The sequence below is a fragment of the Rosa rugosa genome, chromosome 2 (genome assembly GCF_958449725.1).
Source record: "Rosa rugosa chromosome 2, drRosRugo1.1, whole genome shotgun sequence".
Classification (NCBI taxonomy): Eukaryota; Viridiplantae; Streptophyta; class Magnoliopsida; order Rosales; family Rosaceae; genus Rosa; species Rosa rugosa.
Genome location: NC_084821.1, coordinates 42,094,028 through 42,233,808, shown reverse-complemented (window position 1 = coordinate 42,233,808; position 139,781 = coordinate 42,094,028). Strand labels below are relative to the sequence as shown.

The following is a 139,781-nucleotide window of genomic DNA, read 5'->3' as shown; positions in this document are numbered from 1 at the left end:
TAACTGATGTTAAGCACTTCGATGAAGTCAAAAGTATTGTTAAATCCACATTTAAAGTCCTCAAAAAATTAATACCATTATATATATATATATATATATATATATATATATATATATTATTTTTTTTTTTTTTTTTTTTTTTGAAATGGTGCTGGTACGGCTGCCCTCAAACACTGATCAATGAAACTGTAAAATACAAAGGAAAACATAGAGCCTGAACCTCATATTATAATAAGCATCAGAAATACATTGTGAAATAATACCAGGAGTCTCCACAAAGTCTATATATTCTAAGAGCATTTTCAGCAATGCTAGCCATTTTTGAGTCAAATTTTAGCTAAAGTAACTAAAAATCATTTTGGCTAGCCACTTTAGAAATACGTGTGCATCAGTGCTCTCTATTTTAGCTAGTTTTGAATTTATATTATTTTTTTAAAAGAATATTAAATAGTTTAAATATTTTTATAAATTACATAAAATAACTTAATATGAATGTTCTAAATTATAGAGAGCCTAATCTCACTCTCTATATTTAGGAGCAAGGAAGCTAAAAGTTATAATAGAAAGTCACTTAGGAGTCTGGTGCAGCTGCTAAAATATATAAAAAGCTAAACATGCTCTCTAAAATAGCTGAGGAGCTAAAATAGAAAGTCTGCTAAAGATGCTTTAACATGCACCAATTATCCAAGAGTATTCGACTGGTTACTCTATTTGCTTTAACAAAACGGTGACATAATTAAAAAATAACTCAATCACGAAGAAGCATTATTACAAATAGCACAACTTTCCTACTATGTTATCACATGAAAATAAATTTGGCGATACTCTGTTTCATCTTGTCACTAGGAGGTTATATCTATTTGATCAAGTAAATAGCTTGTCGCCTCGCTAGGCCAAACAAGAGACATTGAGTGTGCAGTCTCAGGACAATGCCCATGTTGCCCTATCAAAAAATGGTAGGAACTTATTGCCGCCATAAAGACACATCTAACTAAAAGTAAAAGATAGTAAATTAAGAAAGAAAAATAACATGGGTTCAGAGCCCAAGCTCAGGCCCAAATACCACCAAGCCCAAGTCTAGGTTAAACACTGCAGAATACACATCGCCCCCATCCTGCTTGCGCCACCCTTGTCGTCCCACCACCAGCAGCCTCGCCACTGCCTCCTACTTAACACTGCGCGATCTTGAGCCATCCCGCCGTCATCCCCATTACGCTGGAAGAAGTGCCTCCGCTACCTAGATCGGTCTAAACCGCACCAACTAGATCGGATCCAACCGATCCGCTATGAGCGCAATGGATCCCAGCGATATCACCACACTGTCAACACCACCAGGTGACCTCCGATCCAGCGACACCAACTCGAATGACACATCAAACCGTCCGCGCTCCGCTTTAGGGTAAACGACACTAGCATCGCCTGCTAGCCATCTAACCATCGCCACTTATCCCCCTTAGAACCTCTAGACGATCTAGACAGCGATGCCATCCCTATAGCGTTCAATCCGACTGAACCACGTCGGACACTCGGTCCCCACTAACCCGTTCAACTACGGCGCTGTGAGGACGTGTCGTCGGATAAAGCATAACACCTCACAAGCTTGACCAGACGCGTGTGGCGTATTCTAGGTCAGAGAGCTTTTATTACACTCCTAACTTTATGTTTAGTTTTTATTTTATTTTTTCTTTCAACCATTACATAATTTTCATAATGTCTAAGTTTTGCACTAAATATTTACACATAACCATCATTTCACTTAAGAGAATAAGCTAGATACAAGGCTGGAAGCATTAGCAAAATTTGTATTGTATACCAGGTCATAAATATTACATATGTACATATTGAAGATTGAGTTCGTTTACGGTACATTAATGTTTTGATACATCAAGTAGACTACCTTGATACAGAGGTAGACTAATTTGAGATAATGTCAAGCTAGTCTACTTAAGCATGGACTCAGTCTAACTCTGTATCAAATCCAATATACTTGATGTATTGATATATTAATATACCATAGAAGTTTCCTTGAAGATTTCATATAAATTCTTCATAATCTCTAATTATATCATAACGTTATGAAATTTCTAATTGATCTTTTTGTGAAGTTGTAGCATTCATTGAATTAATTTTAGTTACTTTGACTATAATAAAATGAGTACACATGAGTATTCTTTTTGTGTAGTTTAATTGTAGTATTCATTGAGGTCAACTCCCTTTAACTACAAGCATGCTAGGAAGCACGAGTGGACCGACTTAAAATGAGCTTGCCTGTTTATGATCCAAGTCTAAAACTCAAGTGCAAGCTCATTCTAAGGTGGCAAACATGTAAGTCGGTCCCACTGGGCGTGCCAAAATGTTTGGCTCCAATTTTGCTGCAGCTGGTCAACAGTCTCTTTTCTTGCGCGGGCGTGCCAGCACCGTTCGGGTGCGGTCGTCAGGGGTGTCCCTTGACCTGACTTCTATCAAGCGATTGTAGACGAGGAGAGCACCAACCTCGTCGTGGGATTCTTTGTGCCTCGTGGTGAGGACTTTTGCTGAGCTTCTTGAAAATCACCAAATCGATACTCGATGTTGTAGATCGAGCAGAGCGAGAACCACCGGGAAGTGAGGAGAACTTGCTAAAGCGTGACTTTAGCTTGGCTGGGTTGCTAGGGCGTTACCCTTGCTTGGCTGGTTCTGTAACCGTTGTGGTCGCGGCACTACCGTCGGCTCCCGAGGAGACTAGGACCGAAGCACGTTGACAGAGGGTTTGGTGGCACTGAAAGTCGGCTTCTGAGAAGACTAGGACTAGGAGTGTGATCACCGGTAAGAGAAAGAGAAGGAGAGGAGTTGCTCTTAGAGAGGTTTGCTCTAGAGAGAACTTAGATCATCTTAGAGATGTTGTTGTTGTATGTGAATGGGTGTCTGTGTGTTTTAGAATGAGAGGAGAAGGTGTTTATATAGGGAAGAAAAAGAAGAGTGAAATGATGAGTGGAAGAAAAATAATGAAAGTAGATCTAAGTTCACTTGTAAAATATGGAAAAGATAGAGAAAAGATGAAATGAAAGCAAAGCATGAAGGTGCAGCAACATGGAAGTGGTGATGATCTATTAAAGAGATTGTAGAAGAAAAATATATCCAAGGAAAAAGAGAAAAGCATCTAGCTTTCTTCATGTGGGTAGGAAACATGAACATGTGAATATTGAGCTGGTTTTAGGTCAGTTTCTGCCCCTTTATTCCTTCAATTATTTCTCCAACAAGACTTCATTATATGCCTTCGACTTCTTCATATGAAATGTTCCACTATGAGTGTAGATCATCCTGACAAATTTTCAGATTTTTATTCCATGTGGTTGGGCCGAAAATACTGCTGGACCTCTTACAGGTCCAATTTTCCAGTTTTGCTTCTGTAGAAAATTGGGCTGATTGTTTGAAGGCCTTCCACTCAAACAAAGCTCTTGCACTCTTTATAAGAAATGATTCTTGGGCTGTCTAGAATGGATCTGGAAAGTTTCAGCACATTTCGATTTCATTTGGTTAGTCTGCCACCCCTCCTCCTTCCTTGTCTAGCTCGGTTTTTCCTAGCCGAAGTAGGAAAATGTGCTAAAGTTGACTTTTCATGTTTCCATGCTTCCATGCTTTCATAGTAGGCTTTATTTAGCCTCTAAATATATATTTCGAACTTGCCCTTTAACTACAAGCATGCTAGGAAGCACGAGTGGACCGACTTAAAATGAGCTTGCCTGTTTATGATCCAAGTCTAAAACTCAAGTGCAAGCTCATTCTAAGGTGGCAAACATGTAAGTCGGTCTATTCGTGCTTCTTGTAGTGATGGTTGACCCATTTGATATTGTGTTCGGGCTGTACCGACCCACTTACACCGTTGAATCACAATAGCGTTGGTGATGACAACGATGGTATGTGAGGTAGGAAATGAAAAATGGTTCATACGGTAACTGACCCTTTGCTCCTTATAAATTTCAGTACCTCACGTTTTGAAAATATCAATACGGTAACTGAAGTTTTGACCCCGACCTAATATTAGTTTCTAGAGCCATTATCTTTGTTAAGAAGGTTGCCGTTGGCAATTTTTGAAGGGCACTTTCATCATTTTATGTCTTAAACCTCACTAATCTTAACCATATCCCCATTCCACCGATTAACACCACTAGCAAGTTCTTTCCTCCTCCTCCACCACCACTACCAGACATAAGGACGCGAGGAAGAAGCAGTCAAGAACAATTAAGGGAAAAAGAAATCGGAGCTGCCCAAAGTCAATTTAACACAATCCTTGACGAGATCAACAACTCCCCAAACAACTTTGCATCAATACCCTTCCAAATCCACAAACAAATTTCCAAATCCACAGACAAAAGTTACTGTCCTCTGTGCCATGGTGAGGTGGGTGCTGGCGGTGGAGACGTGGTGGTTGAGGAACTGGATGAAGGTGGAGGTCTTGAGGGTGTGGCAGCTATCTGGAGGTGGTTGTAGAATGAAGCCATGGAATTGCACAAGCTCCAAATCAAGTCCTCCATTTCTTTCTTACTCAAACTCACTCTCAATCAGATTCTCTCTCTCTCCCTAAAAATTTCAAGAAAACTAATGGGTGTGGTTTGGGATTGAAAATTTGAGGCTTTCCACTCCATCCCATCTCCTTCTTTCACCTTTTTCTCCACTCCAAACCCAATCATCAAGGCCTGAGAGACTGTATTTTTCTGGGTTTTTCTTCACCTTTTGCTGCATGTTTATGTATTTTTATGTGGCCCTATTTTTCAACAGGAAGTTATTGTAATTTGGAACCCATTTGTATAATTATTAGCTTCTCATCAGTGAATACCCATTTGTATCATTATTAGCTTCTTATCAGAATACCCATTTGTAATTTGGAACCCATTTGGAAATCCTCTCGAGGCTCTCAGTGAATACCCTATTGAATTGTAAGTGCGTTTGCAAAGCATGAAATTTTTAGTTTCTGGGTCTAGTTTTGCTCATCTCCACTACTCGAGATCACCATTTGGCTTCTTGTTGAAATCCACTGCTTCAAGCACACTTGATTTCGTTCATATAGATGATGATAAATGTGCGGCTGGTTCTGATGATTTTCTGCTCGAGAAAATGATGTGTTCTCCTGAAAATTGCTTATCCATTGCGAAATTTGATTTGATAAACTCCTGCAACAGTTTATTATGCTTGTTTGGGTCTGCATTTAGAAGCTACTTGTATGTGTGCAATCTAATTTTGAGGGAGCTCTTCATTGGGTTCCCACCAATTTTGAATGTTCTCAGTTTATACATTCTTTCAATTTCGAAACAGAACAATTTCGAAGGCTACCACTGCCTTCAAAAGAGCGACTTTACTTTTAGGATGGTTGTTTGAAGTTTGGGTGTGGGACTAAAATTCGGGTTTGAGAATGTTCTTGAAGGGGAGGGACTCATCGTCGGAGTAGGGGTCATCATGGGTCGGGTTAGGGTCGACCTTACCCTAAATTTTAGGACATAGGGTTGGGCCGGGCCGAGCCTAGTCAAAATCAAAAAAATTTAGGGCCGAAAGAGCCGGGTCGGGCCGACCTTCAGAATAGGGCCAAAATGGGCCTTAATTTGTTTAACAAAAAGAAATACATTATTTTTATTTTTTTTCTCAAAATGTGGCTCAATGGTTATATAGGTAATACAAGACTCATTGTTTTTTGTTGATCATATTTAATACACACACACATATACATATTGGAATTAACTTATAAGTTATAATATTTATAAAAGATTAGTTAAAGTGGTTATATTCAATTAATTATCTCTCTAAATCTCCCAAAATTAATTGTTATTTAACAAAGAAAACAAAAATTAAAGAAAGTAAAGTTTAGAAAATCAATTACAAAAAAAAGTGATAAGTTGTATGTTATAGGAAAAAAAAAAATATATTTAAAAAATAGAAAATTAATAGGGCTTAGTTAGGCGGGCTTAGAGGGTCGGGTCGGGCTTGGCCCTAACGGGCTCAAATGGGTCGGGCTTCATTTGCATGGCCCATACCCTACCTTATTTGAGAAAGGGTCGGGTCGGGTCGGGCTTAGGGCTGAAGGGCTAAATGATGACCCCTACGTCGGAGGTTAGGTTGGCATGGCGGCGTTTCTTTTTCTGGTCGGCCATTGTTGAGAGAGAGAGAGAATATTTAGAGATTTTTTTTTTTATTAAGATATGAATGGACGAAAGTGCCCTTCAAAATTGGCTAGTTGGCAACCTCCGCAATGGAGCTAGCTAACGGCTCTAGGTACCAATATTGGGTCGGGGTCAAAACCTCAGGTACCGTATTAATATTTTCAAAACATGAGGTACCGAAATTTATAAGGAGCAAGAGATCAGGTACTGTACAGACTGTCTTTTTCGTAGAAAAATGGTGAGGTCTAATCAAAGAGAGAAAAAGAAAAGAAAAAATTGAAAATTGAAATAGAAAAAAAAAAAATTGAATGGAGATGCAATTTCCAAATTGGTCTAAAAAAGGTATGAATAAAGTCACGCTAGCACTAATAAAAAAATGGTTAAAAAGTAAATAAATCCACAAACTAGTACTAATGACCAAATAATTGCCCGGTTTTAGGATTGGCATCCGACATGTCATTTCCAATTTCGTCTGTCTAGTGTTAATGAAGCTGATTGACCATTGACCGTATGCTCTCTCTAATTTCTATGGACCATCAAACCCAGACAAAATAACCAGTCAAACCATTGACCGTATGCCTCACACTCCCCCCCCCCCCACCCACCCACAGTGTCACATCCGTAAATAACCACTAAAACACCGGCAAGTCCGGAATCAAGATTTTCCTAAACAATCTAATAATTATGGTACGCGCGGGGCCCCACCCATGACCCCATTTTCATCTGTACACTGTGTTCTATAATCTTCTCTGTCCTTTGCTCTGCTCTCCCTATCTTTTAGTGTGATGCACTGAGGTAGACGCACACTCACGCCACTCCCTCTCTCTCTCTCTCTCTCTCTCTCTTTCAGATCTGAAACCCAGAGACGCCCCAGAAGCCCTTGGTTCAGCTACAAGGACGATCCGGTGAGCATTTTCTCTGCTGCACTACTCTCACCCTCCTTCTGTTTCTTCCATTCTGTAATATGGTGTTTGTTTGCTAGTTCTATAAAGATCTGAGTGTTCTGAAGCTCTGTTGTTCTTGATCGAATGTTGGGTTTTATGGGTTGCTGTTGATAATGCATTTTCTGTGTGATTTTGCATACTGGCCTAGCTTGAGATTTTTCTTCTTTTATCTTGGATTTAGAGGATTGATTTTGGTTTGTGTGGACTCCAAGTTGACCTGAATGTGTGGGTTTGATTGTTTGTTGTGCTTTGACTTGGTGGTGGTTGTCGTTTTTGTGTAGTCTGGTTGATTTTGAGTGATCTGTGCTTGGAGCTTTAGTGTCGTTTGTTTATCGAATGTAGTTTGGGAGTGGATGTTTCTTGTGATTTAAAGGGCCTCTGTAGTTTTTGCTTCTGTTTATGGCAGTTGGTGGATGACCTTGAACAATTCTACTCCATGTTTTGTTCTGATGTATTGAGCCTTTTCGGTGATTAGTTATTCGGCTTCTTGTATGATTGATGTTGAAAGGTGTTTACCGCTCTGCTTGTCTGGTCTGGTTGTTTATCTGGACCTTTTCTTCATGTGTTTAGTTTATATGTTGTGCACTTTATCATGACATCGCATAAGAGATACTGAATGGTTTTGAACATTTCTATGGAGCAGAGTGTAGATTTTGACAAAAAATGGTCACGGATGCTAAAAACCCTCTTGGAGAAACCACCTGCGGTTCTTTGCTGCAGAAACTGCAGGTGACTTATATTTTTCACCTTTCATTGGCTGTCCCTTTTTATTCCCCGGAATTTCTATGTACTGTCGAAATTTGTCCATTGAACCAATCCATGATTTACTGCAGGAAATTTGGGATGAAGTTGGTGAGAGTGATGAGCAACGAGACAGAATGCTTCTGCAATTAGAGCAGGAGTGTCTGGATGTATACAAGAGAAAGGTTGAGCTGGCAGCAAAGTCAAGGGCACAGCTTCTTCAGGCACTGTCCGATGGCAAACTTGAGCTTTCCACTCTTCAATCAGCACTTGGAGAAAAAAGTTCTGTTGGAGTTGTGAGTGTATTTTCTTCACAAGTGCTCTTGATCTTTTTGTTGCATGTCAACATTACTATCTGAGACTATTGTGGGTAATAATTAACTGCTAATGTGGTTACAGCCAGAGAAGACTTCTGGAACAATCAAGGAACAGCTTGCGGCTATAGCACCAGCACTGGAACAGTTGTGGAAACAGAAAGAAGAGAGAGTAACCGAATTTTCTGATGTACAATCACAGATACAAAAGATTTGTGGAGAAATTGCTGGGAACCTTTCTCTCAGTGAGACTCCTGCTGTTGATGAGTCTGATCTGTCCCTGAAAAAGTTAGATGAATATCAATCCCAACTTCAAGATCTTCAAAAGGAAAAGGTAAATATATATCAACCTAAAGAACAATGGTTTCCTAAAGACAAATAGACTATTATAGTTATCTATTCTTAGCCTGCATCAACTTATGAATGTTAATTGCTCAATTTATCTGGCAGAGTGAAAGGCTGCACAAGGTGCTGGAATTTGTGAGCACAGTGCATGATCTTTGTGCTGTACTTGGAATAGACTTCTACAGTACTGTTACAGAGGTTCATCCTAGCTTGAATGACTCAACTGGTGTGCAATCCAAAAGCATTAGCAATGAAACTCTATCCAGGCTGGATAAGACAGTCTTAGCACTAGAAGAAGATAAGAAGCAGAGGCTGCATAAGGTATTTTTTATTCTCTATGCTCATAGGAAAAAAAAAAAAAAATTCAATCCATGAATTAAGTTTCGCATCTTTGCTCTGCAGCTTCAAGAGTCGGCAGCACAGCTAATTGATCTCTGGAATCTGATGGATACCCCTGAAGAGGAAAGGAAACTGTTTGACCATGTTACCTGTAACATATCAGCTTCAGTTGATGAAGTGACAGTTCCTGGGGCCCTTGCGCCAGATCTAATTGAGCAGGTAATTAGCCATTGAATACATTGTTCGAACAGTTTATGATGGCGGTTTACTCATTTTCTCTATTTTTGTTATCAAGACTGAGATTGAAGTTGAGAGGCTTGATCAGTTGAAATCAAGCAGGATGAAGGAAATTGCATTTAAAAAGCAAGGGGAGCTTGAGGAGATTTTTGCTCGAGCGCACATAGAAACAGACACTGAAGCTGCCAGAGAAAAGATTATGGAACTCATTGATTCTGGGAGTGTTGAGCCTACTGAGTTACTGGCTGACATGGATGATCAGATAGCAAAAGCGAAGGATGAAGCTCTCAGCAGAAAGGACATATTGGACAAAGTTGAGAAATGGATGTCAGCCTGTGAAGAGGAGAGTTGGCTTGAGGACTACAATCGTGTAAGTAAACCCTCAATTAGTATAATTTTACCTGATAAGAAATTTGGCTAATGCTGCTCTGTAATTGTTGTCCCCCACCATTACATCCAGATACTTGACCCCACATGGATGCGATTTCACTTAGCTTGAGAGTGGCTTAATAATTTCTGGTTAATGCTTTTGGCCTGAACTTACTCTGGCAAATACAATCTGAATTGTGTAGTGGTGTGCAACTGTGCATATGTTGCCAAAACAAATTAGACACTGTATATGGTTAATTAAGTGGGTAGCCTTCCGCTCCCCATCCTGCCCTCTTGGTAAAGGGAGAGGTATTTGTTAATTGCTGAAGCTGGTGGACATGCTTATATCAATTATGTCACTAAGGAGTTACTAGAATAAAGAGGCTTGGTATGGAACCATACGAGGATTTGTCAAGTCTTTTCCACCCATCTAATCACCTCCAAACTATATAGTTGATCATACAGGAAAAAGTAATTATCTCATTGCTGGCAGTTAGAGCAACCATATAAATCGTATTAGACTAGTAATTGGTCCACACGGTTGTCCTTATAGGATGGATTGCATACGACCTAGCATTTGTGCAACACACTTGACTCTTGCATTTTTTATACTCAAGATTTCCATCTTCAGGTGTTTCATCTAACCAACACTGTCATGCTGAAACAGGATGAAAACAGGTACAATGCAAGTAGAGGTGCACACCTAAATCTAAAGCGTGCAGAAAAAGCACGTATTCTGGTTAACAAAATTCCAGGTATGTGCAGGATGAGGGATTAAAGAAGTTATGTTGATTGTGTATCATACAGATTCAAAGTTGATAGAAAGTCGTATGTGCATGATAAAAGAAAACTTTTTGGCGTAATAGAGTAAAATTAAACTGTGCATGATATATGTGTAATTTTTGTGTGGCCCTGTTGCCCTGTGTATATGCATGATAAAAGAAAATTAAATGTTTATAGGTGCCAATTAGCACTCCTTGACTTGCTTATGTACCATTAGTTTTCACATTTCTTATTATTCATTTTCTTGGCAATGTAGCTTTGGTTGACACACTGGTAGCCAAAACTCGTGTGTGGGAGGAAGAACGTGGCATATCATTTACTTATGATGGTGTTCCTCTTCTCGCTATGCTAGATGAATATGCCATGCTCAGGCAAGAAAGAGAAGAAGAGAAGCGGAGATTGAGGGTAAGTTTAATTGAGTAGATTAGGAGTTGCTTGATATGACCTGAATTTGTTTTACCAGTCCCACACTTTGTTTTGGTTTCCACATCCAATTTTTTGTCCTTTTGAATCATATAGTGTTATAACAAGTTGCTTTTGCAGGATCAGAAGAAGTTCCAGGAGCTACAACACACAGAACAAGAAAGCGTATTTGGTTCAAAGCCTAGCCCTAGCCCTGCTCGACCAGTTGGCACAAAGAAGGTAGTAGGTCCTCGTGCAAATGGTGGTCCCAATGGGACTCCCAGACGACTTTCACTTAATGCTAATCAAAATGGAAGGTCGGCAGTGAAAGATGCAAAGAGGGATCCTAGACCTGTTGCTCCTATGAACTATGTTGAAGTATCGAAAGAGGATGCTGCATCCCACATTTCGGGAACTGGTTCTGGCAGTGACCCAATTCCGGCTTCACCATAATAATAACAGAGATCATATTTGTAGGTTACATCTCTGTCAAGTTTAGTGTCGTGACTGGTTACTGCTTTAGGGATATAATGTATGAAACAGTGAGGGTAAATTGGAGAGTGAACTATCAGTACCTGTGTATGTTGTATTGGCATTTGGAGGCTTTCTAAATACATGTTGCTTTCTCTGTTCAAGTTTTTATAGTGTAGCAACTAGCAAGCATGAGGCCTCTTCCGGGTGCTACTCGGTGTCGGCAATAAAATTCCTGCCTCTATATCCTGGGTCAGTGGTCGCTACAAAATTACACATTGAATTTTGGTCATCGGTCTTGTTTCTTTTATTTGTTTAGTTTTGCGTGACTGCGAATCCATAGAATATCGGATATGCGTTACCTTGTCTCAGGGCAAACATAAAAGCATAGTAACTTGATATACAGAGTAAATGCTAATTATATTTCCTACCAGATTTCTTTGTTTCTTGCACAAATGCTCATTCTCACTTGCAGGTTTAACTTGTAACCTAGAACTGAGATTGCAAATTTTTTTTTTTTTGGTTCCCTTTTAATCTTTTCTATCCCCGACCCGCCCTTCCCTGAAAATTCACCCGTGACCTTCAGTTAGATTAGCTAACCAACAGGTCATGGGCACATTGCAAATGTTTTGTTTGTATTGAATTTTGGGTTATGCCCTTGTTCGAACAATTAATTGTAGGTATGATCGGAAGGAAGCCTTAGAAAGACAAGGATGTTCAAGGATCAACTTGAAGACAAATTCAAATTGGTCGTAGATAGTGTCAATTGTGCGTTTATGCTTTGGCATCTGCTTATGTTTTCCAGGAAACAACCGCCGGCCAATGTAGTATAGACTATTGTCATAATATTAGGGAATGTAGTATAGCTATTATTGTCCATAGCTCTAATCAACTGCCAATGTGATTACATCCTGAGAAGACTTTCTGGAACAATCAAGGGACAGCTTGCAACTATATATAGCACCAGCACTGGAACACTTGTGGAAACAGAAACAGAAAGAAGAGAGAGTAACAGAGTTTTAACAGAAATCGTATTAATTTGTGGGTTACATCTCTGTCAAATTTAGTGGGGTGACTAGTTACTGCTTTAGGGATATAATGTATGTAACAGTGAGGGTAAACTGGAGAGTGAACTATCAGACTATCAGTACCTGTGTATGCATGTCATATCAATTTTTGATATGACTTGAATTTCGGTTATGGATACCGGTCTTGTTTCTTTCATTGTTTGTTTTTGTGTGACTGCAAATCCATAGAATCTCCGATATGGGTTTTCCTGTCATGGGGAAAACATAGAAGCATAGGATGCTTGATGATCTTCACAGAATAAATCCTAATTCTATTTTCTACCAGATTCCTTCTTTCTTGCACTAATGTTCATTCTAGGCTTAACTGAACCTAGAAATGATATTGAAATGTTTTGTTCATAACACTCGAATTGTGTGATATGACCTTGTTCCAACAATTAATTGCAGGTATGATTGGAAGGAAGCCTTAGAATTAAAGCTTCCAAGACAAGGATATACATGGATCAACTTGAAGACAAATTCAAATTGGTCTTAGATAGTGTCATTTGTGCGCTTATGCTTTGGCTTCTGCATACTAGTGTTGGATACATCTGACGGTCCCTTAACGTCCTACATGACATCAAGGCAGGCTAAAACATATTTTTTCATGAAACGAATTTAACTGCCGGCCTGCATTGAAGTGTAGCTAGTCTTGGCATTAATTTAAAAGAGTTGGCGTTATTGGGGTAGAAGCTAGAGACGAACTTGAAATTTTGAGTTTAGGTGTAAGTGCTGTAAACTAGCCACTAGAGTCACAATCCCTCACGTATAACATATTGTCTTAAATTTGACTCTTGTCTTCAGCTGCTTTTGAGGCTGTTTTCGCCTAATTTTGTTAGGATTTAGGAAAAAAGGTTGGTGTGATCCAAAATAGCTTAAACTTCAAAACAAACTGACAGATCTTTCATTTTCTACATCCATAGGGACAACAACCTGATGGATATAGATGTAATCAAGGCAATAATATCATAATTTTTATGAAACTGATGGCTCTAAATTAAAATGCACATTGAGATAGAACTATCAATAGCTATCTTATAGCATCACATCAGAAATAGAAGTTGCCAATATGCTTATAAATATTGCTGAGTACTTTCTGTGTATGCGAGGAGAAGATCGCTTCCTTTGTCATTAAAACTGAGACGGTTTTTTGTCTTTGCTAAAATGTATCTAGCAATTAACAACCCTGTTTACTAGTGATGGATTTGTATCTATTGGTGAAGTTACCAAGTAAATATTTTCCTGGTAAAAAGGAGGATGATATCCAAGAGTCTCCAGCTAAGAGTTATCTTAAAAGACTTTTACTATTTACACTATCTGTCCCAGAATTTTTAATTACAGACAGAGATCCAGATAATGTTCTTTGATCTTAGACCTCTAAACGATAGGTTCAAGGAGTGCTTTAGTCATTTTTTTATAATAAAAATCAGCTCCAAGTATATATGTTTAGATAGTAATGATTGTATATGTTTATATATACCTCCGATCCCAAATTTTTACATTAACCCACTGATAAGAATGAAGTTACCTCACCAAGAAATTCCGATCCCTATTCATATCCTCGGAGACTCCGAGGAATCCAACCATCAAAGACATACATATGTGCTCACGATATTTTATATTTGTGTTATATATTTATGCTTTTTTTTGAGAGAAAATAGATAATTTCATTAACTTATCCATGGTCAGAAGGCACATACATCACAAGCTGCCTCATACCAACAGTTCTAGCTGGCACGAGCTGCCAAACAAATGACAGGGGACCCTCACTGTAGACAAATGCGCTCACTTATTACAGTACCTAGCTAAATGCCCAAACCCCAAAACTATCTAAGCTTCTTGTTATAACAACCCTAATCGCCTAGAGACCTCAATTGGTGTACAATTAGAGAAGCTAACTTACATAGCACTAGACTCTAGAAAGCAAATACTAGGCACAGAAGAGGACCGGGAAAACCAATAGTTTCCCAGTGCCCTATCCTTAGCTCGAGAATCCTCCGTCGTTACCACTCTAGAGGATTTGCTAGAGGCACAAAAGTGCGTAATTCCCTAACAAACGTAGAGAGTACAAACCTAGGGTTCTAAACCAAGGTAAAAAAGATCCCGAAATCACAGCCCAAGAAGAAGACCCCAGCTCAGGCCCAACCATGAAAGCTTGACCCAAGCCCATCGTCCATCTGCAGTCTCCAATGAACGACCGCTGCCACCCGAAACCAGATCCCGCCACCGCAATCGGCACCAGCCCTCGCCACTGCCACTGACGCCAGCCTCGCCGCCGCACCGCAAGCCCCAGCCTCGCTGCCTCAACCCAGGTCGAAGCTGGACCGGACCACGTCGAAACCAGGCCAAAGCAGCCCGAATCCGGACGTCGCTGCCACCGTCCAACTCCTCCACCACGCTGCCGATCATGGAGATCCCGGAGGTGCCACAACGACCCTCGACCCGCGTTGCCCCGCCGCCCACGGAGCCCAAGATGTCTTCCGGTGCTCGTCGCCAAAACCGTCCAGCGCCGGACACGAGCCGTAATCCCTCTCCAAGAAGCTGCCGGACCATTAGTTTTCAAATTCCTGTCCGGCAGTCGCGTCGAGCAGGCGAGGCGAGCCAACGCCGCCCAAGCACGCCGCCGGACAAGAAGAAAAGTTGCAACCCTAAACCAAAAGCGATTCCGGATTTTGTGGAGCACTAGGAGATAATGACTAATACATTAGTGTTATATATTTATGCTTAAACCTCATATAAGTACGTATTCTCTTCAATTCATGACTTCTTTTACTCCTAGCTAGGAAAATCCAAAGAAATGGGTAGGAGTTTCCTCTGCTTTCGGCAATTTTAATGGGTAGGAGTTTCCTCTGCTTTCGGCAATTTTCAAGCCCTGGTAGATTGCCTAAGCAAGACTCCGATGATGATCGAAGAATTAGCTTCACAACATCGATAGTCGAGTTCATGAAGCCATCATGCTTATGCCTTATGGAGAGAAAAGAGCGTGAGACGGAAAACGTTAGTGCAGCTGCGCTGCCCAAAAGGCAGAAGAAGCAGCAGAAGGTGAAAATGGTGAAGGAGCTCACTCTAGAGGAGTGGTTTTCAATAACGTCGCCATGCAGAGATGCCCAAAAGGCAGAAGAAGCAGCAGAAGGTGAAAATGGTGAAGGAGCTCACTCTAGAGGAGTGGTTTTCAATAACGTCGCCATGCAGAGATGACAATAATAGCCTTCGCATCAATGTATCAGCTGAACACAACACCTGGGTTTTTCCATCTCCAGATGATGATGATGTCATGTCAAATTCTAGGCACAGTTTTTCTCAGCAGAGGCTGGTGATTGAAGTGGTTGACTGTGGAAGAAGAAGAAGTGATGTTTCTTGTTTGACATCAAGGAAGAGTGGGAAGGTGAAGAAAAGGGTCAGCTTTAGATTACCAGAAGAGGCTGATATAATCATTTTCTGTTCACCAAAAGCAGATTATGAAGAATGAATTAATCAAGTTTATGGTAATGTATGCATTTGTAAACTGTTTAGTTTAATGGTGAATGTGTACACTGTACCATAAAAAATAAAGAAATTGCTACATGTATGATTCAAGTTAATTATAAGTTATTGTTTTTTTCTTTTCTTTTTTCTCTCTCTTTTTGGTCTGGAAACAAGTTTACAACTTTACAAAAGAACCCAACTATTGAGGTTTATTTTATTTAAATAATTAAGGTTTAGTTTAATTGCAACTGAAATAACTAACATTGCTCACTAGCAGCCCATCACTTTGTTCAAAAAAAATGAAAAATTAAATTAGGTTGAGGATCTATCAACAAAAGTCCAACTATTCAAATGGTATTTCAAAAGCTGTTTGGTAAAACAGAAGCTAGCTTTAGTGGAAGCAAAGTGAATGTAGACTCCTCATTCATACAACTAGCTGTGCTATATCATATGATGCAGAGAACATAATAATAAGCTATAAAGGAGCCAAAGTGAACAGAGTTGCCCAATTGTTTTCTTCAAAGGAACACATAGTCATAAAGCCCATCGAGTATATAAATAATGACTACTGCAGTCAATAATAGCACAAACAAACACACAAAAGACGGAGACAAAGAAGAGGATTGAGCCAACCCTCTTAATTCTCTTTTTTATCTTTCGTGTTATCTACTTCTTTCCCCAACTACTGCGCAATAAAAATAAAATAAAACTATTTGTACTGCATTCGTAAATCACATTGTAGACAACAAAATAAATTACTTTAACATTACTCATGAAAAAGAAAGTGAAGCCACTATGTGATAGAATTGTAGCTTCTCTAGCAGCTCTTTGGCATGTGATGTGCCTCTCTTTTCTACTCGTGAAAATAGTTCACCGCTGAGCTTCTCCCCGATGTGTGCATCGACGAGGACTCCAGCCACACTCCGGCAGCTGTTGGCGAGGGCTCGACCTACTTCAGCTGCATCATCGGGCTGGTTCACCACAAGGGGGCTCCCTCCTTTGAAAATCTCAAGCTTGTTAATGGTGAATGAGCCGTCGGCTTCTACAACTTCCTTAAAGTCTTGTAAACTTGATGCATATACCGGAATGTTGAAAGTGTCACGTTTCTCACAAGTGATAAGCCCCTGCAATCAAAAACAGTACGTTTATTTATTCATTTAATTTGAAAGATAAAAGATAAGTATTTACTGCATGGAATGTCAGCCACACACAGAGACCATGAAGATCTTGTATTAATAATCAACTGTACCAGTCGGTTTAGAATGGTACTTGATTGATGGAGAGGAGTTCATGAACATTCTAAGCTGAAGGCAGTTTTCTTTTAATATATTTTTACGATGATGAACATTGACCCTTTTTTCTTTGATATAAGACATTACTATCCAACTCATCAATGATCGATATAGTGTATGTATGGGCCATCCACGAGCCAATGTTGTTATTATTCCATTTGCCGACAGTATGTAGTAATCAACAAATTGAGGGATATTGATTAACTTTAGTGAGAGCATCAAACGGCTAGAATTAGTGTAACTTAATCATGACCAGTGAAAACGCATAATTAGGTCTTGTGAAATCAATAACACCTAACGTTGCATATCTATCTTTCGTATCAAAGTCATCATCAACCCCATCCTTCCTTTCTCGCGCTCTATAAGAAGAAAGAGATGAAGTGAAATAAAATGCTACGACTCTCCGGAATACGTTACTCTTTACGAATTCAATTATCGAATTCAAGATCTAACGACTATAAACATCTAGAAAGTCCGAAGTAAAGCATACTCTAAACAACTACAAAATCGTCTCACAACATTAGGATTTTGGTACCCTCTGGTTCTTGATGGTGTGTGCTTGCTTTTGGTCTGCCAAGAAGCAGAAGGCAATGACAATTACCTAGTCATAGGTTTATACATTAACATGTATACAGTAGTATTTGGTTATTGACCCTAGGCTAGCATTGAGAGTAAAGGAGTACCTCTTGGAGAAGATCGTCCCAGGCATCCTGAAAGTGGGTCCCGAAGAGAATGCCGGGACCACCCTGGTCGGTGGGGTCGACGGAGGTCCTGCCGAGGCAAACAAGGAACATGGAGCCACCTTTCTTCATCTCCTTTGATCTTGCTCGCAGGAAGCTCGCTAGGTCTGTTTGATACTGCTTCTTGTAAGCCTTGGCCGTGCACTCCTCCGCGCCGTGGATGAACACCCTCCCTTTGTTGTACGCCGTCGATCGCTTGTCCACCACACTCTCCGGCACCTGTATGTCCAACATACGTATTTGTATACGTAGTATAGAATAGTTAGCTTTCAATTTTGACTACACGGGACACACCAGAACAAAGCATGCATTTGCATAAAGTAGTAAGATCACTCTCATGAGCTATATATCTTCTGTCTAGATTCTTCAAGAAATCCAGCAGGCTCACAGTGCTTTTGTTTGATCATTTTTGGTCCAACCCACTTGACTTTATTGCCTCGATCAAATGCATTCAGTCTTTTTCAGGACAAGTCGAAATGTGTATACATAATAATTCTTGGGACAATAGGATAAATTGCTTTAGGCATGCTTGAAAGTTGAAAGTTGGAAGAAATGATTTTGTGATTAAGAACCCTAATTCAAAAGTACCAGTAACTCTAGCTTAGTTAGTGAGTTGATTAGCTAATCTAACTATGAGTTTCGCAAACAATATACAATAAGAACAGATACATCATAATATCATAGAAGGTAGAGATTACTAAATTAATGATGTGATTGAAAAAGAGAAAATTAGTACAAATTGACAGAGGGATAAAAATAATGTTTCTGTTTCAAAACAATTATTACTGGCTTTTACGAACTTAGCTACTTTCTCCTAACCCCGAAGACCATAATTTTTTTTGGCATTTAACTTTTGACCTACTCAAAGCCGGCTATAAAAAACAGATGTTAAATTGGAAATTATTCTATGCACCGACGGTGCAAGTAACCCAACCCTTATAAAAGTGTATTTAATGCAATCTAACCATTCATTTATGTTGGTGCAAGTGCACGGCGGTGCTCTGAATAATCTCTCATGTTAAATATAGGAAATGTATTGTTGCATATATATATATATATATATATATATATATATATATATATATATATAGGAAATGTATAATACGTTTCTTTTACTTTCTTTTTCTTAAAGTGCGGCATATTCATTTATTATGAGATCCTCGGAAACAATCGATCGGGTTTCAAATATATGTCATCACCAACCTAGAATTTTGTAGTTGGTCATATTATAAAATGCAGTAAAAAAAAACGATAAAGCAATTCTGACCAATAATGAACAATATTCACCTGAGAAAGCCAATGCAAGGAAAACGCCGAGTGAAAGAGGTCAATGGACCTGGACGGGAAAAGCCTCCGGTAAAAGGAACCCGGAACCCCGGCCGCAAAGTACGAGCGGTGGTTATCTGCGGCGAGGCACTCCTCCATGCTCCCGGCCCCGTAGTTGGCCAGAGGAGGGAGGAGCTGGAAGAGAGTGTTGAAATCATTGCTAGGGAGGTCGGAGAAAAACGCTGAGAACTCCGGCGGGTCAATCCCGGAGGCCTCGTAGCGCTTGGTAATGTGCTTGATGATCACATCGACGATGTAGATGGTGTTGCTTCCGCTCGAGCACCCCAAGTCCACAACCACAAAGGGAACATCGGGGGAGCTCAGCTGAACACTGTCTAGGGTTTCTTTGAGAAGGTGAAGCATAGATCTTGCATGTATGGCCTGAAAATCATTTAAGAACACAATAAATATTTAAACAACAAATTAGGTGTTTAATGGTTTAATACTTTCATAATAATTGGACCAACCTGCGCTTGGGAATTGTTGGCATAGCTGGCTTCTCCTTTGCCTCCTTTCATGCTAAAAATCCTCTCAAGCTTTATGTTAGAGACTACAACATTGTCTCCCTTTGGAGCCATTTCAGTAATATTATGATCAGAGAGAAAGAAACTTGGGTGAGAATATTATTTGTACTGAGAGGTTTGAAGGGGGAAGTGAGAAAACGTTGAGTATATATAGAGGGAGAGGAGAGAGAGAAAAGGGTAATATATGTTTTTGAGAAGAGTGACAATGAAATTATGATATACTGCATATATTTTTAGGAGTGGCATGTTGGGGAGCTAGCTCTTTAATTGTGTTCCCTAAAGAATTTTCCATGTGCACCAAGTTGGGGCTGATGTGACCTGCCTCTTTAATTTGCTCAAGAATTTATAGGAGCTAGCTAGTTGTGTATATTGAAAGGTTTCTATATACATATATCAAATTCCACTTAAAAATTATTGTCTGTTATTATAAACTATTAATATAAAACTGTGACGACAATTTTTTTTTCTTTTTAAAAGAATCACGTCAACTTATTTCATTGATCAGCGAAATTATACATAACGATTCGTTTCGGTGGGATTGTTAAAAGAGTCACTACCTAAGTAATTCAACATTTTCAAAGATCATGAAGCTCAGCAAAAAACTACCCAAAAACATCCTAGAAAGTCAAAGGCAAAACGATCCATTTCGGTGGAACTGTTAAAAGAGTCACTACCTCAATAATTCAACATTTTTAAAGATCATGAAGCTCAGCCAAAAACTACCCTAAAACATCCTAGAAAATCAAAGGAAATGATATCTTGGGCATTCTTAGCGACATATCTCATTCCTGAGCTAAAACCGGCCTATCTCTAAAAGAAGAGGGACCTCACTTACCTCATCAGTTTCCACCTCATTAGCCTCCAATGTAGCATCATTGGAGTCCATCAAAGTAGCAACCAATAATAGTAACCCCTTCACTCACATCTAATTTGCAAGGGGTCCTCTTGCTTTTCACTCTAGGTTTTCGAACCTTGGTAGGAGAGACCCTCACCACGCCCTTATTGTTGGGTAGTCTGAAATCAGCTTAGACGAATCTGCCTTAAGCTTAGCCTTCTTTCCAAGTTGAACATAATCCGATCCAGCTAAATGCTTTACACCACTCAATTGCACCTCTGTGGCCATAACCACCACCGCTAGCGCAGCTCCCTGCATAGAAGAGGCAGGTGCATTCCATATATACCTACACCGCCTTCAGGAGCTCCAAAGACCGGTCCACAATTTCAGCCAAGCTTGGCTGTTTTCCATTTGCTGACGTTAGCCCTAGGGCATATGACGTTAGCCCTAACTTTATGGAACCAGGTGTAGAAGCACTAACCTTAGGGTTTGAACCCGAAGTGCCACCACTTGCAGAACTCAAACCACATTCCATTTTCTTAGAAGAGAAAAACTTTATCGCCGCCGCATTGCTAGTCTTCTTGCTAAGGAGTTGGCCGCAGATCTGGCCACCATGGTCTAACAACCCGCAGCCCCGACACCACCCTTTCACCTTCTCGTAGGGCAGTGCACCTCCACCATTGCAGATGTTGTGAAGCTGAACGTGCGCCGCGCTCATAAATGCCGGCGAACATCCAAGAGCACCTAAAAACATTGCTTCGGAAGGCCACAATGCAGTACATATTGCCTAGCCTAGAGATATCGCCCTATGGAAGATCCGATCAACATCAAAGACACCTCCGTCTGGAGTCGCAATGGAAGACAACACATCACCACCTAGGTCTCCAATGAGTACAGAGGGACAGATTCCGGATCTCCAATCCTGTCGTATTCCGCCAACAGCAACATCCGACCTTTAAAATGCCAGGGACCACCGTATAGCACCCTTTGCCCTTCCTCCCTCACTCGGAACCGAAACTGAAAATTGTCCCCCTCCAGCTTTGTGATCAACAAACGATCACGCATCCCCCACACTGCTGCCATTTCCCTAGGCTGACCAAACTTGTCTTCTGCCCTAGGTATGACCATCCGACCAACCAAATAGAAAAAAGAATCGGCCACCGCCGCTGCTCCGGCTTCATCAAACTCTACCACAGCCTCGTCCGTTAGCGTAATCGCTGCTGCCAGTCTTGATGTCATAGCCTCAGCCATCACACCACCAATCTCAGAGAAGGCAGACTCCTCTCAACCTTAGAGACGCTAAGTTTTTTTTTTTTTTGGACTTATAGGGTTTTTGTTCTTTTTTCTTTTTCTTTTTTTTGGCGGGGGATAGAAAGTTAGGGGTCTTCACGTTCTCCAAATTATTTCTTTCATGTATGAACTAATATGTGAAATGCTAATGAACTACTACACTTCAATGTTATTTAATGTTTGATATATTTCACATTAATTTGTGAGAGTAGCTTATAGTATATTTTCTATGAACAAAACTCATAAAATGCCTAAATTGGACCAAGTTAAAATTGTTAAAGAAACTATAAAAGTACAATTTCTATCAACAAAACTCACAAAATACCTAAATCGGACCAAGTCAAAATGGTTAAAGAAACTATAAAAGTACAATTTCTATCAACAAAACTCACAAAATACCTAAATCGGACCAAGTCAAAATGGTTAAAGAAACTATAAAAGTACAATTTCTATCAACAAAACTCACAAAATACCTATATCGGACCAAGTCAAAATTGTTAAAGAAACATAAAACAGCATTTTATTGAGGGAATCGAATTTGACCTAACCTATCGGAATAAAAGGAAGAAGATAACACAATTTTATTTAATTTTCGATTTCACATTAATTTGTGACAGTAGCTTATAGTATATTTCTATCAACAAAACTCACAAAATACCTAAATCATACTAAGTCAAAATTGTTAAAGAAACGTAAAAGTGCGTTTTATTTAGGGAATTTGACCTAACCTATCGGAATAAAAGGAAGAAGAGAACACAAAACAAAACTCAAGTATTTACGCATATGATAAGATCTCCAAACCTGAAAAAACATATACCTCATCCTTGACATTGAAAGATTGAAGGTTAAGTTGAAGTTTAATTCATGATAAACTTCTTATCGAATTTCACCATTTGTGCCTTACAGTTTACAAGAATGTAATAAAAACGAAAAAGAAAAACTTAAAATAAACTAACCTGGGATTTGGAATTGCTGCCATCGTTGTCTTCTACTTTCCATCCATTCTTGCCATTCTTGCTCTCACCAATGTTCATATCATTTGAAGCCATAGTAATTTATCAGAGTTTTGTATGTAACTGTGGGGTAGAAATGAAAAGGAGTTACAACTGCATATACATATATACAAGGGCGTAGCTAGCCTAGGACCCTTCTCAATTTTTAGAAAATCCTTAATTAGTGTTAATGATCTATGAATCTTAATGGAATGAAATAAAATTGACCCTCCTCAATTTTTGAAAAATCCTTAATTAGTCTCAATTTTTAAAATTCAATACAAATTTATCTTAATTAGTTTTAATTATCCTTGAACTTTAATGGAATGAAATAATATTTTACACTATTAATACACTACATATATATATATATATATATATATATATATCTAATTAATACGAATCTTTTTAAGGTTTTCTTACCCTATTGATCGATATATGCCCATATGTGCATATTTACGATTCTTTATTAATATGCTAAATTGAAGTAACACATAATTTTTTCTATATTTATCATTCATCTTAAATCCCAAAATTTATTCAACATGATTTAAGGATCTTTCAATTTCAGCATTAGTACGAGAAATATTACACCTAAATTTTCTTAATTATACTAATATATATATTTTTTGGGTGCGTCTATTGCCACCCTACCATTTTCTTAGTTCACCCTACAAACATTTGAATTATTGAAAAACTATATTACCCAAGTATAAAATGACTACTAAGTACATTAGTTTTCTAAAATTCAAATTTGTAAGGAAAAATAATAAATAACCAATGAATTAAATAGAAAGATTACTTAATTTCTCATTGGATAACATTAATCTTCATCTTCTCCACCCAAATTTGCATTTATTACTATTTTTTTGTCTTTTTGTTACCTCTTCATCATGAATTCGTTATTTAATTCACAAAATCATTAGTGTTAACTACATCAAAATCTTTGCAATACCTTTTGTGAACACCGAAAGTAAAAATTTAAAACACGAAATAAAAATCTCAATATCTTCTTCATTGCTCATAGTTTTTAACTAACTAATCTTTTGACATATATTGAAATAGATGAACATTGAAGCAGAAAAAAAAAATATAAAAAAAGGAAGTAAATTAGATTATGATTTTGTTAGGACACTTTAATATATTATAATTTTTTATTGGTATAAATTAAATGCGAGATTTTCATTAAAAAAAAAATATCTTTTAATTGGATATGTTATATAAGGATATTTTTGGAAATAGAAATGAGTTACATAAGTAAATTTAATAATTGAAATTAAAATGTAGGTGTAATGAGCAAGTAGGGTGAACAAAGAAAATAGTAGGGTGGCAATAGCCGCACCCATATTTTTTTTGGGCAAAAGATTGTGTTATTTTTAGAGGACGACTAGAAATGAATATAATTTGTTAGTTAATAAAGTTTGTCCCTCCTAAGAGAGATTTTTGGCTACGCCACTGCATATATATAGCGAGTAAATTACATTTGGATAAAGTAATACATTTGTAATTAATCATTTCCAGAGTTCCTGTGATATTACTAGTGAAATTACTTAGACGTGGTTATTTCTAATATCAAATTTGCTCACATAAGGGACAGTTTTAAGAGACTGTGAGGGACAAATATATCGCAACCACATGTATTAAATATAAAAGCAGAAATTATAACAACTTAAAAGTTAAAACTGTGCATTTATTTTCAGCCGTTAGATTCACTTGTCCCTCACAGTCCCTTAAAAACTGTCTCTTAGGTGAGCATGCATTTTTCTAATATATCTATTTTTTTTTTTGAAAAGCTAATATATCTATTTAGGTGGGTCAATATGTATAATTTCATGTTATTAAATAATCTATCATTTTTTGCTAATAATCTCACTGAAAAAAGAAAAAAAGAAAAAAAGAAAAAAAGAAAAAAAGAAAAAAAGAAAAAAAACTCCTCAACCATTTGAATTTGGTAGCATTAATGTAGCATAATTAAACCCTCATTAATCAACACGACAAAATTAGTATGCCAATCCAATTTTGTAAAGTCCTCCACATATTGTCTAGCAAGTCATGACCGTAAGTAGCGATCATGCCAAAAGAGGAAAAAGAGTGTACCAACGCCATTAATATATAGCTTCTGTTTAGGGAAACAATGGAGTTTAAATTACATGTATGCATAGTATTATAAACATCACATGGTTAGCAGCATAATGAGATATGAAACTTGCTAGGTTTTTGTGTCTTTCATTGGCCCTATAAAATAATTTTGAGAGAATTATTAACCAATAATCCTCCTACAACGTATAATGACAACAATGAACTGATGAACATACATTATATTTCTTATAGTTTAAGTACGCAAATACAGAGAGACATGATTAGAAAGCTTAGCTCCATTAGAAAAAGTATACTATATATATATATGTTGAGAAATTACTCCAAGACGCAATCTCATTGTCGGCTAGCTTATGAGGACTTTTTTGGATAATGGAAATCAAAGATATCCATTAAAAGCCAAATGATGAATAATTATGTCTTATTAATTTAACCATCACCCAGAAATCAAGGTTCAATTTGTACCTAACCCTTTTTAACTACTAATTAGGCTTCTAGCCTTTGTTGGATTAGTGTTGGTACGTAGGTAATTAGCAAAAAGCCAACGAATTACACGAGAAAACAAAAGGCACCGCTCAAGTTCTAAGAAATTATATTTCTAACAACTAATCTCATAAGAAGATCAAAGTTAACCTAAAATTGGATGAGTAAACGTTCTAAAACTGTTGATGTAAAGTCTTTCTAACAACTCGACTACTTTCTCAACCGAGAGACCAAAAGCTTGGTTTAGTTCTTTCTTCGACTTTTTAAACCCTAAATCAAGAAAAGTAGTGTCTCTCATTTCCCAACTTAACTTTTGAGGAACTTTGATTTTTTTTGTTCTCCATCACCAACCTCCATCCTATATAAAAGAATATATTAAAGGAAAAGAAACAATTCTTTTCTTTTTCTAACAAAATGTGAATCAATTTTCGATAATTTTTTTAATTGTTGCAAGACTTTAGGGTTGATTATCTTAGAGCCTAAATTTCTGAGGTTGAGTGTATAATTAGTTTTTAGGTATCAGAGTATTTTGCATTAGTGGAATGAATTGTAAATTTTATATAAAAAATTATATTAATAACTAATCCAGTACATAAAATAATGTTCTCTCCAAAACCTAGCCGCCGGGGCTACGAAATATGGCGATCGGCTCCGATCTCCGCCCTAAGTGGAGACTTGCTCTCCAAGCTCTGCGGCCTTACACCCGCACGCCAACGCCGTGCTTTCCCAGCCGGCAACCACTCGACCATGCCAATTGCCTTGCGCTATACTTGAGAGCAATGTTGATCGCTGGAGGGATCTGGTTGAGATCAAGAATAGGAGGGCTTGGTTTTCTGGCTTCCGGATTCGTCCACGGAGGGGGCAACTCAAACCTCCTATAACTTCAAATTTGCTTATGCAATCTCAATGGTCTTGGCATGGGAGTTTGGCCGATGTTGTGTGGGCTGCAAAAACAGCAGAGGCGGCTTACAGAACAACATTGGGAAACCGTTTTAGATGGTTTTTGGGTGAGAGGTCCGGTGAGATGGGGCTGGGCTTGAAGTGGATCAGGGTGAGATCTGCAGGCCACGACGATCGCGGCGGTGCAGAGCGAACTTTGGAGCGGAGCGGCGCAATCCTCCACTGCATTATGGATGTGAGTCTGAACTAGATTGCTACGGCGGAGATTGTAGCAGAAACGCAGGTGAACGTCGGCGTGGATGCTGATAAGAAACCGGCAACGACTGCAGTTTCGGGGGCGTTTGGGATCGATGGAGAAGAATGGGTGCCCAAACCAACTCTGAGGCCCAATTGGGTGCCCAAATCAATTATGAGGCCCAATTGGGTGTTCAAAGTTTTTGAGAATGGTGTTGGATGTGGGCCCAAGTGTGGACCAAAATCTTTAGCTCTAGTTCTCTATGGTTTCGTATTTGGGATCCTGGCGACTTAATCCAACAAACTACGTCTATGTTTGACTTTTGTGGTCCTAGTGAATCTTCTGGAGTGGTACTGAAGGAAGATTCAAGCTATTCTGAAATGGCAGAGCATGATACGACAAATGAGTTGACCTATCTCTATGTACCACCGTGGGTACTACCACATCTTCGTGTTCTGTCTGTAGATGGCAGCGGAATGGTATGTAATGGCCACTCTGGCTTTAGGCTAGCACAAGTTTCTTATAGGAGAAATTCTCATACACCCCAAATCCACCAAAATACTTCCCATACACCCCATCAACTTATTTTTATTCCCACTCACACAACTTTCCACCTTTTCTCTCTACTTTTCAAAACCACTCACTATTCATCCCACTAATATCCATTTCCATCATCATTTTCTTTTATCTTACATAATTATTATTTTTTGATAAAGCGTGGTGGGCCCATCTTGAATTTATTTGTTTAGACTATAATTGCAGTTAAAATTCATCATTTATTCAAAGGAAAACAGTTAGTTTTCACTATTCATAATTTCGATTATCGACATATTAGAATTGAAAGCTATTTGCAAAAATACAAGTAAAGAGTTAGCTGAAGAAAAAGAAAAGCTGAGAAAGCTAAAAGATTATAGGTCAAGGCTTAAAAGAGAAACTCCCGATTATTGGGATATTATCTTTATAGTCTAGCAAAGAATCTACAAAGTTGAAAAATCAATCGGAGATCTTGAATATATTCTCCGAGAGGAACAAAAACCTCTTGATTATTTGAGCATTGGTTAGATTCGCAAATCACTGGTATCAGAGCTTGCAAAGAGCTTAAAGGGGAATCCCCAATGGGGACAATGTCTGAATTAATATTAGAGAAGTTGAATTCTCTACTTATATCTTCTGATAAGAAATATCAGAACCTGCAGAAAGAATATCTAGATGTCAAAATCATCTAGAAAAACTACCTGCTATAATCTACCAATTAGAAAAATTGGAAAACAAAATAGATTATATCAAAGAACTTCCAAAAACGGAAGACGAAAAGCTAACAAGTGTTAGTAGAAAAATCAATGAACAGCAAAAAACGCTGGATTCTATGAAATATATATTGAAGGACAAGAAAGTGCCTACAGTAAAAACAAAGAAGGCTAATGGATTCAAACCATTAGAAAGACCAGAGAAGAATCCTGTTCCAAACATGATTTTTCTGGAACCATCTACTAGTTATACTAGTATTCGGTATGAAAACCCGAAAGAAGCAAGAGATGTCAAAATGATGAGCATCTTCGGGAAAAAGAAAGGAGTTCAACTCCTAAATGCTGAAGAGTTCGAATACAACGAAATCAAACATGAGGTAAAAAACTCCTCAATTCCAAATCTAGATTTTAAACAAATCTACAAAAGGGGAAAGTTTGACCTGATGGACAGCCATCATTTCAAATTATTAGAATTTACAACCCCCTCTACCACAGGAGAAACAGATCTCTTGATGATCACTCCCAATGAAGTAGCCAGAGCAAGAACAAAAAATTATCAATTTATGCATATTGGAGCAGTCCAAGTAGGCATAAAACTTCTTGCCCGAGAAGGTATAAACTATTCAGTTCTATGTGTCTTACAAGACAATAGACTAACAGATTTTCAAGCTAGTCTGTTGGGAACACTTGAACCATCTTTATGCAATCAAGGGGCGTATTTTAACTGCTTTCCAAACTTCTCAACCAGCTTGAAAGATGCAGCTCACTGTCTAAGACTGAGAGTCAAGACAGATGGCATATCAATGAAAATATATATGCAAGAACTGGCTATAGTATACAAAATATACTATAAACTGATGAGTACCATAGTAGAACCTAAGACAAGGATATCAAATATCCCAGGTCTTACTACTGGATTCCTCACCAATCAGAAGAACCATTCACAACAGATTCACCTGGTCCGAAAAAACCAGCAGAAAATGCCAAAGCGGCAATTTATGAAAGCAGAAAGACTGGAGATATCAGTCTACAATTTGACGATCATAGAAAAAGAGACGTCTGTCCTGAAAATATCATGATAAACAAAAATCTTCTTAGAAGAAGCTATAGCACTAGAGAAGAAGCTAGTGCTAGTGGTACCAAATTCTCTGTTGAAGAACCAACGGAGCCTATCACTGAAGAAGAATTAGAAGTTGATCTGAACAACCAGTAAATATGCTTAGAGCACAAAAGCTCTATGAACTCTATGATGAAGCAGAATCCTGTGAAAATCCTGAACGATTAGAAAAACTAATCGAAGAAATGAAAAATTTCAAACCAGGAAAGGAAAGAAAACTCCTTCCCTATCAAGATATTGAAATGGAAGAAGGAGAAAACTCCAATTCCAAAACTTTCATCATTAGAGAAAAGGGAAAACTGAAACTCCCTATACAAAAAGCTCATACGGGAAGAAATGGAGAAAGAAATTCTCAAAGATTTGTCCCCGAAGACAATATACCCAGAGTACCAATTTCCAATTATGGTATCTGGTTAAATCTAGACAAAGCTCTAGATAAGAGAAAAACTCTTGACCAATGGGTAGACAGCCTAATGATGGCCTCTGCTCTTACCCTTGGAAAATTTGAAGCTCCAGACCTTCAGGTGTACTATGAAAGTACTCTCACCGGAGTAGCTAAAAAGTACTATTTGTCTTTCAAGGAGACTGCCAGAGGAAAAGACTGGCTAGAAGAAATCAAAAATTCAAAATCTCCGTATGATTTTGCAGTACCCCTGTACGATCAGTTCTGTGGAGATCTCTCAAATCTGAGTGAGAAGGCTAAAGAAACGGCCAAATCAAATATCTATGCTCTCAAAATCTGTGACATGAGATATTTTGAAGAATACTTGAATGAATTTCAAGAATACTACTGTACGATTGGTGAACTAGAAAATACTGATCTAGTCAACCTGTTGCACAGAAAACTCCCTGAACCATGCAGAATAGCGGTGAAAGAAAACATAGCTGAGAAACCAATTGAAAGATTTTCAGTTGGAGGAATTGCCGATAGAATCAGGCAATTACTAAAAGAGCAATGCAAAGCCAATCTTAGAGCAAAGATGGCTAAGAAACAACTCAAAGGAGTTGAAAATTTCTGTTATGGAATACTGGATATGCCAACCAACTAGGGATGTCATGAATCCAAGTTCCACAAGAAAAGAAAAGAAAAATATTCTAAAAGATTCAGAAAGAGTAATAAGAGAAAGGATTGGAAATTCAAGAAAAGTTCCAATTTCAAGAAACAACAGGATGAAGATCCAAAAAGAAGTTCTTCAAGAAAAGGAAGAATCATCAAAATAACTATCAAAATAAACAACAACCAAGCAAGAAAGCTTGTAGGTGTTGGTTATGTAAAGCTGAAGGGCACTATGCCAATGAATGCCCAGAAAAGGGTAAAAGATCTACTAAAGCTTTATTTGAAGAATACGAGCCTATAGTAGAAACAACACATATGAAGGGCTACGAAATAGCCTATTCTGATGATGAAGAAGATGACAGGTCAGTTTACTCTGCCTGGTCTGAAGAAGAAGAATCATCTGATTCTGAAACAGATTCTGAAGTAGAATACTTAGAATCCAGACAGATGAATGTTCTTAAAGTCAAAAACTGGGAAGAAAGTAAGACAGAAGCAATGACGTCTTCTTATCAGGTGAACCCTGGTACATTCGTTCGTGACTACTGCCTATGTCACGAAAAGAATGGACTTCCTATGTTTTGTGAAAAGTCAAAAAAGACTTATCACAAAGAATGCTTCAAAGCTGAAGCGAGAAGAAAAACCAAGAATGGCCTTATCAGCCAATTGGTAGAGCAAGAATACGAAGAATATTTCTTTGAACAAAAAGAGAAAAAGGTAGAAGCCTTGTTCCAAGAGATCATGGAACCATCTTCCTCAAAAATAAAGGAAGAAAAAATCGATGACAATATAGAACTGGTTGAAACACCAGAAAATCCTGCAGAAGAATGTAAACCATTCATACCTCAGGAACAAGCTCAAGAAAAAGAGCTTCAACAGTCGAAAATCGTCTCTACTAGTAGATACAGCAACTACATAGAGATTTGATTAAAATTCCCTAATCAGAACAAATATCATCTACATGCATTTGTAGATAATGGATCAGGATTCACTGTTGCAAAGAGATTTGCAATTCCAGAAGAACTCTGGAAAGAAGATAAGAAAAGAATAGCTACGGGTGTTCAGTTTGATGGAAGCCATTTGACAATGAGAAAAGTAGCTAAAAATGTTCATATCACCATTGGTGGAGGAACATTTATCATCCAAACTCTTTGGCAATCAGAAGGCTAAGGATCAGATTTTTTGTTGGGAAATGATTTTATTCTCCAACAAAGATACATCCAAGATGAAGAAGCCATCGGCTTTAGAAAAGGAGAACGGGTGTTCTGGGCAGACAGGCTTACGCAAGCCAAAAGTGTAGTAGGTCCAAACTTTACTACACAATATCAGATATCACAACATAATAGTGGTGATCTTAACCCCTACAAGCCCAAATTCGAACCCATACTTCAAATCAAACAACAAGAAGAATTACTTGTTGAAGAATCTTCTGAATAAGAAGAAAGAACTAGTGAAGATGAAGAAGCTAGTTTCATCCATGAGCATAAGCTCAAGCACTTCCAGAATAAGCTTGAATCCCAGAAAATTCATACTCTTGATAAAATCAAGAGACTACTCGAACAGAATATAGATGTCGACCCTCAGAAATTTTGGGAAAAAGACCCAGTGGTCTGTGAATTGAGATTACATGATATGAATGCTATCTGTCATGTCAAAGCCATTCCTCAGTACAAAGAGGAAGATCAAAAGGAATTCAGAAAAGACATTGAAGATCTCCTGAACAAGAGATTAATTCAACCTTCCACTAGCCCTCATCATGCTCCAGCATTCTACGTGAGAAATCATGCAGAAAACATCAGAGGCAAAGCTAGAATGGTAATTGACTACAGAGATGTCAATAAGAAGACCGTTAAAGACGGTTATCAAATTGCTCAAGTAAGAGTACTGATCAACCAGCTCAAAGGAGCTAAAGTCTTTTCAAAATTCGATGCAAAATCGGGTTTCTGGCAAGTCAAGATGCATCCAGATAGTGTTCCTCTCACTGCATTTGGAACACCACAAGGACATTACAAATGGCTAGTAATGCCCTTTGGCCTAAAACAAGCCCCTTCAATCTTCCAGAGAAAGATGGATGACATCTTCAAACATGTTACTGAATTCTGCGTCGTCTACATTGATGACATCCTTATCTTCTCCAAAAACAGAGAAGAACACATGAAACACCTGCATGAGGTTGTAAAGCTGATAGTTCAGCATGGAATTATCCTAGGAGAAAAGAAAATCTTCTTTATCCTCGATGAAGTTGATTTCCTAGAAATAAACATCAAGAATGGAGTGATAAAACTCCAACCCCACATCCTTGAGAAAATCTGGAAATTCCCAGATAGAATTCCTGATGCTAAGAGTCTAGAGAGATTCTTAGGAGTCATTAATTATGGGAGAGATTTCATTCCCAAAATCTCAGGACTAACAACAATGTTGTCTCCTAAAACGAGTTCCAAAAGAAAATGGAACTTTACCGAAGATGATGAAAAAATTGTGAAGCAGATAAAAAATCTCTACAAAAATCTCCCTCCTCTCCAACAACCAGAGGAAAATGATGAAATCATTCTCCAAACAGATGCTAACATTGAAAAGATCTGTAAATTCTGTAATGGCAAGTTCAGTCCTGCAAAACAAAATTATCCTACAGGAGAAAAAAAAATTTTGGCTATCAAGAAAACAATTCTAAATTCTCCAGCTTTTCTTGGAAAACCTTTTACTGTACGCACCGATTGTGCTAGAGTAAAGAATTTCAAAAATTTTAAACTTGATAAAGCTGCTGATAGAGGAAGATTAGCAAACTGACAATTATTTCTTAACCAATATGATTATAATGTTGAATTGATTGCAGGAAACAAGAATTATCTTCCAGACGCCTTAACCAGAGAAATGGCAATGTTCAGCCGAAAAGACGACAACGAAGGTCACAATCCCAGAAACAGAAGAACTGGGAAAGAACATGAAACTGCTGAGGATCCTAAAGAAAAAATCCTCAAAAGGTTCCTGCTAAGTCCAAAAGGACTAGCCACAACTGATCAATCCCAGGGTAAAGGATTGGCTAGCCCGTCTCAAACGGCAGACGGTAAAGGCTCGTCAAGACCGTTGAAGGCTGTTGCTTTGCCAAAAAGCAAACCTACTTCGACTGGAGTAATAAATGTTTTTAACTATGAACTACAAACTTTTGCTGATCCTGTGTTCAGAACTGACAGGAGGCTAGCTTACCACCAGAAGGCAATCCTAGATAACCTCTTATTTGCCTTTCAAGAAAAAAAACAGTGGTATAATGTTCCCAGCTCTGTTTGCCTTAGCTGAAGAACTCCATGAGAATGCTAGACCACAGTTTGAAGAAGTTCATACACGACAGAGTGCTGTTCAGAATGAAAAAATTCACTATCTTGAAGATCCAGAAAGTGCTAGAATTCCTATCATAGCATTAAAAGAATCAGACTGGTTTGAATTCCATAATCTAATAGGAAGTCACAATTCTGAGGCATGTATTCCTCCAACTCTCTTCATTGTTGCAGGACCTTATGTTGGAAGATACTCAGTCAATGTTCAGAGTGAACATCCTCAAGAACACAAGCTTTGGCTTGTTGAAAATGGTTTTGTCCATAATCTATGAACCAAAACGAATGATGATCTCAAAGGCCTGCCCCCTATCATCGTCAACACAGTCAAAAATGTCAGAAAAATGACTGCACTCTTAGACTGAAGTTCAGATCCACTCCACCAGAATGGATTCAGAAAAGAAACGGTGAAGTTGAATACATTTCTCCTTAGCATTATGTGAGAATTTTTCAAAAGAGATATCTTCATCCCGCCTGTGTTGGATACAATGGCCAGCCAAATTCAAGCATTCCATGGATGAAAGCCATGTCTCTAGAATATATCAAGAAGATCATCGAAGAAGATACAAGAAATACATTCCTGGCAGCAGGAGAGAACAATAATCACTGCCTACTATCATCCTGACGTAATCAGCATTGACCTTTTCCTATCTCTCACGAGAAAGGGAATAGATTCGACACTGGCATGCTTACAGTGGGTTGAAAAGCTTGAAATTGACAACCACTACAAAATGTATGTAGATACAGATGTCGAAGAAAATGAGACTACTGCCAGAATGGCCCGGACAAATAACAACTCGTTTGTCCTTGGCCACAATTCAGAAACAGACGAGAACATGTGAAGCAGCAGGTGTAGAAAGCACCGAAAGCAACTTTGGCTTTTTCTAAAGATGCTTTTTGCGTTTCAGAAGAGAACAATGTGAAAAACATTTCACCTAAAGGAATCTGCTTTTCGCCAACCGACCTCCATTATCAGGAGCACTCACGAGAGCAGATAAGGATAGAGTTGTGCTGTACATTTTGTATTTTTGAATTCCAGTTTGAGTTCTGCTCCCTATATAAGGAACTTTAGTTTCAGTAGGAAGGCATCGAAAAAACTCCCACCTTCAGAAAAAACTTTCATAGTTCTAAGATTAGATAATTGAGCAAAAGAGTCTTCTCTTAAGCAGTAGCAGTGTGCTAGTTTCTTTCAGTTTAAGTGTGGAGTACCTTGTTTCAAGTAAGTATTTGTAAATCATTCTTATGGATAGCTAAACAGCTTCCTAGCTGTTTACCTGAGAATGAGGCTCTGAATTTTAGTCTGTAAATTATGCTTGAATAAATAATTTCGGATTGCTCATCCACCTTGTCATTATGTTTTAAAATTCTAGTTCGATGTTTTAATATTTAATCTGTTTCTGCCTTATTCCTGTACTATTTTTAGGCTTAGACTCTCTATTTCTTAGGAAAAATTGACTCAGCTTAAGATAGAAACAAGCAGCAGTGATTCCACCTGTTAAAGTAACCGTTAGGCAGGGAGCCGTTAGGTGAAAAACTTGGGCATGTTGAAGACTAGTTTTGTTTTTCTCAAAAGTGTGAACATGTTTTTCTAAGAAAAAGCAAAGGTTAAACCCAAAAGTCAGCATAGGACATATTAGACACTAGTTTAGAAAAGACTACCCTTATAGGTCTTTTTTCCCCTAAGATTTGTGTAAATGGGCACAATACAAACTTGTTGGTGCAAGTGGGCACAATACATATGATTTCTGGGTAAACAGGAATTAACCCTTTCTTATATTCTGATAACACTCCAAAATTGCTATCTGGAGGTGTTATGCTATGATTGTAATCAATCTCTATTGAGTTCCTATCTATAAAATTTATTTCCTTGGTTCAAAAAAAAAAAGTTTTAGGTATCAGCTAGACTACTTAAGCAAGGAAAGTTATATATAAAAACGGTGTACACTCACAGACACACACACAAAAGTTTTGGAGGCATAAGGTTTTATGGTTTTGTAGAATTAAAGGGAAAAAAAAATTGCGGTTGAATCGTCCTTCTGGATTGAGTGAGAGAGAGAGAGAGAGTGTGTGTGTGGGCCTCAAAATCATCTCGCCCGAGGGACTTGATCGTCCTTCTGGATTACGCTACCGTGCCAACTCGCGGCTGATTGGCAATGTGAGGTTTTAATAGGATTTGTGCTTGGTCTGACTTCTTTTAGGTGACTGTAGGTTGAGGAAGGAACCTTATCAGCAGTTGGGTTCTCTTGCCCTTTTTTTTTTTTTGATGAAAGAAATACATTAAAACTGAAAGCCTCTAGGGCAACCAGAGTTTACAATGTCAAACAACGGGCTTTAGAGGCCTCAATCGGAACACTATTGTTCCATAAAGCATCTACAATGGTATTGTGACCTAAATTGGCAATTGCATCGGCAACAAAATTAGTCTCTCTTAAAACATGTTTAAAAGATATTGAAGAAAAGTAAGAAGCAATAAGCTTAATATCTTCAATAATCTTGATCACTCTGGGGGGGGGGGGGGGGGTAATATCTTTAAGCAGGTTCTCTTGCCTTTGTTGCAAGGACTTTTCGGCTTTTTCACCGATGTTGCTTCTCTTTTATGGGTTTTTGATATAGATTGCGAAAAGTAAAGGTGCATAAAGTGAAGAACAGAAAATAAATGCGGGAATAAATAGCATAGAACTTAAAGGGGCTAAAGAGTAAAGTGCGAAAAAAATAAAGTATGGAAGGTAAAGAAAGCAATAAAAATTGACTAGGCTAGAGAGAAAAGATATTGCTGAAACTTGTGATACAAAACAAGTAATACTGAATAAAGTAACCCTAAACCAGAATCGATAATACGAAATAGATATCTAGCAGTTCACTCGTAACTCTCACCAAGTGGTTATTAGCTGAGTTACCTCACTCGCAGCACTCACCAGACGACCACTAGGATCATGTCACCAGTTGTACTCATCAGACAGTCACTAGGATCATGTCACTAGTAGCACTCATCATATGGTCATTAGGATAATATCACCAGTAGCATTCATCAGATTATTACTAGGACTATGTCACTAGTAGCACTCATCAGGCGGCTATTAAGATAAGTTCGCTAGTAGTACTCACTAGGCGGCCACTAAATCGAAGATGTCAGAAGGACGGATTACATTATACAACTACTCACTTTAGCTGGAATATCTATAGTTTACTGCTAACTGACATCTTGTGCCATTTGGAGGGTGCTACTGACCGTATGATGCATCGGAGGGTATTGCCAACCGGAATACTCTTCACTCTCTATTTGAAGTATCTGAATAACACATACAAATGGGTGATGACTAGAGGGTATTCCCAACTAGTCATCTTATGCCATTTGGAGAGTACTGCAGACTAGATGACGCATCGGAGGGTACTACCAACCATGATAGTAAGAGGCGATAGCTAGAAGGTACTACTGACTAACCATCTCATGTCATCTTGAGGATACTGCCGACCAGATGACGCATCGGAGGGTACTGCTGATCGAAATACTAGGAGGCGATGGCTAGATGGTACTGCCAACTAACCATCTTATGCCATCTAGAGGGTATTGCCGACCAAATGATGCATCAGAGGGTACTGCCGACTAAAATATTGTCCGGAGGGTACTGCCAACCAAACTATTACCTAGACGGTACTGTCGACCAGGTAAGGCATGCATGCACTTAATAATATTATTAACCTCCTTAAATTCATAACTCCAATCTCATTAATTCTCATAAGTACTCATCATCTTTCCGAAAGAAAATCTCATTAGCTCGAAATTCAAACAACTCGATAATTAATAAGTTTTCAGAAAGGAAACTCAATATCAACTTTGTAAATCATCACCATGTTTTCGAAAATGTAACTTATGGAATCCGATAAATCATCAATTTATGGAAATCAATAAATCGTATAATCAAATATCAAACTTCAACCGTACTCGAAAAAAATCACCACGTCATCAAAAAACATAATGTCAAGAAATCCTGATAAATCATAAATAACTCATCGAAAACATAATTCAAGAGATCTCGATAATTGAACCATAAATAAAAAATTTGTATGTCATACTTTATTTATTATACATATAAATCAATAAAATAAATTAATACTCAGAAAATAATACTGCATGCATAATAATTTAAAAACAAATGTCCACTCACGTGTTTAGTATTTCTCAAACATTACGCAAAACTCAAATTCCGAATATTTATTGAAAACCGCAATCTATAATAGAATCAAATCTACAACGTATGTCCGAATTAAATTAATACTCGCCAATTAGTATACTTATATCTTAAATCATAAATAATTCTCAAAACTGATACTCCCGTTGGAAATAAATTATAAACCGTAAACTTGAATTCAAGACGAATCGCCGAAACTTCTTTAAATAAATTTGTCGTAAAACCCGACAATCGAAATCACATCGGAAATGGCTTGAACTTTAATAGTTTAGTTAATTTAGTAATTTGAAAAATCTACGGAAAAATTACGACGATCCAATGGTCGGATAGTCACAAATCGAAATCTGAAATTGTCGAATTTTAAAATTTCTGATCGCTCGCTAAACATTCTTCAATGGCCACGAAAATCATACCAACATGTTCCTAATGCAGAAATCTACCTAAGAAGTTAATAAAGGTGGCCATAGAAGGAGGCACGCGCCCCGCACAAGTCACTGGGTCCCACGCGCCGGCGTCACAACCCCCTATTTTGGGTAGCACAACCTATATCAAAATATTCCTTTCAACATCCCAAACATTTTTTCTAACTAATACGAGGTCTAGTTTTGAGTGTGGACAGCAGAAACTACGTCGAAAGCCATGGGACCTAAAATCTTCAAGTTTTCGTTTTTTTCGATCTCCGGTCAAATTGACGTATATGGCTTGGAGAATTTGAACCAGGAAGGTGAGGGTTTCAAAGTTTGGGTAGTGGCGCGATTTGAGATGGCCGAAGAAGGCAGCTCCGGTCGAGTTAAGAACGCAACTTACCGAAGCACAAAATGCTTCGATTCTCTCTCTCCAGTGCAAATCGAAGCTAGTGGTGATAAGAGACTTGATCGCCGTGGAGAGACGCGTCGAACGTGACTAGTCCGGCGGTCTAGGTCGACTTGACGGCGGAGAACTTGTCGAATCTTACTTTCAGTTCGCGTTGATATCCGGGTCTTTGTCGAGAGAAATTGGGATTTAGCCATTTAGGGTTAGGTGCGGTCTGGAAAAAAAAATGCTTTCTTGAAATAGGAAGTCCTCTATTTATACTACGGCCGAAAATAGTAACTCCTGCTTTTCAGATCGTAACTTCTTCATACGAACTCCAAGTTTAGCATGCCGCACGTCCACAAGCTTGATTTAATGTGCTCTACAACTTTCCAGAAGGAAGTTTCTTCAATATGTGATTCAATTAAAGTCAACTCTAGAATCCCCTAAATAATTTTACGAAGGTGAGAGAGGAAGAATCTTATCTTTTACCGTCCAATTGACTAGTGAACGGGAAATTCTAGGTATGAGGTGTAACACAATTAGCCTATAAATGCTGATTTGTACCATGTAACGCCATTGCTCCTATTTTTGGTAATGTCCTTTATTGGTGTTAAATATCAAATAATCGGCGAATCTCAATCATAATTAATGATAATTATCTCACTTAATCACGAGAATTATCATTAATGTTATAATCTCCCTCTCATCTAATGGGTAGGGCTTAGCAAGCCGATGTGCTAAAAACAGGTACAAACAGAGAATGAGAAATATGTAATTTTTACTTAATTTTTAGGATCCACTACCCAACACATGACACTTTGTGATTAAAACTTTGGGCATAAGTTAGGTAATTAGGCACGAGGTTAAGAGAAAAACCAAATTTATAAAGGTTTTTAGAGTGGTTCATTCATTACTAGAAAATATTGGTATATATTTTTATTTTTTTTGAAAAGGGGTTTGGAACCCAGCCTAACTGGGAGTCTCAGCCCCACGCCCGTTATTATCACTCGAACCAAGCCTATACACTCGATGATGGGTTTTCATCAAAACAAAACAAGAATTTGATCATTTTCAATTGTTCGGCAATTGACGGAAGAACATCTTCCATTCAAAAGATGAAAAGTTCATTCCATTCAAAAGAAAATAAATCGTACAAACAAAACAAGGAATAGCGCGCATTATCCAAGTTGTTATAGATATACAACATGATTCCAAAGTAAAGAAACAAAGGATATCATGGAGCTTGATTGAGCTACAATTTCATGTTGGTGATCCAAGTCTTCAATTTTAAATTATAACCTAGATCCGGAATCTTGCTATAGCCCTATTTATTGTTGTGTACGCTTTGCACTTTTTCAGAAACTAATGGTATCATGTGATCTATTTATGAGACTATGACCCTCTTTTTGCAGCTTCTTTCTGATCCTGTGTCGACTCAAAGTCTACTTGCACACCACCGTGATAGTCGCCGGTTCATATGAAACAAAAGCCGGCCTACTTTCTTCTTCTTTGTCACCCAACTTTAATTATCTTTATCCATCTTTAACCTCCTCTCCCCTCAATTAAACTACCCTCTATCCTACAGGCACCTACAGCTTTTGCTTTTTATAATCCTCCTCCCAATTAGGGCATGCAAAAGGTCCATATAAAGTCACTACGAACCCTCCTTTTCCATTATAATAGCTCTACTTTGCAGTCAAGGTGGCCGTTGGACTGAGGGTAACCTCAATTACTCTATCGTGGCTTTAGGTTTTCTTGAAGAAAACGGTGTAAAAGTTCAATGGTGACTACGGTGGTCAAAAAAGAGGATGGTAGTAGTAAATGCTTTTGCGCTATTGAGTCATGACGCTTTGTCGACTGGTATTCAATATATATGCCATTGGATTTGGATAATGGACGTCAAGGATTTGAAAATGCAGTAAAATACAATTGTTGCTTGAGGGGCGGCTAGCTTGTCTCCTTCGGAGACAGATGGGACCACAATGCATCAGAGGAAAATTTTTATCGATCTTTTATAGTTCATGTCCCTTCAAACTTTCAGTTGTCTGAAACAGTGTCTGTGTGTGTGTTGACCACGACATCTACTAGCTAGATTGTACTAGCTAGATTGTAGACAATAATTCGATGTTTACGAGTACTCATGTGCTGGGACGTAGACAGAAATCTTCAGAAGGTTGAGCTAATTTTAGCTGTACAAAAATTTTGCAAAGAACTCTGTTTTTTTTTTTTTTTTTTTTTTTTAGGTTTGAAGCCCAGTGAGAGGTTCACCCTCACGCCTTTATTATTAAAAAAATACAATGAGAGGTACATAAAACTAAAACCCCTTAAATTAAAAATTACAAGCATAAATCTAACTGAATCGTACACTACGAGGTCTACTAACTTCAAATTCAGCAATCAATCTGAATCATTATCAATACTATCTACGAGAACTTCTCACAAACATGACAATTAACAAGTAAGATGGAAATTAGTAACGCAATTATTAACCTAACAATCTAGAAGACCTTTATCCCAAATCTAGCTGCAAGGACTCCATTATGTGGTTACCCTCTACAACTAGAAAATTCTCTATAGCTTCTGCGTTGGAGCACTTTCTGTATCATTATCCCTCTGTTGACTGGGCAAAGCTTATCTGGTTTAACAATAATATCCCTAGAGCTAGCTTTATCCTTTGGTTGGCTGTTCATGGTAAGCTTGCTACTCTTGATAGAGTCATTGTTTATTCTCCTCAAATCAATCCTCTCTGCCCTCTTTGTGGTTTGTTTCCTAAGAATATCAATCATCTTTTGTTTACCTGCTCTTTCTCTCGGTATATTTGGAAGAAAGTTCTTTGTTCTTGTGGAGTACCTTGGTTGAACCCTCCATGGCCTTTATTTGTTGAATGGGCTTCTTCTCGGTGGGGCGGTAAATTTAGATATTGTTCAGTAGTATTACACATCTAGACTGCGAGACAAGAAAGATGTCACAGGGTTTAGGGTTTACGCATCTATATTGCATCCTTGCTCCGCACCCGACATTAACTAGCAAGTGAAACCGGCCAATTGCATAATTCAGATTTCTTACTCTACTTTTGTAAAACTAATCAAACATTACTAGATCAATAACTGGTTAATGTGAACTGCTCATTGGTTATCGACTTATCGCTTTCAGATAGTTGTACGGAAACTGGCGGCACGGGCAACAACAAAGCAAGAATTTAGTCATATGTGTTGATGGAGGGGGGATGATTCAGAGCACTGACGTGCATTTGCACTGACATGAATGTATGATTGGATTACATCAAATACACTTTTTAGTTATTAAAAAAAAAAGTTGATTATAAATATCAAGAGTTGAGATCATCTTATAAATGTTGGGTCACTTATACCGTTGGTGCATAAAAGAATTTTCAGTTGATGAAGACCAGGAGAAAAAACCATAAATGCCACAGAGGATATAATGATCCTTGGTTCATAAATAGGGCAGCAGATCCAATTAATTTCTGGCCAACAGTAAGATTTAGATATACGTGTAAGCTAATAACTAGGAATTATAATTACAGTGTGGATGATCAGATTGTTTATATATGGCACTAGTTGACATTCATTTTTTTGTTTGTTTCAAATTCTTAGCCTCTTAAAGGCAGACTAGGATAAGTGGTTATCCATTTACAGCACACCCTTATCCAGAAGCATAATGCTGTAACTCATTGGAGGAACAACCATCCTACAATCATTCAAAACACAGTAATTGTTTGGTACTAAAAATATGGGGCAAGCTCAAACATGGGGTTGGGTTATGTGACGACAAAGATAAGTCTAGGAGACTGTGTGACAAGTAGATATCCATGAAATCATTTACCAGGTTTTAGCTTCTTGTATACATATTATAAGCTTTATAGATATATCAAATTCTCAAAGTAATGTTTATATCTTGTAGATCATCGAGGAGGAGGACTTTTGCTATGCTTGATTGGTTTACAAGATTGAATTTCCATATCCCAATAAACGGTTTTTCGTACTAGTACTTAGCCCATGTTCCAAATGATTTTTAATGATGCTTCAAATTAAGTATGAAGGTGATGAAACCATATTATGGACATGAGCCTCACATGTATTCTAAGTCGTTGCACCGTACTTTGGTGCTCATTGAAAGAAGAGACTTCAAATCAGTAAAATATAAACTGATTTATTAAGCAAAAGTTTATATTGCATTATGATGGAATATTAATTAGCTCTATGCAGTGTTTTTTTTTTTTTTAGCTCTATGCAGTGTTAAATCAACTTCACAATCAGAAAGTTTTAGATTAATTTTTTATCGGTATGAAATTGTCTAACAACGGTATGAACTATGAAGTTGATCTTTTATTAGATAAATTATTTATTTATTTATTTTGATATATAGAGTTCATACCAGTTGTATGACCCTGATTCATAAATAAGAATAGTACAAAATCGACTATTCTGTTTTGACATTAGAAGGGCAGAGTAATCTATGCTAACAAAATCAACTCGCCCTGTAGACAATATATTCTATCTGACTTTAAACGCCGAGCACGCTAATTATAGTACGTTAAAGCCAAATACTTCTACAAAGACTTTTAGAGAAGCTTCTACCAACATAGACATTATTCTAAATAAACCAAACTAGACAAGCCTTAGCAGCCCAAAACTGAGACCAAGCCCAATAGCCCAGTCCAGGGCCCGGGCCCAGGGGTAAACAAAATCACGAACGGGAGCCCAAATCTGATTCTGCCAAGCAGCTGTCGTCGCTACAACCAAGTTTTCTGACGGACGGCCTTTTCGGCACAGTGTCATCACCGCCTCCTCAGCAACCAAGTGCAGACCAGTAGGCGGAGCACGCAGGATCTCCCGACCTCGACTTCAAACCGTCACTGCGACAAGAAGGACCTCCTTCAACACTCGCGCAGCTAACAGACCAACCCCAATTCCAAAACCGCTGCACTCGCGACGATTCCAAAACGCACCGCCGTAGAAAGAAAACCTCGCGCCAACTCCTCCTCGACCTCGAAAGCACTGTTCTTGCCTCCTCAGCCTCACCTTAGGGCCTCACTGGATGATGAGAGAACTCGCACTGCTAGATCTGACGAAGAGGAACAAGACCGCTGTCAACCCTAAGTTTTGCTCTATCCTACTTAATATGTAAATAATAAAAGCCTTTGATCTTTTATTGGATAAATTAGTCTATCATCCCGTGCAATATATTGACTCATTAAATTCAGTTTCTTATTAAATTAATTAATTATTATTATTATTATTATTTTAAGAGGATCAAAGAATTTCACTTATATTTAAACGAATGAACCACATTATTATTAAGTGAAGAAGATTTGATAAGAGTATATTACTTACTAAGATAATGTGGAGTAAGAGATAAACGTATAGTAGAAGCAAAGCACAAAAAATGGCCGGGGTATGGGTTCTGATCTAGCTATAGCCATACCAAAAGGGTATTGGGAATCCGAAGTCTGCATGAAATTCAGGGTTTCTTTTTATACTTTGCTAAAAAAAAAAAAAGGATAAATAAGAATTGGATCACGAGCATCATGGAAATAACTTTTATTTTATCATAGTTTATTAAATTGTCTTTTTTTTTTGGGGTTTTGTCCATTTACCCATTTCTAGGGATTTTTTTCCCACTTACCCCATTAAGTTTTTTTAATTCTCTCTTACCCAATACACTCTAAGGGAGTTTTCCCTAATACCCCATTAAGATTTTTTTTTTGTTTTTAATTTTTTTTTAATACCATTTTACCCCTCACCCCTTTGTTACTTAGAGAGAGAAATAGAGAAAATGGAAGAGAGAGAAACCATAGGAGACTTCGCCGGAGCCCGTCACCGGCCGCCGGAATCCGGCAACTTTTGCCGGAATCCGGTCACCGGCCGCCGGATTCCGGTCACCGGCTGCCGCCCACCGGAATTTGCTGAAAATCTCACCGGAAAGTTTTTTTGCCCCCAATAGACGTCTATTGCCCCAATAGTCTATTGCCCCCTAATAGACGTCTATTGGCCCCCAATAGACGACTATCAGCTATGTATTGCCCCCCAATAGACGACTATCAGCCATGTATTGCCCCCCAGTTGACGTCTATTGCCCCCCAATAGACGTTTAGATTACCGAAATGGTAATTAATCTTCCTAAAACTACACAAATAAAACTTTGATTAAAGAAAAAAAAAGAGGAGATTACATCAATTCAAAACGTCTATTACCCCCCAATAGATGTCTATTACCCCCCAATAGACGCTTTAACAGATGTCTATTGCCCCAATAGAACTTTTTTTTCTTTATTTTTTCTTTCTATCCGGGCATTCTGCACCATTTTACCCAAAAAAAAAAAAACAGAGAAATTGATTGAGTCACCCAATGAAAAGCTCTGGGCACCCATGTCCTCTTCTCCATTCCTGTTGCAGTCGGAGTCGACTTCTTCTTCTTTCTATTTGCTGCTCACCCAATCTTCTTCTTCTCTCTTCTTCCACAGTTGCAGACCAGACCGGAAACCTAACAAAAGTAGCACCACTATTTTGATTTGCAACCAAGAAGCTTCATCCAAATAAAAAAATAAAAATAAAAAGCTTTTGTAAAAAGGAGACTGCTCGGGACTTCAAGGGGAATATATGGCCAGAAATGAAGAGAATGGGCCGGAGCGGACCAAACCAGGATATCCCCGCTTCGAAATCCCCGGAATCCGACATGAATCTCGCCGGAGATGATTGATTCGCGGTGGCTGCAGTGGAATCGAGGCGAAGGAGATCGCCGACCGGGCTCTCCAATCCAAACCTTCTGATCGCAGAAGCCACCGTCGGCGAGCACGAAGATCAACGCCGTCGTCTGTCCGACTACGACGAGGAGAGAGCGACAGAGCTTTCATGGCAGAGAGAGAGAGAGAGACTGGAGGGCAAGGACCCAAGGGTATCGGAAACCTTCGTCGCCGGTGAGGTCGATCTCGACCATCACTCACATCCTTGCCTTCTTCGTCGTCTTCAAGCTTGGACTGCATCTCCGGCGCGGCCATCGCAGAGAGAGAAACCGGAGGTGGAGATCGGGGAGGAGAGAGAGAGAGAGGAGAGAGAGATGGGTTGCTGGCAGCGTGGAGAGAGAGCAGAGAGGAGAGAGGAGAGAGGAGAGAGTGGCATCATGTAGTTTTTTAATTAGGTGAAGGGCAAAGTTGTCATTTCTCTTTAAATTGGGTTAGTCGGAATAAAAATCTGTTGCTGGGGTAAGTGGGATAACTTTGGCTCATTTTGGGGCTTTTGGTCAAGGACCCATTTTTTTTTTTTCCTCTTGAAGGAGTGTTCATCTAATGATCATAGGTTCATTTGTATGTGACCCCAGTTTTGTGGTTGGGATGGTGCTGTGGTGACCCCGATATTTTGTTCCATTTTAGGAATCGATCGGCAGGCTAGTTCTCTCTCGCGAGGGGTCATGCAGTTGCCATGTGTTGGAGGTTCCTATCCTTACGAGATGGTGGCCATTGGTGAATCTATGATTTGGTGGCTGCACTAATTGGGTCACTTGAGCCTCATTGCAGCTTGCCTGCTAATGGGGGGACTTGATTCTAGTTTTAAGTTTTTTGATTCTTTATCAATATACTTTATGCGGACAAGACGAGCTTTGCGATGTTTAGACCAGTTGTTGTTGTGCACTTATCATGTTTACATGACAGGTAACCGATCCCTTGGTGTGCATTTATCCGTCTTCATACGAATTCGTCAAGTCTCAGTAACACTTTTAAGAGAATCTAGGGCAAGTCAAGTCAAAAACTCTCTCAACTCAAACATGATGATCGGTGATTATAAAGTAGGAGAATATAGTCACATCAAAAACTTATGAACTCGTACGATTGAACAATTGTAATAAATCTATATTTATATATTCCTAGGGTTGGCCATTGCTTTATGAACTCACTCTGAGGTGAGCAATCATGGATTCATCTCATGTCTCAACATGCTTGGTTCAAAACTATTATAGAAATTCTCCAATCGATCATACTATGGTCAGAAGCCCTAGGAGCCCTCAAATTTTTTTTTTCGATGAGCTATGGCCTCTTAAATCTTAATTAGGTGAATTAACTAGCATTATGGAGGTCATGAATTCAAATCTCAGTAGCATAAGGAATAGTTTTTTTTATTATTAATTTTTTTTTATCGAATAAGGGGCGTCAATCCATTAATAGTAAAGAAAGAGACATTACAAAATGACTCGCCCGAACAATCAGGTTATGACAAAAATGTGTCATGAAAGAAAAACCTAAAGCAAGAACCCTAATTAATCAAACATAATGCAACTGTAGAGTAAAAGCTCCAAGTAACTAGAGTAACCTAACACTACCAGGGAAGCCTTCTAACGTAGTCAAGGGTCTTCCCCAATTTATTCATGTTCCCACAAAGTACCATACTCTAGGGTACTCTCGAGAGTGCTCACAACCAATTCCTTGCCTTTGCTCATATCCATGTTCTCCACTACATCTGGAGGAACCGCAACAGCTGACTTGAAAGCCCTCTTCTTCCTAGGCTCGGGAGCAACCTCCACCTTAAGCTTTTTGGGCTTCAAATCCTCGAGTTTTGTATTGTTCTTCCGGCTAGGAGGGCGTCCAACTCTGGACTTGTTTGTAAGGGAGACCAAGATAACCCCATTGCTACTCTTTAGCGCTAGTTCAGGTTCAAACCCTAGCTGAGCCGATTTGGAGACGGCAGAAACAGCAGCCAACTACGAGTGTTTAGAGTACTGCATAAGGGCCATAGAAGCAGCCATTTTCTTGCCTATAATAGGCTATGTGGGAGTAGAAGTAGCTTGAGCAGCCTCCACAATTAGTGCAAGAGGAGGAATCACCACTGAAAATTGGAATTTGCCCATCTATGCTGCTAGGGCGTCTGCCGGGATGCCAGGGAATGAGGAGGTAAATGACCTCGGCATGAGGGTGAATAGGTTTGGCACTGCCACCTGCGCCAGAAAACTAGCGAGACCGAGAGCTTGTTGCAACCTAGGATTAGAAACCCTAGACTAGCTAAGTTTAGGGTTTGGATCAACTTTCACCGCCATAACCTTCAGCAGCCCTACACATCAAGAACATGGGTGCTCCAACATACCACATACTCTGCAAAAACCGACGAGACGTTCGTACCAAAAACGAACAGTGGCAAAAGCTCCGGTAGTGAAGTCAAATGTCAACGACAGAAAAAAAAAAAACTGCTTCATAGGAGAAGCTAATGGATGCTTGAAGCGGACCCCCAACGCCGTACCCTTCCTAATCCCAGGTTTATCAAGCTGCACAACCTCACCCAACGTGGCTCCAATTAGAGCCACTGCACCCTCCATTGTCAAAGCCGGCAAGAGACCAATGATATCCACCCAGACAAAAACAGAGGCGATGAGAACCGCTGCGACATCACTCGGACCATCAAACTTCGCCGCAACCAAGGCCTATTTGCCAAAAACCAACGTCCCCATCGACGACTTTCAGCCGATCCTCCGCCGACGAGAATTGAAACACATACCTACCGCGCTGCTCTCGAATCGAAAGACGATTTCCTAGACCCCAGAGAGAAGCCATAGTCCCCATAAAAGCTTTGGGATTGGAACCACGTTTTGCCGTCATAGACAGCAATCTCCCAACCACAAAAAGGTGAGTGGACATGGTGGCAGCACTAACCAAGCCAAAGGAAGTTCTACCGTTCTCTGAGATCGCCAAAGCCGCCGCCAGGCGAGCAGAAACTTCATCAACCATGATGAAAGAGATCAAGAATGCTGAGAGAAGATGGAGGCAGAGAAACCCTAGTAGGGAAAAGAAAAAAAAAAAACCCCTTACTCCTACAAACTCACCAGTCTCCAATATTGCATAAGGGATAGTTAAGGCAGGGATAAGGATTAAAAACTACTAATAATAATATGGCTAAAAACGAAGGATACACATTTCGGAATTCCAATTTAGGGTTGTGTCCTGACAGCTAATGTTGTTCCATGTACAATCATACGTTTGAAATGCCCCAAAAATAACCTTGGGCAATAACAAATGTTGCCACATGCCCTTAGTATTAATAAATCGATAAATCGATTATAAAGCATTCATAAAAAGAAAGGTTACACAATTAGTTCTACTGTAATTTAAGCTAAAAAAAGGATAATTTGAATGCTGAATTTTCGGGTACACTTTTCAAAAGACTTCGTTTCTAGAACAGACGTGGAACAAAAGGTGAGTCTCATAAAAGCAACTTTGAAAAATATTGTATCAGCTCAAGACTTTCCTCTAAGAGTAATCAGACAACTAGACAACCCACCCTACAATCTCTGACTGGATTTTAAGAAAAAAGTGATCAAGTCCAGAAAATGAAATGTACCCAGTCAAACAAAGAAGATAAGGATGAAGAAGAGTCATTTTATAATTCAATTGATTCCACTAAATTTCATACTGTAATAGAAGGAATGACGATAAAAAATGGGGAATGAAAGACTGCGATGAATTGCTATTGTGCACACACTTGCAATTGCTAGTTTGAATACAAAACAAATATACCCTAGTTTACATACAGGAGATGAATATGGAACTCCCTGTGCAGATTAGCCACGTATGCCCCATTTGCAACAGGCTACCTGTATTGACACAAACTCAGTAAGCCACTACCACGAATTCTAGTGGAGGAATGGGTTATACAATCAAGAATCACTTGGGACAGGAAAAGATTACAAAGACATAGTAGTTTGCCCAATTGTAGAGATCATGAAGGTCGCATGTAGATCCCAACCATCACAAGTTCAAACATCAAGAATTATCATTTATCAACTCCAATGTAAATGCAACATAATGTTGGCATCAGATATATATATCCACTAATAATTATCATTTATCAACTAAATGAATTGTTCTACATAGCTTAATAAATGGACTACTAGGTGTTACCCCAAATGAGTATATTCAACCCAACAAATAAGCAATAAACAGAGCTAGAATATATACAACAGAATCACCGTTCAGATACCTGATCAAAAAGAGCATGATCGAGTTGCCATAACCAAAAAGAATAGGAAACCACCAAAAATACACTTATAACAGGATTATTGGGAAACAGTCTGCAATAACCCTTTGAACTCATCATAATTCCATCTGCAAAAACATAAGAACGTGTAAACATGTCTTCATTAAAAAACGAGGTTCACATATTCCCCCCTAAGACAAGAAGAAATTAAAACAAAAATACAGATATAATATGACCATTTTACATAATTTTGATTGAGTGGTTTGCGCAAGCGCGTGTATACAGAGCAGCTGATCTTTTGCGGGATGATTTTGAGTGAAGACTTAAAAGTGAACCATTCAGATTATTGAACCACTATGCAAGGCGGGCCTCACATGCAATCCCTCAACCTGAAAAACTTGAGGGATCCCTGTGTCTCTGTGTGTGTGTGGGGGGGGGGGGGGGGGGGGTGCGCACCGAAAACTCAGTTGAGCCATAATCTCCAAAGATGTAATAGTTCTATCCACATCCTTTAGAAAATGTATACAAAACAATCATTTATTTGGATAACATGTAAGAATTGAAGGACTCATACTTGCACAGGAAAACTGGTCGTAGTTCATCATTTGTATCATGTCCTACTTGGCTCCGTCTTTCAATTTCTTCACTGAACTTAGCAGGAGGAAGAACTTCACATGGACCTTGAATTAAGCCCGCCATTACAGTTGTTTCATGATTAGATTCGTACACCTATTATGGAGAAACAATGAATTTAATATGAACTTCCATAAATAAAAATAATTATAAAAACAAATTGAAAATATAATGAAAAAAAATTATGCGAGAAATCAGTAGGCTGTTGACTGGAATTACACCAATAGAAAGATAAACACTAGGTGTATATGTGTATCTTTAACCACATGAAAACTCAGTAGGCCCCACTCGTGTAGTAACAGATATTATCCCAACAAGGCAAGCACTTAACTTTAATATGATACGAAACTTTTGCAAAACATAAATACAAAAACAATTATATGTATATAAGAAGACAGTGTACCTCATTACTTTCAGGTGTAGATGGACGACTAACATGCTCTGGTAAGTCACTAGGAAAGTAGCAACTGTTAACTATAACCCACTTTGACCCAGTTTTCCTATCCTCCCACATTGACTGCAAGGAGATGAAAAAGTTTATTACAATGCTATTACAATAAACAATCAGTGATAACTTGGTGACAGAAATAACAAGTGATATATAACACAATACTAACTTTAGCAATAACACTGATATAATTTTCAAAATACTAGGATACAGATATCAAGGGATGGTTCATAAATTACTTGCCTGAAGCTTAGAGGGTATCAATTTTCCATGACTAGACTGGAAGAGAGCATGTTCTTGTAGCTCATATGTTACTCCATCAATGCGACAAGAACGATAGAAGTTTTTTTCACTGACAACTTGAATTGAATCACCGATCCATTCAACAGGTCGCAAGCCATCAGAAGTAAATCCAGTATGCTCTAGTGTCCCACCACTGACTACACGACTTTCACTAGTATTTTCTTGCGCAACACCTTGGTCATCTCTGATAGAACAGCTAGAATTTTCTCCACAGTTTGGAGCTCCTGCTCGATCAACAACTTCTGAGTTAGAAACTGGCTGAGAATGAACAGACTTATCAATATCTTCATTGGGTAAATCAGCAGGAGGCTCTGTTTTTGATTCATAACATATCTTATCTAATATAGATAATTCAGAATTATCAGTTTGTTGAGATGAACTTTTGCTAGACAGGAAACTTCCAGGAAGAGGTTTCTCATTTATACCCTTGCTGCTTGTTGAGAAATTATTACCTTCCATTTCTCTTGCATTTGAAATTTTTGAATCAGCATTTTTGTTGGATATATCAGCAGGAGGCTCTGTGCTTGATTCAAATAGTCTAGATGATTCAGAATTATCTATTTCTCGAGAGGATCTTTCACTAGACATGAAACTTCCAGAAAGAGGTTTCTCATCTGTACTTTGACTGCTTGATGGGAAATTATTCCCTTGTGTCTCTGTTGCACTTAAAATATTTGGATCAGAATCTTTGTTGGGTAAATCAGTAGGTGATTCTGCTCTTGATTCAGAAGGTCTCTTGTCAGATTTGGATGATTCAGAAATATCTCTCTGTTGAGATGTCCTTTCACCAGACTGGAAACTTCCAGAAAGAATTTTCTCATCCGTAGTTTTACTGCTTGATGGAAAATTAGTCCCTTCAGTTTCACTTGCAGTTGAAATCTTGGGATCAGCATCTTTGTTTGACAAATCAGAAGAAGGTTCTGCTCTTGATTCCATAGGTCTTTTGTCCGATGTAGATAATTCAGAATTACCTATTTGTTGAGATGATGTTTCACTTAACAGGAAACTTCCAGAAAGAGGTTTCTCATCCGTATTTACACTGCTGGATGGTAAATTATTCCCTTGCATTTCTCTTGCAAATGAAACTTTTGAATCTGTTGCCGACTTAATATTGTTTGTGCCCACACCAACCAAATGAGCAGGATTCTGGAAAACAGAGCTTACATGTGCATTTATCTTCTGCTCATAGACCTTTGGATCTAAAGCTCCCACTTTATTCCCCGAGGACATCTGAACTACAGCCATGCTGGAAGGGACAGTGCTGGAAGAGACTGTGCTGGAAGCGACCGTACTGGAAGGGACTGTGCTGGAAGGGACTGTGCTGGAAGCAACTGTACTGGAAGGGACTGTGCCGGCTTTTAATTGTATATTACTTCTCATAACACGCCCATACTTAGGAGGCAAAGGCTTTCCATTGCTTAGTGACAAGCATCTTGTGCAGTGCCATTCACCTCGAGGAATTCCTCTCTGGTTAGGTGATTGTGCACATGTAATGTGATATCCTTTCTCACATGCATCACAAATAAGAACATTATCTACCTCATTGATGCTAATCTGGCAAGTTTGGCAAGTCAAAGCCTTACTCATGTAATCCCTTGATGGAGGGATCCATGTGGGATGATCAGGCAGCTGTGGTTGCAATAATTTCTGAATAATTCTCGCAATTTCAGTGTGATTATTAGGAACTGAAGAAGCTTGAACAAAGCGAATCTTTTGTGAAGACTGGTGTCCACCAGGCAAATGTCCAGAAGATGGTTGAGAGGCAAATGACCTAGAATTCTGATCTCGTGCTGCTAGAGGAGTCACTGATGGCTTACTCATACCAGCGGTTCCTTCAACCTTGACAGAAGTATGATTTGGCACCTTGTTTTCTGGTCCACCTTGAGTTTGTGTAGACCAAGTTGGAGCACTAACCGGTGGATGATTTGCCGAAGAATTTGCTGCACATGGGTATATATAATATGTAAATACTTCCATATGCAGAGAGAAGATAGCAATTCTAATAATAAGATAAATATTTTCAAAGAATGGCACCTTTCTACAAACTAAAACTGAACAACATTAGTTACCTTGTACTTGATATGCATAAGAAGATCCATTGGATCCTCCATCAGTTCTTAATTGCACTCTTTCACCTCTAGGAAATGCTGGGGAAGATGAATCTCTTCCCAGATGACTACCAGGCACACTGCCAGAAACCATAGTTGTTCTAATTTCGCTGGTGGGCAACTGATACTGTGCAGATGTAGGAGTTACTGTGGAAACATGAACAAGAGGAGATGCTGAGAAACCACCAGTTGAAATAGGTGCATGGTTTGGGTTATCTGTTGAAATACGAACAGTATGCGGCAACCCATGGTTTTCAGCTGCTACATTGAAGCTTGTTTTTAATGGTTGAGATGGATATGCAGCAGTTTGCGCAGCGTATTTCTTGGATTCATCCATCTACAAAAAGTCCAACATATCCTAAATTAGGGATTTAACCACTCAGAAGCACCTTTGTGCCACCATAACATAGTCACACAAAAACAGACTCTTAAGCTTCCAAACCAGCTGCTAGTTTACTCATTATCGTCAGTTCCTAACTGATTACACATAGCCACTTAAACAAAGATGAAACCTTTCAACAAACCCAACACAATAAATATGCAGTTAACTGCAAAGGGTATAGCTTCTCATCTATACCTACAGTTACAGTAAAACCAAGCCCAACCATCAACTAAGCCGAATAAATTTTCGTAAATTCCAATCATATTAAGAATCGGTATAGCTTATCAAATTGAAACACCAAATATAAACTATACAGAGGCCATTACCAACATCAAAATAATCGAAATGAAACCCTAACCAACAATCTCAAAACATAAAAACAACCACACCCAATCACAAAATCGGCTCCTTACCTTCCTCTTAGTGAGTGCAAACTTCTCCGCAATCGTCAACTTGGGACCCCGAAACCCTAATCTCTGTTCATTGAGCTTGGCATTAAGCCCCAAATCCTCAATCACAGCCGAAATCGCATCCTTCGCCACAATCTCCTTGGGCGGCAAACCCTCGCACAGCTCCACCAGCTTTGCCCTCGCCTCCTCCATAAGCCCAATCTCCGGCTCCGTCGGCTTCCCTCCGCCTCGAATTTTCGCCATGGTCGACAAAGCCAGCACAATCTCCGCCACTCTCTTCAAGTCCCTCTCGCAATCGGGCCCCAATCTGGGCTTCTTGCTCAGCTGGGGCCCCAATTCTCCGCCGGCGCCGTTCTGAATCGGCCTCTTCTCAACCCTAGGCGCCTCGTCCGCCGTCAGATCCATGATTCAAAGCGCGAGGGAGGGGAGGGCCCGTGACGACGTCGTGTCGAGGGGCGCGGGGAGCGGCCGGGAAGGGAGGGAGGGGGTCCGGAGAAGCCCTAGGGGGCAGAGGCGTAGCCGTTGGGTTTGAAAAGAAGGGATTTTTGAGGTATTTGGCGGGTAAAATTCGTGGGTTTTTGGGTTAAAAAGGTGATTAAAATGAGGGAGGGAGTTTTTGGGAGTGAAGGAGAGAGATGCGAATAGGGAATTGGGTGGGTTCAAATTCAATGGGGGCGAGCGAGCGAGCGAGCAGAGCGAGATTTATTGTCTCTCTCTGAACCGAGGGTTATTTTCGTCTTTCGATGTTATATATGCATGACCCGGTTCTGTTATTTTGAACCGGTTATATTGGAGACGGACTGTTTTTTATTTTCTTTTTCCGTTTTAACCCCCAACCAAAGATTTTTTTTTTCTTTGAATAAACATAAATTTTTTTATTGATACTTAAAGGTAGAATAGTCATTACATTCTCTTCCGCTGCCTTCTATAGACAGTTTAAGTTGTGGTGATACCATAATGGTACATAAGGATAGACTACTCATTAACACATTATCGCTCACCTATAACTATGATAATATCAGGACATAGTAAATAGAGAAAAACTAAACTTTCTCCTTGCCTTTAGAGCAACTCCAACAGCTTCCCCGTAGTTTGATTTTTCTCTATTTTTAGGGAAAAATGAGTCTTTTTTAATCCAACAGATTCCCTATAAACTATCCCCATTTTAGGGATAGTGAGGAAAGAGAAAACAAAATTCCCTAAATTTACAGCAATATCTAAAATTTTAAGGAACAATTATGGAGATTCTAGAGATTGCTGTAAAATAGGAAATCTGTTGGGGTTGGAGAAGAAAAATTATGGAAAGCTTTGACTTTTGCTTCCCTATATTACAAAAATTATAGAGAAGCTGTTAGAGTTGCTCTTAGAAGGAGGGCTAGGAGGTTTACAAGGATAAGTTAATGTCAGCTACATTAGCCCAAATCCAAGAGCCCAAAGCACAATATGCTGATAGAAGCATTTTAATGTGATATTTTAATAGTTAATTCCTCACATTTTGCTTAGTTAATTCCTTAACGAATCGATTTTTAATTCAATTTTTATTTTTAGGTACATTGGAGTAGATGATGATGAAATAAGTGTTAGGTCCATAAAATGATGGAGAAAAATGGAAATGCACTAAAAAGGTCAACTTTACACATTTTCCTACTCCGGCTAGGAGAAACCAAGCCAAGCAAGGAAGAAGGAGCGACCACCTGACCAAATGAACTTCAAATGAGCTGAAACCTTCCAGATCCATTCTAGACATCCTAAGAAACATTTCTTATGAAGAGTGCAAGAGCCAAAAAGAAGTGGAAGGCCTTCAAACAGTCAGCCCAATTTTCTGCAGAAGCAAAACTGGAAAACTGGACCTGTAAGGAGTCCAGCAGAAATTCCGGCCCAAACACATGGAGATAAATTCTGAAAATTTTACAGAATGATCTACACTCATGATGGATCATTTCATATGAAGAAGTCACGGGCAAAATCTGAAGTCTTGGTGGAGAATTAATTGAAGGAAAAAAATGAGTAGAAAGTGACTCAAACCTAACAAATTCCATTAGTGTTTAAATATTCAAACCTAACAAATTCCATTAGTGTTTAAATGCTCAAACCTAATAAATTCCATTAATGTTTAAATGCTCAAACCTAACATATCATCATTTGTTTAAATCCAAATAGTTTTGCTTGGTAGCCTATAAATAGAGGCTACAACAAAGAAGAAAAGACATTCCTTCATCCATTCCATCTTCTTTGTCTCTCCATTTCCTTTCCATTTTCCTTTCCATCCTCTAGTTTCAAGTTTAGTCATCTCCACGAGTTCAAGCAAGGCCAAAGAAGAAGAAGAGAAGCCGTGAGCACTTCCATCCATAGCCATCCTTGAAGCTTGCTTTCGAGTTTCAAGAATCCACAACGTGAATCATCCATCTCATCTTCATCCACGGTGTAATTCGATTCTCCTTTGTAACCTTTGCTTTGAATTTCATTGGTTATGAACTAGTTGACATATATGTTTGAACAAAGTATTATTTCTGGAATTTTTATGATTAATTGAGAATTTTCAGATTCATATATTGTGATTCGAGAGTTGCTTATGTGGGTTTGTTTAATTAAATTTGCGTTATAGATAACTTTTGTATTTTAATCTTATGTGGTTGCAAACACTTAGGGTTTCGATATGAATGGTGCTAGGTTTAAGAACATGAAATCGACTTTTCGTTTTGTGTAAACTTGAATCAAAGTAGTAAAGGTTTTGTACAAAGATCGAATTTAATTAAAGAGAATTGCAATTAGGTGGACTTTTCCATACTAAGTTGTACACTTGAGTTGATAGCCTTTCTCTATGTGTAATGCGTTAAACATGACATGATTGACTAGCTTTCTAGGGTTTGATTGCATGTTTGATAGGATTAATCTAGGTGCTTTCGCTTAGGTTAATTAGCATTGAAAAGTAAAAAATGGGAATTCATTTGCTTTCGAATGTTTCACATGATCAACTCCTTTCTCATGACTTAGATGAACAATATTAGGGTTTGAATCAATTTTAATCATAAGTTTCGGTTTTGATCTTTGTTCCTTCATTCCATTCGTATTTTTATGTTTTTTCATTTTAATTGTTTTTGTTAACTTAGTTTCATTTTCGAAAAAAACCAAAAACAAAATCCCCCCTTTTCGTGTAAAATGTTTATATTTTGTGAATACATTTGTGAATATTATACTTTGTTTTAATTTTAATTGTTTAATTGTTTGACAATGACAGGTGTACCCTCAATCCCCGGAATAGAACGATCCCTATTTGCTTATACTACTAACGATGTTTTCAGGGTTAAATTATGCGCTTGCTTTGAGCGTATAAATTTTTGGCGCCGTTGCCGGGGATTGAAAAATCACTTGTTTTTGTTTATAATTGTTGTATATAAACTGTTTGATACTTAGTTTAAATTAACTAGGTTGTTTTTTTTTTATTGTTGAATACGAATTTAATTGTAGGTTGTAAATTAAAGAAGGAATAGGTGAAGTCGTGTTTATTAATATTGGCCTAAACCCCTTATTGGTACCTAGTTCAGGTCCCTTAAGGTTGAGGGCGGCCTTTATTAACATTCATTGAACTGTCTAACACACTTAGGACCTTTTACATCCTAGTAAGAATATCTTATGTGAGATGGTGTCTAGGAAGGGATCAACGTTCATGACGGGTTTTTGAATCCAGAAGTGCTTATAAATGGGCTTAGCTCATGCCAAAATGGATTTTTCCTCTCGTGTTCACCCTCCCCTACCTGGCCATTTCAGTAAGGTTGCCCAACGGATGTAGGAGGGACTTTGTGTCTAGACGACTATACTTGGGCCGCACGTCCACTTGATTTACCGCTTGGAATTAGATTTGATATCAATAATGTTTATAACAAAAGAAATACTTGTGCATACTCTTTACGTGTAAATTATTTTGTTGTTTCACACTTTATACTTGTAAAAATACTTTTTACGTTTTATACTCACTTGTGTACTTAACTTGTGTCTTATGTACAAAATACTTGTTAATTATACTTGTAGTTTGTAATTCATAGTTACTTGTTTATTTTTTTTGTATTTCTTTGTTAATATTAAGTTACTAACTTTATTTAATGTAGGTACCGTCTGGCTGCAAGACGTAAAATACAAGCGCTGCTTGGGAGGCAACCCAATTCAGAATATAATCAGATTTGCTTTCTCTTCCCCTTTTACTCCTCCATTTTCTTTTTGTTTTAGTAGTTATTTTCGTAAATTCCATCCCTATATGCTTACTTATTTCATTGCATGCTTTTAATTGATTACATTGAGGATAATGCAATATTTAAGTGTGGGGGAAGGGATTTATATTTTTGTCTTTCATTTTGAATCCTATAAATATTTTTGTCTTTCATTTTGTGTCCTATAAATATTTTTGAGTCCTATATTTTTTAATAATAATAAAAAAAAAATTAAAAAAAAATAAAAATAAAAATAAAATAAAATGCATTCATTCAGTCTTATTAAATTCAGCTTTTTACAAAAAAAAAAAAATAATAATAATAAAAAAAAAAAAATTTAAAAAAAAATAATAATAATAAAAAAAAAAAAAAAAATGCATTCATTCAGTCTTATTAATTTCAGCTATTTACAAAAAAAAAAAAAAAAAAAAAAAAAAAAAAAAAATAATAATAATAATAATAATACTCTATACTAAGCCATGTCTGCATCTCTGTAGGAGTTGAGGCTGAGCTCAAGGGAAATGTGAGAGCCACCGCCATAACCGCTACCTCTCTCGGAAGTAGTCTTCATGATGCCCAAGATGTCCTCACCATGCATGGGGAACAATGGAAGGGTTTCAATCTCCTGGTGATCTCCTCCTCGTTGTTGCAGGGATGTTTGTCCTCCTGTTGTGCCAAAAGAGTTGTACTGGTATTAGTGTTGAAGTGTGAGGAAGAATATGAAACAAAATTTAAATCAAGAAATCCTTCATTACCAGTAGAATCAGTGGAACCAAAGTTGAGATTAATGGATCTACCATCATCAGTAGAACTAGTGGACCCAAAATTGATGTCAATGGATCCACCAGCTGGCCCAAAATTGATGTCGATGGATCCACCAGCACCAGTAGAACCAGCTGGCCCAAAATTGAGATCAATGGATCCACCAGTACCAGGAGAACTAGTTCCCATGGGCACTTGAGCAGCCTGATTGCACCTCTTCATCTGCTTCTCTCGAGCCCTGACATTCTGGAACCAAAAATAAATGTTCTTGCCCTCAACATGTCCATACTGGTTCAGCTGGAGACAGATCTCGTGAATATGCTCTGTAGTTGGGCGCTTAACTCCCTTGTCGTAGTAAAGATCCTTGAGGATCCTTATTTGATCTGGAGTAGGAACCCACCTGGCACGGCTTCGCCAGAAATCTGTGTTGGCACTACTCCCGGCTGCTTGGTTGTTTCCTCCATCCTCGATTTGTTGCTGGGTTTGTAGCTCCATCAGTTGCAGAGTTCGTGGTTCCATGGTGATGGGTTGAGGGGATGTGAAGATCGAAGAGTAAAGTTGTCAAGTGTTTGAAGGAGTTGTTGTTAAAGGGATTAAGGATGATGATGGTGTGTTGGAGATCTGAAAGTTCAGAGGAAAGATGAGATTGAATCAACTAGATGGGAGAGAAGATCAGAAGAGAAGGATTGAATCGAAGAAGAAATATTTTGAGTTTTGAAAGAAGAGGAAAAGCTGAAGAGTTGGGAGAGAGGGGCTGGAACTCAGGAGAGATTTTCGTTCCTTTGGAGTGAACAGTTGCGCCCTCAGAATGCACCTATTTATAGAGCGAGGTGAGCAGATCTCCACCGTTGGATGGACGATTCCTGTGATTCATTCTACGCGTTGGATTAAAGTCGCCCTGAAACCCGGAAAAGTTGTTGGCGCGTGGAGAGCGTGTAAGGGGACCGAGGGAATCTCGAGGCGCTGTGGCAGACAGCTGTAGCCGAAAGCAGATTTGACTGCCATAAATCACGGAAGGGATAAGCCGTGACACAAGTGGGCCGTACTTGGGCCTGTCTCGGATCAAGGCATCACTGTAGCTGTGGGTGGAGGCCTGATGGGCCGAGTTTCAGAAACAGTTTTGGACATGATGGGCCGAGTTTCTGAAACAGTTTTGGATGAGTTGGGCTGGGTTTCTGCAACAGTCTTGGATGTTTTGTGCCGAATTGTTGAAACAGTTGAAACAGTTGGTTTAAATAAAAGGATTGGTATGGATAATAACGTGAGCAGCCGTGCTCGAGTGGTTGAGTGTAAAGTTCGTGTACAAGAGGTCTGAGGTTCGAACCTCGCCTCTCGTTTATTTTTATTATGTTCGTTTATGACATAATAAGTATAAAATTTGTACACATTATATTAAGCACAGCTTGTGCTCCAGTGGTTGGGGACAAAGGTTTCGTGCAGCAAGTTAAGGTTTCGAACCTTGCCTCCCCCGTTTTTTTTTATTTATGTCACTCCATCAGAACCCTCCTCCGAAGGCTGAAACCAGCAAGAAGGCTGCCACTCGCCCGCATACCGCTCCTCCAAAGGAGTAAATGGAGGTACAAGTCTAGGCTGAAAGACTTTAAACATTAAGCGCTGCATGGGAGGCAACCCATTTGAACCGTAGCTGTGGAGGAGCCATCAACGCAGATTTGCTCTCTTAAACTCTATCTCCTCTATTACTATTTTCTGATTGTATCTTTGTTATTTGCATTTTTAGTTTTTGTTTTTAGGTTTTCTTGAGTTAATCATTCCATTCACATGATAATTGTTCATTGCATGCTCTAACTTGTTTAACATTGAGGACAATGTATGATTTAAGTGTGGGGGGAAGGATTAATGCTTGTAGTTAGTTTTTGTCATAAAAAGAAAACAAAATAAAAAATCAGAAAAATCAGAAAATTAAAAAAATTAAATTAAAAAAAAAAAAAAAAAAAAAAAATCGTTAACTTTGTTTTAGGTTTTATATTCATGTTTTGGTTTTTGTTTATCTTTGTTCTTTAGTTTGTTTGTTTTGTTTGTTTTGTTTGTTTGTTGTTAGAGTCAAAATGAATTTTGGGTAAATATCTTCTTCATCGTAGGCGCATCCAATGGGATGTGATGTCTAAAGGTCTAGTTTGGATATGAGAAGTGCTGACAAAGGGTCTCATCCCCTGTCAATCAAGTGAGCTGAGCTCCGCCAAAATCGTTCCTCTCTTCACCTGGTCATGTTCCAAAGGAGTTACCGAAAGGAGAAGAGAAATATCCCTAAGTCCAAAACGTTTTTTTTTTTTTTTTTTTTTTTTTTCTTGTATGTTGCGTCACTTTATGTGTTGTTCTTGTTTTTGTTTTGTTTTGAGTCATAGGATGCCTTTCAACTGTCTGGGATGATTCTATATCTCTGAAATCATGACTAAAAGAGGATCACAATATTGAGATGATTTTAACATGGTATTCTTTGGTTAATTGAGATATATGAAAAATATGTGCTTTGTAGTGGATATGGATTGCATGACCTTGGTACAGAATATAAGCATGTTAAGATGAGTTGTGATTCATAAAGCCCATGTGAGATAATTGAGCCATGTCCCTTTTTCTTGGAGTGAAATGAAAATATATTCTTAATTTCTTGGCGATGTTTTGATGATCTCATTATTCTTTCATCTTGATTGACTGCTTGCCATAGATTAAGTTTAATGGACTAGAGAATGCTAGAATTCGCTCTTGTGCTTGTTGAGACGTGATATCAATACATGGCCCTGATTCTGGAAGGGATAGAGGTTCTCTAGGAATTACCACCATTGCCAAATAAACTTGTGTCCCCAATTGTGCCCGTCGTGGGACCCCTCTAGTTAAGCCCCTTTGAGCCTACATTAAGCCTTTTCGTTCATCACCCTTAAAATCCTTAACCATGAAGCTTAGTATAGTTACAACTCTACCCTTTGTTCTAAGAACTTAGTGGAGCTAACTTTTGAGACATATTACATGGGTTTGGTGTTAAAGATGAAGATTGAGAAGAGGTGAAAGTTCAAGTGTGGGGGTAGAATTGTCCATAAAGAAAAGATATGTGAAAGCCGTGAAAAATGAAAATAAAGAAAAAAATATATATATATATATACGGCTAAAAAGAAATAAAAAGAAAAGTATATGGACTTTAATACCCCATACTTAGTGATTTTGGAGTTTGCTTTGAATTGAAGGCCCACTACAGAAAAATTTGGCCTTTGTCCATTTCACTAGATTCAAGGGAAGTTTACATTGAAGATTGGGCCCAACATGAAGACATTTGGCCCTCTTATATTACCACTATGGGGAAGTGACGTTTTTGCAATGCCTTGGTGGAATATTTCGAAATCTCTACATTCATATGAGCTCTACTAGGTTTTTAGGACACTTTGATAAATCCTTACCTTTCGTTTCTTTAAACCTTGAGCCTGAGCCCCATTACAACCCTTGAGAGAGGACCTTCTTGATCCTTAAGATGGGACAGCCCTTGATGTGGAGATAAGTTACAAGAGTTGAACCTATGGCAGTCCATTCGTGCAAGTAGTTGATATCCTTCATGAGATCTTTAAAAGAAAAATTATGTGCTTTTGTTTCTATACATATGTGATCTACTTTGTTTATCTTTCACATGTACTTGAGTGAATAAGCTTTTAAGCATTGCCATGATCTGAGAGAAGAAAGAGGGATATACTTGTGAGATTTGAATCATACTTGTCTGAAGCATGCTAAGCTTAAACCCATCACCATTGTTACAACCAAGTCCTACTTGTGTATGTGTGGATTACATGTTTTAATTAACTCTCGAATGCCTAAACATTAATTCTTGGTTGAGTGCTAATCTTGGTGTGGTGAAAGTAAGAGATTGCTGAGACAAAAAGTTGAAGGGCAATAGAGTCATTGTATTTGTAGAGTCTTTAAATTTTCGTTGAGTCTTAGTTGTGTCTGTGTTTTGATTTTGCTAAGGGACTAGCAAAAGCAAAGTGTGGGGGAATTTGATAGAAGCATTTTAATGTGATATTTTAATAGTTAATTCCTCACATTTTGCTTAGTTAATTCCTTAACGAATCGATTTTTAATTCAATTTTTATTTTTAGGTACATTGGAGTAGATGATGATGAAATAAGTGTTAGGTCCATAAAATGATGGAGAAAAATGGAAATGCACTAAAAAGGTCAACTTTACACATTTTCCTACTCCGGCTAGGAGAAACCAAGCCAAGCAAGGAAGAAGGAGCGACCACCTGACCAAATGAACTTCAAATGAGCTGAAACCTTCTAGATCCATTCTAGACATCCTAAGAAACATTTCTTATGAAGAGTGCAAGAGCCAAAAAGAAGTGGAAGGCCTTCAAACAGTCAGCCCAATTTTCTGCAGAAGCAAAACTGGAAAACTGGACCTGTAAGGAGTCCAGCAGAAATTCCGGCCCAAACACATGGAGATAAATTCTGAAAATTTTACAGAATGATCTACACTCATGATGGATCATTTCATATGAAGAAGTCACGGGCAAAATCTGAAGTCTTGGTGGAGAATTAATTGAAGGAAAAAAATGAGTAGAAAGTGACTCAAACCTAACAAATTCCATTAGTGTTTAAATATTCAAACCTAACAAATTCCATTAGTGTTTAAATGCTCAAACCTAATAAATTCCATTAATGTTTAAATGCTCAAACCTAACATATCATCATTTGTTTAAATCCAAATAGTTTTGCTTGGTAGCCTATAAATAGAGGCTACAACAAAGAAGAAAAGACATTCCTTCATCCATTCCATCTTCTTTGTCTCTCCATTTCCTTTCCATTTTCCTTTCCATCCTCTAGTTTCAAGTTTAGTCATCTCCACGAGTTCAAGCAAGGCCAAAGAAGAAGAAGAGAAGCCGTGAGCACTTCCATCCATAGCCATCCTTGAAGCTTGCTTTCGAGTTTCAAGAATCCACAACGTGAATCATCCATCTCATCTTCATCCACGGTGTAATTCGATTCTCCTTTGTAACCTTTGCTTTGAATTTCGTTGGTTATGAACTAGTTGACATATATGTTTGAACAAAGTATTATTTCTGGAATTTTTATGATTAATTGAGAATTTTCAGATTCATATATTGTGATTCGAGAGTTGCTTATGTGGGTTTGTTTAATTAAATTTGCGTTATAGATAACTTTTGTATTTTAATCTTATGTGGTTGCAAACACTTAGGGTTTCGATATGAATGGTGCTAGGTTTAAGAACATGAAATCGACTTTTCGTTTTGTGTAAACTTGAATCAAAGTAGTAAAGGTTTTGTACAAAGATCGAATTTAATTAAAGAGAATTGCAATTAGGTGGACTTTTCCATACTAAGTTGTACACTTGAGTTGATAGCCTTTCTCTATGTGTAATGCGTTAAACATGACATGATTGACTAGCTTTCTAGGGTTTGATTGCATGTTTGATAGGATTAATCTAGGTGCTTTCGCTTAGGTTAATTAGCATTGAAAAGTAAAAAATGGGAATTCATTTGCTTTCGAATGTTTCACATGATCAACTCCTTTCTCATGACTTAGATGAACAATATTAGGGTTTGAATCAATTTTAATCATAAGTTTCGGTTTTGATCTTTGTTCCTTCATTCCATTCGTATTTTTATGTTTTTTCATTTTAATTGTTTTTGTTAACTTAGTTTCATTTTCGAAAAAAACCAAAAACAAAATCCCCCCTTTTCGTGTAAAATGTTTATATTTTGTGAATACATTTGTGAATATTATACTTTGTTTTAATTTTAATTGTTTAATTGTTTGACAATGACAGGTGTACCCTCAATCCCCGGAATAGAACGATCCCTATTTGCTTATACTACTAACGATGTTTTCAGGGTTAAATTATGCGCTTGCTTTGAGCGTATAATATGCTCCATAGGCCCAATAGGTAGTCCCACAAAAGACCTTCGGGGCTCAAAACATACAAGCCCAAAAACAGCTTCAAGCCCGGCTAGAGACCCAAGAGACATGACAAACCATAACTGCATTATTGGTACCCACCGTGCCTCCAACAGAGATGACATCTCGTGTAGGCCCAGCTGCCACCGCCTGACCATCAGCCACCGTGATAACAGGTATCCAGTCGCATAGAAAAGATTGGGAGGTTCAAGAGCAGCCTCCACTCACATTTACATCCCCATCACTAGCATCTACCGTAACCATCGCAACAAGCATTGCGGGGCCTGCAACACGGCCGCCCTGCCGCGCCACTATTGCCTTTAGCTTGACTGCAACACAACCGCCACCATAGCCTGGGACTGCGCCATCGCGTCGAAACGAAGCAAACTTGAAGCCAGCTGAACTGCCGCCCTTATTGAAAACACAGAGCCCAACCTCCTTTGTAAACAAGGTTGCAACAGGCCTCTCCTCAAAATCGAGTTCGGGACACCCAAACTGCATCCTGTGTACATGGATTTGGAAATCTGGCCGCCACCAAGACTTCAGGCTGATATCGAGCAGAAAGCTGTCCTCCCAAGAGGACGGTCCAACCATTGACGAACCAGAAGTATCATGACCATCTCCAACAAATGCAATTGATGGGAGGAAGATGATCGAATCCAAAAGCTTTGGACTTAGAAGCCGGCCAGCACCGGTGACACGAGGAGACAACTCTAGTCTTAATGTGAGAACAAGTGCTGATAGAGAAAATAGGGCTTTTATCTATTTGTACCCCTAAAGAAAATTTGAGAGACTTTTCACAAATTAATCTTATATTTTTTTATCTATTTGTACCCCTACCTGCTCCAAAAAAACCCGGATTCTTTTGGTCTAGGGTTTGAAGAATTCTTGCTCATCCGGTGGCGGCTTGGGGTCGGTTTTGGTTCGCCTTGCCGGTAATGAGGCGCTGCCGGACGGGAGCTTGAAGGCTATTGCTTGGGAGGGCAGGAGAGGGGTTGTTTGGCTTGGGGTATTGGCAGTTTGGTTGGCGAATTCGGGCACCTCCTCTGGGTGTGGTTGTTTGTTTTTCCTGTACGGGACGGCGCTCATAGGGGTTTTTCCAGATCCATCGGCGAAGTGGTTTTTGGAACTTCTCAGCAGCGGTGTGCGGTGCTGAAGCGGCGGAGTGGGCTTGTGGGAGGCTCATGTCGGGGGGCTACTTCGGCGATGGTTTTGTGGCTCTGTGGTTTGTCTCTTGGCGGTGTTCGGCGGCGGGACTCTGGTTTTGCGGCGGAGGACGTACGGAGGAACTACACCGGCCAGTACAGGCAGCAAATGGGTGAAGGAGACGTGGTCAGGGTTGGATCAACCAGTTCTTGCTGGGCCTTGAGTTGGGCTGCTTCTCTTGGGTTGCCCTCTAGGGCTTTCTACTTTGGGCTGGGGTGTTTTGCCTTAGGCCCATCTCTATGTTTTTAGTTTATCTATTTACAATAATTCCTTGTATTAGGAAACTAAGCATTTATATGCTCTATGTCTCTCTAGCGTCTCTAGAGTAGTACCGAATGAGGATATTCGCTAGTTCTACGTATTGAATGTATAATGAGTAGGACTATATGTATGTACCACTTGTGGGTACTACCACTAGCTTCTTGTATGTCTATGTCCTTAAATGACAGCGGAAGGGTATGTAACGAACTATTCTGGCTTGTGATGAATATATTATTTTGCCCCTGTGGCATTACTAAAAAAAAATAAAAAAATCTTATATTTTTTTTTCTATAAAGATATGAATTAATAAACGATGGCTAGAGGTATACATATACTTAATCAGAGATCAGGTACAAGTTTTTAGATAGATTCCTTAACTAAGCAAATATAATGAACATGTAAGCAATATTATAGTCAAGATTAAACTCACATTTAAGCGAAGCCTATAATACATTAAAAAAAACTTCACATCTCCTAGCACAGAACTATAACTAACATCACTCTCTCTAATTAAGCACACAATTTACCACTTTCTAGATTAAATATAATGAAAATACTCTGATGGAAACAAACTAGCCTAGAAGGGGGGGGGGATGAATAAACTGACCTGATAAAACCCACAACTTTTTTCAAAACTCCAACAGATTATTTTCTAGGATTGAAGCAAGGCAAGGAATCCCAGAGAAATAAAGAACACAGAAGTAGAAGTCAAGTAAGAGAGAAGCAATCACACAGCAATCAACAAAGACATGAATTGTTTGTGCAGTAAAACCCTCAAAATGAGGTAACAACTGCGGGGCCTTAACTCTTGAAGTCTTTAGTGAAAATCAACTCACTTAATGGAAAGATTCAAGTACAATTGACTTACAGCAACCAGTAGCGCTGACATCATCTATTCTTACTATACCTCTTTCTAGACAATTGTCTGATCACATTGACGTTCTTCTTCTCCATCGTTGAAGCACTTTCACTAATCTTCGTGGATTGACAAGCATTGACCTTGACGAAGTGGTGTTAGCTCAGTGGTTAGAGCACCTACTACCTATGTACGAAGTCATGGGTTCGAGTCACCATGGGGGCAGGAGTGAAACCCTTTGATCCTTAAAAAAAAAAAAACAAAAAAAAAAAAAACAAGCATTGACCTTGGCTCTCAATCATTTTGCAATCAATGACACCAACTGACCGTGTGGGTTCTTCGATATGCAAGTTGAAAAGGGTGATGAAAAATATGTTTGTTTAATTCACCAATTTACTTAAGGATTAAATTCAGTTTACCCCCTTGAGGAAATTCAGTTTACCCCCTTGAGGTTTGGGGGTAATTTCATGTTAGTCCCTGTCCTTTCAATTTAATCAGTTTACCCCCCAAGCTTGTCAATTCTCCTCAACCGTGTCCATTCCATCCAATTTGGACATTAAGTCTGACTTTTGAGGGCTAAAATGGTCATTTCAAGACAAAAAAAACTAAAAAAAAAAAGGAATTTTATATATTTTTTTAATATTTTGTTTCTTCTTTTTTTTTATTTTTTTTATTTTTATTTTTTCTGTTTTTTCGTTTTTTTTATTTTTTTCTTCTGTTTTTTCATTTTTTATTTTTTTTATTTTGTCTTCAACATATACACCACAAGTTATAATAGGTTTATAAGAACAAAAAGATACTCTAGGTGGTTGAAAGCCACTCGCTGATATACGATATTTGTGATATATCTCCGATAAAGTGAAAATTTTAGGAGATATCCCCAATAAAGTGAAGAAATATCTGTAAAAAACGATTTTACACTTTATCTATAAATATCTGTAAAAAATGATTTCACACAGATATTTCTTTACGATTTTACACTTTATCTGTAAAAAATAATTTTACACAGACATTTCTTCACTTTATTGGGGATATATCCTAAAATTCTTCTCTTTATCGGAGATATATCATAAATATCATAGATCAACGAGAGACTTTCAACCACCTAGAGTATCTTTTTATTTTTATAAACGAATAAACCTATTATAACTTGTGGTGTATAGGTTGAAGACAAAATTTATATATATATATATATAAAAGATGGAAAAAAAAAATGTTTAAATGAAAAAAAAAAAACAGAAAAAAAATAAAAAAATAAAACGAAAAAAAGGAAAAAAATTCCTTTTTTTTTTTATAGTTTTTTTCTTTTCTTGAAATGACCATTTTAGCCCTCAAAAGTCAGACTTAACTGTCCAAATTGGACGAAATAGTAGAAATTGGACACGGCTGATTGAAATTGGAAAGCTTGGGGGGTAAACTGATTAAATTGAAAGGACATGGACTAACATGAAATTACCTCCAAACCTTAGGGGGGTAAACTGAATTTAATCATTTACTTAAGCGTGGAACAAGTAAATTAATTAATGACTCTCTATGAAGCGCTCATGGTTTTTCTGATGTAACTGAAAAACTCCTTTGACGCACAAAATATTTTTTTCTTTTCAAAAGTGTACAGAATGAATGGTTTTTCTGCCTATATGTATTGTGTAGACCGCCCCTAAAACCTTGGAGACTTTAAGACTTCCAAACCTAATTGACTCCTATTTGGAAACAAATTTTCTAACAGAATAATCAATAAATAAAATGTGATTTTAACCCTAAAGAAAAATAGGAGACTTAACTAACCAAATCAGTCTGAATGAATATCCTTCTAACACTCAGTGATGGACTGCTTTGAATAAGAAAATATCCTTGAAAAAACCTGAACGACAATTAAGCAAGTCACACAAACAAACTTCATTGGATTGCAACACAGTCTTCAATCCCAATATGCATTTAGACACAAGAGGTTATGAAATGCAATGCATTTACCTATCAAAGTAACCGGGAAACTCAGTTGGGGCATTGTTCTTCCTTTTCATTCGACTAGGTCTTCACTCCAACAGTTAACACACTTCTAGCTTAACCTAAGAGTCTAGGTTTTGTATTAGGAATGCCAATATACAATAAAGCCTATACTAACATATAGAAAAATAAATCTCATAGTATAGGCTTGAAACTGACGCAACATGGATAATTACCAATTTTAGAAGAACCATAATCCTAGTTTAGCTCTGACAAACAACATATTAATTCAATGCAACACTATAACTCATCAACAATCCACCCTCTAATGTGTGGGTTTCCACTATTTATTGATTTTTCATTTAAACAAAAATAGAACACTCCACCATTCAATATCATATTAAATAATAAGTTGTCTATTAGTCATAATACAAGTTTGAGACTGACAAACTTTTTATTAAGTTTAAATCTTGGCTCTTAGATTTTCTAAGAACTGAAAAGGCATATTAGTTTAAACCTTTGAAGGGTTGGATTATACTAACGAAAAGGGTTCCCAAGATTAACTCAATTTCAAGGTTGTTTACAACAACAAAAGATGTTTAGATACAATTATCGTCGATACAAAGTGAGTTTATATTTTATTTTATTAATATATATTTTTTTTAAAGAAGGGCCAAATGTGGCTGTTGTTAAGCCTTGACAATTAATGAAATTGCAAAAAAAAAAAAATAGGGGGAACACTGAGCCTAAACCCCATATTATAATAAGCTTCAGAAAAACATCCTGAGATAATAACAGGAGTCTCAACTAAACACATGCATATTCTAAGTTCTAACAAGCACCTATTAGCGAAGAGTGCTCTACTAGCTACTCCCTAATTCGCTTTACAATTGTGGTGACATATCGGAAAGATACTACTTTCGCAGAGCCATAAGTTACTACTATTATCAACTTTCCCAATATGTTGTCACCAGAAAAATAATTTGGTAGCACTGAGTTCCATCCTTCCACTAGGAGGTTGCGACCATTTGACGAAGTAAGGAACTTGCCGCCTGACCAGAGCAGACAAGGCACCCAAGGTGCACAGCTTGGGACAAAGCTCGCATCTCCCTACCACTAAGTGGAAAGCACTTATTACCGACATAAAGCTACAACCTAGTAAAAGTAAAAAAGCAAAATACAAAAAAAAAAAAAAACCCAAGTAATCTAGACCAAAACAAATGCCCGGGCCGAAGCAACCCAACGTAAAACCCAGGCCCAAACCCAAAACATAGGGACAAGGAGAGCTCGTGAACCCACTAGCCAAGCCAAGCCCAATTCTTGCATAGCTAACACCAACACGCCCAACAACCTGCCTAGATCCAGATTCAAATCTTGATTATCCCCATATATGCAACTGAATAGGTTGTGCATCACCGGGTTTCTCACCAAAAATCCTTCTTTGTTGAGGTCCATATACGAATCCGCCGCCACCAGGCCGCCACTTCAGCCTCCTCCAACCCTAACCCAACGACCATAATCAGATCCACTAACCCTAGCCTGCAAGAACTAAAACCCAACCCACGAGCGACCCCAATCTCTCCTGCCACCTCCCACCTACCACGTTCACCAGTCATCAAAGCCCATCGTATGACAGCGTCTATGGACGCGCCGTTGAATGGAGATAGGAAGTCTATCAAAAAAAACCTAGCGCTCTTTTAGTTTTGTCAGTTTTTTTTTTTGTTTTTTTTTTCAGAAGGGCAATCAGCCCAGAAAGAAAACAACAGAAAGGAAACTAGCCAGCATTGCTGGCACTAAAATTTCTAGCTCTAGGAGGTCCAGCAATATCATCCAGGAGAGCTTCAGTGACTAAAGCAGGAGGATCATGGAGGGTGCAGACTTTCTTTAAGCATTTGAAAGACTTTCTTTTGATTTTTCGTAGAATTTGGTAGGAGTTATTCCTTGTTGGATATAATTCATGTATGCTCCTGTATCTATAAGAGCAACTATTTGTATAGTAAAGGTATTATTTACGAACCAACTCTCAATTTAATTACAAGAATGACTTACCAAAAATGGAAAAATATAATTGCTATTGGTAGATATTTTCTACTTGTTGGTTTTGGATTGGCTTCAGAGAGAAAGCCTCTTCTATCATATATTTTGAAAGAAGCTCAACTTTACTCTAGTGAATAGTTTTTGGAATTATAACATTTGATCTTCTTATATTAGTTTCTAATAAGAGAGTTTGTTCCCTACTATCGATGTTTTTAGCTTTAGGATTTATCTCAGTCATAACTTTGTAATACACTGTAGATTATAGCTAAAGGTTGTTCTCCTACGGGCATATCATAACCAAGTGTTTTGATGTTAAGAGTTGAGGCTTAAAGTGTCCCTAAACTAGAAAGAGATACATGAAAATTTGGAAGACACTTAAAATGGATCGGCCCATTAGATAGAATATATTTAACCAGTCCAAGAAAATAATCTTCAAATTTTGTTGTCAACAGTCGCGAAGTGCAACTAAAACAGAAGTTTTGAGACCAAGACATATAGGGGTTGTATTCTGATTTGTACTATGCCTATATGAAGAGAATTATATATCTTTTTTATATGTTCTTTGATAATTTCGGGGAGAGCAGTTGAATATTCTCAAGATCTTTGTCAATCTCTATTGGTTGCTCTTGTGTTTTGAATTGAATATTCTGTTTTAGATTCAAAAGTTTCTATTTTGTAAGTTTCTTTATAATTTTTCTTTGGTGATTTCCAAGTACTAAAATTATATGTTAAACTTTTAGTCTTCCACTATTCACGGTTTATTATAGTGTCTGGAATTGAATCTTTGTCACAGATCGACAATAATAAAGGGTAGATTTTGTATTTGTGACATGAAATGATCATGATGGAGGACATCTTTAAATAATTAAATTTATAGATCTATCAATGGTATAGATCTGCATAGTATATATACAGAGTGATAAAGTAGTCACATCTCACATGTATGGAACATAGGGACAATTATGTAAAGGTCGCCTGGAACTTACCGGTATCTTACTGTAATTAGAGTTTACTTGGATAATACCCCTATGCAGATAATCAAATCATTTAATTTCCAGAAAAGAACTAGCCTTCAACATGCCACAATATTACCTAACGACATCATGTCTAATTGGTTACTAACATGGCGGAATCAATGTTGTTCTTAGAAAGGTATAGTTAAAATTAAAGTAGGGAATAAGTATAAAGCTGATAAATTAATGCTAAAATGAGACAAATATTTGTGTGACAGTGTACTTGACACAAACTAGAATTTATTTATTCAAGCATAAATACAGACTAAAGACCTAGAGCCTCACTCTTGAGTAAACAGCTAAAAGTTGTTTAGTTACTCAGAACTGATTACAAGTACTTACAAAGGAAAAGCATACCATTTCACACACTCAAACACGAAGAGCACACTGCTAGCACACTACTATTTTGGCTTTTTTACTTCTTGAGAGAAAATTATTCTGCTCAATTTTTTGATGCCCTACAAACTGACTCAAAGACTCTTTATTAGGGAGCGGAACTCAAATTGGAATTCAAAAACACATAATCTACAGGACCTAAGGCTCCATTATTTTTCTGCTTTTGTGAGTGCTCTAGATGATTAAGATCGAATGACAAAAGCATATTCCTTCTTGATAAAGTGTTGTCGTCTCTTTTCTTTTAAAAAGCTGAAGATGCTCTTTCAGCAAGTCACATGTTTTTGTCGGTTTCTGAATTGTGGCCTAGCATGAAAGAGTTGTCATTTTCCATCATCGATGTAGTTCCATTTTCTTCTACATTTGTGTCTTCATACATTTTGTAGTGATTGTCACTTTCAGTTTTTTCAATCAACTGAAAACAGGCTAAAGTGAAATCGATTTCATTTTTCTTGAGAGATAGAAAAAGATCACTGCTGACGGCCTTAGGATGGCCAGAGAACTGAGGAGTGTGATCTGGGCCTTGCTTGGTGCTACTATATTTGGGTGCAGTCCCCCCCCCCCCCTTTTTGACACAAAGCTCCTGCAACATCGTCTTGTTGCTCATTGATATTGCTTTTCATGCACACACAAAAAAAAAAAAAAAAAAAGGTCTTTCTGGGTTTTGTAAAGATTTGATCTTTTTGGGTTTTTGATAAGTAAATTTGGGTTTTGAGTTGGTTGTAGTGCTTTTGGCACAACTGCGAGAGAGAGGCAACAAAATGGAACTGCGGCTGAAGATGAGAATTTATACCTATGGGTGGATGGCAGTGTCGTAAAAACCAAAATAATGAGGGCAAAACAGTCTTTTCCTATACCGGCTCCGCCGAGCTGGCATTGTTACTAAGACATAATTTTTCCAAAGCTACAATAGCAAATCTTCAAATATATATATAGTCTTGGCATTGATATATTATATGCAATTTTTGGATATCGTATGATTAAGTTATGAATTTTTAAGTTTCGATCGATTTCGATCGTTAGATTTGTGATATGTGAAGTTAGGACCGTCAGATGGACTTGTAGTTTTGATATGATGATCTTATGACTGTCCCAGTGACTTTGTGTGGTCATGGGCGAAGATCCGACCGTTGGATCTTCGTATAAATGCAAAACAGTGATTAGGGAGGCGATTCGTTAGAATCCGTCCGTCGGATTTTCGTATAAATTTGTGGAGATGTTTTTAAGGACGATTCAGGAAGATCCGACCGTTGGATCTTCGTGATAATTTTGGAGGATGATCCTAAGGGCAATCCGTGAGGATCTGACCGTTAGATCATCGCGTAATTTCGATCCGACCGTTGGATCATCATTAATTTAGAATCCGACCGTTGGATTGTTGTATTTGTGTGGTTTTTGAATAAATTGCTAAGTTAAGATCGTGTTGGATTAGGTGATTGACGGATCGATTTGGCGGACAATTTGTGAAATTGTTGTTGAGCTGTTAAGAAGACGCAGCTGGATTAGAGGTGAGTAAAATCGCACATGGTTCCTTCATGAACCGAAATTTAGTGATTTATATTGAATTATAAAGGTGTGGAAAATTGTTTTAAGAAAATAAAGATTTGTTTTGAAATAATATGAACTTGATCGACTACGGTTCATAGGGCTACTACTCACAGGTAAGGAAAATGAATTTAAGTATAAAAATGAATTTCTTGTTTTTATTGCATGTGAACTATAGATGGTATTAGTAGTCACTCTTGTGTAGGTGATTACGTATATATATATATATATATATATATATATATATATATATATATATATATATATATATATATATTACGTGAAATATATATTGAAAGTTATGACATTGTGTGATGTATTGAGTTGTTCGTGATAAAGAGTAGTTGAGTAAAGTGCGATAGTTGAAATGTGTAGACGAATTATATGTTAGTGTCAAGTGTTCTCATCGTGTGTCGATGATGGTGCCAAGTATTCTCATCGTGTGTCGATGATTGTGGCAAGTGTTCTCATCGTGTGTCGATGAAAGTGCCCAGTATTTTCATCGTGTGTCGATGATTGTGGCAAGTGTTTTCATCGTGCGTCGATGATAGTGGCAGGTGTCTTCATCGTGTGTCGATGATTATGACACGTATTATCGTAAGATTGAACCTTGGCCAAGGTGACAGGTTACGATTCAGTTAGAGCTCTAGTCTGTCTGCCATCATACTGTTTGAGGGATAACCTCAAGTTTTTATGTGTCTTTGAGTATGACATGCTGCGTGGAGGGGTTTTTATAACTATCATATACCCTTGAGTATATACTGGAAAGGGAAAGTTTAGTTGTTTGGATGGTCATGGTGAGATGTGAGTTGATTGATGTTTGAAGTGACGTTGTGCACTTCAATTTTTATACCAAGAATCACTTAAATTGATTTGTTCTTTAAAGTCGTGCAATTCCTTGTTTACTCATACGGGCTGTCAAAAGCTTACCGGGTTTGTGTTGTTGCAATCCCGGTACACTATTCAAATTGTGTAGCGGGTAATCCTACAGGTCAAGAGAATCAGGACGGAGATCGAGCTGCGTAGAGTAGCTGCAATTGTGTCAATCTGAATTGCTTTGTGAGCCGGTGAGGTGTGTTATGCTCATTTAGAGCTTTACAATATTTCTTGTGAGAGTGAATTGTAATAATGAACTCGAGGTTTCGAGATTTGAAGTTTGTGTATCGTGTGGTGAGGTTGTTTTGAGAAAAAAATTCAGAACGTTTATTTGATTAAGTGGTTTAATTTATGTTTCGGATTTGAACTTATTATTCAAAATTCGGGGCGTGACAGTTTGGTATCAGAGCGTAAGGTACATATTTGGTGATATGTCAATACTTACCGAGTGATGGCCCGTCTGCAGCGGATCCCCATCGTGTACTCTTCGGTATTGGCAAAGTCATTGGGTATGTGTGAGCGTTAGGAGTCGTCTAGGACGTCGAGTTGCTTTAGGACCTTGAGTGCTTTCCTTATGGTATTGACTTGGTTAATATGGACTGGTATTTGACTTATAATGTGTGTAAGTGTTATACTTATATTAACCAAGCGTACTATGCACCTTAGGTAATGGACAGACAGCGAGGCCATAATGTGCGCAGAAGAGGAGGCGGAATTGGTGGTAGGGGGAAAGGACCCGCCCCTTAGAGGAAGTTTATTTGAGTGATGCAGAGTCTTCTTTTGATGTACAGCCTACTCCACCTGTTGTGGAGGTAGGGGATGCTGTTCGCTTAGCCAAACTGGTTAAGGAGATCAAACAGTTAGGTGCAACCCCATTTGAAGGGGGGGTTGATCATTGGGCTGCTGATCAGTGGCTTGAGAATATGATGAGCTGTTTCGAAATGGTGATTTGCACCGAAATTGAGAAGTGGAAGATAGCTGCTTATCTTCTTCAGGGGGATGCCAGAACATGGTGGGCTAGTCAGCGAAGTATGGTGGATGTGGCTACTCTGACTTGGAACGGTTTTGTTGAACTCTTCCGAGACATGTACTTTCCTGATGCAGTAAGGGAACAGATCGAACAAGATTTTATTGCTCTGGAACAGGGGACTATGACTGTGAGAGAGTATGAAACACGGTTCACTCAGTTATACAAGTTCGTTCCCCAGTTGGATGCCCGAGCCTTGGCTAAAAAGTTTCTGAGGGGACTGACTTACAGGATTAGGGAGATACTGTATCCCCTTCGGTTAGCCACTAAAGGAGAGATCTTTGCTAGTGCCATGGCCCATGAGCAGGCAACCAACATGCGTGTAAGTGAACGAGGGATTATGAGAGAATCCTTGGGGAAAGGGAAGGCGATTGTGGGGAGCAGTGGTTCCAGGGATCATAGAGGTGGGTCGTGGAAGCGACAGAGGACTCATTTCCATCCACAAACCCCTGCTCGGATAACCTATCAGCACCAGACTCCAGCCAGGGCAGCACCGGCCCCACTTAGGGCTGTATCTGTGAGGCAAGTAGCACCAGCTGCACCAGTGAAATGTTACAACTGTGGCGAACGGGGCCATACCTCTAAAGTGTGTACGAAGGCGCAAACCAGACTATGCTTTAGATGTGGCCAGCTGGGACATTTTTCTAAGGAGTGTACTCAACCTCAGGGTGCAGGACAGGGTACTCAACAGAGACTTTTGCCTCCAGCACCTGCTAGAGTTTTCGCCATTGGTCAGAGAGGCACTGGGGTGGAAGGTACCTTATCTATCTATAACTATCTTGCTAGAGTACTGTTTGATACGGGAGCCTCCCACTCCTTTATATCTAGTTCAATTGTGGATGTGTTAGGTTTGATTTCTATGCCTTTTACTAGATCGCTATGTGTTACATCACCTCTCGGTGTGTCTCTTGAGCTTAGGTATTAACGTTGTTTCAACCCTAGGAGTGCTAGTGTTGTATAATTAAATTATGAGGCCGGATATTGTTGTGAGGATAAGATTTTGAACTGTGGTGTAGTCAGGGTGAAATATTTGGTGCTTTACTAGTACCAATTGGTGAATTAAGATATGTCTTACGTAGGGGTGGATACTAATCTAGAAAGCTTCAAGGAAACTAGAAGTACGAGTGCAGCTGAGCTGGCTAAGGTTTTGAAAGAGCATTGGGTGACCAAGGTTCGATCCTTGGTGTCGTTGTTGGTTGTTTTTTTTTTTTAAGAAAAGTCTACCACATACATTCAGTCTTATTGATTTAGACATTAGTTACATTACAAAAAAAAAAAAAAGAAAAAAAAAGAAAAAAAAAAAAAAAAGGGAACTACACTATACTAAGCCAAGTCACCAGCTCCGGATGGGTTGAGGCTGAGCTCAAGAGAAACGTGAGAGCCACCGGAATAGTAGCCATAGCCGCTACCTCCCTCAGAAGTAGTCTTCAGGCCACCAAGGACGTCTTCACCGTGCATGGGGAACAGAGGAAGAGTTTCAATCTCCTGGTGATCCTCCCCTCGCTGTTCCATGAAAGTTTGTCCTCCTTTTGTGCCAAAGGAGGAAGTACTAGTATTAGTGTTGAAGGGTGAGGAGGAATACCGGTCAACACTGCAGTCGACCCGTGGCCCAAAATTGATGTCAATGGATCCACCAGCTGGCCCAAAATTGATGTCGATGGATCCACCAGCACCAGTAGGACTAGTGGACCCAAAGTTAATATCAATGGATCCACCAGTACCAGTAGAACTAGTTCCCACGGGTACTTGAGCAGCCTGATTGCACCTCTTCATCTGCTTCTCTCGAGCCCTGACATTCTGGAACCAAAAATAAATGTTCTTGCCCTCAACATGTCCATACTGGTTCAGCTGGAGACAGATCTCGTGAATCTGCTCTGTAGTTGGGCACTTAACTCCCTTGTCGTAGTAAAGATCCTTGAGGATTCTTATTTGATCTGGAGTAGGAATCCACCTGGTACGGCTTCGCCATAAATCCGTGTTGGCACTACTCCCGGCTGCTTGGTTGTTTCCTCCATCCTCGATTTGTTGTTGGGTTTGTAGCTCCATTAGTTGCAGAGTTCATGGTTCCATGGTGATGGGTTGAGAGGAAGTGAAAGTTGAAGAACGATGATGTTGAGTGTTTGAGGGAGATTGTTGTTCGATGGATAGAAGTTGATGAAGTAGTGTTGGAGATCTGAACTTCTTAGATGAAAGAAGGGCTGAAGATCTGAGAGAGAAGGATTGAAGATTGGTGAGGGAAGGACTGGAAATTTGAGAAGAGAAAGGCTGAAGATTTGAGAGAGAAAGGCTAAAACTCTGGAGAAATTTCTTTTCTTTGGTGTGAACAGTTTTTCTCCAGAATGCACCTATTTATAGAACAAGGTGAGCAGATCTCCACCGTTGGATGGACGATCTCTGAGATTCAATCTACGCGTTGGATTAAAGTCACCCGAAAACACGGAAAAGCTGTTGGCGCTTGGAGAGCGTGTGAGGGGACCGAGCGAATCTCGAGACGCTGTGGCAGACAGCTTTCGCCGAAAGTGATCTGCTTTCCGTAAATCACGGAAGAGACGTGTCGTGGCACGTGGAGTGTACCGACAGTTGTTTTTATTCTATCGCTTATGATAGAATAAATAAAAGGAGTTGCATGGATAGTAACGAGAGCAGCTGGTGCTCTAGTGGTTGAAGAGCAAAGCTCTTGTACAAGAGGTCAGAGGTTCGACCCTTGCCTCGTTTATTTTTATTATGTTCGCTTATGACATAATAAGTATAACAATTGTACACATTATATTAAGCACAGCTTGTGCTCCAGTGGTTGGGGACAAAGGTTTCGTGCAGCAGGTTGAGGTTTCGAACCTTGCCTCCCCCGTTATTTTATTTATGTCGCTTATGACATAATAAATATAACACGTGAGCATATATTAATGAAGGCAGCTCTTGCTTCAGTGGTTAGGAGCAAAACCTTCGTGTTCGAGGTCGGGAGTTCGAACCTTGCCTCCTACAAATATTTTTGGATCTCGTATATGCTTGATATACGGACGCATATACGGTATGTACGGTATGCATACATATATACGGTTTGTACGGTATGCATACATATATACGGTTTGTACGGTATACATATGTATATACGGTCTATACGGTATGCATACATATATACGGTATACCTACGGTATGTACAATTTCATACCGTAGTCGAGCTGAAAGTTGGTGGGCCGATTGGTAGGCCCAAATAGTAAGCCCAATTGTTCGGCCCGAATGGTAGGCCCAAATGTTAAACCCAAATTGGTTCGGGCCGGTTCGAAATGTGGATGGTTCGGTTTCTTCGGCCCAATTGGCCAGCCCTAATGCTTAGCCCAAGGATTGAGCAAGCCCAAGTCATCATCACTGGGTGACATGTTTTATTGGCGTGCTTTTGAGAATGATTTTTTTTGAGTGATGCTAATTGAGTAGCGAAACACTTTGTGGGAGTGTTTACTGTGCTTGTATGCCAGTACAGGATGACGATCTGTGTGAAAACAGCTATATGTGCAATGTCACGTGGTGATTTGAGTGTGGGTTGCTTGAGGCAATTGTTGTGTTGAAAATTTGAGAAATGATGCGGTGAAGGAATGTCATGTTGATGACTTAAGTGGGAATGAGGATTTCATCTGTGAATTCTTGTTGTGTGAGTTTACGTTTGTGATGAAAGGATTTAGTGGCCATAGGAATGTATTTTTATACAAAGGGCTGTGGCTTTGTAGATTACTACAGTTTTGGGAAAGATGGAGATTCGATGGTTAGGTTAACCGTAATCGAGAGCAATTAACTTGCGCTTAAATTTCGGGACGAAATTTCTTTAAGGAGGGTAGATTGTAATAACCGGTTTTTCTTTTAACCAAAACAGTTGGTGGCAAACACCTTTGTTAAAAGGAAGGGTGTTCCTTGATTCAAGGCCGGTGTCTTAATCATCATTCATGATTATGCATAATTGAATAATCATTCAATCATACCAGACAACTCTCTCTCACTCTCTCTGTCTCACGTCCGAAAACCATCCAAGAAACAGAGCAATCTTCATCAACTCATCTCTCCCTCTACCGACCACCAATCAAGACCAGACCAGTTCCTATAGTTCCACCTCGTTCTTGCGCAGCTACCAGTGGCAACCTTGCACCGCAACACGGCCGGCAGTGGCGGCGGAGGACACGGTTCCGTTTTGAGCTCGATTTGGTTCTATCTCGATATCTTGAGCTACAGGCCGCCAATTCTCTTGATTCTTGTCTCATTGGATTCGCCTCAACTTTCTGAACAAGCACCAAGAAGGACCAGACCTGGGTAGAACGATTTCACGTTCATCGGAGCTCGACTGGTTTAGATCGACAAACAACCCTTCGATCCGTGTATCTCGAGTTACAGACCACCTCTTTATGTGATTCTTGGCTTAGTGAGTTCGTCTTGAAGTTCTGAACAACTCTCCAGAAGGAATAGAAGCGTTTCGTTGAAGTTTTTACGTCGAAACTCAAGCTCGCCGGATTCTGGAATTTTTCCGACCACCGAAGCTTTCGATCGGTATATCTCGAGCTACAGACCATATTTTTCTGTGATTCTTGAACCAATGAGTTCACCTTGAGTTTCTTAACAACTCTCTAGAAGGGATCGAAGCCTGAAATTGAAGTTTTGACGTCGAAATCAAGCCTTGCCGGATTCTGCAAATTTCGCCGGATTCTGGAAATTTTCCGGCCACCTCGACTGTTTTAGGTAATTTCAACCACTTCCGGTTATTTTCAGCTTACATGGTAGTTATGAAAGTTGTTAAGCATGATGAGAGGAAGAGGAGCAGCCCGGCCCCGACACCATTGGCGGTGGTCGGCGGCGGCTCTGCCACTAATTCCGGCGGCCCTTTCCGGCCACCTCCGGGGGTCAAAAATATAGTTTCTGTGCATTTTTAGATTCTATATTTCAATACGATCATCTTGATATATTATATGCAATTTTTGGATATCGTATGATTAAGTTATGAATTTTTAAGTTTCGATCGATTTCGATCGTTAGATTTGTGATATGTGAAGTTAGGACCGTCAGATGGACTTGTAGTTTTGATATGATGATCTTATGACTGTCCCAGTGACTTTGTGTGGTCATGGGCGAAGATCCGACCGTTGGATCTTCGTATAAATGCAAAACAGTGATTAGGGAGGCGATTCGTGAGAATCCGTCCGTCGGATTTTCGTATAAATTTGTGGAGATGTTTGTAAGGACGATTCAGGAAGATCAGACCGTTGGATCTTCGTGATAATTTTGGAGGATGATCCTAAGGGCAATCCGTGAGGATCTGACCGTTAGATCATCGCGTAATTTCGATCCGACCGTTGGATCATCATTAATTTAGAATCCGACCGTTGGATTGTTGTATTTGTGTGGTTTTTGAATAAATTGCTAAGTTAAGATCGTGTTGGATTAGGTGATTGACGGATCGATTTGGCGGACAATTTGTGAAATTGTTGTTGAGCTGTTAAGAAGACGCAGCTGGATTAGAGGTGAGTAAAATCGCACATGGTTCCTTCATAAACCGAAATTTAGTGATTTATATTGAATTATAAAGGTGTGGAAAATTGTTTTAAGAAAATAAAGATTTGTTTTGAAATAATATGAACTTGATCGACTACGGTTCATAGGGCTACTACTCACAGGTAAGGAAAATGAATTTAAGTATAAAAATGAATTTCTTGTTTTTATTGCATGTGAACTATAGATGGTATTAGTAGTCACTCTTGTGTAGGTGATTACGTATATATATATATATATATATTTACGTGAAATATATATTGAAAGTTATGACATTGTGTGATGTATTGAGTTGTTCGTGATAAAGAGTAGTTGAGTAAAGTGCGATAGTTGAAATGTGTAGACGAATTATATGTTAGTGTCAAGTGTTCTCATCGTGTGTCGATGATGGTGCCAAGTATTCTCATCGTGTGTCGATGATTGTGGCAAGTGTTCTCATCGTGTGTCGATGAAAGTGCCCAGTATTTTCATCGTGTGTCGATGATTGTGGCAAGTGTTTTCATCGTGCGTCGATGATAGTGGCAGGTGTCTTCATCGTGTGTCGATGATTATGACACGTATTATCGTAAGATTGAACCTTGGCCAAGGTGACAGGTTACGATTCAGTTAGAGCTCTAGTCTGTCTGCCATCATACTGTTTGAGGGATAACCTCAAGTTTTTATGTGTCTTTGAGTATGACATGCTGCGTGGAGGGGTTTTTATAACTATCATATACCCTTGAGTATATACTGGAAAGGGAAAGTTTAGTTGTTTGGATGGTCATGGTGAGATGTGAGTTGATTGATGTTTGAAGTGACGTTGTGCACTTCAATTTTTATACCAAGAATCACTTAAATTGATTTGTTCTTTAAAGTCGTGCAATTCCTTGTTTACTCATACGGGCTGTCAAAAGCTTACCGGGTTTGTGTTGTTGCAATCCCGGTACACTATTCAAATTGTGTAGCGGGTAATCCTACAGGTCAAGAGAATCAGGACGGAGATCGAGCTGCGTAGAGTAGCTGCAATTGTGTCAATCTGAATTGCTTTGTGAGCCGGTGAGGTGTGTTATGCTCATTTAGAGCTTTACAATATTTCTTGTGAGAGTGAATTGTAATAATGAACTCGAGGTTTCGAGATTTGAAGTTTGTGTATCGTGTGGTGAGGTTGTTTTGAGAAAAAAATTCAGAACGTTTATTTGATTAAGTGGTTTAATTTATGTTTCGGATTTGAACTTATTATTCAAAATTCGGGGCGTGACAACTTCTACAAATTTTCAGCCAAATTGACGATCGTTAAGGCATCCAAAACTGCAATTTACATGAACGGTTCAGATTAGACAGATTCTGTTCGTTCATGTAAATTAGAGTTCCACATACAATCAGATGGTCTGATGTCCATCTCCCTTCTGAATGGTCTCTCACCAGTGAAAACCAACCTATTAATATACAGCATAATCTATTCGATTTAAACTGTATCCAACAATACAACGATGACACAGTAAAAATCAACTTTAATAATCCTAGAATAAGCCAAAATCTTAGAATTCATGAATTAGGACAATCTTCAAGACATTCTTTCACAGCTTCAATGTATTCTTTTGCAAGTTCCACCTCTGCTGAAAATATGTCGAGACAAGATTGCGACTTAGATAAAGAAATAAAGAATATTAGAATAAAAAAATTAGAGGAAGAATTACAAAAACTAAAAATTAAAAATATTAAAACTACCTCTCAAGTTAGTTATCCTAGTTACGTAGAAACTCAACAGGTTTTAGACGATGTGGTGTTAGCTCAGTGGTTAGAGCATCCACTACCTATGTACGAAGTCATGAGTTCGAGTCACAATGGGGGTAGGAGTGAAATCATTTGATCCTCTTTAATATAAAAAAAAAACTCAACAGGTTTTAGATGAGGAAAAAACATCTCCCACGGCTACCGACTTTGAGGTTGTTCCTCCAATAAACCCTCAATTAAATACACTTAGTCTACCATTTACAATCTATGAAGCACGGATACAGCATTTTGGCCTCGTATCCTGTACCGATCCCGGATACGGGTACGATACGGCTTGGATACGCTCGGATACGTGGATCCTGATTTGGATACGGTCTGGATATGTCGTATCTGAATTGGATACGAATTTTTGTAATTAAATTGGATACGCGGGGGTACAATTGACATTTTCCTTTAAAAAAAAAACATAAAAGATAAAGACCTACCCAAGGCTATTTGTTTAGACTATCTGCAGCAGCCGCTTCTCTTCGATCAGACCTCAAGATACAGACTTTCTTCGATTAGACTTTGAAAAACAGCTGAAGCTTCCAGTACGTTCTTCTCCTCTCCTCTCTTCTCTTCTCTTCTCTTCTCTTCTCTTCTTCTCCTCCTTCGTTTGGAGCTTCTTTTCCTCTTCTTGGAGAGGGAGAGAAAGAGCCTGGTCGTCAAAGACCTTGAGGAATCCATGATTGCAGACTTGCAGTATTGCAAAAGAGAACGGGAGGAAGGCCAAATCTACTTTATCAGAGGCTATTGTCTCATCCCTAAATTGAATATCAATTGACCTTATCCACCTATATATGGGCTTATAGACCAAGTATTGGGTAGGGGCTGCCACGTGGTGGGGCCGTGCGGCCCTCCAATCAAAAATCTCAAACTTTTCCCTCTTTTCTGAAAATGCCCCTGTTTTTTAATATGCAATACCCAAAATACCCCCTGCTTGGGCACTAATTGGCCCGCCCTACTGCCACGTGGTGCGGGTGCCGTACGTAAGGCTCTCTCGGGCTTATAAATGTAATTTATTTATTTATTTTTTATATGGAGGAAAATGAAAGAGATATGTATTACAGTATTCTTGGTGACTTGGTGTGTATTAATTGATGATGTGGAAAACTGACCTCTATATATGGCATACTGTTAGTCTAGTTAAGAAGGATTAACCGTGGTTAATTTCTTTCTCTATATTATACATGTTTTATTTATATTTTAAAAATTTATATATATATATATATATATATATATATATATATATATATATATATATATATATTAAAAAATATATTTAATTGACGTATCCTTCGCGTACCCGTATCCTCAAATATTTTGAATTTACCGTATCCACGTATCGCACCGCATCGTATCCGGATACTCGTACCCGTATCGGTGCTACTTAGTTTACAATTAATTATTCAAAATTAGATAAAGATCTTTTTCTTTTTGATCAAATAGATAAAGATCTTGAGTCCGCTAAAAATATTCATAGGCGAAACCTCTATAGAAAACAATACCCCTTAATTGAACAACGAAAACAATTGCTTCAAAATTGGCAAGCTTTTATGCTTGAAACCCAATCTGAAATATTTTTCCTTGATTTCATAGACCAACAACGTTAAAAAACCCATAATATTCAAACCATAACAAAAGCAAAATGGAAAACACCAACCAATTCCATTGTTTCTTCCAGTCATCCCCTCGTTGAAACCATTGATCACCTCCAAACACATGTAATAGCATCACCCTTTAAAGTTGCTGGAGATGATCCAGAAACTAAAAAAACTATTGAACAAAGTAATTATACAAACCAAAGCCTAGTAACTATAAGAAATCAACTAGACAAAATAAAAACAAAAGTAGATAACATTTTTTCAAAAGTAAGCATCCTACCCCACAAACAATCAGAAACACCATTAATTCACTTTAGTGAAATAAATAAACCTGATCTCAAGCCTATCTCCACCACACACAAAATTGAACAAATGTTAAAAGAGCTAAAGACAAAAGCTGAACCAAGTAAACTTGCAGTCATCCACATCCATGAATCATCTTTAGAATCTTCCCTCCATTCTGACAGTGATTCCAGTATGATTTCAAAAATAGATAAAAAATTTAGAGATCTCCAAATACACAGAATAGCTCTCCCAAAGAGAAGAAATTTCAAAAATTGGACAGAACGCCCTCTACCATTAGATATTCAACCCAGTACATATCCTAGTAATCAGTTTTCAGTCTCTTCCAATAAAACATACGAGTGGAACACTGATAATTTATCTGAGCAAGAAATATTAAATAAATTACATCATATGTCCATGGCGGCCAATAGCTATGTCACCAATCATAATTTTAGCCAGCCTGAAATTATTGACATCCTCTCCACATGAATGCTTTATCCCTGGTGGGAGAAACATCTCACACCTGTTTCTAGAGCAGCCATTAAACAAGCAGTTAAACATAACGAGCAAGGACTTCCAATCTTCGATGAAAACATCGAGATGAGAATTTCTGATACTGTTAACACTTTATTTTACTCAATCATTCAACATTTCATTGGCACATCTAGTCCTATTACCTCTAGAATCCATGATCAACTTAGCAATCTCATATGCCCGACCTTAAGTGATTTTAAATGGTATAAAGATGTTTTCATTTCTAGAGTTATGCTTAGAGATGATAGTAACCAACCCTTCTGGAAAGAAAAATTCATAAATGGCTTGCCCAAATTATTTGCTCACAAAATTAGAGAGGTCCTAAGTAATGAAACAGGACACATTAACTATGATACCCTTACATATGGAAACATTATTACAGTTATTCAAAAAGAAGGATTAAAAATGTGCATAGATATGAAATTAAACTCTCAAGTCAAAACAGATAAGAAAACCGCCAAATATGAATTAAGCAACGTTTGTGAACAATATGGTCTACCACCCCTACCCCCATCACGCCGACATAAAAAGAAAAATAATGAATTGTTTTAGGGAAATGATATTTGAGAGAGAATTGCTGTGTATTCTCATTGATAATAGGGGTCTATTTATATAGAGGATTACAATGCATAGAATCTGAATCGTACAAGGAAAGGTAATCATACATTGAATGGATATCTCTAAGATTCTCCGAGATTATATCTAGTTAATAACCCTATTACCAATAGGTCAAGTAACCTAGAGTTTGGGCCAGACACAATTTAGATTTACTTAAACACTCCCCCTTGTGTCGCCCAAACGTGGTGCTTCTCTCGTTGCCTCGTTAAAAACCTTGCCGAGTAATAAAAACCATGTGGGACAAAAATAACCTCGGTCGAAGGGGAAAAAGAGCACAACACACCCTTCACGATTCGAGACCATACATATAGACATCTCCCCCTGATGTCTGCATCTCCCCCTGATGACTACGGTCATAGGAGTTCGGATAACTTCCGCAAACGATGCTACCAACATGTTCCTCAAAAGTGGAATTTAGGCAATGACTTAGTGAGCAAGCCTGCCACACTGTCCTCAGATTGAACCTAGTTCACTTTGATCTTGAGGAGAGTTTGTTGTTGCTGATTATCCTTGGTGTTGTCGCTTTTGATGTAGTCTTGCTTCATTTGTTCAAAACAAGCAGCATTATCCTAAATGCTCGTAGACTCATCTGTGGTAGACTTCAAACCACAATTTTTCGAACATGCGTAATTATGGATCCAATCCATATACATTCACGAACCACTTCGTGAAGAGCAATGATCTCTGCATTGTTCGAAGATATAGCGACTACGGTCTGTTCCGTAGACTTCCAAGATATCACGGTCTTTACCCATGGTGAACACTTAACCAGTTTGGGAATGACCTTTGTGTGGGTCAGAAAGATACCCAATATCAGCAAAACCTTCCAAAACACATGTCGTTATGGGATGGGGATAGAGGACGCAGGCCAGTGTTGGAGGCGTTCCTGGTGTGTGATGAATCCGAATCTATCATCTCTCTGTAGGGATCGATAAAGCATGCCCCTATCAATTGTACATCTCTAGTATCAAAAGATATCTTTTTTCCACCAATCTAATGGTGTCGCGTTGGCGCACAGCTATACCTAGCTAACAAGTTTACTGCAAATGAGATGTCCGGTCTTGTGCATTGAGCTAAGTACAATAATGTGCCTATTGTACTCAAGTAAGGCACTTCTGCCCCTAGCACATCTTCGTCATCATCCTTCAGACAAAGAGGATCATTTTTAGGATCAAGACTACGGACAATCATGGGGGTGCTTGAAGGTTTGACCTTGTCAAAATGTCTAAGCATCTATCAACACGATGCTCAAGTTCCAAACCGAGACATAATCGTGTCCTCCCAAAATCCTTCATCTCAAACTCGGATTTCAAGTGTTCAGTGGTTTTCCTTAACTCTTTAAGGGCTTCTAATGAAAATCATGGCTAACATGAACTGCGATAGAATCCGAAACTTGTTATGGAAACGCGCGGGTATATCCCTTCCCAATCAAGTAGTCACTTTAGTGAGCATTTCAATCTTATTGCAAATGCGCTCTGTGGTCTAGAGCCACTTGACTTGGGTAAATGAAGTTCACCATGAACCTTCATGTATATTTTGTATCTAGATCCCCATAGAGATACGTAGTGACCACATTTGTAAGCTGCATGTTTAGTTATTCGGAAACTATCAAACTAACAGGGTAGTGGAGTGCAATGACATCCATTACGAGAGAATATATCTCATCGTAGTCGATTCCAGGGCGTTTTGTGAGAAGCCTTGCACCATAAGGCAAGATTGCCATATCTTTTTCTCATCACACTTTCTAACGAAGACCCATTAGTAAATAGGTTTTATGTTAGGAGGTGTTGGCATCACTGGCTCAAAAACCTTCCTCTTTGTTAGAGAATCCAACTTAACCTGGATCGCATCTTTCCATTTAGGCAAGATTTCTCTACATTGGTATTCATTCATCAACGGAGCGTGGTTCGATATCATCGGACTCAACAAACTCATGCGCAACTACATCATCAATTATGATGGAGTTTCTATCCCACGTCTCATGTACACTAGTGTAATTTTCAAATAGCTCTATATTCTCAGGAATAGGTTCTGATGTTGAGGAGTCCCCCAACGATAACCATAATCCAGAAGATTCTCATGAGACGGATTTTGAGTCTTGATCGATGATCAAAGGATTGGAATGTGCCAAAGTATCATTCGAACCCACGAGCCTCCCACCCATCCTAGCTGGGGCCATGGCCATGGCCTGTAACGCCGGAGTGCCATTTTCTTTGGCGTTGGCGGCATACCTACCTCCGTGTAGGGTGGCGTTATGTCCTCTCGTAGGGATGTCCATCCTTGCAGGCATGTTTGCAGCAGATATGTGTGATCTCGTCACTTTAGTGGGGATCGAGATGAGACATAGTGGGGACAGACCGCGACAATTCCTGTAGTTCATGTTGAACATTCTTGTTCTTATCTCCCCCTAACGACGGGAAGACTGTCTCATCAAAGTGACAACCCGCAAATCTAGTGGTAATGAGATGGCCTTGCAAGGGCATTAAGTGGTGGATGATTGTCGGAGTCTCAAATCCAACGTAGTTGCCCATTCGTCTATAAACTGTCATAGTGCGCTGTGGCAGCGCAATTGGCACATAAATGGCTCACTCAAATGTGCGTAAGTATGATACTTGTACCTAGTCACTAGCTGTAACGCAAAGGTAGATTGAGTGGCGGTCGGTCGTAGACGAATTAACATAGCTGCATGCGATACTGCATCACCCCAAGCGAATATAAGGAGATTGGTGCGCATTACCAATATCTTGACTACCATCGTAGTCGTTTCCGCGAGACCATTTGGGTGTGTTCATGAGAATATGATGTCCAACATCAGTCCCATTGCAATATCCATCGAAAGTCTTTGATGTAAACTCTTTAACATTGTCAAATCTAATTGACTGAATAGGATGATTCGGGGAGTGAGCCCATTGTCATATGATATGTGGTAGGAGTGTAGCATAAGCATCATTACAAGTGGACAATGGCACAACACGTGACTAGCATGTTTGCGTGTCAACCAATATCATGAGATATTTAAACGTCCGCATGTTGGTTGAATCAGTCCATAGAATCCCCATGGATTCTATGTAAGAACAGAATGAGTATTTTCATATCCTTTGCATAGGATGGTCTCAGTCCTAATTTCCCTAAGGAACAGGCTTTATAAAACGAGCAAGAGGTTTTAGAAGCAACTAATGAGGATTTTGGTTGGGACTGAGCGTCTGAAACGCTATTTGAAGCAAAGTTGGTGATTGCAGCGTCACCTGGGGCGTCATCACCATGATGTACGCTATCCATGCTGTCATGGATAAGGACTATGCCAGCCCTAGGCTGGTGGTGGACGGCGGAGGCTCCGGAGGTGGTCACACTTAGTCTAGGAATCAACTTTTGATTCATTCTTCATTTTGCTCGAAAGAAAGGATGTCTGTGTGAAGTGTTTAGTAGACGGATCATCATATCATGACCAGGATGACCTATCATGTCGTGACAAAACCAATATGTGTCTAAATCCAAGAGATATTCTCTCATGACTTTATTGGATTTAATAGCTCGAATAGTGACATAGAGTTCACTAAAGAGACACATAAACTTCTCTAAGATGCGCCTTTGTTCGCATCTTAGACACATAAACAGTTACGTCAAAACTCTATCATGTCTTGGCATTACTCTCGCCAATTCTTTCAAAATTGTTGAAACTGATGCTTCTGAGGTAGGCTATGGAGGTGTCTTAAAACAGCAAATCTCCCCTACTCATCCTGAGCAAATTGTTAGATATTACTCAGGAGTCTGGACACAATCACAAAGCAATTACAATACTATCAAAAAAAGATATTTTATCTATTGTTTTATTTATTAGTAAATTTCAAGATGATTTATTAAACCAAAAGTTTCTGGTCAGAGTTGATTGCAAAAGTGCTAAAGATGTTTTAGAAAAAGATATTCAAAATATCGCCAATAAACAAATCTTTGCCAGATGGCAGGCAATCTTAAGTATTTTTTTTATTTTGAAATTGCATTCATTAAAGGTAGTGACAACCATATTCCAGACTTTCTAACTCGAGAATTTCTACAGGGTTCCAAAAATGAAGACCGGATCATTCACCGGGAGAAAACTCCCAGCCACCCTAAATCTAATAACAAAAGCACCTTTTGATCTTTGGCCCGGTGCTCCCAAAAACACAGTCAAAACAGAGTCACCAACACCAATCAAACAAGAGCCATCTTCTAGTCTCGTCCCATATGATGGGCACCTACCAATCCCAACCAATAATAGATTCAATTCCATCGGTAGTACCCTTGGTAATAGTCGTCTCAATTATCAGTCAGCCCTAGTAAACCAATATGACCCATTCAAATCCGACTCTCAAACCCAAATTAATTTCAGAAAAACCTCCCCTTACTTCCAGCGAACTAGTCACAATCTTTAATATGTTGAACCAAACATGAGTCATTTCAAAAATCCATTGTCGTTAGTAAAAGCTTATTACCCTCCTGGTTTCCACTTCCAACCTGGTCATCTTACCCAGTCATTGAAATTTTATAAAGATATCCTTTTTCAAACAAAATCATTAACAATTAAACATATTCCTGACAGGCATAATCCATCCAAAATTCTGTATCATTCTTTATACATAGTCCACATCATCACTCTATCTCAGTGGGTTGATCCTCCCTACACCTATCACAAATTAGGAGAACTATCAATTAATTACTATGATTATAAAGAAGCCTGGAACAAAATCTTTCTTCACCAAACTGAAAATTTTAGTCACTACTGCTTCTTAAATTTTGATAAAAAATTCAACAGACAGTTCCCGATGTGGTTCCTTGGTTGGTGGAGGGCTCATGGATGCCTATTTGATCTTCCTCCGTAACCTATAAAAGATGCAGTCACCTATTTCTCAACAGTTGGAAACTTCACAAACTATGGCACAAATTTCCTAGTCACCACTACACCAATTTTTCAATCAGACGACAGTTTTTCACTGTCGTCTGAGTATTGTCTTTGCTGTTGTCTATCTCAATGCCGTCTGATACATAATCAGACAATACCAAAAAACTGTCGTCTGATAAATTTTAGTACAACAGCAGCTACTATCATGTCTGTTGTCTGAATACCACGAAGAACAACAGCATCTTATATACTTGCTGTTGTCTGATAAAGTTTAGTACAACAGCAGCTACTATCATGTCTGTTGTCTGAATACCACAAAGAACAACAGCAGCTTATATACTTACTATTGTCTGAAGGATGTGCCAGACAACAGGGGCTTATATGCTTGCTGTTGTCTGAAGGCTTGATCAGACAATATGTACTTGCAAATCCCATTGTCTATCTATTATTGATACTATAGATTTCTAAAAAAAAACCATTGTTTGTTGTTTTGCTGGACAATGGCTTTCTCGTTCTTTTAGTCCTTAAAGTATTATAGTTAGATGACTCATACAACAGTTTTTGTTAGGCATTTTATGGTGATCAATTATTGGACCATAGTTTTTAGCTGGAATAGAATGGTCCGAGAGACATTCAAAAGACCTACATTACGCATATATGGATCCAAATGACAACCCAAAAGACATTTATTTAGGTAAAGATTCGATACATTCATCCATATATCCAACAAAGTGATTCTATCCCATCATTAACCCCCACGATACTTGTCCATAAATGTGATGCACATTAACCTTGCCTAAACCTCAAAAATATGTGAAAACAATGCACCAGCAGCTTTAAGTACATCCTTTTGTTTACCCTCAGTAAGAACCTGCATATAATAATGTAGAGATGAGTGAATACATTATATACTAGTATTGTATATCTTAAGAAGCTGTAAAGAGATTGTAGAAATATTAGAGATAAAGGCGTTCAATTAATCAAATGCAAATTAGAGTTCTTACAAGAATTTACTCCTTTCTACCTGCTAAGATAGTCCTATTTACAACAACTAGCAAAGTATAAGTTTATGGAATTTAAATCTTCTTATTTACACTTTTAAATCTTCTTACTACTCTATAGTTCATTGTTTCTATATAGAACACAGTATATAACCGGACCAATCATACAAATGTGAAATGCCACAGACCAACAATGGTAGAACAGAACATACCAACAAATGTAAACCTACAGCTATTAAACACTACACAATCGTGCCATATATTCATGAGCCATCAGTACACTTGGTAGGAGGCAAATCAATCTTAATGAATATAGGTGACTTACAATTGAGTTTCTCACAGGGTAAGAACCTGCATATAGTAATGCAGAGATGAGTGAATAGGCTATATACTAAGAATTATACATTGGACTAAACAATAGCTGAAAGTACAACATATTCTACTAGCCAATGAGTATGGAGAGATATATAGGCGTACAAAAGGAGCTTGATATATTAATTATTATTTACGTACAAGACCCTTTGGTATAGATTGGGTTTCCAACTTTCTGCAAATTAAACAATATCAGAGTAAATTCTATAGCTTCAAGCACCATAGTTTCTTACTTTGTTTCACTTTAGAATTTACGCATACTTTGTGTAAGGAAGACAGAGCTGCAAGGGAATATGCAAAAACAAAATGAAACAAAAGTGAATATTTTGGTCCCAACACCAAATTATCGCGCAGAGCAACCTAATTTTCCATAAAGTAGAAGTTCCAACCAACTCACATTCTATCCACACACACTCAAATGCATATATAACTCTTCTATCACCCTTGTTGGGGTTGAGGTGGGAATTCAACCTCATTCCCATCTAGGGAAACCTGTGTCAACTAGGACCTTGGAAACTAGCTAACCATACTTATCTTATTAGGTGGCTGGCAATTTTACCATTCCAGGACAGGCACGTGCTGACCAAACTAACACAATAAAATAGCCTAGTTACTAAAATATGATCTGATGTTGTCCGGAAAAAAGATGATATAAGAATCTTTACCTTGATGTTGCTGTCTTTCAAAGTTCTCATAATGTCATACAAGAGACCCTTGTGATCAGCACAGTGGATCTGAAGTAATGTATGTGCTGGGCTCAATGAGTTGCCTAGTGTTACATTAGCGTTCTTCAATTTCGTCATATCAGGACTAAGAGCTTGAGAACGGATTTCTTTATCCAACAGCTCACACCTAAATAGCTCTTCAGCTACTAATGGAGACAGAGAAGGAATGCCATGGTGGGGATCATACTCAGGACCTACCAACTGAAGTTCGCAACTGGTACACGACTCACCCAATACGGCTTGCAACTGTTTCAATGTCTTATCTTGCCGCTCCTTTGTGTGCAGAAGATCCCTGAATTGAGAATTTAGCCCATATGAATCTTTATATGCAATAGCATCAAAATTTTACATTAACTGACTTATTACACTACCAAGAATACCAAATCAAAGACAATAATTTTGACTAGATCCCAGTTATATTCCTGGTGTCTGAGCATAATGATATTTTATCCTTTAGCAATTGGTCAGGAAAAAATTTAGTCAGTGGAGAAAAGTGGAAAGTTACAAGTTAGGAATTAATATCAGCTCAGAGAGAAAGAGGAAAGTGGGTAAAATTAGAAACCGTGTCCCATATTGTTACATATAGACAAGCTAAGTATCTACGCGACTAACCTATGATGTCTAGCCAATTTTCCATCTAGAAACCATGTAAATGTGAGAAAACAAGCAAATTATCATACAGAATTTATGAAAACTTTCAGATATAGAAACAGAAAATTACGAATACCAAAGCAAAACTCACATGTTATCTGTTATGAAGAACAGGTCCAAGACCCTGTCATATGGTGTTGTTGTCACTTTCACCCTTTGAATCGAAAGTTCAAGATCAGACAGAATTTCAGTGACATCTAAGACAAAGGAGTTGAGGAAACATGAGACTAGACCAAAGGGAGACAACTGAACAAAAATATTGTTCATTCCTGAAGAGGAAGTGGGAAATATTTCCCTTACCATGCAATAATCCATTACGGTCAGAGCAAAGAAACTTCAATAGATAAACTGCAGGGGGCGAGGAACATGTAGTCTGAGGGTAGAAGTAATACGGAACAGAACATGACGGGCACACGGATAGGAGCTGGTTCACCAAATTCGACCATTTCAATGTTGAGTTAGAATGAGGAACCACCCATAATTACGCATTAGAGCTAACCTTCCAAATACATATGACAGAATCTCATGGTGCGACTGAGATGCCAGCTCGGGGTTTCCATACTTTCTTTCTCCCATATAAACAATGTAAACCTGGCATTACAAGTCACCAAAAAATCAATGAAAAAAAAATTAAAACAAAACCCATCATAGTAAATTTGACCATTCAAAAAGAAACAACATAATCAAAATAGTAAGAGTAGACTCACATTTGTGGAAGCAAAAGAAAGAACGAACCCATAACTCTCAATCGCAACCACAGATTGCACAGCAGAAGCATTTCCCACTCCAAGGAAAAGAACAGCAGAATAGGTTGCTCCCAGAAGGTTAACAATATCTTGTTGTTTCCCTCTGTTGACAAATCATATGTGTGAGAACTCTAGGAGACAATATTTACAGAAAAAGGAATGGGATCCTCTACAACTTTGTTCAAAACAAAAACAATTTTATGGAGGTCTAAACTCAGATTGGAGAAAACTTGTAACTCGGTCGCATATTAAAAGAACACAAAAAAAGAAATTGACAAATGGAGTTTATAGTAAGTTAAAGTTCTTAAACTTACAACACGTTTCCTTTCTTCCAGAAGATGACACCAAAAAGTACGCCGATGAGTATTGTGGTGAAAAACCTGATGGCATTGCACTACAAACAGAAATATATATATTTTTATCCAATCCAATTGACCAAACATTTCCATGACCAAACATAATTATCCAATCCAATTGACCAATTCCATTTGACCATTTGTGTCTTTCATACACTGATACACAGAGACACAGACTCATATAAATATATAATCATTATTCATTAATCAAACAAGCCACAAGGCCACAAAGCAATTTCCATCCCTCTCTGTCTTTCAACGAAGCAGCCAAGCAATCAAGCATATAAATTATAATTAAAAAAAAAAACTGATCAAGCTGCTTAGCTGCATATAAATATATAATCAATTAACCAAAGAAGCCACAACCCACAAAGCAATTTCAATTTTCAAATGAAGACTCACAGATTCACAGTCCGTACGTTCTCAGTTTCTCACCTCCTTCCTCCTGTCTACTCCGACTGCTCGTCTTCCTGAGTTCCGGCCTCCGCTATCCCCAAGACTCCAACTCTCCAAGAGTAAGATTTAAGACTAGTTAATCAAAAACAGAGAGTTAGTTACTGAGATTGGGTTGAAAATTGAAATAATTGGTTACTTGACTTACTGGGTTCATGAAATTTCAGATGAGGGACTGAGGGAGATTGAGAGTTGTGAGATGAAGGCGGCTCTTGGTCTTAATCAATCAATCAAAACATTCAAATCAATCAAAACATTCAAATAATCAAATTTATTAACTAGAGATCGATGGGTCGGAGACCAACAACCCAACAATGAAGTATAGAGAGAAGGTTTACTTACAGTGGGTCGAAGCAAAGCAGTGGGTCGGCGGTTCAGCGGTTCGAGATTACGAATAGGAAGACTGAGACTGAGAGGATGAGGGAGTGAGATGACTGACTGAGAGGTTAGAGCTAGCTTAGAGATAAGGCCGAACCGTCGAACTTTGCGGTGGGTCGGCAGCGACTGAAACTGAGGGACAGAGGGAGTGAGTCGAAGAGAGGCTGAGGGTCAGGGTCAGTCGAAATCTCGAATAGAGGCTGAGGGAAAAAGTGATTTTGAGAGAGAGAAGCGGGAGTTCGGGTGTTTTGGTCGAATGGGGAGGGAAAAAGTTCAATTTTTGATTTTTGTCCTAGTGTTAAAGCAATATATCAACCCTAGCTAATATAAAACTCAGACGACATCAAATATAAGGTGCATTGTCTGAAACTCATGTGACAACAGACAAATTAAAAAGCATTGTGTGAACCACTCAAATCAGACAACATCTTTCAGCAGGCATTGACTTAAAAGATATCAGACAACAGACACCTAATAACAGTTGTGTGACTAAAAATAATCAGACAACAGCAAAAATCAACCATTGTATAAATGAACCTTGGACAACATCACATAATAACTGTTGTCTGAATTAATTCATTCAGACAACATAAAAAAAATCAACCATTGTCTGAAATGCTATTGCACAAGAGCTAAGAAAAAACTGTTGTCTGATTCCAAAACTCAGACAACATAATATTTCTTGCTGTCGTCTGATTTAATCAGACGACAGTTAAAATGTTTGCTGTCGTCTAATATGTGTTGTCTGATTCCGAAATTGGTGTAGTGCACATTGCATTTATGGCCAAATACAAAGTGCCTTGGATTTTAAAATGGCATTATGTATTAAAAGAAGATGCGGTATCAAGACATTTTCTAGTCAAATGGTGGGATAAGTTCATTATAGAAAGAATCATCTCCCAAGTAAATGAAGAATTTCCAGTTACTCCATCACAACCCCCTCAGTCAAATCATCCAGTCAATACAAAATTGTCTTGACAGACATCCACCTCACAGTCACCTAGACAGCCCTCAAGTTACAGTCCTCTTCCAAGTCCAAGGGGAAAGCAAAATCAGATACATCCTCCAAGTCAGCAGAAATAAAAGAGTTAGCCAAAAAACTCTTGGAGCAAGCGGCTAATTTAAGTAATGATGAAGATGACCCTTGAATATGAAGAAGAAACCTCTTCCAGGTCCTCATCATCTTCTCGAAGTCATCCCGGTACTCCCGGTTTACCAAGATAGTCAAGACCCATATGCAGAGTTCGAGTAGCCACTACCAAGACATTTTACTATTCATAAATAGTAATTTTTTATTGGTCATCCACGAGGCAAAAACATAGCTAATCGTGCTGATTCCTGTTTTTGGCATTTTCTCAGTAAAAGAATATTCCCTGCCCAAAAAATCCGGACATCAAGGCCTATTTAAGGAGCATCATTCCTTCAATAAATGCAAGTTTTATTTTTTCCATTCTCTCTAGTTTTGGTATTGGAGCTCATATATTGAGTAGAATACTTTGCGTTACCATTTTCTTCATTCATTATAAACACTATCAAAACCCTGCATGCATATTCAGTTTTGAAGTTGTAAGTTTATCTTTCATGTTTTAAGTTTTATTTAAGATTTAAATAAAAGTTGCTTTCAGCGTGCATGGCAACTGCAACTGTAATGCAGTTACAGTTGTACAAGTGCTATTGTCAAGTAGTTACAGTGCGCAACTAAAACTAAGGCTAATGGCTAGTAAGGTCATCTCCAACCCATGATCTTAAAGTGCTAAAGGGCTAAATTTTAGCCAATTTAGACTCCAACCCAACAACCTAAGGGCCAAAAGGCCAAAATAGAGGGCCAAAAGTGAGGTTGTAGTGCTAAATATAGCACTTTGAGTAGCACTTTGTCCCTTTAAAAAAATGGATCAGATTGGTGGTGGCCCACGGGTTGCAGTTGATGCTGACGGGAGCATGACGTCAGCAACTAGCTGTTGCTGACGTCAGCCAGCAGTTGGTTTTTTTTAAAAACTTTTACACTATAAATACATATGACTTCAACATTCTTTTTCACATCTTCCTTCTACTTCCTCATATATATCTTTCTATTCTAAATCTTTTATTTTCTCCCTATTCTTAATCTCTCATTTATTTTACTTTTATCGAAAATGGCTAGTTCGTCGAAAAGAAGTGTGAATTGCTTGTAACTTTTATCTTTTCTTACTTTGTCATGAATAAAATAAATATTAAAAATATGATTCCAGTTTTATTTCATTTCAAAATTAGCTAAAAATATTTTTAATTATCTTTAAAAAAAAAATACAACCGAAAAAATATTTTTTATCATATAAATTATTTTAATTACTATAAGTCAATTGACTTTAAAAAATAAGCACATATATATATAACCAATCCAAAATGTTAAAATATATTTTAGGGCTATAATTTAGCCTTGACGGGTTGGAGACGGTTGATGTCAGATCAATGAATAGTACAGAATTTAGGGCTAAAATTTAGCTCCAGGGCCATTTTTAGCCCTTTGGGTTGGAGATGGCTTAAGGCCACCTCCAACCCATCTGATCAAAGTGCTAAAGGGCCATTTTTTAGCCTAATCCAACTCCAACCCAACAAGCTAAGGGCCAAAGTGTTAAAAATTAGGGTCAAAGGTGAGTGTAGAGGGCTAAATATAACCCTAAGAGCAAATGCAGCAGTGGAGCAATTGGAGAGAAAGAGAGAAAAGTTGAATGCAGCGGTGGTTTTTTGCCCGACTGATTAATGGGCCCCACCTGCCCGACTGATTGGATGACCAACAATCAGCAACTGAATTGCTCGACTGTTGGTGGCGGGCTCCACACCCACATGGGCTTGCTGCCAACGACTATTTTTTTTTTACTATTCTTTGTGCAACGGTCACTTAATTGTGGCTGTTGGATCATGCAATTCAATGGCTGCAATTAATTGACAACGGTAATAACCATTTTCCACCCTAAAAAATAATCCGAATGGTAAAAAAATAATCAGAAATTTTTTTTCAAAAATTCTATAAATACCTAGTTCCTCACCTTAATTTCTCACACCAAAATTTTCAACAATTTTACCTCTCCATCTTCTTCCTCCATCTATCTTCTCTTCATTTCTTTCAATTATCATCCAACAATGGGAGATTCGGGTACCAATTGGTCAACCGAGGAGCAAATTCAATTGTGTGATTCATGGGCACGTAAGACTGTGTGCCCGATCACCGGAAAACAAATAACCTCCTCCAAGTTATGGGAAAAGGTTCATGCTGATTATGTGCAATATTGGCAAGATCCACCTATAAGCCGAACTCCTCAAGCTCTCCAATCTCAGTTTCGAATGTTGAAAAAAATTCTCAAAGATTGGCACAATGCACAAATGACCTCCCATAATCGTATACATAGCGGCACCAATAAAATGGACGAGGTATTGATTTTTATTATTATTATTTATGTTTTTAAGTTAAATTTGTCTCTTACAAATATTTGATTTCTATTGGTTGATTTTTATTGCTTCATTGTCATTGTTTAGATGAATCAAACTCAAGGGATCTTCATGAAAAATATCCCAAGAAATTTGATAAATTTGAATGTTGGGAGAAAGTTAAGTACCACCCGTATTTTGTTGATCCACCATCTAATCCTCAACCACCGGCATCATATTCGACAGCTACTGGCTCCGAAAATGAGTCTCCAATTGAGTTGGATGATGATATCGTTTCGGAGACACCATCAAGCTCCATGCCAAGACCAATGGGACAAAAGAGAGCCAAAGAAGCAAAGAAGAAAGGAAAGAAGGCGCAAGATGCAGCAGAAAGTATGGCTCTTGCTATTCAAGCCATGGCCGAATCAACCCAAGCTTCTGTTGAGCTAGTGAAGAAAAGAAACGAAGAAATGGCTGCTCACACAAAGAAGGTATTTGAATTTGAAGAGGCGAAAGAACATGCAAGAATTATGGCCATGGATACTAATTCCATGACACCACAGTCAAAGGCTTGGTGGAAAAAGAAGAAGGGTGATATCGTAGCAAAAACAATGTCCGATGGTGGTAGTAGCGGTTGCTACATACTCCAATTCGACTAAATTTAAATGTTGTTTAGGAAATCAAGTTTTATTTTTTAATGTAATTTAAATTTCACTTATGTAATTTTAATTTTATGAAATAAAATTTTTGTGCTATGAATAAATTAAATTATAAACATAACAATAATAATAGTAATACAAGTTTGTAACTGCAATGACAATATTCTATTGGTGTCAAACCAAATTTTATTCTCAAAGATAGATAAACATGGGTTAAAATTACAAAGAAAACCAAACATATTAATAAAGCACACAAACATAGAATACATTATTTAAAATTACAAACCATCATTTATTCAAATCTAATTAATAAATTGTGGTGGTTCATACTCAGTTACCATCCATGTTCCAGTTGTGCATCACCAAATCATCTTGTAGGCATTTGTGGAGGTAGGCCGACTCTACCTGAAATTCACGATCCATGAATGAAGGAAGATTCTGTCCATCTCTCCCCACTGGTTCGAAAGGAATAGCCTCTCCAGTATCAGGATGCACAGGCCGATCATAGACGGTTGCCATTGCTGGATTCATTAGATCAGCTTCTTCAGGCTCCGCAAATTCTTCCTCAACAAACTCATCCTCCACAATCATGTTATGAAGAATGATACAACTTATCATGATGGCTCGAAGATCCTCCAGTTTAAACAACCTAGCACCATGACGCAGTATGGCCCATCGAGATTGGAGGATACCAAAACACCTTTCCACATCTTTGCGGTAAGCCTCTTGTTTTTTGCAAAAGTGTTTCTCCTCTTCTGTTCTGGGATTCGATATTGTTTTGACAAAAGTTGACCACCTCGGGTATATTCCATCAGCAAGGTAATAACCATTAGTGTACCTTTTGTTATTGACCTCAAACTCAACCAGAGGAGCAGTTCCACCTATGACATGCTCGAACACATTAGATGCACCAAGAACGTTGAGGTCATTTTGAGCTCTAGGGGTTCCAAAGAAAGCATGCCATATATGCATATCGTAAGACGCCACTGCTTCAAGAATAATAGTTGGTCTACCCTTTCGACCTGAGAAAGCTCCAGCCCAGCCAGTTGGGCAATTCTTCCACTCCCAATGCATGCAATCGATGCTTCCAATCATGCCTGGAAACCCACGGCGTTGTCCTCTATTGAGAAGCCTATGTAAGTCAGCAGGATTTGGAGGACGAATGAACCACCCAGCGTAAAGAAACTCGACTTGTCTACAGAACTTCTTCAGACATTTCAGCGCCGTAGAAGCTCCCATTCTAGTGATTTCATCACATTGATAAGCAGCTGCACCGTACGCAAGCATTCTCAGGGCACCTGTCATTTTTTGTTCGGGAAGCAATCCCATTTTTCCAGTGGCATCTGATTTTTGCCCCCAAAAACTATCGAGGTTGCAAAGATCCTCCATTATGCGTTGGAAGACATGTGTTTGCATTATGTACCTCCTTCGAAAGCCTGCTTCGTCGTACACTGGACGTTCGACAAAATAATCCTCCAGGAGAAAATGACCTCGGACTTCTCTATGTCTTTCGACATTTGGGGCACGGCCAGGTCTTGAACCACGCCCTCTAGGTGTCTCCGATAATTGATATTGCACCACCATTGAAGCCGCTTGAGAGTTTGTAGCTTGAATCCGCTCGAGCTCTTCCATATTTTCACGCTCCCTTTCTAACAACCATTTGTTCAATTCTTCCATGGGAAAAAGGAGAAATGAGATGGACGATAGATTTCAAAAGAAATGTAGGTGTAGAATGAGAGGAATGTGTGAGCAGAGAATGGAGTCTGAAGCTTATTTATTACCAAAATTGAAAGATAAAAAGTTATGATAAGTACACGTGTCACGTTTACATAGGTTGAAAATCTTATCACATATCCTAGATATATTTTCAGAAGATAACGATATCTGACGTTGACACATGTCCAATGAAGATTGGGCGATTATCTTATCACAAATCATATATATTTTTTGTAAGAAAAAGGTATCTAAAGTCAACACATGGCAAATGAAGATTGGTCGATAATCTTATCAATTGTCATAGATATATATATATATTTTTTTATCATAACGATAACTTTTTTTTTTTCCGGAAACAATATTTATACTTGATATATAATTTTATTTGTTTTTAAAACTTATGCATTAATTTTTTATTAAATTAACATTGTATGATTAATCTAATTGTTAATTGTTTAGTTAATTAAATTATAAGTTTAATGAATTATTCAAATTTGAAGTGTGAATAGTGGATTGGCAAGCAAATTGCCTTTCATTGGTGCATTGTATAAGCTAGAGGCAATTACCAATTTGGGATGAATAGTGGATTGGTAGTACCAATTTGATTGGCAAATCAGCAATTGCCCTTGGTTCATGGGTGCATTTGCTCTAAAGGTAGCCCTTTGCCCCTTTAAACAAATGGGATCAGAAAGCTGTGGCCCACGGATTGGGAGTGGAATGTGACGTCAGCAACGGCTAGTTGCTTACGTCAGCTAGCCGTTGGGTTTCTTTTTTAACTTTTACATTATAAATACATATCACTTCAACCTTGTTTTTCACATCTTCCTTCTACTTCCTCATATATATCTCTCTATTCTAAGTTTTTCATTTTCACCCTATTCTTAATCTCTCATTTATTTTACTTTTATCGAAAATGGCTAGTTCATCGAAAACAAGTGTGAATTGGTCATCGTTGGAAGATGAAGCACTCACTGTTGCTTTCGTGAAAGTATCCCAAAATTCCGTCAATGGTACAAGTCAATCGGAAGATGGTCTTTGGGTCCAAGTCCAACAAAAATTCATGGAGATCCAAGATACTATTTTGGTACAAAGGACGTGGGAGAGTTGCAAATCTCAGTGGCAAAGACACATTTTTCCTCAAATGAACAAATGGCACTCTTGCATCAAACGTGCCGAGAGGAGGAACCAAAGTGGAGGCAATCTTCAAGGTCAAGTAAGTATTTTTTCAAAGAAAAAATTATTTTAAAATACAATGTGATTTTTTAAACTTTGTATCATATTGTTATGTAGATTAAATGTAATTGTGCTCATAATTTACAACATACATTTTATAGCAACGTGAAGCCGAAGATTATTTTCGGGATGACAACAGAGGAAAAAAATTTAATTTTCTCAATTGTTACAAATTGGTCAAAGAATGTAATTGGGCGACTTTTGAAGATACACCACAAGTTATTTACAACACACCAACATCACAACAAAATTCTTCATTCTCATTAGATGATGATGTTGAACCTATCATCCCAAGTTCCACCCATTCTCCACCAACAACAACTCCAACCGAAAATCCTAGGCCAATTGGGCGAAATGCAGCAAGAAGAAGACTTGCCAAGAGAAAAGAAGCCAAAAGTAACATTGGAGAAGAAGTGGTGGCACACCTAAATCAACTAAGAGAAGATCTCAAGAAATCAAAGGAGGAAAAGGCAAGAAGAGATCAACTCAAGGAAGAAAGAAGAGAGTGTGATAGGGAAGAAACTATTTTAGCAATGCAAACCATCAATTTTACTCCTTTGAGTAAAGAGTATTATGACGGAAAGAAAAGGGAAATAATGGAGAAAATTCGGCGCCATGAGTTGTTTCCGTCATCCGGTTCGTCGTCGAATGAGTACCGCCCGGAAATGCCATTCAATGACTCAGATGAGTAATTAATGTTGCCCAAATAAATTGTTATAATCTATTCAAATTTCCTTGTAACTTTTATTTTTTATGAATAAATTTTGGGCTAATTATAGTTTAGTACCCTGTGGTATGGGTCGAACATCAATTCAGTCCCTCGACTTTCAATTTCATCAAAAACACCCCTACACTATCATTTCTCGTCCAATAGGTCCATCCGTTATGATTCTGTCAATTTCAGCCTTTTAGCTGATGACGTGGTGTTCCAAGTCAGCACAGGTGGGGCCCACACGGAAGTGAAATTCCCAAACTAACCCTGGCCAACCAAATATGAAAAAATCCAAAATAAATTCCAGTCTTTGAGATTGGGGAGACTCGAACCCACACCAACACATATGCAAATGAAATGCCCAACCACCAAACCACTTGCATGGTATTGCAATATTACAAACAAAAATAATATATGTATAATAGTTTAAAAAACTCTCCTTCTCCACCCACCTCTCTCCTCCTCTCCTCTTCTTCTTCCTCTGTGCCTTCCCAGTTTGCCGGACTACAGCCCAGACCGGCCTCACTGCCTAAGGAAGCAATCCCAGCGTGCTGCTGCTCACCTCCGCCTCCGCCTACAGCCCAGACCGGCCTCGCTACCCAGACCGCCTGCAGACTCGACCCGCCTGCAGCACTAGACCTGATCTGCTCCAAATCGAATTCCGGCAACCTCCAGCCTCGGCCCAGCGCTGCATACCAGACGTAGAAGCAACAGCGACATGAAAGAAGGAACCAAAGCAAGTCCGGCAAACTGGGAAGGCACAGAGGAAGAAGAAGAGGAGAGGAGGAGAGAGGTGGGTGGAGAAGGAGAGTTTTTTTAAACTATTATACATATATTATTTTTGTTTGTAATATTGCAATACCATGCAAGTGGTCTGGTGGTTGGGCATTTCATTTGCATATGTGTTGGTGTGGGTTCCAATCTCCCCAACCTCAAAGACTGGAATTTATTTTGGATTTTTTCATATTTGGTTGGCCAGGGTCAGTTTGGAAATTTCACTTCCGTGTGGGCCCCACCTATGCTGACTTGGAACGCCACGTCATCAGCTAAACGGCTGAAATTGACGAAATCATAACGGATGGTCCTATTGGACGAGAAATGATAGTGTAGGAGTGTTTTTGATGAAATTGAAAGTCGAGGGACTTAATTGATGTTCGACCCATACCACAGGGTACTAAACAGTAATTAGCCCATAAATTTTCCTTGTAACTTTCATTTTTTATCAATAAATTTTCCTTGTAACTTTAAGTTATTATGAAATAAATGTTTGATAAAATAAATAAATATTGAAAATATGATTCCATTTCTAATTCAACTTTATTTCATTTCGAAATCAGCTTTATTCCATTTTGAAATCAGCTTTATTTTTTTTTTTGATCAGGTAGTTAGCTGTTAGTAACTCACACACCCATGCAGTGGTATCCCAGCGCCAGGACACCTGCACCGACATTGTGGCGAAAGCCAGACTAATCCACTGCACTGTAGACGCACGAATCCAAAGGATCCCTCAAATCTGCTGGCCATGGGATTGAGCTGGGATTCGAACGCTAGACCTGGGGGTTCTAGACTAGGCCGTTCGACCAACACACCACACCACGTGGTTAAATCAGCTTTATTCCATTTCGAAATTAGTTTTATTCCATTTAAAAATCAGCTAAAGATATTTTTAATTATCTTAAAAAAAAAATACAACCGAAAATTTTTTTTTTATCATAAAAATGATTTCAATTACTATAAGTCAATTGACTTAAAAAAATAAGAACATATATATATATATATATATATAGAGGAAGGATCTGAAGCGGACGTCCGCACTTTCGCTAAAGTACGGATGTCGACGCAGCAGGCGGTTCCAGGCGACGACGGCGGCGGGGGGCTGGCCGGAGGCGTCCCAGACCTCTTCTGGGCGGCATTCGAGGTCAGAGGAGGTCGGGCTTGCCGGTTTCTGGGCAGCCACCTCACCTGCAGTTGCAGGTTCTGTGCAGCACTGCAGAACCGTCGCCAGCGACTCCACCGGACCGCAGACCCCTCCGCACGACCCCCGGCGTCCCTCCGGCAAGCCGCGCCGCGCCGTCGCTACTCGATCGAGGCCGGAGGAGCGACGTCCGCACTTTTTCTGGGTTGCGGACGTCCTCTTCAGAATATATATATATATATATCAGTCCGGCTACACTAAGGATGTCCTTAGTTTTTCTTAGGTACAAATTTCCGGTTTTCACCCACTTTCCGATCAAATTTTCACATCTTAACCGTTCAGTTTTTAGGTCCTAATGTATAGATCACCTCTGCAAAATTTCAGCCAAATTGGTGATCATTAAGGCATCCAAAACTGCAAATTACAACAATGTAAACGAACGGTTCCGGTTCGACAAATTCGGTTCGTTCGTGTAAATTGCAGTTTTGGACGCCTTAACGATCAGCAAATTAGCTGAAATTTTGCAGAGGTGATCCATACATTAGGACCTAAAAACTGAACGGTTAAGATGTGAAAATGTGATCGGAAAGTGGGTGAAAACAGTAAATCCGTTTCATAAGAAAAACTAAGGACATCCTTACTTGAGAAAAATCCTATATATATATATATATATATCATATCCAAAATGTTAAAATATATTTTAGGGCTATAATTTAGCCTTGACGGGTTGGAGACGGTTGATGTCAGATCAATGAATAGTATAGAATTTAGGGCTAAAATTTAGCCCCAGGGCTATTTTTAGCCCCAGGGCTATTTTTAGCCCTTTCGGTTGGAGATGGCCTAAGTCTTTTATAAAGGAGGTAACTCCATTTTGGTCTAAAGATTTTTAGAATGATGAAAATTACATTAAAAGTAGTAATTTTTTCAATAGTCTGGTGTAGCTCATTTTGTCATTACCCATCACATGGGTATACTTATTTTAGTTTTTCAAATCTGTTGGACTATTTTACTATTTGAATTTTATTTGTTTCTTACAGGTATTTTGTTTGCTAGCTTGTTGTAAATAGAGCTACATAAACTTTGCTTTTTTTTTTTTTTGTAAGTTGTTTTGTCCATTTGTGCATGTCAAGTTGTCCATGCATGCATGCTTAATACACTTGTTTGTATGTTTCTTTTTGGCTGTTGAATCATCACCACCTTACCGTGGGTTTTGTACCAAAGTTATAAAAAGTCACTATATAACAATTGTATCAAAGAGAAGAGGCATGTTAGAGAAGAAAAAATCTTAGTCCTAATCTGTTCTTTCCTTGTAAATTTTTTTTGAGTATCAATAAAACTTGTACCTCTTGTTCATACGCTCTTTGCCATATTTCAAACACAACAACCATAAGTACATACCCATAATAATCTGTTGTTGTATTCTGGAGCAATAATCAAGCAAGTTTATGAATTACAGTAGATGTGGGTGACTCCTATGTTTAAAGCATGTTCAGGTGAAGCGTCTCACCATAAGCTTGTCGATATTTAATTTTTTGTTGAAGTTTCAAGGAAGACTATACAATTAGTACTAGTAGAATCAAGTTGATCTTTTTCACCTTTTTATTCTTCTATTTTTGTAGTCGATTTCTAATCCAAAACAGGGAAATACTGGAATAATTATGTTATAATATTGCTAAACTGATGATTATATTATCTTTGAAGAATTTTGTTGTAATTAAATGCATGTCAAGATAATTACTAAACATTATTCAGAATTTCTGAGTTTAAGAACCTCTGTTTCTGCTATAGTTTAGCCCCGTTAGTCGGCTATGTGAATTTAGAAACTCACTAGAAACTGCCCACACACCGTTTGAGTGGTGTGTGAGTTATAGATTAAGGCCGAAATTATATGCATATATTTGTAGTGGGTAGTGAATCTTGGAGGAGGGGCAAAACTATAAAATAACACAAATAGTACTGTTCATTATTGAAGGTTGAATGACATAGTCGTAATAAAACAACAAAGAGGAGTAAAACGATAAACCAATATGGACGTTGCTGTTCATTAGGCGCTAGAACTTTAATATAGGTATTTTGTATATATGCACATGTTTGTGAATTTAATGCACATAGTTTGGTTCAAATTTGTATGGAGATGTGAAAATAGTGCACATAGTTTAGCCTTGTAGCGCCCATACAGATTCTCGAAGAAAAAGTCCAAATCCAGATTGACCCCATGATCCATTGTGAAGCTTTGCTATAAAACGATAGGCTGATGCAGATCAATCTCCACACTGATTCATATCTGACCCGCCATAAATTTCATAAGATCCCCGTAAACAAATCAGCCAAGGGTGCTGCCGATTAGCCTAATACACATGTCAATGGAATGCTTCTGACCTTATCTCAAAACGCCAGTATGTTGAGAGGAATGTTGTCTATAAATAGCATTGACGCCATCATACAGGGCTAGAACAACGCATAGTTGAAGCTCCACGGATCCGATTCCGGTCAGAAGACTCCGAGAGTGTGAACGAAAACCGATTGTTGTGTTCCTGAATGGTGTAGCGACCATTCACAACCCACGCATACTGGAACATCCCCTTGAACGAATTCTGGTTAAAAGCACTCACTGTCAACATCTTTGCAACCAGATAGGATTGCGTCTGCTCAGGTTTCGAAGACCGGAGGTCAACCGACCGCTTGCCCTCAATCAGTACCAACGAAGCAACCAATCGCAGCGCTATATCATCGACTGACTCCATCTCCTCTGTCTGCAAGCTAGGGCTTTTCTCTCACTTTGAGTTCGCTCACGCGGCTAGGGTTCTTTTTTTTTTGTTGACATTTTTACTTTTAATGAGTTACTTATTTTCATGATAAATAAAAAGTGTTAAACTATAAAAATAGTTAGCTATAAAAGAAATTATTACTTATAATTTCTTTTGAATTAGAGTAATGCACATCCATGACTACCTAATACACCCTTAATTCTTTGTATCCAACTTCATTCATTGCAACACTCTCTTCTTAATGTATTATTTGACTCTTGCTTGACTTTTGAATATTTTCTTTGAGTATATACCTTTAGAATAAGTTTTTTCATCGTTTTACATTTCACTCTAGACCAAACTATTTGATTACATCTAACGCTTTTGCATAACAATCTGCACTTCAGATGAAGTTAAACTATAAAAATAGTTAGCTATAAAAGAAATTATTACTTATAATTTCTTTTGAATTAGAGTAATGCACATCCATGACTGCCTAATACACCCTTAATTCTTTATATCCAACTTCATTCATTGCGACACTCTCTTCTTAGTGTATTATTTGACTCTTGCTTGACTTTTGAATATTCTCTTTTTGGAGAATTTCACGATCACTCAACTATGACTCATTCGACACTTTGGTCATTCAATTTTCAAATATATCACTTTGGTTACTTAACTATTATTCTGTCAATAACTTTAGTCACCAAAGGGGCATTTTGTCTCGCTTTAATCTCTTCTTCCAGTCATTCCAATTCATACTTCTCAATTTTTCACAATTGATCGGATGATAATATCCTTCATACGATGGCAAATAATTTTTTTTTAATGAAAAAAATTAACAGCGACTAAAGTGAATAACATAGTTAAAAGTTGAGTGATCAAAGTGATATATTTAAAAAATGAGTGATCAAAGTGTCGAACATGTAAAAGTTGAGCGACCATTTGTGACTTTAGAATAAGTTTTTTCCATCGTTTTACATTTCCCTCTAGACCAAACTATTTGATTACATCTAACGCTTTTGCATAACAATCTGCACTTCAGATACATTTATTGACGCCAATTACGCGTCCTGTGTTATATACGTTTCAAAGAACCTTAGACCCTAGAAAGCAAACGTCTAGCCCGTAGCTATTAAAATATTTTTCAACAGCGATTTCTATACCTATACGTTATAAACTAACATTTTCTACATTGATGGACACAGCAAATAAGGACTAACACTACTTGTATATATGGTGTATAACTCTCTGGTGGGAACGGACTTCCTGCTGACAATGTGTCAGTCATTATTCTACAAACTCAACATCACTGTATATTGTAAGCCTTGAATTGGTGGAGAAGGTTTCAGAATTCTGAAGCTTAAATCCATGCGGAAGTGGTAAAGGTAGTCCTTTCCAGAGCCATAAATTCACATAAGGCATGATAACAGTTTTGAGGACCGTTGACAACACTGCCTGCATTATACAGTTCTTGATGAAGTTAATATCAAATGGAGCACAATAAGAGGATAACAGAAACTCCCTCAACTACTCCAGAAGCTACATGTTCAAAGAAGCTAAAGACTAACAAATTTGACAAGAAAATCAAAGTAGATATCAAGTCAGTACTTAGACTCAACTTATATAGATGCCATAAAAAAATTTCAACATTTACAATGCAATATTGAATCTGTTTGCCACAAGAAGTTGATAAAGTTTTTTAGAGCTCTAACAGTTGGTGGTCACTAACAATCAAGCACGTATTATGTGTAAGATTCTACTCCAATAAAATAAACAGGCCTGCTCTGTTGACCAAACCACAATAACAATACTCTGACGTTTATTAGGTGGCTGAGAGTGCATCACAGTCTTAAATTAATAATCGCATTCGTCTTGGTATATACAAGAAAGTACCTGAACGAGGCGCATGTGTAGGTCACCAATTTTGCTCCACTTCAAAGATGCAGTAAAATCATTCAATTTAACAATACCAGCTAGTGTATTCCTCAGGATCTCTGGAGCACATGAAGCGTGAATGTGCTGCATTAACAAAAAGCGAGTGGATAATCATAATGAAAAATGAGGCAGAAAGGAATAAGTGCTGATGTAAAAGGGAGTGCATGAAATTAATCTGAGTACACAAGCATTTTAATGAAGCATACCATTGATATGCACGCAACTGGTATAACTTCATTGTCTATGACATCAATTGTCACATCAGAGTAAACAGTGATGTCAATGCCATTGTTCACAACTGTAATGATTGGTTGAGAAGATACAGTAACATTAAGATCCATATCCTTGTTTGGATACTGCTTGTACAGTCGAGGAATAATGTATCTCCATCCAGCAGTGTTCAAAAGGGATTGATCTGGTATTTTGTTAATAATCCAGTTCATATAGTTTGCCTGAACTCATAAATGAGAAAAATATTTCAGCTTATCTTTGCAACATACTATAGAGGTGCCAATGAGGCAAGAAAGAGACAGTTAATAGTGAGGCAATTTAAAATAGGTATGTTGAAGTTTGGTAACTTCAGATAATCTGAGAGGAAGCAGTATGCAAAGAATGGAGACAAATGACCATTTTCGGTATTTTCTGGGAAAAAAATAAAATGAAACTTACATTGAAATAGACCAAGGACACCGAGTTAAAGACATCTTCATGCAATGATATCTCAACCATCTTAGCTGGAGCACTGCGTGGAAGAGGATCTAGTGAACCTTTATGGTCTAAGCTGGATGTGGAATCATCAATAGGAGCTGTGAATAGACCATTGATCTGAAATTCAATGGAAGAATTACTCAGCACAGGATTGTCCACCAAAGTGACATTCAAAGCAGCAATGTCATCCAGCTCGATTTGCTTTGGAAGCGATTGAAGTGACGAATCAAGCTTCGTTATTCCTTCTTTGACTTTCTTGGAAATATTTTCTTCAACTGCAGAAACTATTTGTCCACCAAAAGCATCCACTATCCTGAAAAAAACAAGGTAAGAAGGTCAACGGCTTTGAAGAAAAGATATTAGACTGGATACCCTACATGGTCTCAGTTGATATAGAGGAAGATCCAACTACCAAAAGGAGGAAAAGAGGAGGGGTTATAAGGACTTTTAACAGAAACAAAGAGGCACATAACTCTCTGTCAAGCAAACTTTATTAAGAGGATTGCATACCCTTGGTAAAGCCAAGATGCTCCACCGTCTAACTTGATGGAGATATCCTTCACATAGCATCCACAATCCAAAACAGACAGCTTAAGACTTCCTTGTTGGTCCTTCAAAGCTAAGGTAACACCAACTTCCATACCTTCAACCTTTTGCAGAAGCAACACCACTTTATAACATGTTTAAATCAAGAAATGAAGAAAATAGAAGCTTCAGATAAAATCTGCGAAGAACTGGTTATCTTTACAAGTATAATAGCATGCCAGTTACTGGTTCAGGATTTTAAGTCATCTTTATCTGGTATCTATTGAGGTGAATGCATCTCATATTCTCATTTCCTGTATGGCATTCAATTATTGCATCTTAATTCAATTGATCACATTTCTTTCTCTTTCATAAATTCAAGTTCAATGGAAATATCTTATGCTTCACTTTGAATGATCATCACATACTGCAGCATGTGAAGCATTTGACCACATAACCATTTTCCATACCATTAGATTTCTAATACTTAACGATAAATGTACTTTCCACCAAACAAATCTGTGAAGCCTATTGAGTTTTGAATGAATCATATTGACCAGAAGAACCACACAACAACATGACCAATCTTTTACTTTTTCTATTTGGCAGTTCTTTGGTTCTAATTCAAAACATACTCCATAGCCATAAATAATGATATCAATGAACAAAATTGCACAAACTCCAGCCTGGCCACATCTCACCATCTTGATAAGCAAAAAAGTTACCACTGAGGTAAGAGATACACAACTCAACTCAAGGGGTTATCAATTTGTGACTATGAACTGCACAAAATCTATCTCTAGCCTACGGTACTGAACTACAAATAAGTAAGACATGCACAACTCAACTCAAGGGGTTTATCCATTAGTGACTATGAGTAGCACAAATTCTATCTCAATCCTACTGAACTGAACTACAAATTAACTAAGAGATGCACAACTCAACTCAAGGGATTATCAATTCGCCACTATGAGTTGCATAAATTCAATCTCAAGTCAACTGAACTGAACTACAAATTTATGACAAGCAATGAAACAAAACAACAGAAAAAATATCAACTATCTACCAATGTGTTCTAAACTTTTCATAACTCTATGCAATTAAAGCAAAATCAAAGTAAACAAAGCCTTTCTGAGTGTCTCCTCATACCTGAATAAAGGCGGCCCCATTATCCGAAACTTCAAACAACCAAGTAGTATAAGAGTACTGCCAATGCATACTCAAATTTGCAGTGGCTCCTGAAGCAACCAAAGCAATACCGGAGTCCCCAGTCTCCACATATGAAGAAGCAATATCAACACTATATATTGTGATATTGGACAGAGCAACATCAACTTGACCGATAAGTGGGATTTTCACAGACTTTTCAATTTGAGGCAATTGAAGTGGAATTATAGAAGAAATTGCCTCTTGTATCAGCAAGTCCTTGGTAAAGTCAAGACCTTTACTTGATATAACTGCGGATATGAATCCTACTTCTTGGGCTTTTGTAGGAATCAGAAAAAGTGATAAAACTGTGAAGAAAGTAGTAAAAGCCAAGAACTTTCTGAAAGAACCCATCTTAGAAATAGCTAACTTATGCTATGGAATTGGATTGAACCATTGAAAAGCAGAATTTCAGCAAACACCCATAAACCATGTGGAACAAAGTAATCAAATTTGGGCTTTTGTTGGAATCAGAAAAAGGGACAAGACTATGAGGATTATAGTCGAAGCCATGAACATTGTGAAGGAGCCCGTGTCAGAAAATAGCTAAATTATGCTACTGCCAAGCACCATGGAATTAGAGAATGGAAGAGCGCATGGAAATGGATTGAATCATTGGAAAGCAGAATTTCAGAAGAAACCCAGAACCTACATGAAACAAAGTATTAAAATTTGAGCATAGGACATGGGTACTTGAGGAGTAATCTTATCTTGGGTTTTTGAGGAAACTAATTCAGGTCATCGGATTTGTTTCGTGATGAACCAGTGAAGCTGAGCAACAGGTGGGAATTGAAAGAGTTTTTTTTTTTTTGGTCAAAAGAATTGAAAGAGTTTGTGTCAAAGAAGTTTAGTTGAGTTGTCAAAAAAAAAGAAGTTTAGTTGGTAATGTACTAATGTTTTGGCATTTTCTCCATTAATTTTTTTTTTTACTTCCAACATTTTCTTCTTTATTTGGACTATGATGTCATATTCAATCTTTTAATAGAAAATTACTTACAAGTTACAAGTGTAATTTTTAAATTTTAATTAGTCATAAGGTTATTTAGTTTTTTTTTTTTTTTACATATAAGGCCCACTTGTATTTGCAAATAATTTCATCTATGACGATTTTATCCTTTCACCTAACAAAACCAATTGTGTCTGGCTTTACATTACAGATCTCTCTCTCTTCTCTCTCTCGCCGGTGATTCAGAAGCCGATGCCTTGGTGACTAATGCCGAAGCTAGAACCGGAGCCCGATCTCTCATGTTATCCTCCAGTGGCGGCAGCGAGGCCACTCCCATGGTGGTCCGACGAGCTTCCCCACGCCATCGCGCCCAAGCTCGTCAAGGCCTTCTTCCAAAACCCTAGGGTCGTCGTGCTCAGCACCAACATGGCCAAGGTTGCTAAGAGGCTCGAGGCTAGGTATAGCATTGAGATCAAGAACGCGGTGGGTCTGAACTAACTAAATATCTTCCTATTTGCTACTAGTATCTTCCAATTTACCCAAATCTCCTACCTCCATCGCTCAAAATCTTCGATTCTGAGCGAAGGTACTTCAGAAATGGATTATCCTATATACTTTTTTATGTTCTGTAATTTGAAATTGGAGCATGAATAGGAAAGTTGAGTTTCAAAATTGTTTGATTTGCAGAGTGAGATTGATTGATCTAATGAAATTTGTGATTTGAAATGTCGTTGCGAGAAGGTGTTGAATAGGTGCGGCTATTTCTTTGTTTTCAGAAAACATAGAAAATCTCAAAGTTGGTAGCTGCTCCAAAACCACATGTTTTCCTGGTGGTCCACTTGCGTCATGCATGATTTTGATAAGGCCACATAGCATGCATGATTCATATGCCTCAATTCTTATAGAAATTGATTAATGAGAAGTTCTATGTAACTTATTGACTTTCCTACTTGTATTGTGGGTTAATTGGTCACTGACTCTTTGTAAAATGCATAGATCGACCTATTTGCTTTATAAAACAGCAAAAGCCTTCAACACAGCGAAAAAACCTATGTTAGTATCTTTCAGGTTGATATTGGTAGCTTTTCTGTTTTTATTTTGATTGATTTTAAGTCAGTAACTCTATATAGTGACTTTTTAACATAGGAATAGTAGTTTTCTATGCCTACATTAGTATCTTTTTAAGCTGATGTCAGTAGCTTTTTTATTTTTCCGATAGCAGTAATATTTGAATTTTGATTTTGATTGTATCATTTACATTTTCATAGCTTTGTTAGTCTCTAAGAATAACTTTCTCAGTCTCTGGGAGTAGTTTTTGTTCTTCTTGGTAGTAGTTTTTGTTCTTCTTGGTAATAGCTTTTGTTCTTCTTGGTAATAGCTTTTGGCGTTGATGAGAGTAACTTTTGATGATGGTGAGAGTAGCTTTTATTATTGGTGAGAGTAACTTTGTGGTCACTACAACAATGAAAGTCATTTATGAGGGTGCAGTTTGGTCGGAAAATGTACTTTTCCCGTTAGAAAAAGCTTTTTCCGACAGCTAGGTGCCGTCGGTGGTCCTCGGAAAACATATCATCGGAAATAGTCTTTTTCCGACCAACCCTCGGAAAAAGATATATTTTCGACAACCAGACGTGATTATAAATAATTTGTAGGTGGTCGGAAATTCTCAATCCTCAACGACGACAAATATTATTTCCGACAAAAGATGTTTGTTGGAAATAATTCGTTGCCTCGTCAGAAAAAATTGGTTGGTAGCCAATCCATTTTTTCCTACGAATAGTAGTGGTCGGAAAAAACTATTTCCGATAAGAATATCTAATTCAGACGACTATTTGGCATCAAAAATGAATAAATTTCAAGGGTCATATTTTCCTCAGAAATTGATAATTTATGTCGGAAAAATATAATTTAATATTTTCGAGAATGATATTGTGGTCGGAAAAAGTGGCCAGAAATGTTTTTCCACGAGGTTTATTCATTGAAATTTGTCAGCTAATTTCTTTTCCTCCCATTCAATTTAATTGTCAACCTGATTGTAAGAGATAGATGAATCAAGATGATTCTTTTTATAGCAAATTACCACTACCTACACTTTTTTTTTATAAATTACCATCAGCAAGCCTATTTTTTAAAATTCCCATTAGCTAGTGTGTAGGGCCCATGTGCAAGATATTATACCTTGCTGTCAGATTTCTTTCCTTTTTGAATTATTTCTATTGACAAGTAAATTACGAATCTGTCCTTATGAGTTTGATACTGTGAATTAACACTGCTGAATGTCAGTAGCATTATGAAAAAAATAATATTTCTAGCATTGTGAATTAACACTGCTGGAAAAATAATATTTTCACAAGTGACTTAACACTGCTGAATGTCAGTAGCATTATGAAAAAATAATATTTCTAAAAACAATACATTTGAATAATAATTCCAAAAACTAGTTATACATATTACAATATGAAACTTGAACATTATATCATTTATCTCTGGCTTTGCTGCTCACATACAAGTTGCTTTGAATTTCACATCTTCTCACGGTGAAGAAGTTTCTGCAGCAGAATTTCTTGTAGTACTGACCCTCAGTAGTATACTGACCTCCAATAGTATACTAGCCCTATCAATAGTGTGCTGACCCCCAGTAGTATACTAGCGTGGCCTTCTTGCGTTTGTTCACATCAGCATTGCTTTCATAAATGATATATTGTTCAAGTTTCATATTGTAATATGTATAAATAGTTTTTGGAATTATTATTCAAATGTATTGTTTCTAGAAATATTATTTTTTCATAATGCTACTGACATTCAGCAGTGTTAATTCACATTATCAAACCTATAAGGACAGATTCGTAATTTACTTGTCAATAGAAATAATTCAAAAATGAAAGAAATCTGACAGCAATGTATAATACCTTGCGCATGGGTCCTACACACTAGCTCATGGGAATTTAAAAAAACAGGCTTGCTAATGGTAATTTATGAAAAAAAAATGTAGGTAGTAGTAATTTACTCTTTTTTTTATTAAACATACAAGGAGACAATTAAATGTTCATAAAAAAAATATATATATATGAAAACCCTATTCTCTCTAGCAACGCTAGTTCTCGCACTCACTCTAACGCCGTCTTCCTATGTCGGCGATGCAAATGGCGGTTCCGACCGACTTCCAAGCCCACAGCGTTTGGGTCCGATCCTCTTCCTCCCATCTTCCTTTGCGAGGAATAGGCCTAATCCTTCTGTTTCGCCAATTGTTGAACCTTCTTTTTGGAAGAATCGTGTTCTACTCGATGGAGGCCTGAGGTCGGGGTGGCCCGATTCACAGATGTTTCGACATGACAGCGGTGTTCTGGGTTATGGCGGAGGTGGCAAAACAGTCTGGATGCAGGAGACCTCCCACACTCTCTCTGCGACTTCAATGGCGTCACCGTCGTTGACTGAGAAGCAGATGGACGGGGCTCGTCACCATGCTCTTCTTGTGTTGTTGGCAGCAGTGACGGGCGAAACTTGGCTAGCGCTGCAGAAGATGTCACAAACGAAGGTGCGATGCCCATGGATCTGGGTGTCCAAATCAATACGAAGGGACTGCTTTTCGGCTCTAATCCTAGCCCAGTTCTTGGGGATTCTGCTAGAGATTGCTTGGTTTCCATGGGTAGTGAAGCTGCTCTTTGACGGTGGTCCAAGTGGCCGGGTGAACGGCGGCATGCTTACCTGCGATGGAGAAGGCGTGGATGATGGCAGAGGTGCTGCCTTAGGGATATTGGACTTGGGCCCAAATAGGGTGGGGCAAACTGCTGGGCCAGTCCTTAGGGCTCTTGGTAATGGGCTTATCAATGCTATAAGCCAGAAACTGAAAATGACGGAAGAGTGTGGGCTTGGGCTCTTCATTAAGAGTTTGGGCAGCTGTGAGGCCCACTTCACCAAGCTATTGGGCCCAATATCTCTATGGACTGGACAAAGATTGTGTTCGCCAAAATCTCCTAGCCCTACCTTGAAGGGCAAGGGAAAAATATAGATTCATGTGGTGCTAGGCCTATGTTCTATGTCTTAATGTCTCCATAGTCATAGGCTCGCTTTAATAAGTGAGCGGTTAGTTCGAATATAGGTGGTCTATCCCTATGTATCACAGTAGTTTTCTTACTACAACTTCTTGATCTGTCTAGTTGAAGGCAGCAGAAGGATATGTAATGGTCATCTTGACATGTGTTTAATGAAATCCACATTTACTCAAAAAAAAAAAAATGTTCATAAAAAAAAATTGCATTAGAAGAAACATAGTTAATCATTCATACATGTTCGGATAAAGATAAATATTCAAAATCTAGTCTTCATAACATAATCACTCTCAAGCAAGGAAGCTAACAATATATACTAATAAAAGTCCTCATTAAAGTTTGCATCATCTTCATCAGCAACATCTTCATTAGTACCATCTTCATCATGGTGTGCCCTTGAATCTATTGCAATATTGTCCTATTGTAAATGAAAAACAAAGAAGTTAGAATGAAAAATAAGTAAGAGCTAAAACATACAGTAAATAGCATGAACAATAGCAACATATAAAAATATTTGAAAAATAGAAATAGTACCATGGAATGTGATCAGTTTCTTGCTTTAGAATTGTCTGAGCTATTAGGCAGCGAACTTTGAACAATTTAAGTCAACTTGTTCCATATGATTCATTAAGTTGTCTACTTAAATTGCTTAGAAGGAACTATTTCAAGTTTATTAATGGATTGGTACAGTTTCAAGGAAACGGGTACCTAGCTAGGTTAAAAAATAAGAAAATTTACTAACACTTAAGTTCAGAAATTCATAACTAAATGTAGAAATATTATTTTTGAGTGATTCCAGTTCAGTATGATTTATTAGGTTGTCTACTAGAATTGTTTTGAAATTATTAATGGATTGGTACAGTTTTAAGGGAATGTGTACCTAGGTCAACAAATCAGAAAGTGCTTTAAAATATGAACATATCTAATTTTTTTTTTTTTTTTTGAAATGGGGTTAAAGAAGACACACTCATATCAATGTACCAGAAAAAAAAATAGTAATCTAGAAACAAGACGAAATGAGAAACAAAACAGAGGGATACAAATTTTGCTTTCCTTGCTGCACGGCACCGTAAGAATTAATCAACAACGAATTCACTTTGTACATATCCAAAAAAAAATGTGTAAGAAATAGTTTGAAAAAACATACAAGTATTCTGTAAAAGAACATTGATCAAAGTTATGCTTGAGAGAACCAGAGGAAAAATAAACTTTAATATTGAAAGTAACCAACATAATATAGAGGACAACTTATCGATCTTATCACTTTTAACCTTAGTATTATATTTCACCTATTATCCCTCTCAGTTATGGGTTGGCATGTGACTTCCTTTATCTATTAATTCAATTATCGATCTGGTTATATATAGTCAGTTGGTAGGGTGAGGGCAGCAACGCATCTCTCCCATTCCGGTTCGATCCTCAAGTTTCAACACATTCCTATTCATCGATTGCATTTCTGGAAATTGCAAGGTTTGACATCCTTTCTCAATTTTTAAAAGCCCTCGAGTTTATGCATCAGTAGGTCATTGTTTGATTTCTAAAGGGTTAGCACTCAATGACAAAACAAACTGATCCTAAATCATGTCTTTCTAAATATTAGGTCTCCAAGGTTGTACTTTTGGCACTTAATTGAGAGAATCATATTCTATATAGTTCATAGTGTTGTGTATTTAGGTCAAGATTGATACCATTATATGATTGTATTTAGGCCTGTGACTTCCATTATCGATATATATACCCCATCTGCATATGGTTCTTCCTGTCTAACAAACTGATCATCAATAGAGAGATTAATAGATTCCATAACAACTCTTGTTCTTTGTTATAAACCCTATAAGCTCTACTGTTTACAGAATATGTTAGTGTGAGTCATCGTTCCCTATTAGGAATAGACTACAACGGAATATATTGTTGTAATTACTTACCTTGTATATGTTGTGTAGTACAGTAGTACACAATAGTTGTAGTACGTTGTAGTACGATTGTAATCTGTTTATATACACCACAGAATGAGTGTAATAATATATCAAAAAATTCATTCTCTCAATAGTGTCTTATTTGACTTGGTATCAGAGTGAAGATCCGAAAAGGACTTTGTCTCTTTGTTTTTCTTTTTTAGTCTTCTCTCAACACGAGGAAGATAGTTGGCTTAGAACCCATTTGGGTTAGACGACGTCGTTCTCCACTGTTGGCAGACGTCATCATCTTTTTCCTCGGTCAACTTCATCATCTCACAGTCAGTTCGATCGGCTTCGTCTCCAACCCGAGACCGTCGTAGCTCCTCTTGCCCGGTCGGCCTCGTCTTCAGCCCAAGACCGCCGTCGCTAGCTTCTCTAGTTCAGACCGGCCTCGTTGTCCAGCTGCCTTCGTCTGCCTCCGACACCAGAGAAGAGATCAATCTCTTCAGTTCGTCGCCCAATCTGCTTCGTGCCCAGACTGTGCTCCAGTCCATAATCGTGCCCAGACTCGCTCACCTGGTTTCGCTTTCTGTTGCATCTTCAACTCGGTCCGCCCAGTCAACTCGCCTCACTGGGTCAGCCTCACTCAGTCAACTCGGTCAGCCCATTTAGCTTAGTCAAACAGGTTGAAAAAAAAAAAAAAGCTGTTACTATTTGTTTAGAGAGACATTTGTTATTCTCATTTCAGCTGTGTACTTTGGGATTTGTGTGTTTTTCTATTGTATTATTGCAATGGGTGGTGATGACAGTGAAGGACAGAGTTCTAAGATCAATGAGGTCCAAAAGATTGAGGTTTCTGTTCGAAGTTCAGATGGTGGTTCTTTTGGTGGTCCAAAACTCAATGGTACCAATTTTCGAACATGGAAGAAGATTATGTCTGTCCATCTTCGTGGCATACACAAGATGGGGCATGTAAATGGAACAACCAAAGCTCCTGGTGAGGAAGATGTGGTTGCCTATGCTAAATGGGAGGATGATGATGGATCTGTGATGGCTCTCTTGTTCAAAGCCATGACTGAAGATGTGTTACAGTTGGTGGAAGAGTGTGAGACTGCTGAAACAATATGGAAGACATTGGGGGATTTGTATACCAACGAGTCTGATTTTATACAGGTTCATGAATTGATGTGTAAAGCTACTGGTATGCAACAGAATGGGCAACTAGTAGCTGTGTATTTCACCAAGCTGAAGAATGTATGGGCTGAAATTGATCAGAAGCGTCCTTGCAAGATCAAGAATCAGGAAGATCTTGTGTGGTACCACAAGGAGAAGGAGCTAGAAAGGGTTCATGTATTCCTGAGAGGGCTTGATGAGAAGCATAGCAGTGCCAAGGGAGAATTACTCAGAATGACAGACCCTCCTAGTTTGAACACAGCTTTTACATACATCCGCAAGGATGAGTCTCAGCAGGAGAGTGTCAAACATGCACAGGTTGAAGTATCTAGCCTAGCCATTCAGGCCAAGTCACCGACACCTTTCCTTCAGCAGCAGAGTTCAGCCCCACTTCATCAACAAGGTTTCCCACAAGGCTTCACCAACCGCCCTCGTCCTCAATGTTCTTATTGCAACGACCTTGGGCATGTTCGGGAGACTTGTTGGAAGTTGAACCCATACCTTAGACCTAAAAAGCAAGGTTATCGTCCTAAGGCGAAAGCAGCTGCTGTTCAATTGGTCCAAGAACCGGATTTCTATGGAGTGGCTGGCCAAGATCATCATACAGCAGGTGGAGCTACTCCTACAGCCTCCATAGCTGGTCAAGGTAAAATTGGTATGGCTTTAAAGGTTTCTAACTTTGTTGGTTCTGATACATGGATTATTGATTCTGGTGCCTCCGATCATATGACTTATGACAAATCATATTTTACTGAATTGTCTTCCCCACCAGTGTCCTATGTAACCAATGCCAATGGTGAGGCCTTTCCTGTGTTAGGGTCAGGGTCAGTTCGTATCACTCCCAATGTGTTATATGTGCCTGACTTGTCTCACCATTTGATATCTGTTCCCCAGTTGAATACTGAGTCTAAATGCTCTGTAACCTTTTATCCTATGTATGTGATTTTTCAGGATCTTCTCACCAGGGAGATAATCGGTCGGGGGTATCTGAGCGGCAAGTTGTTCCATCTGGATCAGACATACGCAGGAGAGAAACCAAGAGCACAGTCCCGCGCCGCTTTGACTTCGAGTTCTGATAAGCGAAGTGAAATTTGGTTGTGGCATCGCCGTTTAGGGCATCCCTCTTTTAGTCTTATGAGAAAAACCATGCCTACTTTGTTTATTGGTGTGGATGAGTCTATTTTACATTGTGAAACATGTGTTTTGGCCAAGAGTCATCGTGCTACTTATTCTCCTAGTATTTCAAATAAAAGTGTTGCTCCTTTTGAATTGATTCATTCTGATATTTGGGGGCCATCTAGAGAACCCACTGTGTCGGGTATGAGATACTTTGTGTTGTTTATTGATGATTGAACGAGATTGTCATGGGTTGCTCTTCTAAAAACCAAAGATGAAGTCTTTCCAGCTTTTCAAACTTTTCGTACTCTCGTTCAAACACAATACCATAGCACCATTAAAGTCCTTCGTTCTGACAACAGGGGGGGGGGGAATATGTTAATCATGTTTTCCCAGAGTTTTTTACAACCCATGGGATTGTTCACCAAACTACATGTCCACAAACACCAGAACAAAATGGAGTGTCTGAACGGAAAAACTGTCATTTACTTGATAAGGCTCGTGCCCTTCTCTTTAGTGCTCATATGCCTAAGTATCTTTGGGGCGATGTTGTACATGTTTCCTCCCATCTTATCAATCGTCTTCCATCTAGTGTCCTTCCGGGAAAAATTCCATTTGAGGTTCTTGCATCCCATGTTTCCTTACCTTCATTTCATAATCTTCCAGCTCGTGTCTTTGGTTGTGTTGCCTTTGTCCATGTTCCTAAAAACCAGAGGTCTAAGTTGGATGCCCGGGCACTTAAGTGTGTCTTTGTTGGCTACGGAGGGTATCAGAAGGGGTACAAGTGCTATCATCCACCTACCAGGAAGTACTATGTCACTATGGACGTTACCTTCTTTGAGGACATGAGTTATTTTTCCTCTTCAGATACAGCTCTTCAGGGGGAGAATTCATATTTTGAAGAACTGTATCATGGAGAGGGTGAGGAATCAGAAGGAGGAGAGGAAGAAGTCACACAGGCATGAGGTATTTTGACGGATCCAGTTGAAACCATCAGCTCGCCACCTCTTGAAGCAGTAGCTCCAAACATCCAGGCACCAGTTTCTATGGCTGAAAATGAAGTTGAAGACACAAGTGCCCCTCCTGCCATCGCTTCTACCCCTGACCCACAGCTTCCTGGTACGGAAGATCACTCATTTGAGGTATGTCCACCAACTAGTACTAGTAGTAGTGAGTCTAGTGTTGAGCAATATGTGTTACCAAATAGGACCACTCGGGGTCAATTAGCCAAAAGATATGAACCTACTCTTACTGCCAAATCAAAATACCCAGTAGCCAATTATATGTCCACTAGGAGGTTGTCTAAGTCATATGAATCATTTGTGAATCAAATATCTGCTGTATCAGTACCTAACAAAGTGCAAGATGCGTTGGGGGATCCAAAGTGGAGGAAGGCAATGGAGGAAGAGATGGAAGAGTTGCAGAAGAACAATACTTGGCAACTTGTGCGCCTCCACCACAAGGCAAGAAGGCTGTAGGTTGTCGTTGGGTGTTTACCGTGAAGCATAATGCAAATGGATCAGTGAATCGGTACAAAGCACGCCTTGTAGCAAAGGGGTTTACTCAAACGTATGGTATAGACTATGATGAAACATTTTCCCCTGTTGCCAAGATGAACACTATTCGGGTTCTGCTCTCATTTGCTGCTAGTTTAAATTGGCCACTCCGACAGTTTGATGTCAAGAATGCATGTCTTCATGGAGAGTTAGCCGAGGAAGTGTACATGAGCCTTCCACCTGGGTATGTAGTTGCTCTTCCTGGTGATTTTGTCTGCAGATTGAGAAAATATATGTATGGTCTCAAACAGTCACCTCGTGCTTGGTTTGGAAGATTTTCACAGTTCATGCGGAAGGTTGGTTACAGGCAGAGCAACTCAGACCGTACCTTGTTTCTCAAGCATCAACAAGGGAAGGTAACAGCTCTAATTATTTATGTGGATGATATGGTAATCACTGGTAATGATACTGTTGAGATGGATAGACTGCAGAGACAACTAGCCTCTGAGTTTGAGATGAAGGACTTGGGTGAGCTTAAGTACTTCTTAGAAATTGAGGTAGCCAGGGGGAGAGAAGGAATCTATCTGTGCCGGAGGAAGTATGTTCTTGACTTGCTGATGGAGACAGGTTTGTTGGATTGCAGACCTATTGACACTCCTATTGAGCAGATTCATTGTTTAGCTGAGTATCCAGATCAGGTACCTACTAATCGAGCTCGCTATCAGAGGTTAGTTGGGCGCTTGATTTATTTGGCTCATACTAGACCAGACGTTGCATATGCAGTGAGTGTGGTGAGTCAGTTCATGCATAATCCGAGTGAGAGTCACATGGATGCTGTTATGCGAATTCTGAAGTACTTGAAGTCAGCTCCAGGAATGGGAGTACTGTTTTCTAAACACAACAACGTTCTTGAGGTTTGTGGCTTCACAGATGCAGATTGGGCTGGAAATATCACAGACAGGAGGTCGACATCAGGTTACTTTACCTTTGTGGGAGGTAATTTGGTTACATGGAAGAGTAAGAAACAGAAAGTTGTGGCACGTTCTAGTGCTGAGGCCGAGTATAGAGGTATGGCTCACGGAGTGTGTGAATTGTTGTGGCTGAGAAATCAGTTACGTGATCTGGGTTTCAAACTCAAAAATTCCATGCAGTTGTATTGTGACAACAAGGCAGCTATTAACATATCACAGAATCCAGTACAGCATGATCGTATTAAGCATGTGGAGGTTGATCGTCACTTTATAAAGGAGAAGCTAGATGCCAAAATTATTAGCTTTCCTTTTGTTCCAACTGAAGAGCAACTTGCAGATGTACTTACCAAAGGAGTTTCCAGGAAGGCGTTTTATGACTCACTAAGCAAGTTGGGCATGGTTGATGTATATGCGCCAACTTGAGAGGGAGTGTTAGTGTGAGTCATCGTTCCCTATTAGGAATAGACTACAAGGGAATATATTGTTGTAATTACTTACCTTGTATATGTTGTGTAGTACAGTAGTACACAATAGTTGTAGTACGTTGTAGTACGATTGTAATCTGTTTATATACACCACAGAATGGGTGTAATAATATATCAGAAAATTCATTCTCTCAATAGTGTCTTATTTGACATATCCTAGAAAAACACCATCATCACTTCTTGCATCAAACTTACCAAGCTGCTCCCTATCCCTCAAGATGTAGTAGGGACTTCCAAACACATGGAAGTGCCCTACATTTGGTTTCTTACCTTTCCACAGCTTATAGGCTGTTTTGTCAGTGCCTGGCCTAAGAAAGACCCTATTGATAGTGTAGCATGCAGTGTTTTTAGCTTCAGCCCAAAAGTTTGTGCTTAGACCTGCAGCATGTAGCATCACTCTAGCTATATCCAACAACACTCTATTCTTCCTTTCAACAATCCCATTTTGCTGAGGAGTAATTGGAGCTAAAAACTCATGGGAAACACCAAGCTCAAGAAAATAATTAGCAAAAGCAGCATTTTTAAATTTAGTTCCATTGTCAGATCTGACCCTAACCAAGCATAAATTAGATGACTGTTTCTCCATCAACATTTTTTAACTCAAGCCCTTAAAAGATTCAAATGTTTTAGTCTTATCTTTCAAGAAGTTAACCTAGGTATATCTAGAGAAATCATCTACTACTACCAACATGCATGTAGCTCTTACCTCCAATGCTTTCAAACTGAGCTGGTCCCATGAGATCCATATGTAGCAATTCCAGAACTTGTGTGGTTGTAGCAGAGTTCACCACCTTGTGAGGTGCCTTGGTTTGCTTCCCAATTTTGCAGCCTCCACACTTCTTATCAGTCTTGCCACTTAGAGCTGGCAAGCCTCTGACACACTGCTTGGAAGATAGCTTCAGCAGATCTTGATAATTCACTTGTCCCAACCTTCTGTGCCATAGCTCAAAGGTTTCCTCTGTTGATCCCATTGACAGACAAGACTGCACATCAAGAGATTCATTAGCTCGAATGTGATAGCAATTATCAAATGATCTCTTACCTCCCATAATATTGTCTCCTTTATGATTAAGTATCAGACATCTTTGTTTGTCGAACCTCACATCTTCATAGTCATCCGCAAAATGACTTGACACTAATTAGATTTGCAATCAATCCTTCAACATATACCACATTCTTGAGATTAGGTATGCTAGGGGTATTGACAGTGCCTCGAGCTAGGATTTTTGCTTTCCTTCCATCTTCAAATGTGACAGATCCAGTGGTACATTCATCTTGGAATGAGGAAAATCAAGCTTTCTCTCTAGTCATGTGTTTAGAGCAGCCACTGTCTACATACCAGAAGTCCCTTCTTTTTTGTTCTACCAGGAAAGTGGCCTCAATGTGTGTTGCATTCTCATCTGTACTTACACACGCCATAAAACAAGTTGCACTAATAGATTCAGATGAATCAGCAGAGTCAGCACAAGAGAGGAAACATTTATTTGAAACTTTCTTGGTCCAAACCGATTTTCCTGTGGTTGCTTGCAAGTTACTATTAGTTATCAGTGCAGCTAGCTTATTAATAAGTTTCATCTACTCCCTAAGTTCACATTGCAAAGATTCTACAGAGCATTTTTCCTCAACATGCTGTGGTTTAGTGAATCTCTCATTACACCTAGGTCTAATGTGCCTTAATTTACCATAGTGATGACATTTGGATACCTGTTTTGACCAGTAGATGTCTCCTGGTCAAACTTTACCTGTTTGGCCTTTTGCGCAATTTTTGGTTTCACACCAGACTTGTCCTTCATGATATCAGCAGAAGGCTCAATCTTCTCAATAACTAAGTTCGATTCTTTCACAAACTTGGTGCTTTTGGAGCTTTCTCCGGAATATCCAAGTCCAAAAGTGTCATGAGGAGCTTTTCCTAAGCCAAACAGTTTTGATGCAGCACAGAACTGATTTCAAACTTGGTGAACTTCTCTTGCGTAGATTTAAGTTCAACTTGCAAAGATTCATTTTCAGCTATCAAATTTAGATTCAAAGCATGTTGTCCTTTTACCTTAAGTTCCAATACTTTAATCTTGTTGGTGAGCTCAGCACGTTCAGTCTCTCAAGTCAAAAAGTTGTTACCACCTTGTAAGCTTTTCAATTCATCAGTAAACTTGCTCCTTTCCTATTCCCATATGGACTGCGAGGTTCTCAACATGAGCTCAGTCTTCTCTTTCTCAGTCTTGAAGTCTTCAATCTCTTTCTCCAGACTTGAGTTCTTTAGAAGTGTAACCTTATATGCCTTGTAGAATTATTTGCAGCGGATATCGGTTTCATCATCAGAAAAAGCATCATCACTGTCAGACTCTGGTAGAAACGATGAGAAGGCAACGTTCTTAACCTCCTGAGTTTCATTATCACTCCATGTCGAGAGAAGAGACTTGTTATTGCTATTCCCATGTATCATGTTGCCACAGTCAGTAGAAATATGGCCATAGCCACCACATTCATAGCATTTAGTTTTTCCAGAATTTTTTCTTCTAAAATTATCTTTTCCACTCCTAGTATTGTTATCATTATTATTGTTTGTGGAGGAGCTTTTCCTAGGACCATTTGGATTCCTAGAAGAGTTCTTATTTTAAAGAAATTTTCTAAACTCTTTTGTCAAGAGAGCAAGATCAAGTGGTTCCTCCTCTTCTTCATCCCCTTTAACAGCCTTAAAGGCTACACCCTTAATTTTCTTCTTAGGTTTTAATCTCATTTCATAGGTTTTAATATTTCCAATGAGCTCATCTAGAGGATAGGCATCAATGTCAAAAGAGTCCTCAATACTAGAAACCTTAGAGTAAAATTTTTCAGGCAAGGCCCTAAGTATTTTCTTGACAATTTTAGCCTCATCGAAAGGTTCGCCTAGACTACGACACTGACCAACAATTTTCAAAATTCTGCCATGGAAATCATCTACAATTTCATCATCTCCCATAGCCATGGTTTCAAACTCATAGATTATTTCAAACTCATAGATTAGACTTTGTAGCTTTTGAGCACGTACAAATGTAGTCTGTAGCAAATTCCAAGCCTGCTTGGCAGTGTCACAATGACTTATCCTCTACTTCTCTCTTTCGGAGAGGGCAATGAATATACTGTTTTTCGCTTTGAAGTCAGCTTGAAGGTCACGTACTTCCTCATCAGTCCAATCCTTCCTTGGTTTTGGGATGGCAGTAGAAGAGTTTTCTCCTTTAGCCGGGACAACAGGTGTCTTCCAACCATATTCAATGATATTCCATACATGCTCATCTTGTGCAAAGAGATAAGACTTCATGTAAATCTTCCATTGAGTGTACTTTTCACAACCTCCATCGAACCATGGAGAGCTATATGCAGATCCTCCTGCAACTCTATCACGAGAGTGTTCCATCGTCCCTGCGATCTCCTAAAAGGTTCTAGAACCCGCTCTGATGCCAAATGAAAACACTAGATGGAACAGTTATGAAAGTCTGATCAACAGGTGCAGTCTTATAACAACAATCACACACACAATTTTGACACAAGTGTTTGTTGACGCAGTGTAAACCTCACCATTGAGGAAACTTCACTGCGAGGCTTATAACGTAGCCTACACTAGAACCAAATCCAATATGAATCAAGGTGATTACAGTTCACAAGTAGTGGTATTCAACACAACCACTTCAGCTAGCAACAATGCTAACTTGTTTACAACTGAAAGCATTAATCTACACAAAGTATGAATTGATCTTTGCTGATAGAAGAAACTAATCACGCCTTCTGAAATAACTTTATCTTGAAGCCTCACTGATCTCAAACACTATGCAAGTGAAAAATACAGTGAACAAGCAATAAGCACAACAAACGACCAAAGAGAGTTTTGTAAGACAATTTATGCAGACTATGCAACACAAAGAAATTTCTCAATAAAAAACTCTAACTTTGGAAATGCTATTTCAATCCATTTTATAGAAGAAAAGACTCCCCCTCAATCCGATCATATTGATCACAGATTGAGATAAACATGGAAAGGTTTTTCAAACACATTGTGAGACTCAATCAATCCTAACTAACATCATGCGATTGCTATCTCAAAGGATAATTATCTAATATGCACTTTAACTAACTTTAAGAGCAGATAAGATATTTGAAAACTCTTTCCTAAAATTCCTATAAGATTTTCAACAGTTTAGATCCACAATATAAGCAACAGTCTCATGCAATATGATATGAAATGCAGACTACCTTAGATCAAGATCAGTGAGTTCTTCAATCCCTTGATTTATGCTGCCTTGATTACACCAGATTCATGTCAGCTACCTTGACTTCTTTGCTTGATCTTCAATCTCCTAGAGCAATTGGGAAAGAAGAATAGTAGAGTTCTCCTAAGCCTTTGATCTTGCAATCTCCTAGAACACTTAGGAGAATTTGTGTTGAATGAGAACTTTGCCAAAAATACTTACAAATTGGTTAGGCTGGTTTTGCTTGCTGTGTTCTTCGTCGAACGCAGACCTGCATATTGGGTTCTGATCTTGATCTCATTTGATCATGAGGTAAACTGGATTCTATTTGAAAGTTCTAGGATTTACCATGTATAGTTAACTTCTGGAATGGGTTGCCATGCTTGTATAGGTACTGTAAATGCAAGTTGAGCTTACCAAATTGTTATAGTTAGTAAGAAATTTGGATTTCATTGGTAATCTGATGTTATGAGGTTGAATACTTGGAAGTGAAATGAAAGTGTGTTAAGAAATAGTTTGAGCTATGTTAGGTGTCCATAGTATTCCGATGACAAAATTGTTAAGTAAATTTGGAATCGTTTGTGAATGAAATTGGAAATGGTTTGCTGACGTATTTTGTTGATGAGATAACAATTAGAGAAAGGAAGTGAATATGTTGGGTGGCCTTAGTGAATCCGGGTGCACCTAACATGTCTAAATATTTGAGGTTCTTCTACGACATAGTCGTAATTGGTCGATATCTTAATTTCAAGTAAAATGTTCGGTATAATTGGGATAATTATTGGATATATCGCGATTGGTCAAACATTAGTCAACTTTGGTCAAATCCTGGTCAAACCAGGAAAAGTTGGTCAGAGAGTTAGCTAATTGTTGAGACTTTGAATATTTGTCTGACAGTTTATTAACAATCATTATGTCGGAAATTAAGACTCCAGTTACCCGAGGAACTGAAGGTTCGCGACTCTCGGAGTACGTGATGAAAAACATCGTAATTCAGGTAGGGACTCTCCTTGATGTGTGATTTTGTTATGTTAAGTTGTTTTTAAAATGATGCATGTTAAGTTGAGTGGCTTGGTTAAGTTAAAATGCGAAGCATACTAACCAAACCGTGTGAGAGATGTTGATGGCTTGAGAGTGAAGGGTGGCACTGACTTCCTTGGGTTTCGATCCCCAAAACCTCCGGAGGGTTAGCTACACCAGTTGGACGGTGCGCGATAGCAACGACGACCCGATTCTGTATGTGTAGCTAGGTAGCCGACGCTTTCGCTACGCTTACCTGATTTACAAATTACATGAGGTAAGGACCTGTAGTGGGTCCATGGGACCGGCCATCAGGTAATATTTAGCACGCATGTTTATTTGAGTAGCATGTATTGATTTTCAAGTCAGAAAGTATTTATTTAAGTTTTTCGTTCTTTGAAACATTTGGTTTAAGCATGTTCTCATACTGGCTAGCCTAAAAGTTTATTTACTTATCGGTTTTCAAATCTAGTCGGGGTAAAGTCCTTATGAGCAGCGAGGAAGAAAGCTCACCCCTACAACAGTGTGGATGCAGATACTGTGCACTAGTGACAGGATAGTGGTGGACGGAGCTAGGTGTGCAGCAGGTTCGATAAACCTTGTACGGAATTCAGGTTCCGGGTTCTATTTCAATTTCCGTTTCTCAAACTTTGATTTTTAAGAACTTGTTGGAAGTTAGTCTTGTGTCAAACTTTGCTAAACCTTATTTCTTGAAGTTTATTAATCCCTCAAGTGATTATTCATATCGAATTCTGGACGAACAAACTAATTTAGTGATTTAAAGGATTCCACCTCAAAATTATTTTTAAGCTCCGATGTGCGTTTATGAAAAGTTTATTAAACAAAATGTCTGGCGGTTCTCTAGGATGTAAACCGAGCGTTCGGTTTATGTTTTAGAGACTCACGACACTGAGACGTGCCTAAGCTGGTGAGGTGCAGCTTGAGACGTTACACATGACAATTGGAGACATGATTGGAAAAGGACCAGCTCTGATACCATGTTAAATAGTGACAAGCATGGCCCGTGGCTCATGCACCATTGTGCCTATATTGTCCCAACTTAAACACCCATTAGGTGTTAGAGTTTTAATCACAAAATGCCTTGTCACGCCCCGAATTTTGAATAACAAATTCAAATCCGAAACATGAATTAAAACAACTCATACAAATAACGTCCTGAATTTTTGTTTTTTTTTTTTTTTATAAACAACCACACCTCACACCACTCAATATTACATAAACCAAATCCTCAAGTTACTTATTACATCACACTCTCACCAAATCAAATTGTAAAGTTTAAATGAGCATAACTCACCCCACAAATACAAATGCTGTAAATCAATTACAATCACTCTAAACCGCACGATCACCGCCCAAGTTCTCCTGACCTGCAAGATTATCCGCTACACCGTTTGAATAGTGTACCGGGATTGCAAAACACAAAACCCGGTAAGCTTTTTGCAAAGCTCGTATGAGTAAATTTAAATTAAAACAATACTAACCATTCATACGAATTCATTTATCAAGACAACCTCCAATCAGAAGTCATTCAATTATTTATCAAACAGATAATGACTCTCAAAATAACCAAAGGAACTAATCGCACATCTTTCTTCTCAAAACCCCGAAAGCGTATTTATACAAATACGGTGACAGACAGACTAGAGCTCTAACTGTATCGTAGCCCATCACCTGCCTAGGTTATGGGATCCGACATGATTGTCAATATCGTAGTCCATCAACATAGTTTAGAACATCCTATACGCATACTCAACTTAGCCCGTCACCTGATAAGGGTCGTGGCATCTATTACACTCAAATAATCGTAGCCGGTCATCCACCTAGGATTAGAGCAATCCGATTCTCGTACCGGTCACTACGTCGACCCTAAATTCAAACTTGAACACATAGAATAGCTTTCACACTACATGATCAACATTCAATTATTCAACAATTAAATGCGAAAATAATAGTTTGAATAATAACCAATCCATTCTTAATCATTTCATCACTCAATAACACATCACCCAATATATATATATATATATATATATATATATATATATATATATATATATATATATATATATATATATATATATATACCACGTAATTATATATATACGTAATCATCCACTCAAGGATGACCGCTAACTATAGTTCACATGCATTTAAAACAAGAAATTCATTTTATACTTAAATTCATTTTCTTACCTGTGAGCCGCAGCCCTATGAACCGTAGTCGATCGAGTTCATATTATTTCAAACAAATCTTTATTTTCTTAAACAATTTCCACACATTCATAATTGAATATAAATCACTGAATTTCGGTTTGTAAATGAACCATGTGCGATTTACTCACTTCAAATCCCGCTACGTCTTCTAAAAAGCCAAATATAATAATCAGAATCGTCCACCAACTCGATCCGTCAATCACCTAATCAGATATGATCTTAACTTAGCAAACCATTTATAAACCACACTTATACGACAATCCAACGGTCGAATTCTAAATTAATGATGATCCAACGGTCGGATCCTCACAGATCGCCCTTAGGATCATCCTCCAAAATTATCACGAAGATCCAACAGTCGGATCTTCCTGAATCGTCCTTACAAACATCTCCACAAATTTATACAAAAATCCGATGGTCGGATTCTCACGAATCGCCTTCCGAAACACTATTTCACAATTATATGAAGATCCAATGGTCGGATCTTCTCCTATGACCCTACAAAGTCACTGGGACAGTCATACAATCATTATATCAAAACTACAAGTCCATCGAATGGTCCGATCTTCACAGATCACAAATCGAACGATCGAAATCGTAAAAATTCATAACTTAATCATACAATATCCAAAAATTGCGTATAATATACCGAAATGATCGTATCGAAATGTAGAATCTAAAAATGAGCATAAACTGCCCTTGAGATGGCCGGAAGTGGCCGGAAAATCCAGTTACAGACGGCGGCAGAGCCACCGTCAACCACCGCCAATAGCGGTTAAACTAGGCTGCAATTCTTCGTCTCAACATGCTGAACATTTTTCATAACTAGCTCGAGGTCAGAACATAATGGAAAGAGGTCGAAAATTACCGAAAACAGTCGCGGGTGGCCGAAATTTTTCCAGAATCCTGTAGGTGTTCTGTTCGACATCAAAACCTCCACCACTGGACTCGATCCCTTCGTCAAACTTGTTCAGAAACTCAAGTTCAGTTCACCAAGCCAGGAATCACAATAAATGGTGGCCTGTAGCTCGAGATATCGGGATTGAAAGGTTGTTTTCGATCCAAATCGGGGCGAGCTCCGACGAACGTGAAATCGATCTACCCAGGTCCTTTCCTTCTTGGTGCTTTTTCAGAAAGTTGAGGCGAGTCTAATGAGCCAAGAATCTCGAGTTTTGGTGGCCGGTAGCTCGAGATATTAGGATCGACTTCAAATCGGCCTCAAAACGAAACAGGCTTTCCGCCGCCGCTGCCGGCCATGCCCCGGCGCAAGGCTGCCACTGGAAGCTGCGCAAGGTCGAGGCGAACACGAGGGAAGTCGTCTGGCGTCGTGAGGTGGCCGAAGAAGGGAGAGCTCGGTCGGCAAAGCTTGCTCTATTTTTTTTTTTTCTGGGCTCGGACGCGCGAGAGGGAGAGAGAGAGAAATTGTCTGAGGCTAGCATATCACCGTTTCACCATTTCATGTACAATCTAAAAAAAAAAAAAAAAAACAAAGCTGTAGCACTACTTCCCACTGCTGCTCGAAACACGGAACACACCACTATTTTAATTAAAAGTATTCGCCACCACTCTTTGTGCAAATTCCAGAAAATAAGGCTATTTGATTATACTTTTTAGTAAGTGGCAATTTCATTATTTCTTGCTCTCTGTTTGGTACGGCATGCTGCTGCACACATACATATTTGAACAATCAAACTTTATTTTTTTTGTCTTCTTGTTCATCACTTCTAATGGACCACCGTATGCAATTGACAATCATGTCAATTATATATATTTGAAGGCTCCAAGTTTAAAGCCTTTGTCTCCTTGTTGCATGTTTAAACAATTAAGATTTGACATCATCTTGTCCCTCCACCAAATCGAAATGATTGCTTCACTAATTAAAACTGCCACCAAGTTTTGCTTTGATTGAAAATCGAGGTTATTACATGCCTCAATGCAATTGGGTGAGAACTATCTACTTATACGTTAAATTTTCTTTTATCAATTTTCTAATGTGAAATATTTCCTCTCTAACATAATTCTCCTATTAGATAATGGCAAAACTCCATCAATCTCATAGAAAGTAGTCGGGGCTTCTGTCTTCTCTCGCAACTGTGGAATGTTTGAACATGGAATGGCTAACTGTGATGAGCAAATTTGAAGGAGATGGAGGAACTACAAGCAACACCGCCAATGTCAACTATGGAGGCCTTGTCCCTGTTTTCTCCGGCTATAGCTAGGTTCCAGCAACACAGGATGGGACAGGCGTCGACTGGGAAGAAGGCTGATGTGGGTTTTAATTTATCAAAACAGCTCGGTTTGGCCTGATGGCAGCAGGGTTTCTGAAGGGTTTAAAACTGACACTTCCTCGTTCTATAACATGAAATTTGTATACAGTTGGTGGTGTACCAGCTAACCAAGTGGTCTGCATGCCACAGACCAAGGTGGCTCGATCTCCAGTATCGGCAGAACATAGTTCTTTGATTAGGAAGAAGAGACTGCGCTGGTAAGGACTGGTAAGAAACTGTTAAGAAAACATAGACTTTATCACATTTTTTTTAAAAATTTTTTGTCTATCATCACATGTTGTCCTAAAGCAATATGGTAATAAATTTAGGGATTAAATACTTGTTACTCCTCAAACTTTTGCCTGAAAAACAGTTTAGTCCATCGCCTTTCAAATTAAACTGGATAGTCCTTATTCTCTCTAATTCTCATATAACAAGTCCAAAATGATCCAAAATGACTATTATGCCCCTCATTTTCTATTTTTATTATTATTTTTATTTTTTTCTCTATTTTTTTTTAATTTTTCTCCCCTTTTTTTATACTCTCTCTCTCTCTCCCTCCCTCTCTCCTGGCCGCACGGTCTCTCTCTCTCCCTCGACCTCTCTTCTTCTTCTCTTCCTCTGCCATCACCGGAGACCACCACTTCCGGCCACCATCTCACCAAAAACCTAAACTCTCCCTTTCTCTCTTCTCAGCCGCGTGTCCTTCTCTCTCTTCCCTGACCTCTCGCTCCTTCTCACTTCTTCTTCCCTCTGCAACCACCGGAGAACACCATCTCCGGCCACCATTTCATCACCCTCTCACAATCCAAAATTAAACAACACAATTAGGGATTCCATTTCTCGTCAACCCAGAAGCTCCAATCAAAGGAAAAACACGAAGATTACCCTAATAGAGGCGGTCTGAAGCTCCAGCAGCCATGAGCGGCGGAGCTAGCTTCTCCCACGCACTAGCGGCGGCGCATGAAGCGCGTGCGGCGGCTCTGGTCAGAATCGGAGGTCGGGAGTTTGGGGTTTCGAAAGATAGTGTAGCTCCGACTTCGTTTATGGAGGTGTTGAAGCTCGATTCGAGCTGGAGACTAGAAATCGAAGGCATGCAGAGCCGAGAGCTCCGGTGATGCTCGAACGGCATCGTCAGGCGTCGGCGGGCAGAGGGGTTTCTGGGATTTGGGTGCTGGATCGATTGGAGGTGGCGGCGTGATGAAATGGTGGCCGGAGATGGTGTTCTCCGGTGGTTGCAGAGGGAAGAAGAAGAGAGAGGGAGCGAGAGGTCAGGGGAGAGAGAGAAGGAGGCGCAGCTGAGAAGAGAGAAAGGGAGAGTTTAGGTTTTTGGTGAGATGGTGGCCGGAAGTGGTGGTCTCCCGTGATGGCAGAGGAAGAGAAGAAGAAGAGAGGCCGAGGGAGAGAGAGAGACCGTGCGGCCAGGAGAGAGGGAGAGAGAGTGAGTATAAAAAAAAGGGGAGAAAAATTAAAACAATAGAGAAAAAAATTATAAAAAATAATAAAAATAGAAAATTGGGGGTAGAATAGTCATTTTAGACCTGTTTTGGACCTGTTGTGTGAGAATTAGAAAGATTAAGGACTATCCAGTTTAATTTGAAAGTCGAGGGACTAAACTGTTTTTCAGGCAAAAGTTTGAGGAGTAACAAGTATTTAATCCTAAATTTAGTGTTAAATCTATATAACATGAATATGGAATAGGAGGTTGATACCTTAAGTATTACCTTTATGGGATGACTCTTAAGGGTTAACTATCGTATATATATATATATATATTTTTTTTTAAAAACCCCACCCCATTCCCACCCTTGATGGGGCTCGAACTCCTGATCTCATATATATGAGACCAAAGCCTTACCACCCCACCAAACACACACACCCTAACTATCGTATATAAATAAGAGGATATTGATCCCTGCTGCTTTCACCACGAGTTATAAGCATTAGTTCTGCCCATATAGAAGCTTAAGTTTGGTGACCTGCAGAAGGTCATACCACCTTGTTCTTGAAGATTGCAGATTGCTGGGATGGCTGTCACTATGACCGTCAATGGTAAGCCTTGATCTTTAGTTCGTTATGTATGTTAATCTAATTTATATCCAGTATGTGTATTTGTATGATTATGAGCATATCATGTTAATTTGTATGAATTCAGTTTTACAAAAAGTCCTAGCTTTGCCAGCGCCGGAACTATAGGTTGGTGAGGAGTTGGCTTTAGCTATTCCTCAGAAGTATGGGAGACTCTAAAAATACACCGAAAGGGGAGGGTACCAATCCCAAACCACAAGATGAAATGTCTCATCCAAAAGTACTCAAAGCTAGGTAGAAAAAAAATAGAAGCTTCATTATTAACTTTTATTGTCCCGTTCTGGGTAGGTTTCTTTGTTTATGCATCGGCTTAGTTCTAAAAAGTAGGTGTATAAGGGGTAGTTTTTTGTTAGGGTACTTTGAGTAATGGCTCTTTCTAATGGCCTCTTAAGGGTAGGTCATATTATTGTATTGCTTGTTGAAATGCATAATAGATTACTTTTTTGACTCAAAAAATTCAAGTTACTGGAATAAGTTGTAAAATAAAGCATTGTAAGAGGATCAGAAGTAAGGTTAAGATAGTTCAAGTTTGAGGGTTACCAAGAGGAGGCAGAATCTGCCTCCAAATGATTTATAAGCTATTGAGATACCTCAAACTAACAATCTTCCAGAAGAAGTTAGGAATTCTAAATCCATGAAAATCTTCCAGTACTTACGTTAAATATAACTTTTTAAACCTAAGCAAAGAAGGAGTTATCAACGTGACCTGTATGATTATCGCATGAAGTCCCTTTTCACTGGCAGCAATCATGACCCAGCCAAGAAGAAAGCCTTTCGAAAGGATCATTCAGATCGTGTTTGAATCTGACAGTGCTCGTCTCTCTTCCTCCATGCATGGTATATAGTCTCCGACTGCATTTAGTTGTCTGCAAGTATGATTATGCCAGTAAAAGAACGAGCAAGCAGTGAACAATATTACTGGGAAGGAGGTCATAGAAGCTATCCATGCATGATTTTATAAATTTTACTTCGAATAAGTGAAATTTACATCGAGTCTAAAACCGCGTTGTAAGATGATGATGAAGGGTATGTGAAATGAAGGGTTTCCACTATCATTCCACTCGGACTCCAGTATCAAGTCATCGATCAACAACCCATTTTTACGAAGTTTCCAAGTCGTCTCAGACTCACTTGAGTATTTTCTCGACTTTATTTGCCAGAGCAATCTTAGTTTAGTATGACTTCTTTAATTCAGACCAAACTACCACTACCGTGTTCATAATTATTCTTATTTTACTTTAAGGGAAATTAATATATTTAAGCCATTCAATGCCTAAATTTTACATACACCAGCTAACGAAACCCTAATATTTATACAGGACCCCATGTTCATTATTGCTTTCTATAAAAATTCATTAAAAATGGAAATACCCAAAAAAAAAAAAAAATTCAGTAGTTACTATTGGTATTATTCTTATCAGATCACGTACTTTTACCACATCAAATATTTTGGCAGAAAACAAATCAAATTGATTTTTGATAACTGGGTGAAACAGCTTTTGTCATCGATGGGTGAAAAACTCCACAAGCAGCTTTCTACACGAAATTAGCATAAAAATAACTAAAGATAAAGTTGACACTAAGAGATACTGGAGAAACAAGAAGCTTTAGAGGATGAATACACGCACACACTTTTTTTTTCTAGGGTTTTTGTCCATTTACTCCATTTTTAGGGATTTTTTTCCCACTTACCTCATTAAGTTTTTTTAATTCCCTCTTACCCAATACACTCTAAGGGAGTCTTCCCTAATACCCCATTAAGATTTTTTTTTTGTTTTTAATTTTTTTTAATACCATTTTACCCCTCACCCCTTTGTTACTTAGAGAGAGAGAGAAAATGGAAGAGAGAGAAACCATAGGAGACTTCGCCGGAGCCCTTCACCGGCCGCCGGAATCCGGCCAAATTTCACCGGATTCCGGTCACCGGTCGCCAGATTTCGATCACCGGCCGCAGGAATCTTACCGGCTGCCGCCCACCAGAATTTGCAGAAAATCTCACCGGAAAAGTTTTTTTGACCCCAATAGACATCTATTGTCCCCTAATAGAGGGGCAATAGACGTCTATTGCCCCCCCCAATAGAGGGGCAATAAACCTCTATTGCCCCCCAATAGACGTTTATTGCCCTCCAATAGAACTTTCGGTAGCCGGAATGAGAACTAATATTCCTAAAATTAAACGAATAAAACTCTTATTAAAGAAAAAAACGAAGAGATTATATCAATTTAAAAACGTCTTTTGCCCCCTAATAGAACTTTCAATTTCCGGAATGGGAACTAGTCTCCCTAAAATTTACAAATAAAACTTTGATTAAGAAAAAAAAAATGAGGAGAATACATCAATTCAAAACATTTATTGCCCCCCAATAAACCTTTAACAGACATGTATTGCCTCCCAATAGACCTTTATTGCCCCAATAAATTTTTTTTTTCTCTCTCTTTCCTTCTGCCACCATTTTACCAAGGTTTTATCCCCCTCTAAGAAAAAAATAGACATAAAGTTCGCAAAAAATAAGTCTTGGAAAGCAGAAACAAGGCTCGGTGAATATTAGTGTTAATGAAAACGAAAAAGCAAAACACCAGAATTCAATATAATCCTAAAAGGATCTGCACCACCTATTCATCAACTTCGTCCTCATCAAATTTCTCGTCATCATCAGCATCCTGTATCACAAAGGTCAATAACAAACATCAGAAATTGGGTAAGGAGTCTTGCAAGCATTGACCAAATCAGATTGATCTGGCACGGGCATCAGAAGACGTCTATTGTTGGCAACAACGCCAGCGACCTAACCAACCCAACTCTTGAAGCCACATGACCCGTACCGGAATCCTCCGAGAAGCTCCTGCGCTCGACGCCGACGAGCTGGACCTGAAACCAGCACTGGAGGATGAAGGAAGGCTTCGACGCAGGCTAGAAGAGGCCGACCAACATCGAACTCGTATCCGCAGAACCCCCATAGCAGAGGGCCGACGACCATCAGAAGCGAAACCGTCGTCGACCGCTCCACTCAGACCCGAAGAACCGACGCCGCTTCCACCGTCTCACCCCCTCCGCTCTCCGCTCTCGCAAAGTCCGCCTGAAACCAGAGATTTTATCTCTTCTCCGTTAACGACGACGATGACGATCGAGGACACGATGGTCTGAGATCCATCAGTCTGTGTCCTCCTCCTCTGATGAAGACGACGCCGTCGGCCACGACATGGTGCTCGTGATCGGGGGAGAGAGAGACAGAGAGAGCCGATCGGAGAGAGAGATGAGATGAGTGTGGTATAGTGTAATTGTTTAATTAGTCTGAGGGCAAAACTGTTATTTTCCTTTAAATGGGGTTAGTGGGAATAAAAATCTCTTGGTGGTGTGAGTGGGCTAATTTTAGTCCATTTTGGTGCTATGGGTCAAGGACCCTTTTTTCTATTCAGAGGCATATTTATACAAATTTATACAACCCTAATTCTAGACTAACAAGGAAAGTAATCAAACCACAATTACAATCCCAAATTCTATACACTTAGTATAATTTTAGGAATAGTATTAATCCTAAAATATCTATGACTCACAACACTCCCCCTCAAGTTGGAGCATACACATCTCGAATACCCAACTTGTCAAGTGAGTCATAAAATGCTGTAACTGACACACCCTTTGTCAGAACATCTGCTAACTGCTCCACAGTTGGTACAAATGGGAAGACAATCAGGTTTGCATCCAACTTCTCATTGATAAAGTGTCGGTCGACTTCCACATGTTTCGTACGATCATGCTGCACTGGGTTGTGTGAAATTTCAATAGCTGCTCTGTTATCACAAAACAACTCCATAGCCTTTT

General features: G+C 38.6%; 10 protein-coding genes and 1 long non-coding RNA gene across 13 annotated transcripts; 5 read left to right on the top strand and 6 right to left on the bottom strand.

The window, feature by feature from the left end:
* Positions 1-6,882: 6,882 nt before the first annotated feature.
* Positions 6,883-11,240, top strand: LOC133734021 (65-kDa microtubule-associated protein 1). The gene is made up of 10 exons (XM_062161683.1): positions 6,883-7,036; positions 7,719-7,804; positions 7,909-8,112; positions 8,216-8,464; positions 8,581-8,796; positions 8,878-9,033; positions 9,110-9,421; positions 10,088-10,175; positions 10,460-10,608; positions 10,747-11,240. Exons 2-10 carry the CDS (start codon positions 7,739-7,741, stop codon positions 11,056-11,058), a joined length of 1,752 nt encoding a protein of 583 aa, XP_062017667.1. The 5' UTR covers positions 6,883-7,036; positions 7,719-7,738; the 3' UTR covers positions 11,059-11,240.
* A 4,859-nt stretch (positions 11,241-16,099) lies between these two features.
* Positions 16,100-22,684, bottom strand: LOC133732815 (indole-3-acetate O-methyltransferase 1). The gene is made up of 5 exons (XM_062160405.1): positions 22,572-22,684; positions 19,434-19,532; positions 18,928-19,347; positions 17,584-17,859; positions 16,100-16,732 (listed from the first exon to the last, which is right to left on the bottom strand). The coding sequence occupies exons 1-5, from the start codon at positions 22,662-22,664 to the stop codon at positions 16,379-16,381; spliced, it is 1,242 nt and encodes a 413-aa protein (XP_062016389.1). The 5' UTR covers positions 22,665-22,684; the 3' UTR covers positions 16,100-16,378.
* A 25,731-nt stretch (positions 22,685-48,415) lies between these two features.
* LOC133734018 (uncharacterized) lies at positions 48,416-54,002 on the bottom strand. Of its 3 annotated transcripts, XR_009858014.1 has the most exons (8): positions 53,317-54,001; positions 52,483-52,858; positions 50,866-52,353; positions 50,354-50,637; positions 50,066-50,179; positions 49,604-49,758; positions 49,033-49,157; positions 48,416-48,646 (listed from the first exon to the last, which is right to left on the bottom strand). XR_009858014.1 is itself a non-coding variant. In XM_062161679.1 (6 exons), exons 1-6 carry the CDS (start codon positions 53,716-53,718, stop codon positions 49,109-49,111), a joined length of 3,096 nt encoding a protein of 1,031 aa, XP_062017663.1. In that variant the 5' UTR covers positions 53,719-54,002; the 3' UTR covers positions 48,869-49,108. The 3 variants fall into 3 exon arrangements, 1 of the variants encoding a protein (XP_062017663.1); XR_009858013.1 differs by having other exon boundaries at positions 50,354-52,353; positions 53,317-54,002; XM_062161679.1 differs by lacking the exon at positions 48,416-48,646 and having other exon boundaries at positions 48,869-49,157; positions 50,354-52,353; positions 53,317-54,002.
* Positions 54,003-57,414: 3,412 nt separating this feature from the next.
* On the bottom strand, positions 57,415-60,229 carry LOC133733134 (protein WUSCHEL-like). The gene is made up of 2 exons (XM_062160740.1): positions 58,274-60,229; positions 57,415-58,184 (listed from the first exon to the last, which is right to left on the bottom strand). Exons 1-2 carry the CDS (start codon positions 58,797-58,799, stop codon positions 57,991-57,993), a joined length of 720 nt encoding a protein of 239 aa, XP_062016724.1. The 5' UTR covers positions 58,800-60,229; the 3' UTR covers positions 57,415-57,990.
* A 14,766-nt stretch (positions 60,230-74,995) lies between these two features.
* LOC133730781 (uncharacterized) lies at positions 74,996-76,278 on the top strand. The gene is made up of 2 exons (XM_062158305.1): positions 74,996-75,019; positions 75,118-76,278. The coding sequence occupies exons 1-2, from the start codon at positions 74,996-74,998 to the stop codon at positions 76,276-76,278; spliced, it is 1,185 nt and encodes a 394-aa protein (XP_062014289.1).
* Positions 76,279-79,224: 2,946 nt separating this feature from the next.
* Positions 79,225-82,042, top strand: LOC133734868 (uncharacterized). Its single transcript, XR_009858628.1, has 3 exons — positions 79,225-80,072; positions 80,776-80,851; positions 81,824-82,042. It is a non-coding gene; the product is annotated as an uncharacterized LOC133734868 (long non-coding RNA).
* Positions 82,043-91,312: 9,270 nt separating this feature from the next.
* LOC133734717 (ACT domain-containing protein ACR9-like) lies at positions 91,313-93,622 on the bottom strand. Its single transcript, XM_062162330.1, has 4 exons — positions 93,598-93,622; positions 93,389-93,494; positions 92,587-92,938; positions 91,313-91,419 (listed from the first exon to the last, which is right to left on the bottom strand). Coding segments are annotated over exons 2-4 (429 nt in total). The 5' UTR covers positions 93,391-93,494; positions 93,598-93,622; the 3' UTR covers positions 91,313-91,344.
* Positions 93,623-98,287: 4,665 nt separating this feature from the next.
* LOC133727798 (uncharacterized) lies at positions 98,288-99,379 on the top strand. Its single transcript, XM_062155200.1, has 2 exons — positions 98,288-98,638; positions 98,744-99,379. The coding sequence occupies exons 1-2, from the start codon at positions 98,351-98,353 to the stop codon at positions 99,083-99,085; spliced, it is 630 nt and encodes a 209-aa protein (XP_062011184.1). The 5' UTR covers positions 98,288-98,350; the 3' UTR covers positions 99,086-99,379.
* Positions 99,380-99,624: 245 nt separating this feature from the next.
* LOC133730780 (uncharacterized) lies at positions 99,625-100,971 on the bottom strand. Its single transcript, XM_062158304.1, has one exon. The coding sequence runs from the start codon at positions 100,969-100,971 to the stop codon at positions 99,625-99,627; it is 1,347 nt and encodes a 448-aa protein (XP_062014288.1).
* A 952-nt stretch (positions 100,972-101,923) lies between these two features.
* On the top strand, positions 101,924-102,935 carry LOC133730779 (uncharacterized). The gene is made up of 2 exons (XM_062158303.1): positions 101,924-102,223; positions 102,345-102,935. Exons 1-2 carry the CDS (start codon positions 101,924-101,926, stop codon positions 102,933-102,935), a joined length of 891 nt encoding a protein of 296 aa, XP_062014287.1.
* A 5,796-nt stretch (positions 102,936-108,731) lies between these two features.
* Positions 108,732-112,830, bottom strand: LOC133734011 (putative BPI/LBP family protein At1g04970). The gene is made up of 6 exons (XM_062161673.1): positions 111,938-112,830; positions 110,774-110,913; positions 110,225-110,576; positions 109,762-110,007; positions 109,514-109,639; positions 108,732-109,075 (listed from the first exon to the last, which is right to left on the bottom strand). Exons 1-6 carry the CDS (start codon positions 112,346-112,348, stop codon positions 108,908-108,910), a joined length of 1,443 nt encoding a protein of 480 aa, XP_062017657.1. The 5' UTR covers positions 112,349-112,830; the 3' UTR covers positions 108,732-108,907.
* Between the last annotated feature and the right edge of the window lie 26,951 nt (positions 112,831-139,781).

Coding starts and splice junctions, on each gene's coding strand:
- LOC133734021 (XM_062161683.1), top strand. CDS start 7,739: ATGGTCACGGATGCTAAAAACCCTCTTGGAGAAACCACCTGCGGTTCT. Junction 8,113..8,215: donor AAAAAAGTTCTGTTGGAGTT/GTGAGTGTATTT, acceptor ATGTGGTTACAG/CCAGAGAAGACTTCTGGAAC. Junction 8,797..8,877: donor AGAAGCAGAGGCTGCATAAG/GTATTTTTTATT, acceptor TTTGCTCTGCAG/CTTCAAGAGTCGGCAGCACA.
- LOC133732815 (XM_062160405.1), bottom strand. CDS start 22,664: ATGGCTTCAAATGATATGAACATTGGTGAGAGCAAGAATGGCAAGAAT. Junction 19,348..19,433: donor CCAACAATTCCCAAGCGCAG/GTTGGTCCAATT, acceptor AATGATTTTCAG/GCCATACATGCAAGATCTAT. Junction 17,860..18,927: donor CCTTGCATTGGCTTTCTCAG/GTGAATATTGTT, acceptor TTGGACATACAG/GTGCCGGAGAGTGTGGTGGA.
- LOC133734018 (XM_062161679.1), bottom strand. CDS start 53,718: ATGGATCTGACGGCGGACGAGGCGCCTAGGGTTGAGAAGAGGCCGATT. Junction 52,859..53,316: donor TTGCACTCACTAAGAGGAAG/GTAAGGAGCCGA, acceptor GACTTTTTGTAG/ATGGATGAATCCAAGAAATA. Junction 49,759..50,065: donor CTACACCTGAAAGTAATGAG/GTACACTGTCTT, acceptor TCTCCATAATAG/GTGTACGAATCTAATCATGA.
- LOC133733134 (XM_062160740.1), bottom strand. CDS start 58,799: ATGGAACCACGAACTCTGCAACTGATGGAGCTACAAACCCAGCAACAA. Junction 58,185..58,273: donor TGGTTCCACTGATTCTACTG/GTAATGAAGGAT, acceptor TTGGCACAACAG/GAGGACAAACATCCCTGCAA.
- LOC133730781 (XM_062158305.1), top strand. CDS start 74,996: ATGGACAGACAGCGAGGCCATAAT. Junction 75,020..75,117: donor ACAGACAGCGAGGCCATAAT/GTGCGCAGAAGA, acceptor TTTGATGTACAG/CCTACTCCACCTGTTGTGGA.
- LOC133734717 (XM_062162330.1), bottom strand. Junction 91,420..92,586: donor TGAAAGACAGCAACATCAAG/GTAAAGATTCTT, acceptor TATTATATGCAG/GTTCTTACTGAGGGTAAACA.
- LOC133727798 (XM_062155200.1), top strand. CDS start 98,351: ATGGGAGATTCGGGTACCAATTGGTCAACCGAGGAGCAAATTCAATTG. Junction 98,639..98,743: donor GCACCAATAAAATGGACGAG/GTATTGATTTTT, acceptor GTCATTGTTTAG/ATGAATCAAACTCAAGGGAT.
- LOC133730780 (XM_062158304.1), bottom strand. CDS start 100,971: ATGGAAGAATTGAACAAATGGTTGTTAGAAAGGGAGCGTGAAAATATG.
- LOC133730779 (XM_062158303.1), top strand. CDS start 101,924: ATGGCTAGTTCATCGAAAACAAGTGTGAATTGGTCATCGTTGGAAGAT. Junction 102,224..102,344: donor GAGGCAATCTTCAAGGTCAA/GTAAGTATTTTT, acceptor TACATTTTATAG/CAACGTGAAGCCGAAGATTA.
- LOC133734011 (XM_062161673.1), bottom strand. CDS start 112,348: ATGGGTTCTTTCAGAAAGTTCTTGGCTTTTACTACTTTCTTCACAGTT. Junction 110,577..110,773: donor GCATCTTGGCTTTACCAAGG/GTATGCAATCCT, acceptor TGTTTTTTTCAG/GATAGTGGATGCTTTTGGTG. Junction 109,076..109,513: donor TACACATGCGCCTCGTTCAG/GTACTTTCTTGT, acceptor TGTATAATGCAG/GCAGTGTTGTCAACGGTCCT.